Source organism: Elaeis guineensis, chromosome 4, assembly GCF_000442705.2.
Source record: "Elaeis guineensis isolate ETL-2024a chromosome 4, EG11, whole genome shotgun sequence".
Lineage (NCBI taxonomy): Eukaryota > Viridiplantae > Streptophyta > Magnoliopsida > Arecales > Arecaceae > Elaeis > Elaeis guineensis.
Window position 1 is genome coordinate 132,196,293 of NC_025996.2, and position 121,896 is coordinate 132,318,188.

Consider the following 121,896-nt stretch of genomic DNA (forward strand, 5'->3'; position numbering starts at 1 on the left):
TGCTTTAAGATCTATGCATATTGATGCATAATTCAGATCATCCATTGATTTCTTTGAGATCTATACAAATATAGGAACATTTGGATTACCATGGTTGCTTTGGCATCTGTGCAGGTAAATGAATATCTGATCATTCTATGGTTGCTTTAAGATTTGTGTAGATGGATGAATATCTGGATCATCCATAATTGCTTTGAGATTTGGAAATAAAAATAAAAATCTAGATCATCATAGTCCTTTGAGATCCGTACAGGCATAGGAATATCCTGACCATCAATTGATCGCTTCGAGATCTATGTAGAAGAATGAATAATCTGGACAATTTATGCGATCGCTTTGAGATTTGTGCATGAAGATGAATAACATGGATTGTTCACTAATCGTTTTGAGTTCTGTGCAGGTGGATTAATAAAGTAGTCTGAAGCATTTTGAGATTTGTGCAACGAATGATCCATTTATTTATCCATCTACACAAATCTCAAAACAGCCGCATGAATGATTTGAATGCTCATTCATCTAGATAGGTCTCAAAGTGGCCATGTGGATGACCTGGATTATTAATATATTTATACAGCAATTAAAACTAGAATAAGCTAAAAGCAGGAGAGGGCATTTTCATCAATTAAAATGGAACATTAACTCTATCAACTGGTCAGAGAGCGCATTGCCCAATCATATTGAACCACAAAGCATAATTAATAATAGGACAGATATTTAATCCCACTCAACTATTTTTCATCAGATTTTTGTTAACGAAAATATCCTTTTCCTCTATAGAATAAAGAAAAAATAGTATTATTACTTTTTGATATTTTATATGACTTTCTGTAAATATATATGACTTCTTGTATCATTATATAATAGCTTGTTGGTTATTATAACTTTCTAATACTTTATATAACTTTCTGTGAATATATATAATATCCTGAACAATATATATGACATCCTGAATAATATATATGACTTTTTGATATTTTATATAACTTTCTATCAATATATATGACATTCTGAATAATATATATAATTTTTTATGAATATATATGATATTTTGAAGAATATATATGACTATCTGTATCTTTATATGATACTCTATTAGTTATTATAATCAACACAAAGTCATATATGACATCAAAAAGTTATAATAACCAACAAAATATCATATAAAGATACAAAATATCATATATATTATTCAAGATGTCACATATATTTATAAAAAATTATATATTATTTAGAATATCATATATATTAACAAAAAATCATATAAAATATTAGAAAGATATATATATTATTTAGGATATCATATATATTCATAAAAAGTCATATATACTATTCAGGATGTCATATATTTATAAGAAGTCATATAAGACATCTAGAAGTCATATATATTATTTAAGATGACAGATAAAGATACAAAAAATTATATATATTATTTAAGATGTTATGTATATTCATAGAAAATCATATATATTATTCAAGATATCATATATATTCATAGAAAGTCATATAAGATATTACAAAGTCATATATATTATTCAAGATGTCATATAAAGATATAAAAAATCATAATAACTATTAAAATATCATATAAAGATACAAAAAGATATATATATTATTTAGGATATCATATATACTCATAGAAAATTATGTAAGATATTAGGAACTAATAATATTATTCTTTCTTTGTCATACAAAGGGAAGGATATTTCACCAGCAAAAATCTGATAAAAAAAATTGAGAGGCATTAAATATCTGTCTCATTATTAATTATGCTATATAGTCTAATATAATTAGATGATGTGCTCTACGTCAATTTTATTACACTGCACATGATGCACACAGAATTAGTCCTATAGCCTATGATTTTGCTCGATACACTAGCCCAATCTATAAATCTTAGAGGATTTTCAATCCAATCCTATAAAAAAATCCAAACAAACCCTCAATGGTATCACCTCTTCCTTAAGTACTTAACTCCATAACTCATATCATGGGAAAACAATTTGTAGGCATAAAATGAGCACACCATAGTGCTTTTATTTCTCAACTTGATTTTACTTTCCAGCATGTTACTTGTTTCTTTGATTTAGAATCTCTTTCATATGTCTTTGTTCCAATTAGAAACTTGGATTTTAATCTTTGAGTTGGTTAAAATGATCAAGCTCTATCCAACTCAAAGAAGCGGATCTTAATTATGACCTATACTAGTAAAAGATTTAGAAATTTGAAACTATCCATTTTAATAGTATCTAACTTATGCATCACCAAAAGTAAAAATGGATAGTTTTCATTATGCCAGTATGTTAAAATATCTTCTCTCATGAAATTAATAATTAAGAATAGATTTTTATAATATAAATTACAAAAATAGTTAGAAGTTAAAGTACACATAAATCAAGAAAATAAATTATGTAGTTAAATTTGATTTTGTTGTGCATGATATCCACCACCCAATCTGACCTCATCCTCATCGGATTATAGCTAAGCAGTTATTGATGGGGGCGGCCTCAAGCATCGAAGAAAGATTCGAGAAACTAAGGCAGAGCAACTTTATATCATCGGCTCCTCTCCGTCCTCCTGATTAGATATTTACCAACCTCAAGGTCAGGATCCTACTGACGATAAGGAACATAGCCCAGTAACCTGCACGAGCACTGATTCAAGGTAAAGCCTAGACTCAATACCAACCTCAGGACACAAATCCATTCATCCATGTGGGCGATCCATGGACCTCCCGACAACTTTCAGAATGTGGGCATGATCTGCAACTGATATCCATGACTAATGATTTTGATTCACAGGTTAGTCGAGGGATTCTCTATCCTACCAGCCTGTCAGACTGAGGCCTAGCAGCCTAAGAAATTAGGGCCTAATGGCCTATCAAGTTTTTGGTATAACAACTTACAACTTTATCTCTATATAAAGAGATAACAAGGAGATGCTCAGGTAAGCTTAGCTCTAGAGAACACTCCTATGCTCTTATTCTCTCTCCATCATTCTCTTTTCTCTACTGTTCTTGAGCTTCGGCTGACTTAAACATCGGAGGTCCCTCCATCAGAAAACTCTCAATGAGAATGGACTTCTCCTGCAAGTTTTTCTTGGCCTCCCAACCTCTAGATTGGCGCCGACCTCCTGGATCAGAATGAGTTCGACCTCAAAACATCTACTTTGAATCGAAGATTTTATAATAATAGATTAGTACTGAAGAAAGGATCATTATCTCAATAATAAAAGAAAGAGAGCATGATAAGAATAAGAGCACACAACTCCACCAACCCCCACCAATAATGCTTTCATCACTGTCAGGGTGGTGCTGGGCCGACAGTCTGCCATTGCACAACCCTTTGCCCCGATCGATCTATAGCCGATCGAGGTTTGTAACAGGAGTCATCATAATAACTGAGCCATGGCCAATGTCCTCAACATGATCCTTGGCCTCACAGGCACCAGGGGGAAGGGGGGTTGGTGTAAAAAATTGGACAAAGTGGGTGAAGAGGCAGCACATTGGAGATTTTATTTCTTTATCTGATGATGAACTCAGTGGGATCTAGACCTCTCATGATGATGCTATTATCATGACAATAATAATAGTAAATTATAATATAAAAAAATTTAATTGATAATAAAAAATCGATTGATGTACTATTTTATGATGCATTTCAAAAGATAAAACTGCCCAGTCACCGACTAAAGAAAGTTAGCACTCCCTCGATTGAATTTTCTAGGGACTCCATGGCTATGGAAGGGAAGATAACTTTACCAGTGACCATCGAGCAAGAGCCTCAGAGCAAAATTGTGCAACTCACCTTCCTTGTTGTTCAGGTCCCCTTTGCTTACAATGCGATCCTCAGATGGCCCAAATTAAATGCCTTACGGCTATAGTCTTTATGTACCACTTGCTCATGAAGTTCCCAACTAAGAATGGCATCGGAGAAGTTTGAGGAGACCAATAGCTTGCTCACAGTGCTTCTTGGCAATGACGAAGGAAAGACGACCAATGGAGCTCCACCACTTAAAGACCACAGGTATGAGGCAGAGGAAGTTCAAGATGAACCAACCAAGCAACATATCATGCTTCCATTTGGGGATGATCTGAGCAAAACGATCCAACTCGGAGTACAACTAGCACCAAATTTGCTAGATCGACTGATGACGTTCCTACAAGCCAATGAAGGCATCTTCGCCTAGTCAGCATTTGACATATTAGATATACCCTTTGATGAAATTGTGCGCCAATTGAACATGGACCCAAATCATTGTCCAGTTTGGTAGAAGAAGAGGAACTTCACCTCAGAGTGACAACTAATAATTGAGAAGGAAGTTGATAAATTTCTAATGACAGGATTCATTCGAGAAGCCCATTACCTGGAATAGATCACCAACATTATAATGATGAAGTAGGTAAATGGTAGATCTGCATCAACTACACTGACCTCAACAATGTATGCTTGAAGGATAACTTTTCTCTTTCAAGGATTGACCAACTTGTAGATGCCATTTCGAGACATCAAGTCTGAAGTTTCATGGACACCTTCTTAGGATATAATTAGATTTAGATGGCATCCAAAATGTTAGATGTATGCCCTAGAAGCCAATCAGACCGATACATTAATTCTTTCTAGGATATAATTTTATACTTGATTAAATTAATTAGGATAGTTAATTCCATTCATGTAGTGTATGTATCCATGAATCATCTAGAGAATTAATAAGATGATGATACATATTCTCAAGAATTGAGAATTTGAGGCATGTATCATTGATAGTTAATTCTCAAATTACTTTCGATCGAATAATTATCATGGGAACGGTGAATGATTCAATAAAATTGGTGCACGGATCACTTTTCTTAGGATAGACGAGTCTCGAGTCTATAGTGTAGGGATATTGGAGCGAGAGTGCAGGTAGTTATTAGAAAATAATAATATCAAGTATGACCAACATGAGAAGTCACTTAGATGTCTACTCACTTATCAGTGACATTCTCGATGCTGTAGTAGTGTGAGTAATTTTTTGACCTACAGTGTCTCAGCTGTTCACAGTGAGATTGCTATAGTTTGACCATACCACAACTCGATCTTCTAGCCATACGAAGTCTTGAGATATATGTTGGCTGTAGTAGATTTATTATAAGAATAGGATGTGCACCTAAATAAGATCTATCGATCTTAGTAGTTAAGGAGGAGTTCTATATAATTTATGAGATTAAGTTCAGAAGACCTAAGTCTAGACAGAGTGAATGATGGAAAAGAGTTTTCATCAAGTTTCATAAATAAACTCAAATCAAATAAATCTTACATATAACAGATGATGAAGTTTGATGAATTATTTATAATCTCCATCTAATCGAGACTCATGATAGAAGAATTGAATCACATAGTAACTACACCTAGAGGCTCATCTTTTTGTTCTACTAGATTGTCACTACATGCTGCTAAGCATCACTGGTGGATTATAGGATCAATAAAAATTATTTTGATGATTAATAATTTTTGATTGATAAGTTAAAAATATTTTAATCTATTGAAAGAAATTTTAATGATATTTTGATGGTGATCAAAATATTTCTCACTACCAGACAGAATAGAACCTTTGGGGTCACACATAAAAGAGGTCTTGACTGATCAGATCATCGAATCAAGATTTGGAATCATAAATCACAAGTGATCTTAATTATCAATTTGATTGATGATTGGACTAAAATATAAAAATTACGTTGAGAACTTACTAAGAGTTAGTAAGTTATAAGAGGACTAAATTATAATTATTGCATATTAATTGATTTGATGAAATATTAGGATTGGATCCTAATCAAATTAAATCAGATTTAATTTGATTAGTTTTGGTTTGAGTTTGACTCAAATTAGATTTCACAAGTCTAATAAGATTAAACCTAATAAATACTTGATCCAAACCTATATAGATTGGGTTTGATCTAATCTTGAGCCATGTTTGATTAGGATAAGGTCCTAGTCAAATTAATCTAGATTTAATTTGATTAGACATGATCATAATTTATCTTGGATTGAGTTTCATAAGTCTAAAAGGTTTAGATATAATTAAGTTGTTGATTTAATGTGATAACCCAAACCAATTTGGATTTGAACCCAAATCAAATTGGATCGTATCTATAAGAGGACAACATGAAAAAGGACTCTTCCCTTATTTTGTGGTGCCTCTTCTTAGTTTTGGTGTGGAATTATTTCACGAGAAATATTGTGGGTGCCCTAAAAATAGGAGATCATGAGAAGGGGCAGCGATTACCAAGAGATAGAGTCCCAGTTTATCCTTTTCTTAAACCCTAACTAATCTACGTTTAAATAGAGATAAGTGGGGCACCTCCCTAAGAGAGACTAAAGGAGATCAAAAAAGGAGGCATGAGAGAAAAGGAGGACATGAGATATGATTTCACGCAAAAGAGAATGAGGGCGTGTGTTTGGCTTTGTGGCATCTTCTCCCTTCATCCTTCTTTCTAACAACCAAGAGTTGGTTGTTGATAGGTAAATCTCCCTCTCTCTTCTTTGTTTAAAGATTGGATATGTCTCCTTCTCCTTCTTCTCAAAAGATGTCCAAGAGTTGGACATGAATAAAATTAGATTTGATCTAATTCTTTTCTCCTTCTTAGTCCATGAGATGGACGGTTCTCCTTTATCTTTTCTAGATTTAGTCCAAGTATTGGATAAGAAGGAAGAAGAAAGAGATTTGATCTTTTATCTTCTTCCATAGATCTTCATATTTTTTCTTAAGAAGAGAAAAGAAAAAAAGAAATCAGATGTGATCGAATTTCATCCTCTTCTTTTAGATCTATTTGTTTCTCTTGAGAAGAGGATCAAAAGTTCAAACCAATTTGATAATTCAGAGAGCGATCTCTGTAAGAGAGCTAACACTTCGGTGAGATCAAAACCTCCTGATCAGATCAGTCTCGATGGATACTTGTAGAAGTCGGATACTTATGCAGCTACAACAAAACCTTGAAGACATCCAAAGACCATCGAATTACGGTGAAGATTTATTCATGCAAAGGTATAAATTTAGATTCTCTTCTAAATCTTCAATCTTGTATTTAATATTGATGTCTGATATTTTATTTGAGATATGATCTCTTTATGTATGCTAGTTAGATTAGATCTAATTATTAATTTAAAATTTTAAATTATTCTGATATAAGATTGTCCTGACGTGATGGTTAAAAGTTATGCTGAATAGTTATCCTAGAATGATGTTGAGAATTCATATCTGAAATTTTTATTTCGCTGTGATCTCTATTAGATTAAATTTTTAAAATTTCTGCATACATATCGAAACCCATGAGATGAAATTTTCTTCAAGTGGTATTGAGTCATCTTATTAATGCAAGATTGAGATCTAAATTTTAGATTTGAATATTATTTTCAAATCTAAAAATCTAAATTTTATTTGATCATGAAGATGATTTTATATTTAAAATTTTGATTTTCAGATCTGAAATTAAGAATGTTCGTGATCAAGGAGATGGAATTTATGATCTAAAAATTAGTTTTCAAATCTAAAATCTAAATGACTAAAATTCATGTGATGGATTTCAAGATCTAAAAATTATTTTTAGATCTAAAATTCAGATTAATTTATATTCATGCGATTACTTTTGAGATCTAAAAATTATTTTCAAATCTAAAAATTTAATTTCTTATGATTGTTAATCTAAAATTAATGATTATTGATAGTCATGTGATGTCTTGATTAATCAAAAATTTTTAGATATATATTTTATCTTAATGTTCATATATCTAAAATTTTGAATCTAATTTACATGAGATATGAATTTTATTACATTTGAATTCTATCTTTATTATATGTTCATGAATGAGATGATGTTCATAGATAGAGATCTATCTTGATATGATCAATGATAGTATAAATACATTCAAATTAGAGTAATTTGATTGAACATAAGATAAAATGAATCGAGTCAATCTAAGTTTATCCTGACATAAGGTTATCCTGGCATAATGAGGATCGTTATATTGTAAAATTGTCCTAGGATGAAAAGAGTTTGATGAAATATCATAAAAAATTTTAGCATGAACATAATGGATTATATAATAATCACAAAGATTATGAGATGATCATAAGGACTATATGATAGTCATGCCCGTGTCTTCCATGGATACTTGTAGTGATCACCTTGAATCACTACAAACCCTTGAAGTAGGATTGTATCATGAATGCATAATAATTTGGTTAGTAATTTACAATCCATAGCGAGATAAACCAATTGGATTGAACCAATTTGAACAGGTTAATCAATTGTTGTCTAAGGCAAGGGATAGAATAGTGGTTACTTAATTAGGACCGTTGCTCATGCATAGGGAGCCTCTCATCTATCTTGAACTTACCTAGCCAATTTGATTGATTAAGTTTCTCATTGGGTGCCTAAGTTTGAGTTCACCACATATATTGCAGTTGAGCTTTGATTTGATCTTAGTGATTCAAGTTAGGATCTCTCTAGTAAGTCCATGTTAATTATAAATTTACATCGGATATAAATAAATAATTAAAATTAAAGAGATCTAAATTAAATCTTCTCATTCAATATTAAGTCGTAGGGTCTTCCACTATTGTAAAATATCATGCCCCCTTCGATGTTGACTGTTCTCGATTAGAAACAGTGGTTCAATTGCATTAGAAGAGAAGCAACCACTCATTGGCATGAGATGCTGTAGGGTAAAGATGGGGTTGGGCCCAAAATCTGTTAGGTGAGAATCCAATGACGGCTTCACTCGTGCTCAATGGTGGGTCCAACTTAACTAAGAAATAAGATCAAAATCTGTTAGATGAGGTTTGAGAACTTAGAGATCAAGTCTATTGTAATTTACTTAAGAAGCATTGGACAAGAGTTATCCACTCATTGATTGACACATTCATCAAAATTTATCAAATGAGGTGATGTGCCAATCGATGGGACCATAGTACCTACTAGAATTTCTTATCGCGAAGGATTTTTGTCTCTCTACTCGAGGAGTATAAGAGATTCAAGAAAATAATGAGAGCCAATTTATTTTAAAAGTCTCTAGAATAAATTTAAAATCAAGTATAAATATTTAACTAAAATCTCTACTCTCTAATAGAATTAAAAATCAACTTTCAATCCTCATAAATTTAGAACCAATTAACTAACCAATCAAGTTATATAGACTGACTCAGAAACCTAAAATAGTTTTAAGTTTTAAGAAGTTGAGCTAATCAAGATATCCTTCCTTATGTCACTAAACCATCAGACATTGATCAAAGGGCAATCAATTCATAATCATTATTTGATAACAATTAAGGACTTGAATGAGCTTGAGAAGATCAGTATGTCCAAGCATAAGGAATTGAGAATGAATTTGATCCTGTAATCCCTTACCAATTCATATGAAAGTTTATAGCAAACTATCACATGAATAAAATTGATTGCACCTTGGTTAAGTTGATGACTATTGATGGGATGTTAAAGAGTTCAAGAGAAAGGGTTCCTATATACTTGGAGAACCTAAAGAAAAGAAAAAGGAACATGCCTTCAGAAGGCATATTGGATCTGCTTGATATTAGTACCTAAGCAGATAGTGAGTGCCATAGGATCTGAGAGATTCATAGATGAGATAAATCTGAAGTATATGTGGTACCTCAGGTTTGATCATATTGAAGAGAATATAATGAATAAATTGAAAAAGCATGAGCTTCTAAGCTCATCGACTCTCGAGTCGTTTCTGATTTATGGATTCTGCCTTCAAAAAAAGATGGCCAAACCATTCATTGTGGGACATAGGATGAGGACCACCAAAATACTTATCTTGATATATTCTGATGTATGCAGCCTATTTAATAAGCTGGATAAGAGGTGATTCTCTTTACTTCATTACTTATATTGGTGACTGTTCAGAGTATAGGTATATATGTGAGACACAAATCTGAAAGTTTGAAAATTTTAAAAATTTAGATATAAAGTAAAGAAATAAATTAAAAAATTTTTAAGTTCTTCGATGAGATCGAAGAGGTGTATGCCTTAGTAAAAGTTTCTAACCTATTTTAAGAAAATGATATAGTCTTACAATAAACTCTTCTTAGTGCACCTCAACTTGATGGGGTATCAAGAGCAGGAATAGGACTCTATTCGATATAGTCTGATCCATGATGAGCATCATTGATTTTTTCTTATGTTCTTTAGGAATAAGCTTTATTTAATGAATAAGAGTTTTCTCTAAGTCTTTCCTATCATGCCGTATGAGATGTGGCATGTTTAGGATGTTCGGTCCATGTCAAGTGTTGACATGTGGATCAAGTTAGAGGTTAGGTCTATGAGACTTATTTTTCTAATATCCTAAAGAGTTTTAGAAATACTAATTTTTTTCTAGAGAATGACAATATGATTGTGACCTGACATACTATGTTCTTAAAGAAATAGTTTGTCCAAGATAGAATAATAGGAGAAAGACTGAGTTCAAAACAAAAAATCTCTTAAGAGCAATGAGTGATAGAACCTATTCATATTGAGCTAGTACATGTAGTCCCTCCTTTATTTCATAATCTCCTGTCCTACTGAAAAATATTTAGATATTTTGATGGAGGACATAAAGGAAATGTTCCTTGAAGGAGACAAGGAACATGAATTTGATGTGATGAAATCATTTGATGTGATCAAATGTTCCATAAGAAAAATATGTATTTATAAAAGGGTCAGTGGGAGTATTATCACTATCCTCATATTATATGTAGATGACATCCTCCTATTTAAAAAAATTATTCCTATGCTGATATCGGTTTAAAATATGATTGTCTAAACAAATTCTCCATGAAGGATCTCGAGAAATGTCTAATAAAGATTAATGAGATAGATCTGGATTTATGAGATAGACCTAAGGAGATGCTAATTTTTTTATAAAAAATATGTATAGAGAATGTGCTAAAAGAGTTCAGCATGGATAACTCCTAGAAAGGTTTCTACCCTTTAAGCATGAGACTGATCTCTCTCAGAAGATACGTTCTGACACATTTGAGGAGATTCAGTACATGAGCTAGATCTTTATAATTTGGCTAAAGGAAGCTTTATATATGTCATACTATGCACACAAACCAATGTAGTTCTTACTGTGAGTGTCATGTGCAAATATCGATTGAATCTAGGCTGAGAGCATTGGATAGCTGTGAAAATATTTCTAAGTACTTGAGAAGTACTTAAGATATGTTCATAATTTTTGGAAGGAGAAGAAAAATTAAAGGATAAAAAGATTCATAATTCAGACTTTAAGTCTGATGTTGATGGTAGAAAGTCTACATCAGGATGTATTTTCTTATGCAATAAGATTCAGTAAATTGAAAAAGTTTCAAACAATCGATCATTGCAGATTTTAGAAGTCGAGTATGTCGTTGCTTATGAGGTAGCTAAGGAAGCATTCTGGTTTATTGCAAAACCACATGTAATGTCATGAGATAGCACAATATTGTTCTTCGGTAATGATGGCGTCATAACTCTAGCTAAAGAGTCGAGGTCTCACTAGAGTTCTTAACATATAAAAGTGATGATTCATGATTATTTTGAAAGATAAGACTTTAAGGATAAGAGTAGATCGCACAGAAACATGGTAAGCCCACTGACTAAATGATTAGCTAGCTATGACTAAAGCACATCTTGAGAAGATAGAACTTAGGTTTATGGCGGATTAGCTTTAATACAAGTGAAAGATTGTTAGATGTATGTCCTAAAAGTCAATCAGACTGACATATTAATTCTTTTAAAGATATACTTTTATATTTGATTAAATTAATTAAGACAGTTAATTTTATTCATATAGTATATGTGTCCATGAATTGTTCAAAAAATTAATAAGATAATGACACATATTCTCAAAATTTAAAAATTTGAGGTATGTGTGTCATTGATGGTTAATTCTCAAATTACTCTTGATCGAAGGATCCTCATGGGGATGGTGAATGATCCAATAAAATTGATCCACGGATCACTTTTCTTAAGATAGACGAGTCTTGAGTCTACAGTGTGGGGACACTAGAGCGAGAGTGTAGGCGGTTGTTAGAGAACAACGATACTGAGTGTGACCAATATGAGAAGTCATTTGGATGTCTACTCACTCATCAATAACATTTTCGATGCTATAGTAGTGTGAGTAGTTCTTTGACCTACAGTGCCTCGACTACTCATAGTAAGGTTACTGTAGTTTGACTATACTATAACTCGATCTCCTAACCATACGGAATCTTGAGGTGTAAGTTGGCTATAGTACATTCATTGTAGGAACAGATTGTGCATTTAGATAGAATCTATCAACTTAGTATTTAAGGAAAAATTCTATGTGCTTTATGAGACTGAGTTCAAAAGATCTAGATCTGGAAAGAGTGAATGATTGAAAAGAATTTTCATCAAATTTCATAAATAAAATCAAGTCGAATAAATCTTATATATGACAGATGATGGGGTTTGATAAGTTTTTCACAACCTCCGTCTTGTCAGAACTCACGATAGAAGAACTAAATTATACGGTAACTACACCTTTCTATTGGGTTACCACTACATGCTGCTAGGCATCACTGATGGATTATGAAATCAACGAAAATTATTTTGATGATCAATAATTCTCGATTGGTGAGTTAAAATTATTTCAATCTATTAAAAAGAATTTTAATGATATTTTGATGGTGATCAAAATATTTTTCACTAGCAGATAGAATAAAATTTATGAGATCATACATAAAAGAGATCTTAACTGATCGAATTTTGAATCATAATTTTGAATCACAAATCATAAGTGATGTTAATTATCAATTTGATTGATGATTGGACTAAAATGTAGAAGTTACATTGAGGACTTACTAAGAGTTAGTAAGTTATAAGAAAACTAAATTATAATTATTGCATATTATTTGATTTGATCAAATATTAGGATTGGATCCTAATCAAATTAAATTAGATTTAATTTGATTAGTTTTAATTTGAGTTTAACTCAAATTAGGTTTCATAAGTCTAATGAGATTAGACCTAATGAATACTTGACCCAAATCTATCTAAATTAGGTTTGACCTAATCTTTAGCCATATTTGATTAAGATAAGGTCCTAGTCAAATTAAATCAGATTTAATTTGATTAGATATGATCCTAATTTGACTTGGATTAAGTTTTATAAGTCTAAAAGGTTTAGACATAATTAAGTAGTTGACTTAATGTGATAACCAAACCAATTTGGATTTGAACCCGAATCAAATTGGATCTTATCTATAAGAGGACAACATGCAGAAGGATTCTTCTCTTATTTTATGGCACCTCTTCTTAGTTTTGAAATGAAACTATTTGACGAGAAATATTGTGGGCACCTTAAAAAAAGGTGATCATGAGAAGGGGCGGCAACTACTAAGAGATAGAGTCCTAGTTTATCTCTTTCTTAAACCCTAACTAACCTAGGTTTAAATAGGGATAAGTGGGGCACCTCCCTAAGTGAGATTAGAGGAGATCAAAAAAGGGGGCATGATAAAAAAGGAGGATGTGAGATATGATTTCATGCAAAAGGGAATAAGGGCATGCGTTTGGCTTTGTGGCATCTTCTCCCTTCATCCTTCTTTCTAACAACCAAGAGTTGGTTGTTGATAGGTAACTCTCCCTCTCTCTCCTTTGTCCAAAGGTTGGACATATCTCCTTTTCCTTCTCCTTCTCTTCAAAAGATGTCCAAGAGTTGGACATAAATAAAATCAAATTTGATCTGATTTTTTTCTCCTTCTTGGTCCATGAGATGGACGATTCTCCTCTACCTTTAGTAAATCTAGTCCAAAGGTTGGACAAGAAGGAAGAAGAAAGAGATTTGATCTCTTGTCTTCTTCCATAAATCTTCATATTTTCTCTTGAGAAGAAAAAATAAAAAATAGAATCAGATGTGTTCTGATTTTGTCCTCCTCTTTCAGATCTATTTGATTCTCTTGAGAAGAGGATCAAAAAATTAAATCAATTCGACAATCCAGAAAGAGATCTCTGTATGAGAGCTATCACCTCGATGAGATCGAGACCTCCTGATCAGATCAACTTCGATGAATATCTGTAGAGATCGAACACTTATGCGACCATAATGGGACCTCGAAGATATCTATGGACCATCGGATCGTGGTGAAGATCTACCCACGTAAAGATATAAATTTAGATTCTCTTTTAGATCTTTAATTTTGTACTTAATATTGATATCTGGTGTTTTATTTGAGATGTGATCTCTTTATGTATGCTAGTTAGATTATATCTAATTATTAATCTAAATTTTTAAATCATTCTGATATAAGATTGTCTTAGGATAATGGTTAAAAGTTACGCTCAATGGTTGTCTTAGAACGATATTGAGAATTCAGATTTGAAATTTTTATTCCACTATGATCTCTGTTAGATTAAATTTTTAAAATTTTTATATGCATATCGAAACTCATGAGATGGGATTTTCTTCATAAAGATGAAGAGAAGATCACATTTATAACTAATAAAAATTTATACTATTATAAAATGATGCTTTTTGGATTAAAAAATGTAGAAGCTACATACCAATGCCTCATCAATAAGGTGTTCAAATATCAAATCAGACACAAAATGAAAGTCTATTTAACAACATGCCGGTCAAAGGCCCTAAGACTGACTGGTACATTACCGACCTAAAAGAGGCATTTGGTGAGCTGAGGTAGAACCAAATAAAGATTAACACTAACAAATGCACCTTTGAGGTGACTTCAAATAAGTTCTTAGGATTTATGGTGACCCAATATTGGATCGAGGCAAATCGAGAGAAAATTCAAGTGCTGATGGAGATGAAGCACACAAGGGCGAAGAAGGATGTGCAACAATTGATGGGTTGCATGGCTGCCTTTCATCCATTCATTTCGAGGTCGATCGAGAAGTGCCTCTCATTCTTCAAAGTCCTTAGACAAATGAAAAGCTTTAAGTGGTCTGAAGAATATCAAATAATATTCAACAAGCTCAAACATTACCTTGGATCACCCCTGCTGCTCTCTAGTTCAATGATAGATGAGGATTTATATTTACATTTGTCAGTCTTATCTATCATTGTTAGTTCGGTGCTCATCCGAGAAGACACTGGGAGCCAAAATCTAATCTACTATACCAGGAAGCTCCTCCAAGACACAGAGACGCGATACTTAAAAGTTGAGAAGATGATTTATGTGCTCATCACCACTATGCAGGGGCTCCTACCATACTTTTAAGCCCACTTGGTGATCGTCCAGATGAATCACCCCTGAAGGTGATTCTTTGAAGGCTTGACACCTCCAGGCGGATGGTAAAATAGAGGATCAAGCTTGGGGGACACGATATCCACTATCATCCCAAATCGGCAATGAAAACTCAGATTTTGGCCAACTTTCTTATGGAATGCACTATACCAGGTGAGGACATGAATACCATACCATCCGAGGAAATAGAGCCTCAATGCTAGATCCATCATATATATAGAGCTTCAAATTTCTAGGGATGTGGAGCCAAGCTCATTTTTGCAAGCTCAAAAAGAGCTGTGATGGAGTATGCTTTTCATTCAACTTTGGTGCCTCTAGTAATAAGGCCAAATACAAAGCTCTGGTTGCAAGCCTCAGCATTACAAAAGAGCTCGGAATAAAGGACCCAAGGGTCTTCATCGACTTGCAACATATCATTGGACAAATCCAAGAATATGAAGCTTGAGGATCGAAGGTAATTCACTATTTGCAAAAGCTCAAAGAGCTTTCAATGACTTTTCAAAATATGGAGGTGCAACAGATATTCAGGTCAAAAAATGTCTAAGCATATGCATTGTCTTATCTTGCTACTTCAGGATGCCCCGATCTCAATAGATGAGTCTTCATTGAGCATCTGCAAAGGCCAAGCATCAAAGAAGAACCATCTATCCTAGAGGTTGACCACAAGCCGAGTTGGATAGATCCTTTGATTAGCTACCTCATCGATGGAGTCTTGCCGACCGACCCTATCGAGGCTTGGAGGATCAAGTAGCAAGCCCTCAAGTATGTCTACCTAGAAGGAAGACTACAAAAAGTTGTTCTCACTGCCTCTACTGGTGCCTAAGGCCGACCAAAGTCGATTATGCTCTTCAAAAAATTCATGAAGAAATTTATAGCAATCACTTAGGGGGTAGGTCACTAGCCTACAAAGTGATCTACCAAATATATTTTTTAGCTGGCTTTGTAGCAAGACATAGCAGACCTCATCAAAAAATAAGAACAATACCAAAAATATGCCAATATCTAGCAGAGACCAGTGACTGATCTTATGCCAATCATCACCTCATGGCCCTTCACCATGTGGGGAGTAGATATCCTTAGACTATTCCCACTGGAAATGGGATAAAGAAAGTTTTTAATCATCATGATTTATTATTTCACCAAGTAGGTGGAAGTGAGCTCTTAGCTTAGATCATCCAAAAAAAGGTCTAGAACTTTGTTTGAAAATCTATTATTTGTAGGCTCGGATTGCTGCACGCCATTATCATCGACAATGGATGACAATTCGATAATCTAAAATTCAAATAGTTCTACTTCAAGTTATATATCAATCACAGGCTTACATCGGTTGGCCACCCATAGTCAAATGGAGAAGCCTAGGTGACAGGTAATACAATCCTACAAGGGCTGAAGTCAAGGCTCGATCAAGCTAAAGCATTATGGTTGAGAAACTTTATAGCATGCTCTGGGCCTACCAGATGACTCCATGGACACCTATCGAGGAGATGCCATGTAACCTCACCTTTGGCACCGAAGTAGTCATTCCCATTAAAATCCAGTGAGTAGGGTGGAGCATGACAATGAGCAGGAGAATCCAAGCTGACTTCAGACAAACCTTGACTTGCTTGAAGAAATCCAAAAATGGGCTCGAATTAGGATGGCATCGTACCAGTAGTGAATAAATGCATGGGTCAGGTCGAAAAAAATTTAATTAAAGGACCTCATCCTTCAACCAAGCTGAGGTGTCTAAACTAATAGAACAAGATAAATTAGCTATGAACTAAGAGGAGCCCTACAAGGTTGCTGAGGTCATCATGCTTGGGGCCTACAAAATTGAAGTCCTTGATGGGACTCCCATCCCTCCAATATAGAATGCCCAAAACCTAAGAATATACTACCAGTAAGTGGTATGTCCATTGGATTTGTAGATAAAAGTGCTCTCCTAAGCTTTGATGCAGGTCTCTTATAACCAGGTAAAATACACAACTACTAAAGAATATACTACCAGTAAGTTGTATGTCCATTGGATTTATCGATAAAAGTGCTCTCCTAAGTTTTGATGCATGTCTCTTATTAGAGCAACCAAATAAAATACTCGACTACCAACAAAGTCACCAAAAATAGTCGAAGACACCATGAAGCCTAGCAAAATGCATATGAGACAACTAAGGCAAACCTTGATCCTCAAAAAAATGATTGAATATGGGATATTCAAACTTTGATTTGGACCCCATGACTAGGTCAGAAGGTGTCGACCTCTTAGAGATATCTCATCTACTACTAAGACGTCCAAATCAATGATCGGTAAAGCACCAATCATGAAGATATCCTAACCTAAGTTAGGACCTCTATATAAGGGGCTAACCCTCTAGGGACCCCTCATGGCCAGTTGACGCTCCTCCTCCTCAGACGAGTCGAATGGAGGTCCAGGATGATAACGAAGGGGCTAACTCTCTGGACGACCCTCATGGCCAATTAGCACTCCTCATCCTCAAATGAGTCAAGTGGAGATCGAGGATGATGGTGAAGGAGATAACCCTCTGAGGACCCCTCATGGCTAATTGGCACTCCTCATCCTCAAATGAGTCGAGTGGAGGTCAAAAATGACAATGAAAAGTCTAACCCTTTAGGTACCCCTCATGGCCAATCAGTGCTCCTCGTCCTTGAATAAATCAAGCAGAGACTGAGGACAATGATGAAGGGGCTAATTCTCCAGGAATCTCTCATGACCAATCAGTACTCCTCATCCTCGGATAAATTGAGTGGAGGTCGAGGATGATAATGAAAGGACTAACCCTTTGGGCAATAACTTGACAAAAATATTACTATATATCAACTTCGCATCAACCTCGGGTGAATCCTTGCTAGTGTCTCTCTAAGCACACAATGATGGTCGGACAAACACAACATCATCGACTTGGCAAAACTTCTTGCCAAGGATCGAGCTCAGACCAACTTTAAATATCACATCTTTGGAATTGACATCAGATATTGTGACTTCAGATATAATAACCTCGGACCCAGATCCAAACTAAGGATTCCCTCTGTACCACTAGCCCGATCGATCAATATTTGAGCTGATGTCCATGCAGGATAAATGAACAACCAATCCCAAAAACTGAGACCGCTCAACACATAAGATGGTAAAGAAATTTATTTCATTCAAAGAAAAGTCGTATTTATTTCAAAGAAAGTTTGTTATAACAAAGAAGAAAACAAAAGGTACAAGTTCAATGAAGATCCCCAAATAGAGGCTTGGTAGTAAGGTCGGCAACCTATCCAAGAGGGTCCTTGGCGGCATTCAAAGCCTCATCTAAAAAAAATTTTCTAGGTAGTCACCAGTCCATACCAAAGGGTATCATGGACGACATGGTTCCTTGGGGCCAACTTACCCTTAGGATCCATCCATCTCCCCAATATTCATTTTAGGAGGGCCGAAAAGCTAGCTTGGGAGCAAAAGACTACCACATAGAAAGGTTTAAGATCTTCCTAAGGGGCTCAATGCTGAGAAGACCCTCTCTTGCAGTCACTTGCTCCTCATCTAGACTAGAAACTGATGCGGCTCCAATGTCGATCATGGTACCATAGCCAGAGCGGTGATAATTTTTCAATACCTCCCAAGTTTAGTTAGAACACCCATGGGCACACCTCTTTTGGGCACCTTATAGCCAGCAAAGGGTGCAAAAATACATGGAAAGGCAGATGTCGGTGATTATCAGATCCTCAGTGGGAGGCTGTAATAGCAACATCATGAAGGCTAAAGGGGATGAGCTCATCCCCAGACAACAAGCCCCTTCCATTTATAGAGGACCCAAGCCTGGATGCACCCATCACCACCCTAATTAGGTGCCAGGTGTTATAACCCCAATGACTGCAAAGGTCGTGCCTTCCAAGTAAGGGTGCTCCAAGCACCCCTTTCAACAAAATATCATTTTAGGGATTGCAACATTAAAAATAATGCATATTAAGACCATCGGATCATGTGACTCTTCATCATGCCACCTTCAAATCGAGCCATGTAAGTTGATCCATAGGATATAGTGCAAGGCCTACCGGCATCCAACATATGGCAGACCCTAACAAGCCTAAAAGTAATCTCCGGATGTCCTTTCTCAAACTATTACACTACAGTGCCTGAAACTTACCATCTGACCCGACCTTTCCCTCCTCAGATTACATCTGAGCACTCATCGATGGGGAAACCTTGGGTATCAAAGAAAGATCTAAGAAGCTAGGGCAAAGCAATTTTATGTCATCAACTTCTCTCTGACCTCTTAATTGGATATTTACCGAACCCAAGTCAAGATCCTACTGATGACAAGGAACAGAGTCTAGTAATCTACATGAGTGCTGATTCAAGGCAGAGCCTTGGCTCAACACCGACATCAAGACATTGGTCTATTCATCCATCTAGATGATCCATGGAACCTACCAACAACTTTGAAAATGTGGGCACAACCTACAACTGATATCCATGACTAACATTCCTGATTTGTAGGTTAGCAGATGAATTCTTTGTCTCAACAGCCTGTCAAGTTGAGGCCTAGTAGCATAGAGAATTAAGGCCTAACGGCCTACTAAGTTCCGATGTTAAAACTTATAGCTTCATTTCTATATAAAGAGATAACAAGGGACCCTTAGATAAGCTCAAGTCCAAAGAACATCCCTTGGCTCTTTCTCTCTCTCTCTTATTCTCTTTTCTCTATTGTTCTCAAGCTTCGGCTGACTTACATATCAGAGAGTCCCCCACTGAGAAACCTTCGATGAGAGTAGACTTCTCATGCAAGTTACACTTGGCATCCCAGCCTTCGGATTGGCGTCAACCTCCTGGATTAAAAGGAGTTTGACCTCAGCCACATCTGCTTCGAACTAGAGTCTTGCAACAATAGGTTTGATGCACATAATAGTTAATCTTTGTGCTAACTATGAATGGCTACCTCGAACTTTGAGATACGATTGCATCTAACATAGTGGAATGTTTATGATGAGATATGTGCAACTACCATTGATTGGCCTTCTTTTGTGTGAATCCACCATTGGAGTCTTGCAACAATAGGTTTGATGCACATAACAGTTAATCTTTGTGCTAACTATGAATGGCTATCTCGAACTTTGAGATACGATGGCATCTAACATAGTGGAATGTTTATGATGAGATATGTGCAGCTACCATTGATTTACCTTCTTTCATATGAATCCACCATTTGATCATGCAATAGTCACTTTGAGTTATGTGTAGGTACATAAATAACAACACTGAAGTGCTTTGAGATCTATACATAAAGAGATCCATGCATAGCGGGATCCAATGGTCTATGTTCCCAAAAAAAGATTGATAAGTTTTAAGACAAAGTATATGCATTTTGGTGTGATTGACGATGGTGCTTATTTGATGGGTCACACATCTTCCTAATCTATCTATTTTCCTTAATAAAAAAAAATGGCATATAGCTTGCATAATGCATAGCATACCTTTTTTTATTTAAAATATATAATCTTTAAATATTATTTTTTTATGAATTGTATAATATTTAGAAGATAATATATTTTAATGAATATATAAAATATTTATTTTATTAATAAATATTTTTACTGAATTCTAATAAAAGAGAATAAGCTTATATTCTACTAATATTAAAAAAATGATATTATCATTAAACTTGAAAAAAGAATGGTTAATAAAAAAATGAATCTAATATTTTAATATTTTCATTCAAGAATCTGAATAGAATTTGGAATGTATATTTTGGAGTAAACAAAAAATATATGTTTGCAACAAAATTTAAGTGGCTTTGTGTATATTTATTGTGATTTGTATATATTTATTAAAATCTATGTTTGGGATGATTGTTAACCCAATTTTATTCAGTGGTAACTAAAAAAAATCTTTAAATCCAACTCGATAGAGACCAAATTGACTGGATCAAACTTCAATTAATAGAATTTAACCACTTAAGAGTTATTCTTCTTAAGTGATATGGTAGTATTAAATAGTATTATATTGTATATTATGCTGTAATTGTTACAATTTAAATTATTAAACTAGAGGTTATTCTCCTTTCCTCCGTATTAAGTGTGTGTGAGAGAGAGGGAGAGATGGGACATTATTTTTCTTGGAATATTGACAAAGGTTATTTGGCAATATATAGAATTAAATTTTTGAATAATTACTTACCTTGTTATGCTTTTAAATAGTTCATCTACCTTTTTGGGGAATAATTATCTATACACATGGCAAAAGTATAGTCTATACATATTAAGTAAGAGAAAGAGATGGGATATTATTTTTTTTCTAGAGTTTTGAGAATTAAATGTTTGAATAATTAGTTATCTTGTTATGCTTCTAAATGGTTCGTCAATTTTTTTGGGGGAATAATTATTTATATATGTGACAAAAATGTAGCCTATACATATGGCAAAAGAAGGGCCCCTACCAATATAAAGCCTCCATTTTGATATATACTAGCTAACACACAATCCATGACAATGCATGGGATACCGATTGGGATAGATTCCTATCCTGCCTGTATAAATCTTTCCCTAGAGCCCTTCAAGTCCCTCCAAGTCCAAATCCTTTTTAGTTCAAAGAACTTTCACAGTGTCTAATCAAGTCACCCAATCTAATTCATAAGTTTAGAAAAGATCCCTAATAGTCTCTCACAGTTCTAGACTAAGTAGGATCCCAATAGGGCTAGCCTCCTCTGAACTCATAAAGCTCTATATTTCTCTCTCTAGCCACCACTCAAACCTCCCCATAGACTTTAGCTTCTTTTTCTTTCTTTTATTTATTCTCATTTAGAACCTTCTCTATTCCATCAAAGAAAGCTAACTTAGGCATTGGAGGATCCTCTACCAGAAAACCTTCGGCAAGAAGACTTCTTCAGCTTGTAGTGTTTTAGGGCACTTTTAGAGGTAAGAGTGAATATTCATCTATCGATAGTTCTATTAAGATTTATGGGTTGCTTCCTAGCTTCCTAGATTGCCACTTTCACATCTCTCTCATCAACTCCAATTCAATAGTATAAACTAGATCGATCCTCAGTGGCAATAGAAATGATGCTAGAAAAAGGGCCCTGATCCCCTGATCTAAGATTCTGATCATTCATCTATCTCAATCCATCTTAAAATCTAAGAACGAACAAGTGGCACCCACCACTACTAATGAAGTCAAATAATTTTCCTCAAAGCTCCCATAAAGCTCTACAACCTTCAGAGGCTCAGATTATCTGACAGTCACCACTAAGCAGTTCCAAATCCTCCTGTAGTAGATCCAAGCACTGACTACCATAGTGCAGGGCCTACATTTGGTGACGTCATAGCAGCAACAGTAGTAGACTCATATATTGAGTGATCAGTCGATCCCAACATGCTTGAGTCTTCCTCCTCTATAAAGCCTAGAGCAGAATCATCACTCCATAGCCTAGAACAAGCTTCTCATCGTTGCCCTCCTCAACCATCGAGCTCAAGAAAGGCACCTTATAGTCACCACTCTTCCCCACAGAGCAATGGATGAGGTAAGGAGCATTTACCCACTCCTTGCTCTTCTTCTTCCTCACAATGGTCAACTACATGTAGATCTTCTTTCTGCGGACTTGAGGAGGCTTCTAAGAGATAGTCTGACCTTGACTGAAAGCTTTAGGAGATGAACTGTATCTCGAGGCTCTGCAACAGCATTAGTCGGCCTTATGAAATAAGTTTAAATTCTCTAGCTGACCTCTGTTCTCAGCAAGGACCTTGGAGGAGTCCATTCCTCCCTATTTCAAGATATATCGTAGGTTGATCATATGGTACCATCGATCCCTACAACCACCTAAAAAGCTACAAAGCTCTCATGATGCTCCAAAGAGCCACCAATTCGATGATATTCATGTCTTTCCATGCCATTTTTTCAAAGGCTGCTCAAATATGGTACATTGGATTTCAGTCGAGCTCCATTCACTCCTTTGAAGAGGATTCTTCACTACTCACATCAAGAGTAGCAAGAGATAGAGAAGGGTGTTTGACACTCTCTTCACCATTAAGCAAAGGGATGATGAATCTCTTTGAGACTATATCAGCTATTACAATACATCAACAGTGGAGACCCACGACCTAAACCAAATGCTAGCCCTGAAGAAAGGGATGGAGGCCTCCAATTCTTCTTCTCTCTAGAGAAGAGATTCACTAGGGACTGCATCGAGCTCCTCACCCATGCTGACAAGTACATTAATCTCAATAAGGCCATGATGAAGAAGCGAAAGGAGAAAGTTATTAATAAGGACTCCAACAAAAGGGCTCGGGATAATCTAGACATGTCCTACAAGAAGCCTAGAAGAAATGGAGAAAACTCTCACCGATCATGAAGTTCTCAAAGGTTTGAGAGATATATACCTCTCAATACTTTCTAAGACAAATCCTAATGGAAATCAAGAGTTGGGACATCATCAAATGACCATGAAAGATGAAGGCGAGTGCCTACAAAGATCCAAAGAAGGATGGTGAATTCCACTCATTATATCGAGGATAGCTTCAAACTGAAGAGGAAAATAGAAGCCCTCATCAAGTGAGAATTCCTCAAAGCTTATTTCTACCACCCGCAGGACAAAGAAGCCTTCAGTTGGGAGCAGCCTGCCCTGGAGCTCCTACTCAATAACTGACCAACTATTGACATCATCAACACCATCACGGATAGACTAGCAGCCAAATGTTCCAACTCATCTACAAGAAAAATCTATGCTAGTATAGCCCAGACTAGGAGTCCAACAAAGAAGATGGTGTCAAGACCACCCATGATGATACTACTATAGTTTCTTTAACTACTGCCAACTATAATGTAAAATGTGTTTTAGTTGATAGAAGAAGCTCAGTGAATATTTTTTTTTATGATGTCATTTGCAAAATGAATCTATTGAAGGATTGACTTTGAAAAACCAACTCTCCTTCGATTGGGTTCTCTAGAGACCCAGTCTCCATAGAAGGTGTTATCTCTTTGTATTACTGCAGGATAGGTCATCAAGGTAGGCCATGGTAATGCTTGATTTTCTCATGGTCTTAGTCTCTTCAGCTTACAGTGCCATATTGAGAAGACCTAGATTGAATGCTCTATGCACCATAATCTTCACTTGCCATTTACTGTTGATGTTCTTCATGACTAACGGCATAGGAGAAGTCTAAGGTGACCAAGTGCTTCCCCTGTAATGCTATGTTTTCATACTCCAAGATGAAAGATCAGTAAAAATACTACCTATCGAGTGCTTTGATTTTTGAGATAAATGATGGTGTGTGGGGGGCCAATCATGCAGCTTCTCTCAATCCTCCTGCATGAGTTGGATCCAAGTAGAATGGTGCAGATTGGAGCTAAGCCTTTAGAGCTTGCCTATTAGACTTTCTAAGGGCCAAAGCTGATGTCTTTGCTTAGTCGGCCTCGAACATGCTAGGCATCAGCCTGAAGATCATCATTCATAGGTTGAGAGAGGACTCTCTACACTGACATATCCGATAAAAGAAGTAGAGCTTCATGCTAGATTGATATCAAGTCACTGATGAGGAGGCAGACAAACTCATCTCAATAGGCTTTATCTGTGAGATGAATTATCTCGTTGGTTGGTCAATGTTGTCCTCATCAAAAAGAAAAACAAAAAATGATGGTTATGCATCGATATCATTGATTTTTATCAAGCTTATTCCAAAGATAATTTTTTTTCAAGATAAACCAGCTCATCTACGCCACCTCAAGGCACTAGATACTTAACTTCATAGATGCATTCTAAGGCTATAACCAAATCACAATGGCACTCGAGGATGAGGAGAAAACATCCTTCATCACTGACAAGAGGCTATACTACTATAAAGTCATGTTATTCAGATTGAAGAATGCAAGAGCCACATACCAGCACCCCACCAACAAGATCTTTAAGGACTAAATTAGCTGCAAAATGGAGATCTAGGTTGATGACATATGGGTGAAAAGTTGTCAGGCTAATCAACATATTGCTAACTTCAAGATGACCTTTTAAACCTGCAAGTACCTCTTGGAGCTCAATCTGAGTAAGTGTGAGTCATCTTAGGAAAGTTTCTTTGTTTTATGGTGACACAGCATGGAATGAAAGCCAATCTTGAGAAGATCTATGCGGTCCTGAAGATATCACCATTGAGGAACTGAAAAGAAGTAGAGTGCCTCATAGGATGGATTGCTGCTTTAAGCAGGTTCATTACCAAGTCGATAGAAAAGTATCTGTCCTTCTTCAAGCAACTAAGCCAAATGAAAGACTTCTAATGGGTGGAGAGTGCCAGCTAGCCTTCAACCAGCTTCAGAAGTACTTCAGCTCATCACCGCTCCTAACCAAGCTCTGCCCAAGGGAAGATACTTTATCTCTACTTAGCTATCTCCTCTATGGTGCTAAGCTTGGTATTAGATCGAGATGAAGATGGAGTGCAAAGACTAATTTACTACACTAATCGAGTTATGTGAATGGGGTATCCTAAGACCAAGAAGGTTGCATACGTCTTCATTCTCTTTACCAGAAGGCTCCGACCATAGTTTTAGGCACACTCCATCATAGTGCTGGCCGACTTTGAGGCAAGTTCTCTAAAAGCTTGATACCTCAAAAGGGTGGCCAAATGGATAGTGAAGCTCAAAGAGTTTAGCATCTACTACCAGCCCTGACCTTCTATCAAAGCCCAGGCATTGGCTACTTCCTTGTGGAGTTCGACATCCCTGAGAGGGCTAAGGTTGCTTGGAGCCAATGGAGCTAGAACATGTAGACTTTTGGATACTCCATATTGATGGGTCTTCTAACACCAATAAAATCGGAGCCTGATTGACCTAACCAGCATGGATGGCATCATGGCAGAACATAATCTATGCTTACTGTTCAAGGTATCAAATAATGACTCCGACTATGAAGCCCTCCTAATGAGGTTGAAGCTTGCTCAAGAACTCGGAGATCGACACCTCAAGGTTCTTAATGACTCCAATCGATGGTTGGGCAAGAACGAGGAGAGTATAAGGTCGAAGCATCGAGAATGATAAAATATCTCTAGAAAGTATGGGATATTTTCTCTTCCTTTGGCAAGTTTGAGATATTGTAGATACCTAGGTCATAGAATGCTCAGGCTATTTTGCTCTCAAAGTTGGTGACCTTGGAGTGCACTGATCTCCAGAACACTACTTACTTGGAGGCGCTCGACAAACTGAGCATCGATGAGTACCCTACCCTAATTTTATAGGTCGACTTCGAGTCTAGTTGGATAAACTTGCTAGTCAACTACTTTCAAGAGGAGAAATTTTCTAGGGATAGGAATGAATTTTGGAGAATCAAGAGCCAAGCTATACACTATATGCCACTCAAGGAGAATCTCTACAAGAGATCCTACTCCATGCCACTCCTCCAATATCTCCAACTCTCTAAAGTAGAGTATGCCCTTCTGGAAGTACATGAAAGCATCTACTGAGATCACTTGGGAGGCAAGGCAATATCCTATAATGTTTTAGCTACTTGTTGCCCAGATATGACAACCTAACATAGGGGGGATGGGGCTGAATCAGGTTTCTTAAAATATAAACAATTTGAATACTAATTTTAGTGTTACTATATGAAAGGGAAGTGAATACAATATCAAACAGCAAAATTAAATAAACAGAAGCCAAGTGAAAGAGTAAATCAAAGCACAACCACAAACACAATAATTTTATAGTGGTTCAGTATCAAACCTAGCATCCACATCCACTCTCCAAGACCCATGCTTGGGAATTGCACTATAATCCACTAGATAATAGTCTATTATTTTGTCCAGTCTCAATCAAAATCAATTATTTTTGTGTCAGCTCACCAACCAAAATCATCTAATTCAATTGTTTCAAGCGGGCTCACAATCAATCTAGTTGATTTTGTCTATACTAACCAACCAAAACTATCTCAACTAAATTACTCCAAAGCTTAATTAATATACTATTCAATTATAAGCTTGGACAAGCCTATCATACAAGTTTCTATCCCAAGAAACTTTCAAAGAAAGCAAAATAAGCAATGGACAAAGGAATTGAGCCAAAGCTCAAGAAATAAAAGTAGTTCAATGAAGCAGGATGAAGTTGCTGATAGATGCTCTTTAAGGCTTTGACTTCGTCTCTTCAATGAATGAGAGGGCTTTTCATGACTGCTGTAGATATTTTTTTGATGGCTCGCTCAATTTAAGCTCTTAAATCTTTTTTATTCATCTTTTGCAAAGATATTCATTCCACTCAATCGAAAAACTTAGATTTTCCTCTTTTTTTTTCTCTTAGCTTGCTTTTCAATTGAATGTCTAGCTTTAAGTATCCTTAAACTTAGTTGCAATAAGTGTACTAGCATTTGGAGAAGCCAAACTAGCCATTGGGAGTGAGATTTAGTTGTTGGAAACTATCAAAAAAAATTGGCCATACGTTAGGCTATCAACTATGGAAGGGTCGACTCATATTCTTTAGGAGTTGACTCATCACTGTCGGAGGTTGACTCGCTATCTCTTGGAATTGATTCTTGAAGTACTATGATTTTTGTTGCCCTCTATTTTATGTTTGTGGCCACTTTGGGGTTAACTATATTAATTCTAAAGTCGACTCATGTCTTGTATGAGCAGGCTCTTGAAGCACTCGGGTCGACTCTCAAATAGGTTATTTTTTTCATGCTTTTTGTCTCCTCCCTAGGACCATTCTAGAGTTGACTCATCCCCCTCTTGGGTAGACTTGAGCTGCTCTAAAGTCGACTCTTCAAATGGTCATTTCTGTACACTTTTTGTCTTAGGCCTGAGAATATTCTAGGATCGACTCCAAGAAACCTAGGATCGACTCGTGTAATATACTAATCTACTCCAACATGTCAGAATCGACTCATAAATTTTAGGATCAACTTCTGAACCTTCTAAAGAATAATTGTGTTTCGTTTAAGCTTATGGTCATTCAAAGGTTGGCTCCTAATGTTCTAGGATTGACTCTTTTAAGTTAAGATTTGTGTAATTTATCTTTAAAGTCCTTTCGACTTAGCATTTTGAAAAGATTTTTTCTTTGAGAGCACCCGAGAAATCCTATATCTATTCTTGAAACATATAATCAATTGTACTCAAGTGTTTTATTATTATCAAAATCAAATCTTAGCTCAATACTATTGTTGATCGAGCATTCATAAGGATGCAGTTAACTTCGTGAATCGGTGCTTCCCTAGAATATCTTCTCTTTTCTTCTACACTATTAAGTTATACTCCATTTTATCAATGAATTAAATACCATTGATGAGGTATTAAATAATATTTATTATATTATACAGGTGGCAAAGTAATATACAAACAAATGGCAAATGGAGAGCTTTGCCAAGGCCTATATATATATACTCTTTTAAAATGATCTTATCCAAATATATTATTTTTAATAAAAAAATTCTTATTCCACTATAAATTTTTTAAGCGTGTCTGGATGGACTACTTCACATGGTCTTTCATTTCCCATTTCTTCTTTGGCATATTTTGGGTCTCTGGAAGTGGGTTAGGGGCAGCCATGGAGGGAAGCATGCGATGCTCTGCCAACTACGTCCCCCTCCCCCACTTAGCTTTCTCGAGTGCGCCGCCATTGTTTACCCTGACCGGATGGCTATCGTCTGTAGCTCCATCGCATATACTTGGAGCCAAACCCGTGAACGCTGCCTCCGCCTCGCCCCTGCGCTCACCAACTTGGGATCTCTCGAGGCGACATCGTAAGGCCTTTTTTTTATCATTAAGCTATATATTTATTATTGTTTTTAGTGTTTCTATCTTTAAGATTTTTTGTTTCAACTATTTTATTTATGTCTTTATTTTATTTTATTGAGGGAGGTATACTCTTTTATCTTTTTTTTTGGATTTTGACTTTGATACGTGGTTTGGTAAGTTATATCTATTGCTGCTTTGGTTGGTTATTAGATTGTGCTCTTTTTAGTTGCTTATTGGATTGGGCTCTTTGATTAATGAACTTTGCTGGACACATGTTGATCTGCCGATTAGTGTTCTGATCAAAGATTCAAGTCCCGACAGAAAATCCTATGGGACTACCGTTCTGGGGGATATTGGGATGGGTACCATTCTATAAGTTAGGACATGATTGTTCCAGTGTTATCCTGGCATCCTAGCACATCTTGAGACATCCTTGACCCAAATGTCAGAATGGGGTGGGACGGCGGCCTGTCCTATTCCATTAAAAAGCAGGACAGCTCTATCCAATAGGATTTAAACTTTCATTCTTATCTCTTATATCTTGTTTGTTTCGATCTTTTGCATCTATATCTGTTGTTGTTGGCTAATTACACTTTAACTAGCATAATTAGGTTTCAAATTATTTGGTGATTTATGCTATCTATTTGCTTAACCATCCATGCTCTTGGGCTTTGTGTTTCTATCCAACATTTGTTGAATTTTTTACTATACTTTCATTGCCTAACGTTGTACTGGATAGGTTTTTGAGTCCCCATAATCTGCTAAGCCTTGGAGTGGATTCATTTATGAATCCTTTCTAGGTGGTCATCTTTGATTAGCCTCACTTCTGATACCTTGGGTATCTATTCTCGAAATTTATGCTAAGCTGGATAAGAAGCAGAGGTGACGTCGGAGGCAATGAGTTCCGTGGTGTTTTAATTACAATGTCATCAGTCCAAAACCGGCATGGCTCTTATGATATCTCTTTCTAGAAAAATGGTGGAAGATGCATCAATTGTTTCATTGGATCGACAAAACGACATTAAAAAAAAAAGGCCCTTGAAGAACAGGGACGAAGCTGAAAAAGGATAAAAGAAAAGTTCGAGAAAAGTGCCGAAGTTAGAAATGGCAAACATATAAGATATTGGATGATCAAACAAACATGCAAGAAAAACATAAACCAGGCCTGATGTAATGTACAATTTAGGTTTTGTTATCTATTCTCAATATATCTCCACATTGTATCTTTGGGTTCCTCATGATATGCAGTTCTATATCTATGTTTTCATGTTCACTTTTGGATTTGATGCTAACTTGTTTAACTTTATAGAGAAAATTGTGAAGCTATGGTCATGTTGTTGATTGCTATACAGGAAATTCATGCTACGTATAGATCTTTATTTTTTTCTGTTATATATATAGTAAAGAAAATATACTATTAAATTTGCCTAATTTGTATTTCTTTAAAAAAAAAAAGAAAAGAAAAGGAAAAGTTGGCCTGATTAGCTGCTTTTACTGTCATTTCCTTTGACACTATGGAAATGGTCATATATATGCTCAGGCTTTACAGATCATTTTGCTTCTTCTAGCAGAGTTAATTAAAGGGATCAAGTAAGATTAAATTTTTATCTGCAAACCTACTTGTGGTGGTTGTTCTAATTGCTGTATAATTGTAACTTTCCTATTTTAAGCAGAAGAAGGACAAATTCTAATTTTTTTTCCATTTGGTTGTTGTTCATTCATTCATGTAAGCATCTTCTTTCTTTTCTTTCTTTTTGACAAATATATCTAGTATTACTTTCAGTAAGCATCTGCCAGACGTGAGAAACATTATGCTGCGTGTGACTATCTGAATTTTTTTTGGCAAGTGTTGTATTTAATCACCCTGAAAATAACAAATGCGGATCTAAGTGATTCATGGTATACATTTATGAACTGATTATTTATGCCTTATTGCTGCCATTGCAACTGCTGAAAACCCTATTGTCATGGTATTGGAAGGTGAAGCAGTTTTCTCTCTGGATCATAAGTTTATGCAATATTTACAACACTTCTGTGTGCTTATAAATTTAGGCACATGAATCAGGATTGGCAGCCTTCTGCTATTTCACTGTCATAATTAATCACTTACCCAGTTGCTGCATTTACAAAGTCTTCTAGTTATGTTGTGATGTTGATTCCTTGTCTCAGCAAACTCATATAGAAGCAGTGCTTTTCGGTCACCCGGCGGTGCTCGAGGCGGCGGTGGTAGGGAGGCCAGACCAGCAGTTGGGTGAGACTCCCTGTGCCTTTGTGAAGCTGAAGGAGGGTGCTAGTGTTACTGCAGATGATATCATAGAACTCTGCTGCAGTAGGTTGCCTCATTATATGGCTCCCAAGACTGTTGTGTTTGAGGATCTTCCAAAGACTTCAACAGGAAAGACACAGAAGTACATTCTCAGGGAGAAGGCTAAGGCCATGGGAAGTCTTTTTAAGAAGGATTGAAGCGAAGTTTGAGATCCAATGGAACATATGGTAATCTTTGTTAGGGTTTGTGGTTTTTTGTTTGGCCAATTCTTGCCATTGGAGCTATATGATGATTTCTGCGTAATGTCATCAATAAACAGTACTCAGTACAAGGGCCAGGTTGATTCATTTGTGTCGTGTAAACTGAATTCTGGATATCAGAATCATTCCTGAATTACTTAATGCAACAGTCTCTCTTGAGACTGAAAAGCTTCATCCTTTTATTTATTTTTATTTTTTTTTGTTTTATTGGTCCTGATTTAAAATAGAGCTGTTAAAATAAGCAGTCCTAGCCCACGTGGGCTGTGGGTTAGGGTCGGGCCAGCCCATTTTTTAAAAAAAAATTTTTTTCCTTATTTCTCCCTTCCCTTCCTTCCACCCGTCCACCTCGGCCGATCCTCTGCCTCTCTGCCGGCGGACAACCTGCGCCCACCCCCCCTCCAACGGGCCACCCATGGCCCTGCCCCGACGTCATCCTCCATGCCATCCGCTGTGGGATCATGGGCAAGCAAGCGCTGGCGCTTGGCGCGGTAGCATTTGCGGAGCTTCTCGACCTTGTGTCGGCACTACACCGAGATCTTGGAGGAGACTTGGGGTAGGCTGGTGCATCAGCAAGCGACGGCGTTAGCGACCTCCTGCCAGTGGGAGGTGCGGAGGTTGCCGGAGGGTGTACCACTTGTCATGATAAGAGTCGATCAGGGCTAGGGTTTCCTCGTAGGTCCAGTAGGGAGGAGGGAGGCGGCGGGAGGAAAAGGAGAAGAGGGGAGCCGAGGTGGAGGAGGGGGAGCCGGGAGGGGTAGGGGGAGGGGGATCAGGCTGGGGACTGCGACGGGGAGGGGGATGCTGCAATAGCCGCACCGACGGAGGGAGGCACGGAGGAGGCGGGACCACCGAGGAGGGAGGGGAAGGTGCGGAGGAGGTTGGGCATAAAGATGACCAGCTTCGTGTCGTTGCTGTTGTATCGCAGTCGAAGCAGAAGAAGAGGGAGGGGGAGACAACAGGAGAGGAGAGAAAACTCCAAAAAAAAAAAAAAAAAAAAGCCATCAAATGGGCCGGCCCACGGGCTGACCTGGCCTTAACCTGGTTCAGCCCATGGGCTACAAGGGCCGGGCCAAAAAGCCCACTTTCATAAATGGGCTAGAATTTTTCAGCCCGATTCATCTCATTTTTAGGGCCAAATGAGCTGGCCCATTTTGATGGCTCTAGTTTAAGGATTGGTAGATTTTAGATAGATATCTAAAGCTCTATCTTTCTACTCCTTTATTTGCCCACAATTAAGATATCTACCACCCATCTTGTGAAATCTCCAACTCCTCCATCTCTTGAATATGCAATCATGAGAAAGTCCTTATGCACCACGTACAGTGTAATAAAATTGATGTGAAGTGCACTATCTAACTATATTGAAGCACGTAGCTATCACTTTTCAATATGCATTTAATATCCACAGTTCTATTTTTTCATTTAAAATTTTGAATGACAAAAATGCTCTCCTATTTTGAAAAAATTATGATAAAATGAAACTGTAGATATTAAATATATATTGAAAAGCGATAGCTACATGGCCCAATCAAATGGGACGATGTATTTTTTTTACACTACATATGATGTACAAAGAAGTAAAATTCTTTGTGCACCACAGACAGTGCAGAAAATCCAATGTGGAGCGCACCGCTTTATGTGATTGATCCACGTAGCCACCATTTTTCAATATATATTTAATGTCTGCAGTTTCATATTTTTGTTTAAAAATTTTGAATGACGAATATATCTTTATTTTTTGTAAAAAATTATGACATCTTATGTTCATATCATGACATCCTGCGTGCAGAAAGTCATAATTTTGACGTAAAATATCATAATATGCCACCGAATGTCATAATTTTTTTCAAAAAGCAAGAGTATTTTTATTATTTAAAATTTTTAAATGAAAAAACGGAACAGCAGATATTAAATGCGCATTGAAAAGTGGTTGGACAAAAATGTTCCTTTTATATTATGATATCCTGGGCTATATTATAACATCCTGGATCATATTATGATTTCCTACATATAAGAAGTCATATTTTGATATAGAATGTCATAATATGCCATAGAATGTCCTAACTTTTTGGATCATATTATGACATCCCACGTGCAGGAAGTCATAATATAAGTTTTTTGTCATAATTTTTTCAAAATCATATTATGGCATCCAATGTCATAATTTTTTCAAAAAGCATGAATATTTTTATCATGCAAAATTTTTAAATAAAAAAATAGAACTCTAGGTATTAAATATAAGTTCGAAAGCGATGGCTACGTTGATCAATCACATAAATTGATGTGCTCTACAGTGGATTTTCTACACCGCTTGCGGTGCATAAAGAATTTCTCATATAAAGAATTACTCATGCCATCACTTTATATGATATCCTAGCCCGTTTGAAGTTGAATAGGGAGTTGGGCCCAGTCCACTTGATTGGTCCAGATGGATCATAAAGCCCAAGAATGAAAAAAAATGCAAAGAGAAGAAGAATACTCCAGTGGGAGTTCTCCTTCACCCTCTCGATTTCACTGGAGGGAAGCTGACTTCGAGTGAGAGTTGGCCTTCCTCCATTCTATTTTTAACGAGCCCTCACTCTCCCCCTTAGATCCCATACCCAGATCGCTAAAGATCATCAGCGATTTTCCATCGTTTTTCTTCTTTTTTATGGATGATCATCATCAAACCCATTGGAAATCATGGCAGAGCACCACTGGGAAGCTAGGTACAAGCCAAGAACCTTTTAGTAAACCTTTCTCCCATCTTCCTCAGCAAGAGGGAGGCTTGATTCTAGCCAACAATCATGGGATTATTCTTAGAAAACCAAACCCCTATGTTTTCTTGGTCTCCGCCTATTTTTTTTAATTTTTCCAATCATCTTCATCGCCAACCTCTGGTGGCAGCCTCTCGATAATGCCAGTGTTGCCTCAGCCACCACTGGCCACAACCATAGCCAATGGGGGGCCATCTACTTTTCTAGGAAAAGAAGGAGAAACTAATCCCCTGTTTCACCGAAGGAAGAAGAAAGAAAAAAAAAATTACAAAAATATAAATCAGATTTGAACCCTCAATCTGACTATATTTTGAATCGTGCCAATTTGGGAGTTATACATTGATATTCTAACTATTACTAAGCTCATGATATTTTGCATTGGCATTCTAACTACTATTTTATTGTTGCTTTATTATATCGTGAATAGATATCCTGCATGCTTGTAGAGAAAATTCTCTATGAGTATGCCGTAGTTGTTGACTTATGATCTAGGGTTGAATGTGCGATACTTTCCCCTAGGCTTACTCCATTGTAACCAAGCTTGTACTTGTACAATGGTTAATAAACAAGCTTCTGATCCATCACTGTGATCAAAGCTCTACCAAGCTAGAAAAGATGCTTAGAGTGGATCAAGGACACAAGAACCTCTCAACTTGATAAATTATATACGTTATCAAGGTTTGTAAGGATCATCAAACTTGCATGATCAAGCTCCTAGCCTGCAAGCACATGCTTGAGAGAGGCTTTTGACTGGATGGTCTCCAAGACTAGCCAGGCCTCCAGGCTGGTGCAAGATCTTTTGGAAGAAAACGACAGTTCCATTCTAACAAGAAGCCTTTATGTACAACTAGAAGCCTTGATCTTTTGGAGCTATATGATGATTTGTGTCATGTCATCAATAAACAGTCTTCAGTACACAGGCCTGGTTGATTCATTTGTGATACGTAAACTGAATTCTGTGTATTAGAATCATATCTGAACTACTTGAATACAGCAGTCTCTCTTGAAACTGAAAACCTTCATCTTTTTTTTTTTTTTTTTCCTTCGTTTTTTGGTCCTGGTTTAAAGATGGGCAGATTTCAGGTAGCTTATTTAAGAACAGTGAAGTTGGTTAAAGGATCAGAGTCTCAACTGTATGCCTGTATTCCCAGATAATGTACCTTCTCATCCAGGGAGGCAGCTCATCTAGTTTTGAAACAATGGCAAGGAGCCATTAGTAATAGTCCCATGGTCGCCCATTACGTGGATACAAATAGTTCCCTAGATTGTATGGCACGGAAATGGAACTCGTACCAGTACCACACAGAAGGGTGGTTGATTGCTTCCAATGGAACGTCGCATGCGTCCAAAATGCATTGATGAAGTAAGGAGTTCTCCGGAGTATTCTTTCTCAATGTTGAGATGACAATTACTGAGAGCAGTAACCGTCCATATTGTCTTCCATGTTTTGACTCTCCTTATGTTTGCCCAGAATCAAGATATCTATCACCTACCAATTTAGCCCATGTACCATTTTTGACTGTTCCCTCTTGGTAGGGGTGTGCAAAAAAATCAGCCAAACTGCGAACCTAATCCAGTCTTTTCGACCCTCCTAGAAATTCTCTCCTTTAGGTGTGAGCCAATTTCAACCCTCCTAGAGTTCAAAACAGTATTGTTCGATGAAGCTCCATAGTTCATTAATTTTTGAGTGCAACATATATTACCTCTCTAGCCCAAGAGTGCACTCTCCAACAATGGCATTTCTGTATATATCTACAAGTGTCAGCTCTTCTAAGAACAATGCCTGAGCTGTTAAGGAGATCATATTATGAATAAGGGTTATGATGCATATTGAGTCTCGTACAGATATCATTTATCATAGATTCACAGCTCAAGAGCTATAACTACTAGAGGAGGATTGACTTAGGCTAATAAACCCATATGGCACCTCTTTTATTGGCCGATATAGGCCTTTGACATGTGATCTGCTACAGTCTGCCATGATATGTACTGCATTTGGTCATATTAATCATTAGCTTTGTGCAATGCAAAGATGGTCACGATTGAGAGATTGAATCTCACATTCAACTACAACTATGAGTTAAAAATGAGGTCTTCAAATTTCAAATGTCAATATATCGATTATCTCAATGAATTGTCTAGATCGAGATGAGTCGAGATCTTAATTTATATCGATCGATCGATATGGTTGGCCAGAAATTTTGGATGCAAGCAAGATTTTTCTAGTTCTTGATTTATATTTTCATATTGAGGTATCGTAATCTCATCCAATATGAGAAATTCAAATTAGGAACCATATTGAAGTACTAATTGCAAGATTTATTAATTAAAAAAAATCATATTTAAGAAAGTAAAATAGCGATTAAAAAAATCAACTGTATGAATGCATCACATCAACTGATGCTTTGAATTTCATTAATTATAGTGGCAAAGATAATAGCTCTAAGACTATATATATATATATATATCATGTCCGGGCATGCTCAATACCGATATAGACTGGGATCTTGGCCCAAATCTTGGACAAGATGAAAACCTCGACTGGGAGGGTCTAAACACCATACTATAAATTGGGTTGGACCGCGGTCCTATTGGGCTAGCTAGCCTTTTGTGCTCCATGTACTAAAATTGTATCAGGGGATGGCAAAAAATTCAATTGGGTTGGGTCAAATGTAGGTCGGGTCCATGGTTCATCAATTCAAAGCCAACTTATTTATTGAACATGTCACAAATTCAGATCTAAGTCCACTCTATTTATTAAATAGGTAATCCAAGTCGACGCACATAACCTATTTATGAAATATGTCGAATTTGGTTAAATGGACTACTAAGTAAATTTTTTGATGAATTAAATGGATTTAAACATGTTAAACAAGTCAAGCAGGTTGAGTTAAACTAGATAAAATTGGTTAAGTAGGTCTTCAATGGATTAAACATGTTTCAAATGAGTTAAACTAAATTTGAACCTGGATAGGTTAAACAAATCATATAATTATTAAAATGGTCAAAATAGGTTAAACAAATCATTGGTCTAAATTTGAACCTGACTTGTTTTAATAAAAAAAATCAGGCAAATATTAATTCATTTATATCAAATTTCAACTTGTTTAAAGTGGAAAACTTGCAAGTGAGAGCATAAATTACCACTCCTAATTGTACCACTCTGTCCACTGCTGCATATAATTTAGGTTTGTAATCTTATGTTTGGCCAATAAATCTTGCCATTGGAGCTATATGACGGTTTCTGTATAATGTTATCAATAAACAGTCTTCAGTACAAGGGCCTGACTGATTCATTTGAGAAATGTAAACTGAATTCTGAATCTTAGAATCATTTCTGAACTACTTAAATACAACAGTCTCTCTTGAAACTGGAAAGCTTTATCCCTTAAATTTTTTTCCCCTTTTTTTTGGTCCTGGTTTAAAGATGGGCAGATTTCAGGTAGCCTATTTAATCACAGTGAAGTTGGTTAAAGGATCAGTCTCAACTAATGTACCTTCTCATCCAGGGAGGCACATCATCTAGTGAAGTAATAGCAAGGAGCCATAAGTAATAGTCCCATGGCCCCACATTACGTGGATACAAATAGTTCCCTGGATTATATGGCACGAAGAGATGAGAGCAACATACGGAAACTCGTACTAGTACGATACACAAAGGATGGTTGAATGCTTCCAATGGAACGTTGCACGGGTTCAAAATAGATTGATGAACTTAACGAATTCTCGGGAGTACTCTTTCTCATTCTCGGGAGATGACAATTACTTGGACTGCTTACCTATCTCGACCTCCATCTTTTGACTCTCCTTTATTTGCCCAGAATTAAGATATCTACCACCCACCAATTTAGCCCATGCACCATGTTTGATTTGTTCCCTTCTAGTAGGGGTGTGCAAAAAACCAGCCGAACCGGAAATCTCTTTTTTTTTTTTTTTTTTGATTCTATTTAGTTTATATCATTTTTTTTTTCATTCAGTTTTATGTTGGTTTGAGAAATTCTTGAATCAAAAATATTCAGTTCAGATTCAATTTGAATTTTAGTAAACCGATTCAAGTAGACCCAACCCAATACATACATACATACATACATATGTACATGTGTGTGTATATATATAGACCAATTTTTTATTTTTTTCTTATATTCAACTTTTATATATAAAACCAGATATCAATTCAATAATTCGAACCAAACCAAAATAAATTTTTCGGAACAATTTCAAATAGTTTTTGTAAATGGATGGTTCGGTTTTTACTTCCACATTCTAAAAAGCCAGTGTAAATTGGTCCGGTTTCGAGTTTAACTGGCCCAAATTGATCCATCTGACTCGTCGTGTATATCCTACCTCACACTATCTCTTCCCAAGCTCCAATCTTCAAGTCCTCGCTCTTTTTATCAAAACTCCAATTCCTCCATCTCTTGAATAGTTGATCACTTTCCTCAAGGCTTGCTGCATTTCCTCAAAGCTCTACAAGCTAGACAAGGTGATAATTATAGTGGCTCAAGAACAAAATAACCTCTCAACTTGGCAAATCATATATGGCATCAAAGTCTCTAAGGATCATCAAACTTGCATCAGCAAGTTCCTAGCTTGCAAGAACATACTTGAGAGAGGCTTTTGATTGCCTCCAGGCTGATGCAAGATCCTTTGGGAAGAAACCTTGATTTACAACTAAAATTCAATTGACTTAAACACAAACCACTAAATTTTGGGTCCACTCTATGTCAATCCATCTTCCTCTCACTAATCATATCATGTATGGTGCTGAATCATGTATTATATGTGAGATAATTTCAACTTCTTGATTCCAAAATTCTACCATTCTCTAATCAAGCTCCACACCAAGTTATTTTTATGAGGTTAATACATGTTACGACTTGAGGCCAAAAATCCACTCTTCAAGAGCCATGGTTCAAAGTTTGAGTTAAAGGAGTAGGTACAAGTCAAAACCCAATTCAACTTAGAAGCTTAAGCCATTTTGGATTCAATCATCTATATCAAACCACTAACCTCTCACAAACTATTTCACGCAATCTTACACATATTTGTAAACATTCTCTCCCTTTAGGTGTGAGCCAATTTCTCTTCTAGAGTTCAAAAGAGTACCATCCGATGAAGCTCCATATCTCATTAGTTTTTTTGAGTACAACATATGTTACCTCTCTAGCCCAAGAGCACACTCTATAAGAGTGACATTTCTCTACATATATATAAGTGTCCGCTCTTCTAAAAACTATTTCTAACTTATTAAGAGGACCATATGACTTTATAAGGGTTAAGATGTGTATTGAGTCTCGCACTAATACCATTTGTCATAGACTCACAGTCCAAAAACTAGAGTTGCTAGGAAGAGGATCAACTCAGGCTAATAAACCCATATGGCACCCCTTTTATTAGTTGATATAGGATTATGATATATGGCATGCCACAATTTACCATGATACATACTGTACGAGGCCATATTTATCATTGTTGTTGTACAACGTGAAGATTGTCATGATTGAGAGATTAAATCTCTCATTCAACTGCAACTATGAGCTAGAGATGAGGTTTTTAAATATCAATATATTGATCGTCTAGATGAGTTGTTAAGATTGAGATGAGCTGAGATCTTGATTCATATTGATTGGTATGGTAAGTCAGAAAATTTGGATAGAAGCAAGATTTCCTAATTTTCACATCAAGGTATTGTAAATTCGTCCAATATGATAGATTCAAATTAGGAACAATATTGAAGTATTGATTCCAAGATTTATTAATTAAGAAATCCTATTTAAGAAAGTAAAATAATGATTAAAAATATCAACTATATGAATACATATAATATCGACTGGTATCTTGAATTTTATTGATTATAGTAGCCAAGATAATGGCTATCATGTTGGGAGATGCTCAATACCGATACAAACTAAGATCTTGGCACAAATCTTAGACAAGATGAAAATCTTAACAAGGAGATTTAAACACCATACTATAAATTGGTTGGACCAAGGACTTATTGGGGTGGCTAGCCTTGTGTGCTCCCTATACTAAAATTGTACCCAGAGATGGCCATCCAATTAGGTTGGGTCAAATATAGGTCGAAGCCATAGTTCATAAATCCAAAGCCAACTTGTCTATTGAACATGTCACAAATTTAGATATGAATCCATTATATTTATTAAACAGATAATCCAAGTCGACCCGCATAACCTACTTAATAGACAGGTCAAATTTGGTTGAACGGACTAATTAGATTAAGTAGGTTTAACAAATTAAATGGATTTAAATGTTAAACAAGTTAAATAGAACTAAAATAGGTTAAGTAGATTTTAAATGGATTAAATATGTTGTAAACATATTAAACTGATCACATTATGACCCAATATAATTATTAAATTGATCAAAATAGGCCAAAATAAATCATTGATCTAAATCTGAACCCAAATTATTTAATTAAAAAAATTAGGCAAATTAATTCATTTATATCAAATTTGAATTTGTTTAAAGTGAAATATTCATGAGTGAGAGCATAAATTACCACTCTACCCACTCTATGCACTCTATCAAGGACGTCCACAAGAACCTCTCAACTTGGTAAATTATATATGGCATTAGGGTTTGCAAGAATCATCAAACTTGCATTGGCAAGCTCCTAGACTGCAAGCACATGCTTGAGAGAGACTTTTGACTGGGTAGTCTTCAAGACTATCTAGGCCTCCAGGTTGGTGAAAAATCTCTTGGGAAGAAAATGAGAGTTCAGTCCAACAAGAAGCCTAAACTAGAACCCAATTAACTCAAGCCATTAAATTTTGGATTGAGCCATCTATGTCAATCCATCTATATCTCTCAGTTACTTATTTCATGTATGGCACTAAATCCTATACAAGATGTTCAATATTCTCTCTTTTATGTGTAAGATAATTTCAACTTCTCAAATCCAACCTACAACTCTCTAATCAAGTTATTTTTATGAGTTTGATATGTCTTACTGCTCCAGAACAAAAGCTACTCTCCAAGAGCCACAGTTTGTAGTTCGATTCAAAAAGGATAAGGTATAAAACAGAACCCAATTCAACTTAAGAGCCTAAACGGTTTCAGATCCAATCACCTGTCGTCCATTATTTATTTCATATTATCTTACACAAGATCCTCAACATCTTCCTCTGTAGGTGTGAGCCCATTTCAGCTCTCCTCATGTTCAATACACCACTCTTGGATGAAGCTTTGTGCCCAATTAACTTTTTGAGTGCAACACATGCTCCGTGCCCCTTCAATTTTTTGAGTACAATATGTGTTACCTCTCTATCCCAACAGCCCACTATCCAAGAGCAATATTTTACTACATCCCTAAAAGTGCCTACTCTTCTAAGAACTATACCTAAGCTGTAACGGAGATCATACAACTTATGAGGGTTGTGATGTATATTCAATCTCATACTGATACCATTTGTCATAGACTCAACCGAAAAGCTTATAAGCTATTGGGAGGAGGATCGGTGTAAATTAATAAACCTATGTGGCACCCTTTTAATTAGTCGATGTCGGACTATGACATATTGCATGATATAGTTTGCCATGATATGTACCATATAAGGCCATATTAATCATTATTGTTATGTAATATAAGATGGCCATGATTGAGATTTTGAATCTATCATTCAACTGTGAGCCAGAGATGTGATTTTTGAGTATCAATATATCAATCAACTTGATAAGTAGTCAAGATCGAGATGAGATGAGATCTCAATTTATATCCATTAATATAGTTAGTGAGAAAATTTGGACAGCAAGATTCTCCTAGTTCTTGATTGATATTTTCAAAATGAGGTATCACAATCCTATCCATTATGAGAAATTCAAATTAAGAACCATACTGAAATGCTGGTTGTAAGATTTTTCAACTAAGAAATCCCGTTTAAGAAAGTAAAATAGTGATTAAAAAATATCCACTATATGAATATATCGTATCGATTGATATCATGGATTTATTGATTATATTGCCAAGATAATAGTGCCAACACTCTATATATTTATATCATGTTGAAAGATGCTCAATATTGATATGGGATCTTGGACTAGATCTTGGACAAGATGAAAACCTTGACCGAGAGGATCTACACTCTATACTATAAATTGAACTGGACTTAGGGCCTATTGAGCCAGCTAGCCCTTTGTGCTCCTTATCCTAGAATTTTACCCAGCAATGACAATCCAATTGGGTTGGATCAAATGTAAATCGAGAACAAAGTTTATCAATCCAAACCCAACTTATTTCTTGAACATGTCCAAAATTCGTATCTAAATCCACTCTATTTGTTAAACAAGTTATCCAAGTTGACTCGAATATCCCATTTAGCAAACATGTCGAATTTGGTTAAACAAATTAAATAGGTTGAACCAATTTTCAATAAATTAAATAGATTTAAATAGATTAACTAAGTCAAGCAGATCAGATAAAATAGGATAAACTAGGTAAAGTAGATTTAAAAAAGACTAAATAGATTTTAAACAGGTTCAATTGGTCAATATAATTATTAAACTGGTCAAAATGGATTAAATAGATCATTGGTTTAAATAACCTAACTTATTTAATAAAAAAACAATCTAAGCCAAGTTGATTCATTTACGATTTAAATATATTTATACTAAATTTGAACTTATTTAAAGTGAAATATTTGTGAGTCAGAGTATAAATTGCACTTCTAAATATCATACCGTCCTATCCACTGCTATACATCATTTACATCTTAATTGAAAAGTACGAGAAGAAAAGCACAAACTAAGGAAGAAGCATTAGCCTGATCAAGAAGGAATTATTGATTAAAACGTGGATTTTGGACCATCTAAAAAAAAAACATCGTCATATCATTCCGAGATTCAAAATTCAAAACTTTCTGCTTGAATGAAAATAAAATATATAGTTAATCATGGTTAATCATTTTTAATCTAATATTTATTAAATTTTTTTAATCTTATGGAATGATATATGGCGTTTTGTTGAATGATCCAAAACCTGTGTAATGGAACAGTCCTAACCATTAATTTTTTCTGACTGAGGCTTCCAAATGGAACCCAGCAGACGGGAGAGAACCACACCACAGTCAGTTAGGTAGGACCGCCCGCCTTTCCTTGCACCCTCCGCTGCCTTCTTTTTCGAGGTTGCAGTGCAAAAGACTGCACGCTAATCCCCTCTGCTTGCTCTGATCTCACGGCTCCTGCTCCTGGCCCCACCTCCGCATCCAATCAACATCCCTCGTAGCCATCGAAGCCTCCCCATCCGTTACCACACTGCCACGGCTACACCCACTCCCCCGCCTTCTTAACACAGTCTCTCTCTCTCTCTCTCTCTCTCTCTCTACGAACTCTCCATTGACGCCGTCAACCTAGTCACTCCTCCCCAAAGCCACGAATAGTTCCCCTCTCTCTCTCTTTCTCCCCTCTCATCCATCCTCCCAGCATTAGAAACGGGTGAGAGGCATTTATTTAATATAAAGATATATTAACGTCACGGTATACGTTTCCTGAGTTTCTTTTATTTTTTAAGGAACGTTTTCCAATGCTATGGACAGGATTACTTTTTAGGGGTTCTCCCTTCCACGTACTTTATTCTATATAATATATCCATTCATTTATTTTTAATATTTATTTGCAAGAATAAGCAGAGAGGTAAGCGAAAGCATCGATTTGTGTAATCATTTGGATATTATTACAAGGACAATCCTACTTTTTGGTGCATTTAGAAAGTAGATAGGATTAAAATTATTTGAATGAACTATTTGTTCTAACCGCGCTCTTTTGTTGGTGGACAATCCTTTTTTTTTTTTTTTTCCTTTCTCGGTAGAAATGGATAATCCTTTACTTTGGAATTACCTCTCACTTATCTTTCTTCTCCCAGGTTTTTTCTAATTGAATGGGGTTCCAACGGATACCAACATATCAGCCAAAGCAAGGATGATGGAGAGGGACACACTGTCAGACCATTTTATAATTCTTAACACCCACTGTCGGACCATTATATAATTCCATGGAGACAAACATATCAGCAAGCGCAAGGATGTTGGGGGATTCTCCCTTTCCCACCCACTCGCTCTTTGATAAAATATTTCAAATTTTTAAATTTTTGAACTTCTAATTATGGTCTTATTAAATAGCGATCAAGAAGAGGTGCACTATTTTTTTTTATTGTTTTGTTATTTTTATTTGTTTTGCAATCCCTTGTCCGCACGTCCAAGTCTTATCAACCAAAAGTATATAAAATGGTTAGCTGGTCAAGTTTTGGTGGAGGGTAGGTGGTCAATGGAGTTGTTTTGAAATGCATGGGGTCGGCTACGTAAAAGTTTGTGTCGCTTGGACTTTGTGAATTTATAATACGCTGAGAAAGTTTTGGCTGGTGGTAGCTTGAGCAAGTTTCAACAAAACCGAAGCAAACTTAGGATTTATCAATTTATAATTTGAATAAAGCTTGCAGACAACAGCTAGGTGATCCGTAATGTATCTAGTCTTATGGGGATACTTTGGGAAATGGAGCAATGTTTAAAGCCCTATGGGAACATCTCGTATTGAGTGATTGAATATTTAATTCTAAGCATTACAATTAGCGTTTAGTTTTCTTTGCGAGACCAAAATGCCAATTGTTAGCATGTTGGGCGTGTTTGGTTGGATAAATTATGGGATCGGACCCTTCTACCATATATATCTTGGGTCATCAAATAAAAAGCCACCTGATCATCTAGGAAAGTAATTTTTTTTATTCAAATCAATAAAAATTGTCAGCAGATCAACCATAATTAACAGTAAAATTTTTTTTATTCAAAATTTTCAATTAAATTTGGATAACAATATATCTTTTTCAAACAATAAATGCCGTGATGACATCTCATTGGATGGCCTAAGGTACACATGGTAAAATAATTACAGCCAATAATTTTTTATTTGATTGAGGGGAGTAGGGAAGGGCAAGCAAAAAAATCGATCCAAACTGCTAATTTTGGTTTAGTTTGGATTAGTTTTTTTGAGATTCATTTTGGTTTCTGTTTAACAATTTTAAAAATCAAAAAAATCAGTCCAGCTTTGGTTTTAATTTTGAAAAATCTGATTTAAATCAAACCAACCGTGGGTGTAATCCATTCAGTATAGTTAGAAAAAATTAAAGTGAATGACAACCCATTTAGCCTATCTCATAACCTACTTATTTGCCATAAACCAAATAGCACACAATCCGATAAACTGAGCCAATTTTGGTTTAAATAAATTTTTTTATGTGGTTAGTTTGGTTTCGATTTTGATTTTAGAAAATCGATTCCAATCAATTTAGTTTAAAAATGGATCCCAAACATATCCGAACTGAGCAATGCATACCTATAGAGAGAGTTGGACTCGAAATGAGAATAAGAATGAATAACTCTTCTTTCAGTCATTTCATTCGGATCAATTTTTATTCTGATTTTGAGGGAAATGAAAATGTCTTAATTTTTAAAATTAAATTTTTATTTTTTTCTAGTATTACTAACTAAACATGCCATAGGATATAATCATTTTAATTTCTATTCTAATCTATTTTGATTTTAATTTCAGTTTCAATTTCAATCACAAATCAAATATACATATAAAAAATTAAAAAAAAATTATTGCAGTTACGGAGTATTCTTGGCAAAGAACCATTAAACATTCTTGCAAAAAATAAAACCATTAAATATAAAAATAAAATATGATGGTTACTAGGGTTTGGAGCTATATCATATCAGCGTAAAGGACAACTTGCCTTGCTTGTTAATCAATGAAAAGGTGACGTTACCATCTAGACAGTGAAATATCCCCCAACTTACGTTCCCTTCTTGGTCCTTTTGTGTGTTTTTTTTTGGGTAGAGTCCCTTTCTTGGTCCATTTGCTTGCTTGGTCTTGAACTAATTAGGTCGCAGAGATCTCATTCATGTGCTGTTACCAAATTTTGTTCCAATTACATCACTAGGAATAAAAAAATGTTAGGTGAGAATTGATTGTAATAAAATTGCTAGGCGAGATCTAATCATCTTTCGCTTGTAAATTTTAAAATATGACAATGAGGATAAGAGGAGTATGAGTTTTGTAGAACTGGCTTTCCTCCTATCTGATAGTCACATAAGTCTTAAGAAAATATTATAGTTGAATTGAGAAATGGTTAAGAGGTGCAATACCATTGTACCGCATTAGAAAAGGTATTATATCCTAAGTATATGTGGTGGTGCATCATGCCAATCATAGACCCTCATTTTTCTAGGTTATATCACCGACATGAGAACTTGGTGGATGAAATCTATAAAAATTAGTATTTGTAATTGGTGTGGTGCATCACCGTATGATACATATGGCATAAGATATAATTTTTCGCATTTTAGAATACCACCAATACATGCAATCACATGAGCCGAGGATCTTCAATATTGAGTTGAAAACAATCTAAATAATAATACTAGGAACACAAGACATGCCAATTTCTGTTTTGTGTGGTTGTTATTACATCTCTATTCTTTTTTGTTAATGAACCAAAGTCTCCATCATACCTCTTGTAAAGAGAGCACAAGCGGTTTTATTGTTGGGTCATTTTCTTTGCTAAATCTTTGCCTTTATCGTACAAAAACACAAAAATCTTTTTTGCAATGAAACTCATGAACCTTTGATAAACTTGGACATGATCTTTGCAAAATCTCTTATTTCTGCAAACATTTTTGGGACCACCCACAGATTCGCCCATGCACAATTCTCTTATTATCCTTCATAAGGTTAGGCAATTGTACCTTGTAAGCTGAGGTTCATACGTTTGAGGTTGGCAATGCTGCCACTCAATTTGCACCAACTGCAAATTAGGGTTCAGATCGCAAAATTCGGTTCCCAAGCATCTGTGGAATAAATTTCAGATTCATATATAACTATAAAAAAATTTTGAGAACTATCTAGAGTATAAAGATAACATCATTGTGATGGTTTGGGAGTTCTAGCCATTTTCAAGCAAAGCTGACAAAGACTCTCCAGTAATGTATGATAAGCAAGAAGTTACAGGAGCTTTTCCATTTTAGATTGGTTAACCTTTGATCAGACCAAGTTTCCTAGAAGCATCATCAAGTAGATTAAGAACAAGCTAGTTTCTTAAAGCTAGGATCTTCCATGCTATGCTGTTTGCATCGCAGAGTACTGCTAATACTCAGATGACCACTATCAAAAGATGGATAGCCACCAAATAAGATGCGTTTTGTATAACATGTAAGATTATCTTGTTTGAATGTCGTCTATCTTTTGATAGCGGCCATTGGTTAGTACACAATATTTATGATACAAACTGCATAATGATGCTAACTATTTCTATGATGGCTCTCTCTCATAATCACCATTCTAAAATTACAGCATAGTATCCACCAATCCTATTATACTTTTCACTAGATTTTGTTTTTGCTAATACTTCGAGATTGCAATCCATAAAATTCCACAAAAATAAAGAGTAGATCACCGTACCATAACAAACACCGTCAGAATCTCAAGCACGGGAAAAATGAAACGATCTTGCTTTAAGATTCGCACACCCGCACGCCCCTCCCATCAAATTTGGCCATCCTTCCCTTCATGATGTAAACCACCATCCCCAGAATGCCCTTATCCAGAAGGATAGGAACTCAGCCAAGGATGTCCGCAATCTTGTCTCGAGATTCGTGCACCCATCATGTGTCCATCCGTTCCCCCCATCTCAGTGATCAGCATGACAATGCCCCTTATCTGATAAAAAATAATAAACGCGCGCTCAGAGGAAACCAACAGATTTCCCAACTCACCAACCACGAAGCCCAATCAAAGAACGCAGCCTTGCGTCAAAGTTCGTGCCGATCCATATCGCCTCATTCTAAATTTGAAATTGCCCTCCATTTTATGCTGGACCCTAGATCATCAGAGGGGCGGATTTCGTCATTAGAAGATAGACGGCCCTCGATGCGTTATATATGGTATATAAGATCTTCTTATTTGATGGTTATCTTTGCGGGGGGTCCACCAAGTGCTGCACTGGATTTTGGCAGGCAAACAAGTGCAATGTTGCTTTAAAGGTCGTGCATCCCGGATCTTATCTAAGTTTGGGTAGGATTGCTGTAGGATTCGTGCAGGCTCCCTCGTATTCCAAATTTGGCCATCCCTCCATTTTATATCCACTGGTCAAGGACAATTTCCATAATGCCCCTATCATCCAGGAGAGAGAAAGACATTGGAGAGAGCGAACAAGGCGGATTAAAACGTATCCGAAGCAAGAAGCGGACTGCTACCGACTCCGCCCGAGCACGTGACAGCCCACACGCCACGCTCTGCCCATTCTGGCGCTGGCTCTTTCGTCGTCCTCCTCCCCCAGACCGACCCCCCACCAGCTCGCTACCTTTTAACCCCCAACCCGACGAATAAAACAATCACCATCCTGTACTCCCCTCCCGCCCCTCTCTATTATATATATTTTTCTCTCCCCCAACTCGCGGTTCCTTCGAGGTCTTCTCTTTTCCAATGGAATCGTTGTCGCCGGAGACCAAGAGTTGTCATCTTTGTCGTCGTTTTCGTCGTCGTCGCGCTTATATTTGAACGAGAGAGCTTTCTAAATAACGAAAGGAAGAAGGAAGACATGGGGTTGCAGCGGCGGCGCCACCACCACCGGTGGGTGATCCCGGCGGTGCCGGCGACCTACACCCTCTCCGCCGCCACGTTCCTCCTCCTCCTCGTCTTCGCCTTCCTCTCCCTCCTCGCCCCGCCCCTCCCCGACCACCCATCCTTTCCCCACCCCCTCTTCCGCCACCGCTGCTCCAACCTCCCCTCCCTCCTGGTATTCTATCCATCCTTTCTCTTCCTCTATCTCTTTTCTTTGTTCGAGTTTCTCATTGCCGTTTTTGGTCCAATCTTTAGCTTAAGAATCCGGTGCAGATGCAGAGGAATGTGGTTGCTGCCGATCCATTTCGTGTTCCGGTTCGTATTTTTGTTCATCATCTCGATTGATCTGAATGCGTCTAATGCTGATAGTTCGTTCAGTTGGGATTTTTCTTTAATTTTTTATACATATATAGAATGGAGGCGGGAGTCCGGTGAGTGATCTGTGGGGTTCGAAGCAGGCCAGATACTTCTACGGATGTAGCAATGCGAGCAGCGAGTTTGCGAGTATGTGTTCGCTTTTAATCTGGTTTGGTGTTGTTTTGCTGGAAAAATGTAATGGAATGCACAGATCACTTGGAAATTGATGGTTTTGAGGTTTATGATTTGTGTTGGTTGAGGTTTTGGTTTTAAACCGTATCATTGATTTATTTTTATTCTTTTTGATTATACTTCTTTCTAAGCAAACTGGCGTTTGTTTCTCATCATTGAAGTTGGTTATTTTCTTTTATTTTACAGAGGAGGAAGCCATCACTCAACCCAATCGGTATTTGATGATCGCAACTAGTGGAGGATTAAATCAGCAGCGAACAGGGGTGAGATATTTGTCTAGCGTTTATAAATTTCTTTCAGTTTCTTCCTTTTTTTTTTTTTTTTTTTTTGAATTTTATGTGGGATAGTTTTGATTCAATTGGCATTGCATATGAACTTTTCACTGAAACTAGTCTGGTCGGGACCATAACTTTGGTGATATTTGACCAAACCAGCTATGGCTTTGAAGTTTGTATGGGGAAAGAACTTGACCTTGTTGAATGATCTGTGATAAGTTTGTTGGAACTTGGCCTTTGAATTACTGATTGTATTTTCAGTTTGATAATATGAATTATTTCTCCACATCACTAGACCATCCTTGTCCTTTAAAAAAATATATATATATTTCCATCTCTATCCTAGATTGAATTATTGAGGTGCTTAAAGAGGAAGACATTGATCACCATCACTGTTTTGATATGAGACAGTCGCAGCAGAGTGTGCTATAATCATGGGAAACATATTTCTTGTAGTTGCTAGCTGCTTTCTTGCTTGTTTTACTGACATCTTTTTGATGTTGCTCTCCTAGCAATCCTCCCAGGATCCTCCAATGTGGAAGTGGCCACAATATCTGCCTTGCCCATGAAGTTAAATTCAGGGATAGATTTGATTTGAGTTGATCTTAATTCCTTTCCCCAACATGATCATTAAGTGCTCTGTATGATGTTACAAGCCTTCTGGCCTCACATTACATAGTAACGTTATATTATGCCTTCTTATCACATCTTTTTCAGAAGCTCTGAATCTCAGTCTGTTCAGCATCACTGAGTCCTTTCGTGACAGAGTCAACATTTTAGTCCATTCTTCTAGTCCCAGTTCTATGACAGATCGTGTGCAGTAATTCTACTTGCAGATACTTGTGCCCATTCCTGCTTTTCCATTTGCTTAGGAATCCATCTGAATGCATCACCAAGTTATGTGATATTACTAAGTCATTAATGATTCATAATTCATTGAAGGCAACTCAATAATGCCATTTTTGGCAAATAATGGAAAAGAGCCACAAAATTTAGTCATTATGGTTACTGGTAACAAGGAGTGCTTTGCTTCAAACCATTTTCCTAAACATTTTTGGACACCGTCAGCCTCATGCTTCTCATTTGAAAGCGGTGCTCTGAGATAAATCAATTCATCTTTGTTGATACTCTTGGATCCTTTATCCATCTTTTGCCTTTTGTTAACCCTGGCACTCTTGGATCATCTATTCACACTGGGGATGGTCTCCAAGGTTGGGCACTAATCAGTCCTACATTTTATGCTTTATGCCAATGTAACAATGGAGGACTGGCTAGAGTCCTAAATGGTTCTCATATCTCATATATTTCATATTAGCCATCACGAAAATATTCTGGTTTAGTTCTTGTTCTGCTCTTCCATTTGGTCAATATCGAGCATAAGATTACTGATGGAAAATTTGCTGCTACTTCTGGTTGTTTCAGATAACAGATGCTGTCGTTGCAGCACGCATTTTGAATGCGACACTTATTGTTCCTAAGCTGGATCAGAAGTCATTCTGGAAGGATGCCAGGTTTGCTCCAAATACTGTTCATTCTAACTTCTGAAAAAATGAAGCACTAATAAATCAAGTCATCAAACATGTACACTGATTACATTTTGTGCATGTGGTTTATGATTCTATTGTGCAGCGATTTTGCTGAAATCTTTGATGTTGACTGGTTCATATCCTCTCTCTCAAAGGACGTTAAAATTATAAAACAGCTCCCAAACAAGGGTGGAAAAGTAATTGGAACTCCTTACACAATGCGTGTTCCGAGGAAGTGTGCACCAACATGCTATGAAACTCGAGTTTTACCTGTTCTTTTGAAAAAGCATGTGAGTTTACAAATTTTGATTCTTGCTTTTAGTTTCTTTGATGTCAGTTTGTCATATCCATTTCATTGACTTCCTAATATTTTAGCTTTATTATGAGAAACAGGTAAAAATGCAAGCTGTATGTATGTATCTCTATAAAATACTATGTTTTCTTTACTCATGTTCTGGATTAATGAAGTATCAGACCTAACAAATCTTTACTATTAGTTGCATTGTCATAATGTTGGCTTTCTGTTTGGTAAATTGCATGAGATAGATCCACCAATAACTTCAATGGAAGCATCCCAAGGGGATGCGGTTATTTAAGAATGATACTAATAGTTATTTTTATTTCGAAACCTTGTGATTCATTTCTCCAATTATATACAAATTTAATGGCAACATTTTTCTCCATGGCAAGCTTCTTCCAGCTCAGCTAGCATGATGTCCTATCATGAGCATAATTGTTTTTTTTTTTCTTTTGCAGAAAACATTCTATCAAGAACATAAATGGAACTGAGTTATTGTCATTTATTGTAACTGGCATCTCTTATCCATAGTATTTAGGCTTTCTATGAACATTATGATATTCTTTTCAATTAGTAGATAAGGTGGACCTTTTCTTGTATCAGTATATAGCCATTTGCAGATACACAGTTTGACTGAAAAGTTTGAGATTAATCAACAATCAAATTGAGATTGTTGAAATAGAGTTTGGAAGAGAAAAATCAATAACAGATAAGTAGGAGAGGGGTGGTTGATCAACTGGACACAATTTTTTTATTATTTTCCCTATGATTCCAACAGAATATTTTTTTTGTAAAAGTTATCTTGAAAAACTAGTATCAATTTGGTGGAAAACTTGATACACCCATGGCCTCAACTCATACTTTGTCATATGAGTATGCTACTGTGGTTTACTTAAAATCTTATTTTACATAGGCTGAACCAACATCGTAGATGATGCATGATATATTCTTGTTGGAAATTTTGTAGGATGAGCATATACTAGGCCACATGGTCTGGCTATTTTTCTATTTCTGTCAGATGCATACCCTCATCCTGCTGGATGGGTTATGACCGGTCTTATATATCATTTGCAATGGGCATGATTGTATGTTTTATTGTTGAGCTGATCTCTGCAGACATTGGAGGTCTGAGTAATTGAGTGAGAAAATTTTGAGCAGCATATGAAGAAACAGTATACCAGAATATACTGAACATGTTTGATTGAACTTATTTTGTGTTAAGGTTTTACATGTGCCATGTTATGTTAGATTAGGAAATATAATCATGAGATTGAAAAGCTTTTTCAATTTAGAATATCTGCTCAAACTGATTTTGAGTACGTGTTTAAATATGATCGAAGATTATTTGAAGTGATAGTTCATTGGACCTGTTTATATTTTTCACTTGTAGTTAAAGTTTACATTTATTGAGACCCAGTCTTCATGCGGTTTTCCAATTTTATTGAATCACATGCTGTTCCATAAACTCAAAACCTTGTAATATGGAATAAGGCTGTTGATTAAGGCTGAGCAATTATGCTAAACTTCTAAAGGTGCAACTCTTCATTACTTGAAAGTCTTATTACAAAAAATAGGGTCTCCTCAGATACAAAAATAGACATCAAGAATACAAATATATGTGATTAATGTCCTTTTTTTTCATGTTGCAATGCTATCGTAATTGAGGATTTACTTTGATGTTGTTCTCAATCCTTTGAGTTAGATTTAGTCACTACTGTATGGTTTCCCAATTTCTTCTATGTATCCTATGGTAAAGAATTACCTGCTTTTTTTTTGGATCTATGCACACATGCAAAACCAATATATTTCTATCGTGATGATGCAGATTGTTCAGTTAACGAAGTTCGACTACAGGCTTTCAAACAAGTTGGAGATTGATCTTCAAAAACTGAGATGTAGAGTTAATTATCATGCCCTCAGATTTACAGATCCTATACAGGAAATGGGTGACAGGCTGATTCAGAGAATGAAGGCAAAAAGCAAGCACTTTATTGCCCTTCACCTGAGGTGAGCTTTTGATATGATCACAAGTTGGCCTAAGTTAGCAGTTCAATGTAGATTCATGGCATAGCTCTTCAAATGATTTAGCTGCTCTGAACTTAGAAACAGCGATTGCTGCACAATGATATTGGGGCCATTTCGCAGGTTATGATCCTGTTTCCATTCCCTACAACGAATATTAATTGTAAACAGTATTTAATCCATCATTTGCCTGATTCTCCTTTCATTCTCTATTTAGCCCTAGTCCTTTCTCTAGTCTTCTTAGGTTTTAGCACAACAAGATCTTCTAGAATCTGAAGATATATAGTTTGTCGAGTTTCACTTGCAAATGCTGGTACCTGAGCCATACTTGCACCTTTCCATTGATATTGTAAAAACTGATAGCTAAATGAGGCAAGTTGAATTTTTTGAGTCAACTATGTCATATTTTTTCCAGTGTAAGACTTGAAAGTTTTTTTTTTGCACTTTCTTTACCATCAACCTTTCCTTTTTCCTAACCTTGCTAGCAAACAGGGAACCTTCTGATTCTAAAATTTACTAGACCTTCAAATAAGCTTCTCCACGAATCTTTCCTCCACCTTTATGTCACTTGACTTTTCTTTTTCTTCCATTTATTCATTTCCTACTATATATGCCTCCATTTTGACAATTCTTTCAATTTTATATATTTTACTATTAATAATCAAAAGAATCATCTGCTGTCAAGAATTGCAGTTTTGAAGAAAATTATGAACCATACCCCACCTGACATTTTAGTCATTCATACAGACAATATCATGTACTCGTTCCCTTACACTTAGATGTCAATCTTTATGATATTTTTTCTGTGAAAAATTACGTGAAATTGCTCTACAAAATCTATGACAGACAGGTGATTGTATGATAAAAGTTTTTTTCTTTTTTTAAACTAAATGACAACATGCGCATGTACTAAATTACTCAATTCTGTTAGAGAAATGAGAAAATAGTGTTACAAGTTGCATTACTATTAAAATAGAGGTGTTACTTGTGGCAGAAGTTTTTTTCTTCAGATATTTATTGGTCCACTAGTATTCATATGCAATTCAGGTCCTCTAAAAATTCCATGCAGCCAAGGACTCGATATAGAATGAGATGTGATAAATGAAAATTTCTATTGTGGCAGATTTGAACCTGATATGCTTGCCTTCTCTGGGTGCTATTATGGAGGAGGAGAAAAGGAGAGGACAGAATTGGGTGTGATGCGCAAGAGGTGGAAAACCTTACATGTAAGGCAGCAGCACTCCTTTTTCAGTGGTGTTATTCAAGAATTATTACCTCTTTATCTGGATGAAACTAGTTACTTTAATAATATGTCTGCAGACAAGCAACCCAGACAAGGAACGCAGGCATGGGAAATGTCCACTAACACCTGAAGAGGTAGGCCTTATGCTGAGAGCATTGGGATTTGGCAAAGATGTTCACATCTATGTGGCATCCGGTGAGGTCTATGGGGGAGAGGAGACATTGGCACCTCTGAAGGCACTCTTTCCTAATTTTCATTCAAAAGAAACTTTAGCAAGCATGGAGGAGTTGGCACCATTTGCAGCATTTTCATCTCGCATGGCTGCCCTTGACTTCATTGTGTGTGATGGCAGTGATGTATTTGTAACAAACAACAATGGGAACATGGCTAGGATGTTGGCTGGTCGGAGGTAAGTTTCCATTTCCATTGTGCTTACATTGGATATGGAAAATGATTCCATTGACCTGATTGTATATGTTCCATAATTTGTAGGAGATATTTTGGACATAGGAGAACCATCAGACCAAATGCTAAGAAACTGTACTCTGTGTTTCTGAACCGAACCAGCATGACCTGGGAAGTGTTTGCATCAAAGGTCCGCACTTTTCAAAAGGGATTCATGGGAGAGCCCAATGAGGTTAGACCTGGTAGAGGAGAATTTCATGAAAACCCTTCAACATGTATATGTGAAAATTCCAAGGAAGAATCGGCAGCTACCTCTCACTTTCAGCGAAAGATTGGAATTGAAAATGGGAAGCCTAATTCAACTAGAAGTATGCCGACAGACAATATTTCTAGTGATGAGGTGTCAGATTGGAGGGACTTCGATTATGGAGAAAATACACCTCTAGGGAGCTTACTCAATGGAACAGACCAGGAGTATAACCTCTTCATCAGATCTGAAGTTGCAGACTTGCAAGAAATGTTTTCAGACTAAAAAAGTCAGTTGGCTGTTGAAGAGAGCATTGCATTGACCCATTCTTTTGTTGGATCTCTTTAGTGTTTTGAAAGCTTTGCCTCATCAAGCAACCAATCTCCATACAACTGCTCCATTGTTCAACATATTGCATGGTCTTTTTTCATCAGAGAAAAAGGTAAATAGAAGACAAAGCAGATGAGAATACGATAGAGAACATGAAGCTTGAAATTTCCATTTTTTCCTTTCATTGTGTGGTTTTCATGTGTCAATGCTTATATTCTTTATATTCCCATTGAATAGGACCAATCATGGAAACTTTTTCTGCATGTCGAAGTGGCATCCCACTACTAGAAATAAGTCTTCTATCTAGGCCTTTCTAGAGGACCATGAGAGGCTCATAGTTCTATTTCATTGATAGGCTGTTTAATCCTTCTTATGTTAGAAAAGTCTCTTCACCTGTTCCTAGTCCATGATAGACCAAATAATAGATCCTAATATCAAGGCTTGGTCATTACGAGTTTCTTTTTTTTTTTTTTTTGTTCTTTCTTTTTTGTCTATATTTTTTGCTAATATGATATTCTTTATGTTTTTGCTTTACAGGGAAAGGCGCCACAATGCCACTGTATATAGAAGTGTACAGTACTTCGTCCACCTGATCTCAGAATCAGAGCAACATTTTTAGATCTGCTTGGATGCTGCAGAGCTTTTCTGTACATTGCTGAAACAATTTTTCTGTTAGAAGGAAATCTGTCATTTGCTGGTGATTTTGTTTGTCTGGATTTGCTTTTTCTTTCATACGTATTTGTCTGTAAATTTGATGTAGTGTTGCAGTGAGGTTGGATTATTTGCGGTTGTTTAGAAACGTTTGAAGAACATTAATCAAGTATTTATAAATTTTGGCAATTATGGATCTCTATTTGTGTTGCTAAAATTGTGTTATTCTTAATTGGCATCTTGTTATGTCCCTCTGCGCATGTGCTGCCTGTCGTATGATTCATTTATTCAAAAATGAGCTGTCATGTCTCCAGCATGGTAAAACACATGCATAATGTGTTTAGGAATGACAATTGGATTGGATCAAATCAAATATGGATCGAATTGACATAGATCGGATTAAAAATTGATCAATCCGAATCCGATCTATTTATTAAATAAGTCAAAAAATCAGATATAAATTTGATTTATTTATCAAACAGATGATCCAAGTCGATCCAACCCACTTAATTTATTTATTAAACCGGTCAAGTTAAGTTAACCAGATTAAACAAGTTAAATAGGCTTCTAATGGGTTAAATAGATTGAATATATCGAATTAAATGGATCAGAAATAAGTTAAACAAGTTTTAAACGAATTAAAAATATTAAACAGATTAAATAGATTAAATAAATTATCTGATTCAATTCGATCTGAATATTAAATAGATTAAATGAGTCAATCTGTTTATAATCTGAATCTATTTAACTTAAATCCGAACCTATTTACGGTAGATTGAATACAAATTAGATTGATGAGTTGGATCATATTTTTTCGGCCTTAATCATATTTTCATCGCCGCCAACATATGCTTGCGACCGTTGAATCAGGAATATTTATGGTATTGCTGGAACCGAAAAAAATTATGTACCTGTTTACTGATTTACCTTGGTAAATCTATGTCGACAGGTACAATCTCAGATATGTTGATGTAGTCAAGTAGAAATTTGCTGTTCTACAAGGAGTGTCCATCGGGAAATGCTTTCTAGACATAGATTCTACATGGGTGTATCTGTAATGATGCGAGATGTCTGCTGTCAACTCTAGGCCAAGAAACCTTTCCTATAACTCTTGTCAAGCTGCTGGAAACCAATATGCTTCTGGAAAATCTGTGAATTGACCCCTTAACAAGAACGGGGACACCAAGAAGTAATAATTTACTTGAAACAGAGAATAGCAAGACTTGTTACAAGCAATCTAGTAATGAAACTACCATTGATTAAAATGATGACCTCTTCGTTTTATTTTCTAAATTTTTTTATATATTATGATTAAGTGTGAGATAAAAGGATTCTTTTCTGATGTGAAAAATGATAACTGTTGTATCAGATTTCTGATTTGATCGTCAGAAGATCTTCATCGGAGCCAACTCCAGTCGAGACTCATTTTGCAGAAATGCCGCTCCAGTGATCCCCGGTTTAATCCAATCATATCCGTACGTGATCAAAAATTTTTGAAAAATTTTTGATCATGTACGGACACGACTGAAATATTTCCAACTACATACATGACTGAAATAAATCGAAGACCATCAGAACGGCGTTCTTGCAAAATAAGTTCTGATCGAAATTGACTCCGATGAGAATCTTTCGACAATTCAGTCAGAAAATCAAATCTAAAGGCTACGGAATGTTCAATTAGCAGAAATTGCCAATGTTGATGGCCAAAATATGAAGTTGTTCAGTACAAAGTCTCTATCCGAAACCATATCCCCACAAATGACTCCACATTGTCTTGCTAGCTAATCCACAGCCATATCACAATCCCTGAATCAAGTGAACTATAACATCTTCAAAATCTAAACTATTCTTTTAAGTCACTGTCCAGCGTGCTGCACCATGGATGGTGTCAAATTGCCACATTCAAACATAAGAATTTTCCCATTTTTCAAAGAATGTAACCCGGCTCTGGTCCCATGATTGCTTACTACGTTTTATTCATTTTGCTTCACCGTAAAATTAGAATGCAGATTTGAACCGTCAACCATATGGAAGATTAAAACCTACTCAATCATTAAGAAACAATTTAAAATTATTTTATTATCATGATTCATCATGCTTATAAAAAATATTTCAAGTTGCATGCAAAGAATACTTCAAGCAAGTTGTATACATTTCAATAATCAATTTCCTTATTGTTTTAAGAGAAAGTAGATAAATATAATTTATTTAGAGTATTTTCAAAACTTTCCTATCTTAATAATTAAATAATCAATAAATTTTACATATTTTAATATATATTTTTTTATTAAAAAATTAAATGATTAATAATAATTTTACATTTATATTGTAGTAAAAAATTATATATATATATATATATATATATATATATATATATATATATATATATATATATATATATATATATATATATATATATATATATATATCTGCTAATTTGGATAAAATCGATCGAATTTGGACTTAGATTTGATAAGATGAAAAGTAGATAATATATATAGCGGCTAACTTGGATAAGCTCGGTCAGATTTGAATTTAGATTTGACAAGATCAAAAATAGATAATGAAAGTTCTATATCGAAAATCTAAATCATTGAATATAATCTACTATCTCAAAATTATTTACACAAAAAAATCATATAATTTAAAGACTCTAATTAACGCATCAAATGATCAAAAAATATATATAATTTAATTTTATTTAAACAATCTAATTTTTAATTACTTAATATATAAATTAGGAGTCACTAATGGTCTCCAAATCAAATAATTATATATATATATATATAATTTTAAAATAGTAAACCACATCCAACAATTTACTCATTAATATAGAACCTTCATTATAGAATTTTAACATAAATGAATCTAATTCCAAATATGATCGATTTATTCTAATCAGACTCTCTCTCTCTCTCTCTCTCTCTTACTCATCACTATAAAATGTCCATTATAGAGTTTTAACATAAATGAATCTAATTCCAGATATGATCGGTTTATTCTAGTTTGACTCTCTCTCTCTCTAGAGAGAGAGAGAGAGAGAGAGAGAGGTCTCACCGATTGGATGATGAGGAGAGGGAGTTTACTTTTGCTCTTACTTGCCACCACTTTCCGTTTCCTCATCCTATTACTCATTTTATTTTATTTTATTTTATGGAATAGAAATATGAAGCAACTGAGAATGGGACGTAACCCAAGTTGAGTTGTGACCCATAATCTAATTTATTTTGCAAGACCATCTTTGGTAGACCTAACATAACATGGTCAACTTAATCAGTCCTTCAAACAAATAACGTTCGGGGAAAAAACCACTCAGAGATTCTAACGCATGTCATGATTTACAACAATCTAAGCTGCCCTGACCCGAGCAGAACTCGACCCTCATGACATGCATCAGATCACTGGGCGTGCTGGATTAATGTTAGGCGTCAGTCCCATGTCTGATGTAATACTCTTCAGAAAAAATGCTCTCTCCATGGGATAATACACCAAACAGGATCACACTCAACCACACCATGTTAGCTCTTAAGATCTAGCAAGAAAAAATCAATGGAAATCTCCAACAGTTACATAGAATAAGAATGATGAAACGCCACCAAAGAAAATGTCAACGAATAAACGAACCGATGAACAGAAGAATGAGTTTTGGTGTATTTTTTCTACAAGAAAGGTCTTTGAGCACAAAATTGGAGTCCAATAAAAAAATAGGACTACCTACAACAAACTCTTCACTTTTGAGGGGTGGAGGGTGTATCTGGTGGATCGTCTGTTCCGGGCGGCAATGAACCAAAATCAAGACCACTGTACCCACCTGGTGGCTTTTCTTGAGGTTGTATAGATAACAACTGTGTCGAGTCGCCAACAACATCCGCCCATCCATAATGAGGCTCAGCCCTTCCAGAGTAAAGTATTATTACATCAGTTTCATAAAACAAATGAAACCTACCATGTGCAAAGCACAAGATCATGAGCTAAATTTTAATAAAAACATCTGATGTCACATAGCATGATTAAAGTTACCGCAATATATAAAGAGTCATCTTACTCATAATAGGTTTCTTCATCGACAACAATATCCCAGCTTTCTCCTGTTGTGCTGTTACCATATTTATGTACTTTCCTGTAACACAAAAGTTTTTTTTGAGGAAACTCTAACATAAAAAGCTGCAGGTGTCAAGACATCATCTTTGTTTGGATAACTCATTCAAGAATCAACCTATTCTAACAGAGAAAATGGGAACCATGAGACGAAATATCTAAATATATCTGTTGGAAAATATGCAAATGCTACAAGCAAAACAGATATATCACACACAATTTGCCCAACTGATATGGAAGTCTTGGCACAAAATATTTGCACATTGTGCCACATCAGGTACTGGCTGTCAGAGATAGATCCAATGGCTGAGTTACATGATAGATATCGGCAAGTTTTTCATGTGAAATTATTAAGTGTCACTACTCATATTCATTTGACATTCGGTATATCAGGAATAAGTATTTTACTGTCACTCAGCTGGCAGCTAAAATTTGAAGACCTGTAGAGACTTCAGGTTCACCTTGCTAATTTCAGACAAAGTTTGCCCCAACTTCTTCAAGCTTATTAAACTCTCAGAAGTAGGTTACCATGCAAACCTCCTCTTCAAGTTAATCTTCATATTAATGGACAACACATTGATTTTGATTGGTGTCATGCATAATAATAGAAAAATCTTGTTGAAACATATATAATTAGAGATACACACTATCAAGAGAACGATGGAAAACTGCCATACATAAAAATTTCTATAACATCAGCTCCGGTGACATTTAATCATCATTCATGCTCTATTATAAGCTGTTTTCACCAAGGAGACATTTACAGATTTTAATGAGTTTTGATGGTTTTATAAAGCAATACCATAAAGTTGTCAGATAAGCTAATGGTATTGTATGTTTTTTCATTCTTTAATGTTCTCTCTTTATTATTATGGGGCAAAATTTATGGAGCCAACTCCAAACAAACTGGGATGAGGCTTGAATATTTCAATCTTCTCCGACGAAAATAGGTTCCTGCAGTGAGCAACTAGAAAGCAAGAAATATATTTAGCTTTACAACATCCATATATATATATTAAACTTTAAACAATCACTGCCAGAACAAATTTGATAATCACTTACGTGAAATCAAATCATAAGACTAAGCATGATGCAGTTCCGTTTGTTGACATTAATCAGTAAATCATTATAAGTTATGAATGCACAGTTCCGTCTATTAAAGCGGAGGTTCATTAAAAGCCTAAATCAAGTTATCTCCTGGCAGAATTGGATTTTGATGGTAGCTTAGCAAAGATATAAAGAGGTTCTCAAAATATATTAGCCACCATAAATGTTGCAAAACATAAACAAAAGTAACATAATAACGTATCTTGGGCATATACCCATTTCCAAAGTGTTCTTCGCCCCAAGTTCTTGACCAACCTTGAAAAATAAGGAACAAAAAAAAATAAGTTCAAGAGGCATGGTTAGAAGATCAAGATACTGATCATACAAATGAAGTAAACAAAATAAAAGCTATTCAGTGGGTGGAAACAATTTGAATGTAAGTTCTTAATAGGCACCACAACAGGACCACAATATTCTGGTTTCAACTACTTTATAATGGCATTAGAACAGAAAAAAAAAAGGTTCAAGATGAATGGTTAGAAGATCAAGATACCGATCATACAAATGAAACAAACAAAATGAGAACCACTCAATGGGTGGAAACAATTTGAAATGTAAGTTCTTAACAGGCACCACAACAGGACCACAGTATTCTGGTTTCAACTTTTTTGTAACAGCATTATATATTCATATCTAATAATAGAACTTCACGATTGATTGTGTAATATGTTGCATAATCACCTTTTTGAAGAGCAAGCATACTTGCAAGATAAAAAAGTGCAATCCTTTATATTGCGGGCTAATATGTCCATCAGGCATGTGGAAGATGTCCATTCAACTCTTGAATTACAGTAATTAAGAGATAGTAGATGGATTCTCATATTTAGTTGACTCTCTTGAGTTGGTTTAGCTAGGTTTTTCTGTTGTAAAAGAGGGGTGAACAGGGGTAAAAGTGTTCCAGTCTCATGCTCATGGGTATGTTGCCTGTATCATATGTGTGTTTCTCAAACACAGAGGGTCGACTGACAATGAAGGGGGGGGGAAGTGATTCTTCTTAACAATATTAGGAAATACCAATGTTTCATTCTCCCATCATGTATGCTAATGTTTCATTCCTCCACCATGGAATCAGGCATCTTGGTCAATAATGTACATCTTATGTCCTCTACCTTGTTTAGTTGTACTCAGTTGCCAAACTATTACTGAAATATGTCTTCACTTCATCTACCACTGGAAGAATCCAAGGGATGGATTAGAGTTCTGAATTTATGACAGACATTTGTAGTTTGAGAGCCATAAGCATCCCAGAAGGCATATTAGAGCTTAGACTTTAGGAGAACCAGTTTTGATATGGAAGTGTTGGGAGCCTCCAATCAGTTGGATGAAGATAGTCCAAAGACATTCAACATTGGCTGTGGGCAGAACTGTGAAGGACATCTCATGCAACAAGAACTACTACACACCACTGCAATAAAAACCCATGATTTTCAAAAACGATTGATAATAACAAAAACAGGATGGAATGAAAATAATCAACACAGGAAAGCCTTCTTTCATGAACAATGCAAGGTACAATGTCATGATGAATTTTTAGTCCTTGGGTCGGAGTTCTACAAGAAGAAAAGTAAACAAATAAATTATCTTTGCACATAATGGAAGGCCAATATGTGTTGGAACTCTTTAGAAGTTCAACAAGATTTGGTATTAATTTCAAAATATTTGACTTCAAGGCAAAGAAAGACTGGTATATTGCTTTCTCCCTTGCTTCCTCCATATGAGCATATGCAATTAGTTTCATTTATAGGAAAAGATGGTGAAGGTTACGGCATGATGTCTTCCAAATGAGATAAGGAAAAAATAAAATTGATAAATGAAGTTCAGTTATGATCAATGTTTTGTGACCCAGAATGGGTTAGGCAAGTCGACTTGCCTAACCCATCACCTGAAAATGCTGGCTGGTTGGGTCACATAGTAAACTGGAATTCCCATAGAATTAAGTGACCATGTCGGTCCAATAGTTGACTTACTTTGACCTAAACGAGTCAAACCAATATCTAGCCATCTGGGCCATCCAAATAAAAAAAGAAAGTGGAAAGGCACGATCCCTCTCTCCCCCTCTCCCTCTCTCTCTCTCTCCATTTCATTCCCTAAAAGGCTAAAACTCTCCTCTCTCTGCCTTGTCATTCTCCTTCCTCACTGTTTGCCTGCTGTCCCATGAAACTGTGGAAGCATCCGAAGGTAGCGGGATCCAATGAAAACAGAGACTACAAGTGAGAATCAAGGCAAGGAGATCAAGAGCAAGCCATGGAGTTCCAATATGATGGAGGAGGACATCCAGTGAGGGGCGATGGGAATCCAGTGAAAAGTGGAGTTCTGATAAAATTTGACACGAGGAAGCAGAGATCTGACTAGTAGTAGTAGAATTCGACATGAGGTGGGGATCTGGTGAGAAAACAGAGGCAGCACAGCCAACCTTGAAAGAAGGCACTAAGATAATGTCTTTGGAGGTTGAGAAACCAACAGGGGGTTGGTTCACACCCCGTATATGTACATAGATTTGTAAGAGGGCGAGTTGGACGGTCGACCAACAGGTGACACAGTCACTATGGTGGCTTGGTCTAGATTATCAGGTTCCAAACAGTTGTTGTGATATAAATGGAAGAGAATTTTGAACTCAAAGATCTAGGAAGAAATGATCAAGATCAAGATACAAGATTGAATAAAAAGAAGAGCTATTAATGTTATAACACTATATGGTACACCATAGTAGGCAAAGTATCTACTATATAGACCTGCAAACATTAGGGTTTCTTGAATATGATAATCATGATAAGTGACAACAGTGACAATTTAGATGCTTCCTTAGTTTCTTTACATATCAGCTCTAGTATACGGGCACTTAAATTTTTATCGGTTGTTATTGTATTTATTCAGTAAAAGATTAAATTGATTCCTATAAAGAAAAGAAAGAATATATCATTTGGTTGGGTGCCACTTCAAGCTATGGGATTACTGTTATAGCGGTAGTAATAAGCAAGATTTCGATACATGGTATACATTCTAAATGGGGTTGAACGTGTTCCACAATGTAAAATAATCATATATCACTCAGTTCACTTGATTCCACAAGTAGCAGTTATACAAAGTGGTGCGGCTGTGAAAGCAATATGAGGAAAGTCCAGATGAAAATAAAGGAGAGAAACATATAACAACTGATCAGAAATACAAATTAAGACTGATAATGCTATTTGGGATAATCAAATTGTAGAAATGCAGTCTTCCAAGGCCACATGCTGAGAGGGAAAGGGACTAGAATCTATTTGTTGAAGGTAGGGCTGTTAATGGACCGAGCTTAATCTAGCCCACCTCAAGCCTGGGCTTGTCTTGTCACTTTGATAATTAGCCGAGGCCCAACACACACCCACATAATGTGATAAAAAAGGGCCTAGTTGTGGCACAGCTTAAAGGCAAAAACATCAGCCTCCAAACTGCATTCAACCAATGGACCATGGACCCAACACCTAAACTCTCACCATATTAAGAAAATGGGTAAATATTATCAAACTCACCTCCATCTCTTGCCCGACATAGGCTCCCCTACACAGCTTGCAGCCACTATGGCCTCCCCTCTGGTAATTGTCGTTTGTACTTGCTACTCACTGCTCATCCTCTCCACCAATGACTGCTTCCTTTCCTCCCATCCACTGCTCATCAACCTTTGGGGCCACCAATGTGGAAGACCATGGAGATGGAGGCTAGTTTTAGTGGTATTGAAATTCACTTTGGACAAATCGGGGGACACTGAGGTGCTAAAGGCCATTGCCTCCAAGTGGACTACAACGACATTGACCAACTTCACAATGGCACCGGCACCAGAGCCGCCACCACCAGAGAGGCGAAGGTGGCCATTAGTGAGGGTGCAATGGCAGCAAGACAGCTAGGATTTGAATATTGAGAAAGAAAAGAGAGGGGGGTGCATATGTATGAGAGAAAAGAGGAAGCAAGGTTAAGCAAAGGAATTATGGGTTACAAGTTGGTTTCAGACTTGCCCAGATGAAGCTCAAGGGCTCTCTGTAGGCCCCAAATTAAAAGCCCAGGTCCAGACCATAGGCCATGACACTCAGCCTAGCTTAGCCCCAGGTCAGCTCGGACCATTGGGTTTGCGTTGGCCTAAGCTTATTATTATTGGCCATAGTTGAAGGAGGCTTCAATAGAAGCTGGGCAAAAGTAAGGACAAGGAAACTAACAATTCACACTTATGCTTCAAAGAACATATTAAGAGGATAATTTATACAGAAGTGATGCAAAACCAATTACGGATGGCCTGTAATATGAAATGACCTAAGTAAAGGATTAAAATCCCATTAACTAGATAACTTATCAACTCCTACCTATACCACAATACTACAGCATCATTGTTCACACTATAGTGATAAGCAAAGTGAACAATCCTGTAACTTATTAATTAGATCCCTTTGGTCCTTTTAAAGGACTTGAAGATCTCACAAAACAGCCTGGATTGGCTATTATTGATCTCTCCAAACAAATTAAGGAAAACTCTAATGACTTCAAAGTAAGAACCAAAACTATCAAATTTTGGATCATTAAATGCAATAGAAATTGCAAAACACTCCTGCAACAAGAAGCTTAATGCCATGGGGGGTTAGAAGGTTTTGGGTTATGAAAAGATTTCAAAGCTTATTATTGTAGGAACAATGGATTTAAGGATTTTAAAGAACTGATTAAAGCAATCAAAAAATGGGACCAACAAATTTGATTTGAGAGGACTTGGAGGACAAACTATCAATGGGATGGGCTTGGTTAAGTAGCGAAGAAGAACCAGGATACTGCATAGAAGTTTGATGAGATCAAAATACTTGAGTCTTATCTTAGTAAAATCAGTGAACAAAAAGAAGCAAAGACTATTACAGATTAGAGGTAATCTCAGGAAACATGATAGGAATTATGCTTGATCACTTTCACACCACCACAAGCCATTTTGACACACTTTGGATCAATAAAATCTCTCTTTAATAAATGCACATAATGACAAGTGTTTATTTAAATAACTCATTTATGAATTATAGGTGATGTAACCAGCATTTGGTATAGAATTTACATTATTGGATAATCATAGAGCCCTTCTCAAAAGGAGACTTGGTGCTCCTACTATGAAAATAAAAGAGACAGACCCTTGCTTTGCAAATATATAGAAGTTATTCACCTATTTCTTAAGATGGGGTCCTAATAGGGACTGTCAAAAAGGAAGAGAGACAATCAAAAAAAGGCTGGCTTCTAGCTTGGTATGTTTGTTCGTCCAATCTATGTTTATTCTTCTGTATTTTCTCCTTATAAAGGCCTGAATAAGAAATATGGAAAATCATCCTTGACTAGAAATCCTAACAAAAAAAATTTCAATTAGAACAGAATGGTATATAGATGTCTGGGTGACATAAACAAGAAAATGAGAAAGGATGAAGATTGAAAAAACCACAAAAACACTGTTAATCACCCAAACTGCAATAAGAGGGGTTTGTGGGTGGTAATAAGTTCTAAAGCCATGAAAAACCAAATATTACATGATTATGAAATGTGAATGTTGCAAGTTAACTCAAACCTTCTTCTATCAAACTGGTATTGACGATGTGGCAAGTTGAAGTCAAGAAGGGCCCAAGGACAATTAGTATATCTGGGCAACCATTGTCAACCTAATGCAAACCCTCTAAGAATGGCATCAAATTTCTACCTTAAGTCTGTCTGGGCAACAGAGGGGAACTGCCATGAAACTTAAAAGGCTAGTTATTAGACATGGTTACTTCAATGATTGTAGTTTGAGCTCAAGCAATCAAGGAGCATCACTTTGAAACCTCCCTGACTTGGAAAGAGTTTAGATGGAAGATGAAAAATTAAAGAGGAAAAAGGGGAAGATAAGGTAGGGTTTTGGGTGTACCATATGTTTATGTATTTAGTCTGGGAGGCTCTCTCTCTTAAAGTATGTACATGACAATCTGTAGTTCCACATTTAGATTGACACATTTTCATGTTTGAAAAAGTGTCTAGTGTTCAGATTGAGAGGTTATTAATTAGTCAATTGTTACTTTCCAATTCCAATTGTTTAATGATAAAAAGAAATGGTTCTCAAATAAATAGAAGCCATTTCCAAGCACTACAAGGATTCAAGGAAATGTCATAAAGTATCTGAGTAACTATGAATTTTGGAGATACAAAGATCTATGATGCTCATTAAAACATGATTTTACTCATTGAATGTCAAAGAGTTGCGTTCACAGCATAACACTGCATGGTTGAATATGAAGCACAAGGGTTTATATGACCAAATAATAATAAAGGACCAAACATACGTTCACCGGTAGGAGATACATGCCATGTCTCCCCTTGTCGTGACCCTATTCCAGCAAAAAACCTCTCCTCCCATTTGTCTCCCCATTTGGTACCTAACTCAGTTTCTGCCCATTTATCGGTCCTGTGAAAAAAAGAGAAATACTAAGCCGCAGATCTGGAAATAAAATTTAGATCTGTAGAACATCTAGGAAGATGATCTCCTAACACATAATTTATCAAGTCCAAATATCTTGTCAGAAATACAAAAGATAATACTATTTATCCAACAAAAAGATTTTTATTATTAAGGTCACAAAAATGGAACTTTCCAGTTTACAGGCACAATATACAATCTGTGAATTATTTGAATTTCTCTTAATTAGCTCATATTTCACTATAAGTTAAAACCCAAAATCTGAACCATGTGCTTCCATCATATTATTTTTTACTCTCTTCTATCCACTCGTGTACCATATGGTTGAGGACACTTCCATATAACTCCCCCCTGCGTGACAAGCCATTTTCATATATTTGAAATGCTCTCCAAAAACCTAACTGGATGCAATTTCTTTTTTTCAAGGGTAAAGGAGGGCCATTTATTAAAATAATAAATGGAATTACATGGTTACCATTTATTAAGTCCCCTAAGAATGAATACAATTTTAAAGACAAAGCGGTCTCAAATCTCAATCTATTGAATGTATATACTTGAATATGAAAAGGAAAAATTAGTTTGATCTGGAATGGAATATTTAAAATATATAAATTATGGCCATTTATAGAACTATTGATACTTCATGATCACAGAACAGGTTTCAAGTTTCAACACTAAAGCATTGCCACAAAGAATTTTTATCCAATATGCAGGAGGTAGAAAAATGAGCAAACCATTTAGCTACAAAGCCTCTTCCATCATAATATTCTCCCCACTTTTCCCACCAGGACTGCTCATCCAGTCTTCCATACTTATAGGCTTTTTTCTCTGTTGAACCTTTTGCATCATATTTTTCCCACCTAGAAGCAAAGTAAAATACTTGGACTTTACAACCATTCAGTGACAAACTGAATCTGAAGATGCATGTTATAATCACACACTTGAGATAGTTCTTACCAGTTCTCATACCATCCAGCATTTTCTGTGCCTGATTTTGCTTGCTTCTGTGCACTCCTCTCTATTCTTGCAAGGTTACTGCAATCAGGATGACAGCATGATTATAGCTCAGTATGAACAGGCAATAGCACTTCACTGGAATTAACTTGAGAACCTAGCAAAAAGCATCTAGCATTTCATGTGCTTACATATCATGGTAAAATCGAAGTCTCATAATACATGGCAAAGAAAATATTCCTCCAAAAAAATTTTGGTATCAAAATCAAAAATTATTTGTAAAGGCCTGCAAGATTGAGTTAAAGCATAACCCCTTTTTCTTCCAAAAATTGAGTAGCAAGGTGCAATTCACAACTAGTCTTCAGCAATTTGCATGACATAAGATCATTCTAACACAGCTTAAGAATAAGAATGCCTCAGGCAAGGTTTTAAATCCCATAGGACAGGATTGTTCCAATTTTTTCATGGAATGAGATGCACTGTCGTCCTACCCCATCCCAACATTTGGGACAAAGGATGTCCCAAGATGTCCCGAACAGGACACTAGGATATTGGTGGAACGGCCTTGTCTCAACATACGGGATGGTACCCCATCCCAGTGTCTTGAAGGATGTTCCGCCAAGACTTGAATCATTGGCCTCTGGATCAAGTGCAATCGATCGAAGTATGAAAGGTTATGAAGAATTTGAGATGATGTTTTCTTTGGTTGCTGTCTTTCTAGTTCAAAGTGGGAATTGACTGAAACATGAAATGCATAAAATGCACATTCTAATACAAATTAATGATTATAAAATAATATATTAGAATTACAAAAATAATTATTAAATAAAGTTTAAGATGTAAACTAAGCTATGGGAGAGGTGGTGGAATTAAAACTAAATTAGCCATAATTCTCAAAAGTCCAGCCTAATTCTACATTGAAAAGATTAATCATCAATATCATCTTATGGATGCAACTTTAGTAGAATTTGGAAATAAGAAACAAAATTTCTTTGTTTATACATCACAGGAATTTGTATTTTAAGAAATCAGACAGGAATTCTTAAGATAATTAGTGGCACAAGCTGCTGATAAACTTTGACATGATTTTTGTACTGTTTTAAAATCTCAAGAAATCGGACCCGAAATAATTATTGAGGAAAAGAGAAACCTTCCTCAACCTTTATGTGGGAATTACCAAGAAAAACCCATCTTATAGAGGCATCATCACTTGCCACTGAAATATAGAACCTTCTGGGAGCAGCCAGATTCTGAATGAACACAATGTTCAAATGCTGAACTTATTCTGCACTAGCAAACAAGTCTAGCAAAGTTAGACTTCAGTAGCTTACTCATTCCTTGCATCTCGGTCGGACGGAGATTGGCCCTCAAATGCAAAGGCAGAAAGGAGCTTGACTACAAGACCCACCCATCGAGCAAAGACGAAAGTTGGCCTTAGCGATCCGACAGTGCCGAGTGGAAGGACCATCACTCAATGGATCGAAGTGACTCTAGGGATAACAAGCTGATCTTCCCCAAGAGTTCACCTCCGGCAATCATAGCCTGGTTTAGTTGATCTGGTCTTTTGAAATGCACCCACTGTTATTCCGCAAAATCAAAGGCAAAGGCCGTATTCTCAAAGCCTGTACCCGTACCGAAGAGACCAGAACTTGAGAAGGCATTACCTGTGCTAGAAGGCTTCACAGTCCTCCTTACTAGAAGCCCAGATCTGTTTTGTGCTCGGATTGATGCCATCTCAGATGTCCATTCAAGTAGATTGTCTGCCCTATTTTCTCTTAGATAAGGGGCCTAGCGTGATGCCAATCCAATGAAGACAAGCCCAATAATGCAGCTAAGTGCCTACGGTATTACATACCCTAGTTTGATAGCGGAGTTAAGTGAAGAAGTAACTAGCCAGTGAATCTTGCACTTGAGCTTGAACCTAGAACACTGGAACAAACCAGGAAGAGCAGTGGAAAGACTTTTTCGAGCCCCCCTATCCCTGCATAAGCAACTCTTATGGCCAATTCACCACTTCACTTACTTCATACCAGCTTGAACAAGGAAAATAGCACTAGAAAAGCAAATAAATAGAGTACGAGACAGAACAAAATAGGTTACGAGTGCGGAATAGCGAAGGGGCTTTGAGGCTTTGCTGACGAAGCGAAAACCTTTCGAAGGATTTCTCATGGCCCTCCGAATGAATCATTTTTTTGCTATACGAGCATAAACAATAACCATTTAGAATACCTGCTTGCTAGTCGAGCATAAACAATAATCATTTTTCTCTCAGTGTGTATAACGCTTTAATGCTCTTCAAGGATATATGGGAATCCCTCATCAAGGCTTTATAGAATCTTGAATTGTACGAGGCTCATGCTATGGAGATCCACATTGTGGGACGAGCCACTTATGAAGTGGATACCATTTCCTTTGAAGAAGATGATTTCTTACTGGATTCCAATGAGCACAACCGCCTTTTGTACCTTGAAGGAATCCTTAACAGGAAGTCTGTAAAGCGTATTCTAGTCGATCTAGGTTCAGCGGTGATTTTTTGTTTCCCAAGCTGCTATATAGTGGTTCTCTTAAGGCTTTCATCAAACCATCAACAATCTTTCCTAGAGTGAGGGCACCAAAGGGCCTCCACCCATCAAAAGTTCATATTGTTCCCCATAATCCTGTTATCTTGTAGGGTGATCATGCCATATGGGAAGGAAGTGCCAAAAAAGGAAAAACAACAGAAGGGGAGATAATAACATAGAGAAAAATATTTTTTTTTATTATTAAAATTGTTTCTATTTGACAATGTTATTGGGTATTTATTAGCCTTACATAAATTGTTAACCCTTTACTCAGTTTAAGATTTTGGTCGACTTCAAGGGCCGTTGAAGCATCCTGAATTGAGCGATTCGGTGTGTACTGAATCAGATCTGTTGGTTATCAGAACATAGTATGGCCAGTCAATCTGCTTCTAGAACTGAACTGATATTTTTACAAAAACCCCTCCCGAAGTCCCGATCCTTTCCCTCTCCTTGATTTTTCTATCCCCCTCTCTCGGTTCTCCTCTCTCGATTTTCCTTCCCCCTCCCCTCTCGCCTGATGCTCCAGGAAGATGATGGCTCAATGATAACAACGGCGTCTAGGATTAGGATTCCACAATGATGATGACTCCATGGCTACGGTTAGGGTTCTATCATCGCCACCAATGAGGTATGCCTCTCTCCCCTCTCTCTCACTCTCTCTCACCCCCTCTCCTTCTCCTTCTCTCTCTCCCTCTCCCTCTCCCTCTCCCTCCCATTAGTTTTAGTACATCTTGGTTTGATACAGTACACACCGGTACCATACTAAACCAATCGTTTGTTGATACAAGCCTTGACACTGGCTTGGCAAACCTTGCTTGACTCAACTATCCCTCCAAGTGCTTGATCCAGACCACACGAGGGGGGGTTGTTAGCCCAATTTTTGGCCCTTTCCTTGTTATCTTAAGCTTTTGGGTTTAACTGGCTAGTAATAGTATTGGATCAGGATAACTACATGGTGGCAAAACTGGATTCATCTGTACTCAACTAACTCATGTTCTGTTGTACCAAAAAAAGAAACAAAAAATCATGTTCTGTAGCTTCCTCATATAGAGGACCAAAAGACTACAATACAAGCTTGTATAATTTACCCTCTCCATATAAAGGACCAAAGACTACAAGCTATACTAGCTTGTATAACTAATATCTAGACATGTGGATTAAGGTGAAGTTTCAGCCTCAAAGCTGAGGTATCAGCCTCAAACTAGAAAGCATAAGCTTCACAGATATCCTTACTAGTCAAAAATCTAGAAAGATAAATCATGTGAAAGAAATCCAATTAAAGGATGTGAATGTGGATTATAGGTGCAGACTTGGTTATTATATTGAATTTGGTAAGGATAATATTTAAGTGGCCCAAAAATCTTGAATCCTAAAATATTGCTAACATATGGCATCATACTGGGATTTTGCATTTCAATCGACATGCATACTATCTTTGAAGTGAACTACACTATATGATTGAAATATGCAAAACTTACCATAAGCTGCAATAATTAGATTGCCTAATAATGTTTGATAATTACACAAGCATAATTATAATTGCACTTAACTAATAATTTTGGCAGTTATACAAACATGAAACCATGGAGTTACTCATGAGTGTACCAGAACTTACCAGCCTTTATGTATCATACTAACCGGGAAAAGCACCAGCTACCCCACAGAACCAGTTCCTAGGTGAACCAGCAAGAAAGAGCCCAAATTGGTCTCATGCTGCTCAGAACCAAACTTGAAGTCATTTTCACTTTTTCCATTACTACTCATTTCAAGTTGGGAGAGGGGATATTGGAATAGCAGGGATTTGCAAGATTGAGCCACAAGTGATAAGAAATTGATGAGGATTGGGGCCAAATCACTCATTTATAGTCAGGCACTGCTCCTGCCAATGAATCTCTTTTTGTCTTTTGTATAGCTGGATACCAAAATCATTTAATTTTGAAATTCATGAATATGGACAACTTGTTAGGTTCATTTCTTCTTGTAAGAACACCATACCCACGGCCAAAAGCATGAACCTTGGATTAATTCCAATGGGTTTTTGGGATTTGTATTGTACATAAAACCTTTCCATAGCTTGAATATGCCAATTACCCAAAAAAATCTGCTAATAACCCAGAGATGATGTCTATTTGGGTTGGATTTTAGATATGTTGTCAAGTAGAGGTCAATCCATAGCCCTATCAATCTTTTTTTTCCATTGAGGCTATATCTTTTAAAATATTTAGGTTCGTGCCAAAATTAGCACAAATTAAAATCGTAACCACAATGCATCCATTAGGGTTGTCTATTTATATATAGATTCCATGGGGCCAATCTACAAAACCCCAATAAAAACTTGAATATTTAACATATACTTATTTTAAAAAATTCTGCATTCAACATTAATTAAAAATTTAACACAGTTTTCTTAAAAAAGGTGGGAGCATCATTAGATAATTAGACACAATTTTCTAAATTAGATATCATATATTTCACAAAAAATTCTTGATTTATATGCACAATCTACCAAAATTACATGTTAATAGATCATTTCAATAGACATATTTGAATTTGTATGCATGTGTTCTGAGTTAAAAATATGTTGCTGGTTAAAACTTTTTTACTTTATTTTGCATTGAAGCTTTCTAATGAATATTCCTACAGAATTTGTAATTTATTGCCAAATCAAAAATATAAAACATCAATATTGCAAATACATATGGAGCTCCAGCAAGGTAGTATATTTGGCCCCAGTGGAGATTGAACTATTGACAATATATGTGTGGAGGTCTAGCTAAATGATTTATTTGGTCTTATTCGAATTATTGGTGCAGATATATATAAACCTCAGCCAAGTGGTACAAGTTAACCTCAAGGATATGAGCAGCCTCATCTGAATTATTGGTGAGGATTTAAGTCACCTTTTTCTGCTTTACCAAAGTGACTATAACTGGCCTCAAGGATGTAAGTGAACTTTTATAAGAAAATGTAATTTTATATGAATGACTTGAATTCTTTTCAAATATTATTTGCTCTGCTCATTTCACATCACACTCCTAGTTTATAATTGTCACTTCATTAACTGACACTTAGTTTTTCAAACTTTCTAATTGTTATCAGAGAATGTATTTCTGTATTTTTCGTACTGTGCACACAGAGAAGAACAAATATTAGTTTATCAAAGCAATGCTGTTAGAGATTCTACCTCCATTCATCTTGGTACAGAACTTCTTGCCATGTTTCCCACCATGAATCTCCTTCAGCATTTTTTCCAGATTTCTCAGCACCTAGGATAAAGATATAGATGAAAAGAGACATGTTTGACAATGTCCTAAAAGAAGTCAGAAGCAAAATTTATTGAGCAAATTTGATGGACGTACATCAACTAAAATCAAGCATATTTTGGTTTGATCTAATGAATTCATTGGCAGAAGTTACTAAACTCTAAGTAAATACGTACCTAACTCCTTGTACCCGGTCCAATCACTTTTCTCCCACCACTGTCAAGCAGATCAAGAAAGACAAGTGAATGCATTCCCCTGAGTTAGTGATCATGTTTCATTTCAGTCATATAATGGTTCATAGATATAATCCTTTAAAACAAAGGAACAAATTCTGATGAACCTAATTAAAGCCTTTGCTCTTTCTCATTGTAGATGTTTGGATGCGAATAAGTATGGAAGCTGATCTAAAGTTGACTAGTTTACTTCCAGGAAATATAAGGAGAAAGTTCTTAAAGAAGATAATCTAAAATTGTTGCTTGCAGTATGGCAAAAAAGTTTGCACATCTCTTTATAATTGCCTATAGGAGAATGAAGACCAATCACCTTCCACTTTTGGAAAGAAGACCTAGGAAAAATATAGGTCTCCCCTTTGGAAAAGGAAACCCAAGTGGAGTTGGCCTTCATTTAGCAATCACAATAAAATCATCTAAAGTAGGAACCACTTTTATCCCAAACATGAACAAATTACAATTAAAATATTTGTATATTTAAAACAAAGCACCCATCTTTTGGCGAGCATCGATCAAAATGATTATCAAAGATTATAAGCAGTTTCCCCTGTACCTATGGCTTGAATCTCAGGTCAATAGCTAGAGATTACTGTCCAAAATTCTTGAGTCACCACTTGCTTATTAAGTCATTTGAGACTCATAAATAACTGCACACAAATTTTAACAAACAAACTAGGACAGACATATGCTTCAAAGTTCAAATTACATGGCATATCCATATCCAATAAATATCAGATAGACGTGCTTATTGGGTATAGCTTAGATAAATGTCATACTTATTTCAATTTTCAAGTATCCTATATATTAAAATTACTAAAAAGCTCCAAATATTTCCACTGAATATGCTTGGCATTCTTCCCGGACACCTCTGAGGATGAGGGGGAAGATTATTTCTTTTTTGTTATTTCTGACAAATATTGAACTATTAATGATGGACATGGAGGAGGATGCGCCCCCCCCCAGACCCCAACTCTCTTCTTTAAAGTTTGTGATTTTGATGTTATTGAGAGTATGGACTAAATTATCCTCATAAGTCATCATGCTTTGTCAATATTATTTTTACTTATGTATATGCATGTGTACATGAATACATATGCTTAAATATGTAAATACACATGTATCTGCATGTCCTGTCCCAATTTTACATATATATACATACATACTGTGTATATACATATAATATATCCCGGCTGTAACCTGTCCTAATTTTCACAGTTCTCCCTAAAAATCATATTATTATGCCATATCCCATTTCCATGCTCCATACCAGACTAAAAAGAAATATTGTAGAGATAAATCAATCCCTCATTACCTGTCTAAAAGCTAAAGGCATCATTATGGGTTATATTAGGAGCTTCTATTTATACGACATAATGCTAATATAAATGAAAGAGACTGAGTTGAGCAACTCTTGTGGAAGGTTTCTGCTTGGCTAGTTTACATCCTGTGCAAGTAGTCAAGGTAGTAGTTGCAACCATACCTACAATGCCCCTGATTGAACACTTATTAAAGCCATTTAGAAATATAATAACCCTGAACTACCATAAGATTAGACAGGAACAAAGATGAGACTACAGAAAATTCTGTGAAAAAGGGAATGGCTGATGGATTCAAGAACTTCTGGTCAATAGCAGGTTGTCAAAATCACCACCTAGGCCAAACCACCTAGGCAATGGCCAATTAGGCATATAATATATAAATGTTACTTTAACCTGTTCATTCTGGCATTACACTTAACTCTTTCTATTAGTTTTGAATGTTCGTGACTTAGTAAGATATGAGACTGAAAACGACAATTCAAGTTGTGTTATAGTTTTCCTGATTTATAATCTCATCTCACCCATATAATGTTTTCCCCTCTCTCTCTCTCTCTTTCGAATGACCTTTCTTTTCCCCTATTCTTCTCCCTTCTTAATTCCATCTTTTTATTCTTCTTTTTTTCCCTAGTCCTTACTCTTATTCTTATCTCATTTTTTTCCCTCTCTCCCCCTTACTTGCCCTTTTCTAAATCTTTTAATCTTCTTTCCCTTTTCTATCTTTTTTTCCCTTTTCTCCTTCAGTTTTTTCTTTGTTTCTCCCCTATTGAATTTTGTGAAATTCAAGGCTTTACCCAAAAAAGCTAGCTAGAAGGTATTGTTTAGATTATTTGGCCCTATATAAGTATCCAAAATCTTTCCAATGCATAATAGATATGATACTAAACATATACCCATATGGCCACATGAGTCCAATCATAATCTCCCATTTAAACCCGGGCATCCTCATTAGGCTAAGGATCCAAATCCAATAAAATCCAATTACAAACACCAAAATCAGCCATGGTCATCCCCAAACGAACCGTTTAAGCAGCAAAGAAGAGGGTTTCAAAGAAGGCAGAGATAGACCGTTGAGCAACAGAGCCACTTTTCTATCACTTAAAAGGAGTCAGAGAAGGCTTCCACTCTAGATGACAAGAAGGTATAAATCCAAACTGCCATTCAGGCAAGCTTGGATGACCAGTGACAACTTGAGGAGGCGGTCGGGCTTAGGGCTCAATTTGGATCATCACACTATAAGTCGAGGTTGGGCTCTACAATCGTCGAAAGGAGAGTCAGAGTTCAGAAGGACTTCCTCAGTTAGGAAGGCTATGAGTAGAGGTAGTAGCGGTATTGCATCTTTACCAAGGGCTTTTAGCAGTAAAAAGAAGTTCTCCAGAAAGATTCCACCACAAGCCATCATCCATGACCTAGATCCCACGTCTTCCCTAAAAAAGATTCAAAACAACAGAGGATTGACAATATGTTGAAGAAACATAAGAAGGATATGTGGCAAGCTATTAGATCCTAATTTCATTTCAGCCATATCTCAAAGAATGCAGCAGTCAACACATATTATTGCTCTATCCTTACATCTATACAAACTGCCGACCAGGGGTGTAAATCCTTCAGGACTGAAGGGTATCTACAATGAGCTTCATGAAAATAACAAGAAGCTACAAAAATGCATTGCATCCTATCAGAGCAAATGGGCCACATATGAACCAATGGTGAAGTGTGATGGTTGGACTGATCCTATCAGATGTAACATCATCAACTTCCTCACATAATATGATAAAAAATATTTTTTTTAGAAGTCAATTGATGCTTTGGATCGAGTGCATGACACCATATAATCCTCAAATTGATAGTGAAGGAGAGCAAATATTTGTATACCGAGTGGCAGAAGAGCAAATATATGAGGGTGGGGAGGAAGGAGAGTACTATTGAGAATATAGTGACAAAGCAGACATTTTGGTAAGGAGCGTGAACAGTGAGAGACACCCCCAGATGAGCTTCTTATATCATATGATGGAGAGGGCAAATCCAAAACATACCTAAGAGTACATCCAAGTTATTAAGCAATGGTGAGACTCCCAAATGAGTAGGAACTCGCATCTAGCAAATAAGGCAAAACATTAAAAATACTCTAAAAATTTAACTGCTCTTGTATTTGTACAACTTAAATAATTACAAAATTTATCTATAGCTTACTATCTGAATCCAAGATTCTAGTAACCCATACTTGAGATAGACATAGACGAGGAGTTTCTGACTGCCCTACGCAATATGATATACAAGATAGAGCCCATTCCAAAAATCGCAGTTTTGTGTCTAGAAGAGATAAATTAGATCAAATGGCATGTTTTTATTAACTTAGCCCAATCTTCAACTAGTAACATATTATAATTGTTAGACAGCTATTGTCAAGATACATCTAGCTAGCTTTCCTCTTCAGTAAGATTTGGGTGAGTTGTATATGGATGTCCAGATACACCTAGCTAGCTTTTCTTTATAATAAGATTTGGATGAGATATACATGGGTTATGTATAAGTTGTATATAAGTAGGCATAGGTTGGTACTTGCCTGATTTGGTTTATCTCTTGTGTATATAAGGAGGTATTCTGTAACATATTTATGTATCAAGTAATATAGCAAATTATCTCTTCTATCATGGTATCAGAGCTTTAGGGCTCACGCCCCAGATCCCTGCTATGCCGCCATGCCACACTCACCCCGGGCCGTGCCATTCCATCCCGACCATGGCTTCTAGTTCCACTATTACGGCTCTTTCGGTCATCAACATCAAGAGTCTTGTCACTATCGAGCTGACTGAGAACAACTTACTTTAGAAGAAGGTTTTTTCGAATGTTCTTTCTACCTTTAAGGTGTTAGGACATGTGAATGGTACCAACCTCCCACCTCCTGCATTTATTGAAGATGATTCAAAAAATTATCTTCCTAATCCGATATTTGAGACCTGGCAGGAGAAGGACAGCACTGTTCAGTTGTGGCTCGCTACCACCATGTCCCCTACCATGCTTCAACATATTCTTTCTGATACTGAGAACACTACTAGGGACATTTGGCTTGCCATTGAGAAGCACTTTGGTGACAAGACCACCGCTATGGAGTTCCAGTTGGAGAGTGAGCTTCACCTTTTGAAGAAGGGCACAATGTCTGTCTCTAACTATATCTTAAAAATTAAGGATATTGGTCAGAGTTTTCGCTCCATTGGTGGTCATGGGACAGATCGTATGCTTGTGATGGCTACTCTTCATGGTCTTCCCAAGGAGTATAGGGGTTTCATTACCACTGTTACTACACGTGGTAATCTTTCTGATCTTGAGGAGCTTCGCCTGCTACTTCTTCAAGAGAAACAGCAGAATCAGTGCTTTAGTACTCTTCGCAGTTCCGCTCCTCCCACTGGCCATTCTACTGCCTTTGTGGCTGCATGTGGTGGTGGTCAGCCAGGCAATCAGGGTGGCCGCAGAGATCAATCTCGTGGAGGCAGAGGCGATCGTGGAGGACGACGCCAGGGACCAAGATAAATGACTAACTATCAATATGGTGTTCAGCCCAACTACTACTAATAGCAACATCCACACTATCGAGCCACACCATCTCCCAGACCTCCTCCTAACCCTTCCCTCTTTCAGAAGCAATCTGGCCCCATGTGCCAGATATGTGGTAAATTTAATCATACAACACTTCAGTGTAGACAATGCTTTAATCATAATTATATATCCTATGATATACCACAATCCTTTGCTACCATGAGTATTTCACAAGATGAGTCTGACTAAGAGGTGTGGTACCCTGACACAGGGACGACGAACCACATGACTGCCACTTCAGGTATACTTTCGCACTCAACCTTATCACGGTAGTGATCGTGTTCTAGTAGGAAATGGAGAACAAATTGCTATTCATGCTGTTGGTGAATCTAGGCTGCATACACCTCATACTAACTTTCTTTTGCATAATATTTTAGTCGTTCCTTCCATTAAGAAAAATTTTTTATCTGTTCGATAATTTTGTCGTGATAATAAATGTTCTATGAAATTTGATTCATTTGGTTTTTTTGTGAAGGATCTAAGAACAAGGAGCTTCTTCGGTGCAATAATCCTGGGTCGTCACTTTACCCTATTGCTTCTCAAGTTTCCACTGTCGATGTTAGGAATAAGATAGCATTAGCAGCTATCCAGTAACTCCAGTTGAGTCCTGAACTTTGGCATAGGAGATTAGGTCATCCCAGTAATGATGTTTTGCTTCGTTTCTTAAAAGATATTAATAATGTTTCACATGCATCTGTTAAGTCTGTTCAATTCAATAATTGTAATGCTTGTCATCTTGGAAAGCATGTCAAATTACCATTTAGTGTTTCTCAATCACAATCTTCTTATCCATTTGAACAAATTCACTCTAATGTTTGGCAATCACATGTTCTTTCTCCCTCTGGATATTGGTATTATGTGTTGTTTGTTGATGATTTTTCTTGATACGTCTAGGTACATACTCTTAAATTTAAACATGAAGTTTATAATAAATTTATTGAATTTCATGCCATGTTAAAAAATATTTACAAAGCAAATATTTGCTACTTTCATTTTGATGGGAGAAAAGAGTTAGTTAATAAGATTTTTATTGATTTTCTGAGTGCCAATGGTATTTTTCATCGATTATCGTATCCTTAAACGCCTCAGCAGAATGGCATTGCTGAGCGCAAAAATAGACACATAGCAAATGCTATTCGCACTCTTTTATTTCAATCTGCCATGCCAATGCGGTTTTGGGCTGAAGCCCTATACTATGCTGTATTTTTTTTAAATCACACTCCATCATTCACTGTTTTGAATGGCTCCACTACTTATCAAAAGTTACATGGATATTCTCCTCCTAATGTGAATGTTATCAGAGTTTTTGGATGTCTTTATTATCTGAACATTCAGGATATTGCATCGCATAAGCTCCATCCACAGTCTCTGCCTTGTATTTTTTGTGGCCCTTCTGAGCATCACAAGGGATTTCGTTGTTTATATCCTCCCTCTGGTAAAATTCTCATTTTCCGTCATGTTGTGTATGTTGAGTCTGTATTTCCCTACACTTGTTTACAGTCCTTTTCAAAGTAATCACATGACATGCCTATTGCTGGTGACTTAAATAAACTGAATTTGTTTGTCTCACATCCACAACATGATTTAGATCCCTCTATTGCCCGCTCCATTTCTGAGCTAGTATTTCACATATCACAGTTTGATATCAATGACAACATCACTGCATCTGCATCTGGCCTAGCCCTAGATTCACCCAGTACTGTTGCTACTTGTTCTCCTGCTCCTACTGTGGATACTAACAGTTCTGCAAAGATTCCTGTTGGTAGTCATGTGGATCGGCCGTCGGTTCGGATTATGTATCAACGCACTCGGGCACGGACTCCTAAATCTACTCTAATTCCCACACCCCCCTAAATAAATTCTACCTAATCCAATGTTGCTGCTGACCCTAAACCTCCTAGACAACCTCGTCCTATTCTACAATGCTCGCACCATATGATTCTTAGACATCAGTCCTCTTCTCAGGCTAACCCCTCTGCATTGCTTATATCTTCTAGTTCTGATTTTCTGCAGGAACCATCGACGTTCAAAGAGGCTTCTCAGCACCCTGGTTGGGTCGTTGCTATGTAGGAAGAATATGATGCTTTGATTTCAAACTGAACCTGGGACCTTATTCCTCCTCCATCCCATGCTAACGTTATTGGATGCACATGGGTCTATAAAGTCAAAACTCAGGCTGATGGTTCACTTGAGCGTCTTAAAGCTCGCCTTGTGGCACAAGGATATAAGCAGCAACAAAGTATTAACTTTGAGAAAACCTTCTCTCCTGTTGTTAAGGCCATTACTATTCATACAGTTCTCTCTATGCAATTATCGTAAGGTTGGCCCCTTCGATGACTTGATGTCAACAATGTCTTCCTTCATGGCATTCTTCAGGAGGAGGTCTATATGAGACAGTCTCCAGGATTTGGTGATGCTGCTAATCTGCATTACCTTTGTAGACTCAAAAAAGCCTTTTATGGTATCAAGCAGGCTCCTCGTGCCTGGTTTCAGAGGTTTACCTCATTTCTTGCTGAGCTTGGCTTTCGTTCTAGTGCTGCAGATGCATCCATGTTTGTTCATTCCAGTACTCATGGCACCTTAATACTACTCTTGTATGTGGATGATATTATAGTCACAGATAGTTCTGGCCCTCTTTTGGACTCTCTCATTGCCTCTCTTCAATCTGAGTTTGCTATGAAGGATGTTGGATCACTTCACTACTTAGGAATTGAGGTTAAGTCTAGTTCTTCAGGTCTTCATCTCTCACAAGGCAAGTATGCTATGGAGTTACTTTCTCGCCATGGTATGAAGGATTGCAAATCTGTCAGCACACCACTCTCTTGTAGCACACATCTATCCATTCATAAAGGACAGCCTCTCTTGGACCCGTATGAATATCGTCAAATTGTTGAGGCCCTATAGTACCTTACCTTCACCCGGCCTAACTTATCTTATGCTATGAATCTGGTAGCTCAATTTCTTCATGCGCTGCATGAACCACATCTTCAAACTGTGAAGCGAATCCTCTGTTATGTTCGTGGTATACTCAGCTATGAATTACATTTCTCTCGGTGTCAAAATCCATCACTTATTGCTTATTCGATGCTGATTGGGCTGGGTGTCCTAATACCCGATGTTCCACTGCTGGATTTTGCCTTTTTCTCGGGCCCAATCTCATTTCTTGGTCTGCCAAAAAACAACCCACTATTTTCAAATCCAGTATTGAGGCCGAATATCGTGCTGTGGCTTTGGCACTTGCTGAAACAGTTTGGATCCATCGTCTTCTTCATGATTTGGGATGCTTCTTGTCACACCCAATCCAGTTATATTGTGACAACCTCAGTGCAACCTACCTTGTCGTCAATCCTGTTCTCCATGCTCGCACTAACCACGTTGAACTTGATCATCATTTTCTTCAGCAGAAACTGCAGTGTGGCGAGCTATCCATGTTTCATATTTTCTCTGACAAAGCAATTGGCTGATATCTTCACTAAACCACTATCTACATCGCACTTTCATACTCTTTACACTAATCTTCACATCCATCCATCAGATGCTCAGCTTGCGGGGAATGTTAGATAGCTGTTGTCAAGATACACCTAGCTAGCTTTCCTCTTCAATAAGATTTGGGTGAGTTGTACAGGGGTGTCAAAATACACCTAGCTAGCTTTCCTTTCTAGTAAGATTTAGATGAGATGTACATAGGTTGTGTATAAGTATATGAGTAGGCATAGATTAGCACTTGCCTGACTTGATTTTCCTCGTATATATAAGGAGGCATCCTGTAACGTATTTGTATATCAAGTAATATAGCAAATTTATCCCTTCTATCAATAACATATATTTTTCATAAACAAAAATATTTAGGGAGGGCACTGAAGCTGTGAAGGCTAGGCAGCTATTGTAAGTAAAGAAAAGATGAATCCAGATAAATTAGATATCAATAGTCATAATTCTTATATGACATTACATAGCTACTAATATGATACCATCTTATACATAATTCTGTTCAATGTTTTACGGCCTAAATGGTGGATTCATTTTGATTTATTGGCAAGAAATCGGAAGCAAGTTGCCATTCGGATCCTCTTCCAGATGGTCTCCTTGAGTGGCTATGAGCACACTTATCGATCTTTGCTCTCATTTATAGCAAGTAGAGGAACCATCTGATATAGAGATGCCTCAACAATCTTGTATGTGTTCACTACAATCTAAGATGGAGGCTGAATGAATTCAGGAGAAAGTTGAGCTGAAGTACTTAGATCCGACGATGGATGTTTTTATTCATGATGATGAAGATCCAATGATCTGATAGCTTGTGGGCTAACAATAGGAATCGAAGTTTAATGAGCCAGGATCGTCTCCACGACCAACCAGTTTTGTAGCTAGTGAGATGGGAGGATGCTGAGCGATGGGCAAGTAGCAACATTTCATGCAGACTTTCAATTGATCAGCCACAGCCAAAGAGGTCATTAGGGAGTCATTCATCACACGAGTCCATGTTCAAGACATTCTTCTAGAGATTTGATGATAGATGTTTAGACGAGGCTACCATGATATTTGGTCATCTCAAATAGTAGGATGACATCCATTCTTTTAGCATAGCCAGCTAAAGCAGTGCACAAAGTGAATGCAGGTAGCTGTTCAACGCAAAAACAAAGAAAAAAAGATAGTTGCAGCTCCGATGGAAAGAGTGAAGAAGTCACTTCACTCAAAGTTAGAGATCAATAAGAGCAGTGATGATAGTTCTAATGGTCATAGATCTGGTTGTCAAAGAGTGAATGGAAGATAGGAGACCACCATTTATAAGATACCACCATAGGATGGTCTTGGATTCATAGGTGACTCCCAGTTTACACATGCCAACAATACATGAGTTAGTAGAGTCCACAAGAATACGATTGTATATAAGCGACGAGCTCTTCTAGGTCATTTAGGATACAATACAGTTGTAGACGACTTTACACATGGAGTAAGATCTATGGATGTATCAGATTCATCCTCATATTTTTCGAATTATACTACCCACAGCCATAAGCAACTTATGATCCATACAGATATGGATATGGTGCCTCCAAAACAATCTTCTAGTGCCTACTATACTACGTAGTCTGGAGTATCTTATGGATCGGATTTTGCTATCAACATATTTAAATGGACCCCTCCATATCTTCCCTATCAGTCGGAGGACACCTCTTAGAGCCGGATCTTCAGCAAGAGATCTGATACCAGTTACAATCTAATATGCATACCTTATACAATGACTATATAAGACCACAGTGCTGCTTGGTTAGTGAGATGAGCTCATGTATCTCCTGATTATGCAAATGATACGGATATTTATGAGCAACATCGGCACTCAACGAGATTCTAGATCTCGATATATATACTTTAATTATATGCAATTGATTGTATCATTTTATATTTTGTATCTCATAATTGCTTTGACCATATTAGGATTCAATAATACCTAGTCCTTTTTAAGGTTGTCTTTAGGCTGGTTCTTGTAAGACTGTCCCTTGAGCAAAGCATCATATTAGGCTCAAATCTGCATCACGTCGGTTCAAATCCACCACCACATCATTGGCTTCCACCTTCCAAGACTTGGGATCTACATAGGGCATCTCTTTTGTTATATTCTAGGTAATGCCATGTTAACATAGAAAGATCTAAGCCTATATATTTAGAAGCATCATTAAGGATGTACCGAAATGATAGAAACATCAAAGAACATCAATAAATATTAATTTGGGCTTAAAACCATTCAAGAACCAAAAAAAAAAAATTGATTAGAGATCTTGAAAGCCAAAAAAAATTGAAAAAACAACAACAAAAAAAGAAAATTGGTGAGTCAGTTTAGAGCCGACATGCCTCGCTATACCATGTCAGGTCCCGGTACCGATTCAATGAACCTTGGATATGACAGTTTAATAGTCCTTCATGCTTCACAGTCATACATAAAGTTAGACTGATTAAACATGGTAACAAGTAATCAAAAACTTGGTGTACATTGAGGAGGACTAAAAAAAGAGAGGCAAGTTAAAACCCTCCACCTAGATCCAGAAACACATCCGAACTAAGATAACCTAAATGAAATCGAATGTAGTGGAATAATAAAGATGGACCAAAAAAACAGCCCTTTGAGATCAAAAGGGGAGACAGATAGGAAAGCTGACTTAAAAGCCTAGAAGAATTGGAATCCTATACACTGCAACAACAGACTAATTTGACAAGAAAGCACTCAAATGGTAAATTTCAGCACTGAAAACATACACCCAAACAATGGCCTACCTAAAATGAACAACTAGGTTTAATAGACAGCCAGTCCAGTTCAGGTCCATCTTTCAAGTCAGAAACGTCATAATATTATATGGGATGATTCAGCAACTAGAAAGGGACCTCCAATCCAAGTTTGGTGGTCCAATGATAAGAGAGATCAAGCTGCAACAGTGCATTTGAATACTGGCGCAACTGCAGAGAACTGACCTGCCAAATTGACAGTTGGGTTCTACCCAAAGAGAAGAGTGAATAAGCAAGAAAACCTTCAAAGAAAATTTGCAATCCAGTGATGCTTCAGGAATGTCTGGATGCTGATGTTAGCTCTTTAGCTGCTGGATTCAGCAAACTGTACACCAGAACAATCAGCATGGTTGTTTTCTATCCAAGGTATTGAGAAGATCCAATTACCAAGTCACTTTTAGAAGGTTCCAGTTATTGGCTATAATTAATTCTGACATTAGTCTGAGCCATGCACACATGTCAAGGTCACCAAGGTGGTAAGCATGCCACCATCTATACAAGAGAAAAGCATAAAATGCAAAATCATTATATAAGCCTTAAAAGAAGTTAATATCCTTCTAGGAGAAAACAGTGTCAGTCAAATGATAAAAGAAGAATTTATGCATCATAGGAAAATTTTTTTAAAAAAAATTGTATGGTTTATATTTGACTCCTTGAATGTTTGGATAGGCAAAAACTGACAAAAAACATCAATGCTATGTATCCCAAAATAGAAATATTAAATTTCATGTCATTTGAAAGGGTCAAAAATATCACAGTTCATTTCTTTTTTTTTAAAAAAAAAAGAACTCTTAAAATATAAAAACAATATGCGGTCAGTCCTTAACATAATTGCCACATTGTTGCTCCCTAGGCAAAGAATGTGTAATTAAAACTACTTTCATTTGGGAAATGGTCAAAACAGCGAAGTAGAAAAAACATACAGTTTCTTTCCATTCTGAGGAACCATCACAAGATTGGCCTCCCATCCTGGCCCAACGATGTCTGTATCCATTATCACCAAGATCTGCTCCACTTTCCTGGTACCATGTACTACCATCTTCATTGGTGCCAGACTCGTCGACCTTTTCATCTAGCAGGTTGATCCCCCATTCCTTCTCACTAGCAATACCAGTGTCTATAAGGAAGATGTCAAAGAAGCAAATGTATTTCCTTAGAAACTATAAGTGATAGAAGAAGAAATTTTAAATAGTGTAGCAACAATCGGTGGAGCTTTTTCCTTTGACAAGAAAAATATGGCACAAAGATGTGCGTGTTGCTGGCTTATGCATAAATGGCTCTCGCTGGAACCAATTCCCTACATGAAAGCATATACCGTAGTTTTGGAGCCTTTTTAACAAATTCATATAAATATTATCAGCTAAATTATTTGGCAATAGAACACACCTCTCTTTGGTGGAGTATCACGAGACTGAGGACCAGAGTTTCTTGAACTGAAGCAAGGATAGAAGTCTTGTTGTTTGGAGAGCCTCTGTGAGCTACAAAGTTTGGAAGTCAACTTGTCAAATAATAGTTGAAACTAGACTCACAATTTTTATTAATTAAAATTGATATATTTTTTAAGTCAAATATGTAAATCTTTGTCCTCATATTCCTTCTTATGTAGTGTCACAGGCTCCGTGAATTATAGAAGTTCATCATATTAACATGAATTTTTTATAACCTAGTTTTGAGGCCAGGTTCGAGAATAACAAGAATTCATTAAAAAATACATTATTCAGAAAAATGGATTGCATGGATGTAAGATCAAGTGGCCTAATAGGTTGATTAAGCATATAAAATATGAATTGGGAAAAGACAATGCTCACACTGCAGAAAAATAGGTCAGATAACATACAGAAAAGCCAAAGTAGTAGCTAACAAATTATTGTCTGCAGCTAACATCTCATAGATCTTTTCATGACAATGACATACTATAGTGGAGACCAAATGGATGGTTTCAAAACCCATACATAAGTACTTTTAAGCTTTCAACTCAGCCCTTTTTGCAACTGATGTAGGACACTTGATGTTAGAGTTGCTTATGTGCAACAGTGACCCTTGAAATGGATGGCTTCAGGTTTTAAACAAATAAGAAAAGGGCTTCTTGGGTTTCGATAATCCAAAACCAAGGCTTAAAGGGCTGATGTGTATAAGTTTGTGAAACAGTGCACAGATTCCAGAAATTGAGGGGGAAGGGAAAGAAAACATAAATCTAGTTCTCCCCAATGTCAGAACTAAAGTCCAGCTGTCTAGGGGTTATCAGGGGATCATAGGAACAATGAAATTAAATTTCAGAAGTGTTTAGATCTAATCCCAGCCCAGATCTGATTTACCTAGCATATATTCAACAGTTAAGGACAATGTACCAGAGGGGGAGAGAAGAATAGATCTTCCTTTCTTCTTCCTCCTCCTTTTTCTTTTTAAAGCTTACTGAATTAAAACATCACATAAACCATAGGAAAAGAAAAGATTTTAAAACAGGATAGAAAAGAAATAAGAACAAAAGTGAGGATTTTTCTTTTTTTTTTTTCTTTCTATTTTTGTGGTTGTTGGTTTTTTTTTGGTGGTGGGGGGGGGAGGGTGGGGTGCAGGTGTTTGGGAAGAATAGCAGAGTAAGGGAAACAGCCATACCAGGCCTTGTCCTTACTATCCTCTTCAAAATCAACTCCAAAGGAACTGACCCTAACAGCCAGGAGTAACCCTCTTATAATGGTTAATAACCAACCAGAACATTGCCTAGTCCAATTAGCACTCTACAAACAAAATAGGAAAACCACTATATGCTGACAACAGTTAGTGTAGCATACCAGCATGTATTATTTGTGCTACGAAGTTGTGAACAGTAAAATTGCTGAATACTTTCCCGTCAAAACCCAGCAACTAATGAAAGAAAGAAAATTCAGAAACCAGACCTCCTAAACAATTTCTCCATCAAATGAAGCAGAAAATAAGCTTGGATTGTTGGACTTTTGTTTGCAGCCTTATCAACCAAAGGATGCACCTACATCAGAGGTCTTGTGACTTTGATACCATACAGTTGAGAAAAAAATGTTGGCCAGAATTCAAGCATGCAATGCAAAAAACTACTGGGCAATGACCCTAAAAATAAACAAACAATGGGTGATAGCTCACTCATGTCTAAGTTGAGCAGTGTGTATATATATACATACACCCACACAAAACTGCAAAAACATGCAGAACAGTAGAAGCAAGGTAACAATGTCTTGGACAGAGAGTTCATAACTGAATGTGGAATGACTGCTGCTGATTTAGATGATAATTCTTTATCTGGATATGTTCTTGAAGTTGATGGACTTGTCTCATGTTATAGTAAGAAATTGAAGAAAAGGCAAAAAAAAAAGAAAAGGATAAATCCATAGGGAATGTTGAGTTTGGCACATTTCTTGCTTTAAAAGAAGCAGCCTTAAAGAAGACCTTTTGCACCATATGAGTGTTGTCACCAATGAAAACTTGACTATGCTTTATCATGACAAGTCTGATATTAGCAATGTAACAGACCCCAAAAAACCAAAAACAGGAACGATAAAGAAAGTTGACTTTAAAGATAAAACAAGATCAAATATTATTGTACTTGTTAAATTCTAAATTTATCAAATAACTTTGATTTTTGCATATACAACCTTGAATAATCTTATATACGAACCCTAAAAAGATTAGTCTTTGCCATACTGACCCCTCTAAAACATAAAACTGTGTATAGACAATTCTACTAACCACCACTAAACCTTAATAGTTAAGTAGTGGAGGAATTAGGTCGTAAATGGAGAGGCAACCGAGTTGGTTTCCCCGTTGGATTAGGCCACTCCAACTGAGATCAGGTGCCTAAGGCATTTACGCCACCGATGGAACCATCTCGAACTGCCCGGTTCGGGGCATATCGAACCGTACAGGCGATGGATCAAGATGGTTCCACCTTTTGGATCGAAAAACTGATGGTGGTCGGTGGTGGCTGAAACAGGGGCAAGGGAGGGGGGGAGAGGTCTCTCCCTCGCCCTATTCCTGCTACCACCCCTGCCTCCCCCCCCCTTCTGATTTTGCCTGTCGATTCACACCAGCACGGATGCCCATTCCAATACTGCCTTTCTTGGCATTTACTCTTTTTTCATTGAGTGCCTTCTCTTGGAATCCTTTTTCCTCACCAATGCTTCTCTAAGTATACTTCTAAATGTCTTCTTTAAAGCATAAAGTGCCTTCTTTAAATATTGCTCTTGGCAAATGTTTCTTAATTTTAAAAAAGAATTTGCAACAACTAAGACAATTACAGGGGTTGACATGCAAATATCCAGAAGTTGTTCTATAAATATGATAGCTTGATATGATAGATACCTGACATGGATAATCTAAAACCCCTAATTATCTTATTAATACACTTAAACCAGATCAGGATGTACTAAACAGTATATCATCTAATACAAAGACAAAAAACAGCTACCAGCCACTCATTGTAGAAATGTTTGATGAAATTCTCACAAGAAAATAGACAATAATTGTCCACTTGCCTACTTTACAGCTTGTATTCTGTTACAGTTCATATTTGAAGTATGGAACTTCTTCATCCAAGATTAGTTTTTACACGTGTATGATACACTTCATATGGTTTATTGACAACTATTTTATTCCTGGCTTTTACATTTCAAGCTGATGCATAATTGTATTTAGTAATCATAGTTGTTGTGTTATCCTGTTGGACTTCATAATATTCGTAGATGATTTTGCACATTATGGCAAGGCTTGTTCTGTGATTTTTGTTGTGTAAACCAAATCACAGGTGCATAGGTTCCATGGCACAACCACCCTCAGTGACATATTTGTTTAATAAAGCAGATCCATGTAACCATCTCCACCAGGTGCAACCCCAGTTTGGAATTAGATAGCAGAAACTACAACTTTGTCAGTAATATTTTTCACTGTATTGTGGGGGCAGGGACAAGATTAGTGTATCATCCCGTGTTTGTTTTGGTTGTTCGCTTTCTAACAAGTTGATCATGCTGGTGAATATGGATTTGATCAATAAAATTTCAGTAGGTGGATAAGATATTGACATACGATAAGTGTCGGAAAGAGCAACCCATCAGCCTGCTCCTACCATAACACCTGCTGCAGCAAAATTATTAATTACCTTATGTCACTATAGTGGCAAGAGACCAATAATATTGGGTACCTAGCTACAGACTCTGCAACCCTTTGTCTGTACATAAACAAGCAAGGGAAGGCTTTTACAAGAAGAGAGGATCAACAGAGTGGACACGGTACATTGGTGCAGTTTTGAGAGTGCTTACATTTGTGTGCCAAGTATGCTAGATGGGCCTACCAACCAGAGCTACAATTGCTCATCTAGGCATAGCTTCCCCTGACTGTCCAAGATGCTCGGCATCGTTGAATCCATATATCAGTTTTTTTTCTAATGTCCACCAACCATGGATATACACTTGGAAGTTGGTTAAGCACCAGATTGGCAGCCAACATTTCCCAAGTCCAGGTTCCACTTCCTCGGAAAGCTAGCTTAGAATCAGCAAGTTTTAGGTGCTGTTTGGTTCCTGAATAAACATACTTAATCTCAATGAAGTTCACTTTTTCAGCCTCATTCAGGTTTATTCAGTCAAACACCAGTTTGGCTCTTGACTAAAGCCCAATAATGAGGAACACATTTTGGATTTCAAAAAAGCTGAAAAGCATCATTATGGTACTTATTCAGTTATGACCTGGTTCAAGGTATTCAATGAGGGGAGGCCGAATAATTTTAGCTAATTGACAAGGAATGAGTACCTATTCCAATAAAGTTATTCAAATATGTTGGTTAAAATTATTCAGGAACCAAACACAGCCTCAAGGACTAATCCAGCATTGGCAATTAGAAGTGTTCTAAATTATACTACCTAGTTAATCTAGAAGAATGAGAACATGCGATTTTTTCGAAAGAACTTGACAAAATCCCCACGCAATATGTCAGTTAGCCTTAATCCTTTTAAGGAATGCACTAATATCAGCACTGTCAATGTTGAAAACCATAGTGATTTGTAGATCATAGGGCACTGAAACTCCATGTTATGAAAGTACTTTCAAATCTCCTACCTGCTTCTCTTGGGAACCCACTCCCATAGACATAAGAATTGGCATTGTGGTGTGTGTGGGATGTGAATCCCAGCCACACGAAACATCCTGGCCAAGCAGGACATGGGTCCCGATCAAGCCAGAATATATGCTTCCACGAGACCTTTTAACCTAGGGGGTGGCCAATAGTTGGATGCCTAGTTTGGGCTGTAGGAAGGTGGCAAGGCTTTGTCATGGTATGCTTGTTGAGGAACTTGTGTAGCTTGTTTTGGAGAGTCATGACAAACTGCCATGATATATCATATATATTGGAAACTCAAGAAAACCTTAGATATTTGAGAAGACGATGGAAGGGGCTCCTACTCCCCTAGGTCCCAAAAGAAAAGGTCTAACATGGCCTGATTTTGGGGCAAGGTGGGCATTCTTGCATGGAGATGTCTAAAATGATATTGGTTGGATAAGCAGGCCACAAGGAAGGTGAAAACATCATAAACGACCGAGTTCGGGGTGTGTCGCACTACACTAGTGTAGAACAAGGATGGTTCTGTGTGTCAGCTCAAGGCAACACACAAACCAGTCAAAATCAGTCCAACCAAGGTGGAAGTGCCCATTCAAGCAGTATTGACTAGTTTAGCTGAGCTGAACAGACTGATTCTATATAATACCTCATCCCCCCCCTTCCCCTCCCCTCAATTATCGATCCTGTCTCTCAATCTCTCTTTCTCCCATCTCTGTGCTCAATCTCCTCTGATGGCTCACCGCAGATCTCTCTGGTCAATCTCCCTCATTGGTCACCGCCACCAATCTTCCCCATTGATCACCCTAGCATGATCACCCTAACCAATCACCATCCTCGGTGTACACTATAGAAGCCCTCTCCAAGCACCACCCTCCTTGACATCCTCCACTGGCTCCGCCTTGTCCACCACCACCCCAAGTACACCCTGTCACTCTCCCTCTTCCTCTCTCGATTTGTGGTTGTGGGTATTGGCACCTTAACGATCATACTGATTTGGTTCCTGAATGATACAGCACTTGGTATTGGTTCCAGAAACTTTGATTGACCATATAATGCAAAGGGGTCTTGTTCATGGTTTTTCCTTGAATAATTATCTAGACTATGCATGTCATATCTCTTTCATATAGCATATAAATGGTATGGGACACCAAAGCAAAGGTTTGACTAACTTATAACAAAGTCTCATAAGGCATTGTGAGGCATTTCAAAGCCATGCAAAGAACTATGGAAGCCAATCAACTATAAAGCAAAAGAGTGGCTTAATTGGCTATTGAGATGTCACCATCAGGATATAGTGCCTTGGAGTTAGACCCTGGATTGGACAAATGGTTGCACAGAGATGTTATCAATTGATGGACATTTACTCAATGGGTGGACATGGTCACAAATTCCAGGTCAGTGTGCTATGTTGTATGAACAAGCCATGAACATAGATATACATAGTGTTAAGTGGTCGAGTCATGGATGGGGGCATGTCAAGGACACAAGATTGGGATTGTGGCACAACGGCTTAAGGACAAGTTAATCTCACACATGCACAGTAGTATAGGGCTTCAAGGAGTTGCAGGGAATAAGCGCTTGGCAGCATGCTTTGCAAGTTGGGGAATCTAGCTTTGTAGAAACCTTGTGAAATGCTTTGATGTTGTAGGGTTATTCATTGAAGGTCCGATCTATGAATCTCCAAAGCGTGCAAAGTAGACTTACCAATTAGAGGCACATTGATCAAATTGTGGCAAGGAGTTATTCTACTGGGTTTGGGTAAAGAGGTGTCCAAATGGGCAGTACTTGGCTAAGCAAAAAGATTTTAAGATAGCACCAAGGAACTTGGTTATGGAGTACTCTTGGGGAAAGCTATTCAACAGCATGGAGGCATAGCTATTAAACCTGAAATAGAAAATAACCTAGCCAAGGATTTAAGTCGCTAGGTGACTAGTCCGACCACCGAATCAGTCTGTCGGATCAAGTATACATTAGAAAACATATTTAAATCTTTAAAAAAATATATAAAATTAAAATTAATATAACAAAAAAATGTACAAATGTTGACAAATTTTCCATTTAACAATTACTTCATAAACTACATGAGTTAGCATTCTATGCTACTCTTTAGTTACAACAAAAATAGAAGTCAATCATGTATTGTTTAATTTTTCTGAGAATTTAGAAATTGTACATAATGTAGGAAAATATGTGGATGTTTAGAACTTATAATTCTTAGTTTCTTGATTTTTAACCTTATAAAGTTTTAAGAATATCCAAAAAAATAAATTGAGTATATATATTTCATTTCAAAGCAAAGGAAAAGAATTGATAATGTTTTTCTATGGAAATATATGATCATGAAATATCAAAATTTATGTAAAATAGCTTCAACAAATGACATGTAATGAGTATAATAAAGCATACGAAAAGATGATAAGCGATAACATAGTGGTTAAGAGGCTTGACTCAGTTTCAGACATCAATATTCAAATCCTAGATTCAGCACTACTTTTTGAACTTAATGAACCCAGTTTACTCAATTTTTGCCCACCCAATCACCTGTTTTTCTTCCCAAAAACCCACAGTCTCAAAAATTTTTTGATCAGGCCAAATGCATTTCCAATCCCACTACAAAACTAGACAGTCCATTTCACCATTTTTCCGATCTAACCAATCATATCAGTCCTGGCTTAATAACTGTTTGGAGGTACACATGGGCACTGTGGTTCTCATGGGTCAAGTTGCTTAAAACATTCAGGGATGTTACTAGAGTTTGGTTTGCTAGAGACATCAGGTAGTGAGCACAAAGGTGCACGTTTGGTTGTAGGTGGATTGTTGCCTACTATGAAGCATGGGCAATGTGCATAAATATGAGATACGAATATGAGTTACGACATGATACAACATGATAAGTATATGCAAATACCAAACCCTAGAAAGGGAGGACATGGCATAGCTAGGATTTGCCATATATACATATGTGTGTGTCTGTGTGTGTAACAGTCCATACTTTGGATGATAGAATGAACTTCTATGACTCCATATGTTAATATTAGCATCATAAATCAAAAAATTTAACATTCATCATTAGAGGACTTAACATTATGAAAAGAAAGCAACCATCCTACACCCCATATCTGGATGTATCAAGGAAATACCTCAAGTGTATCCTGAAAGTATCCGGAGTGTTTTTCTAACTTGGAGAAAAAGGTTACTTTACAAGTATCAAACACATATCCTAGAAGTATCCTACAAACATGAGTATTTGATATTATACAAGCATGGCATATGAAGTATTTGCGCTTCCTAGGCTGCATGCTATATACGGATGGACTCAAGAGGGCTTGCCTTATTGTGGAGCATGATAGGGCGTTGCATTGGTGCTTAAGGCTTTAAGCTAAGGAAACATTCTTTGTGACACTAATATCACACACCCTTATGCTCTTAGGGTGAAGTCCCATAGTTCAAAGCATGACAATAAAACTAGAACCAGGTTTATTATGCAGGACTATGCCAAGTACATTCATCCAATAGGAGTTTTGCATATGACAACAGCCATGGCAGTTGGTACCTGTAATAGAGTTTAGAGGAGCATATGAAGCATTCCATTATGCCACTCAAATCCTCCATGCTCAGCAAGTGTGGGTTGAAATGCAATTTGCAAGATCATCACATGAACAAGAGGGAAGGATTTACTTGAAAAAAAAAACAAAAACAAAAACAAAAGGAAAGGGTAAAATTATGCAACCAACCAGCTGATCCGTTGGTAACCATGCCACTACCTTGTCAAGGATAGCCATATGGACTAATGGCAAGGGTGGAGCCAAGAATTCTATCTTTCTTTTATTTCAGATATGGCTTAATGTATTCCTTCTTTTTTTTTTTTTACTTTTTATAAATGTATAAGTTTTCCTCTAGTGCGTCTTGCAAATGCGTCACTGACAGGCTTGAATGAGAAAATGGGTTATTGTCTTTTAAGGCATCCATATCAATCTCCACGCTTAAGTAGAATCATAAATCCAAGCAAGCCCATTGATATGACAACCTTGCCTGCTGATATATTTACATTAGCAGAAGAAAATAGATAAAGTAGATGAAACAACTGAGGCACTAATAATAGGTAAGGAGAAAAAAAGCATAGACTTTTGCAACCTGTCTATGATCCCATGAATTCTGAGTCATACTGAAAACTACAAAAACAGAGGGTACCCAAATCTTAGCATCGAGCCTACAAAGCTTGCAGTTTACCACTGTATCTACTGTTACCAATCCGTTTAGTCATTAAGAATACAGCCTTAATAATCAACACACAGGCATATTACACTAATATTTCATAGATTGAAACTTCGATCCAACCAAACTAAGCATGAACTTTTAGAGGAACAATTCAGTTCCCAGAACATCTCAATCCAGCCAATTTGACCCAAAACAATAACCACAAGGGACGCCATACAGAAAAAGACCAATTAGTCTATAATTATTACGAACAACTTTTTGTCAGGATATTGACACCTCACTAAACAGGACAATGAACCAAATAACTCAGACAAGGCGAAGGCTTTTAAATTTCAAAGATCCAAAATTTATTAAAGTATGGTGATTCCAGCATCCCAAGCAGAAAACCAATCAGATCAAAGAAGTATCGATGCATACCGAGGCGAAGGGAAGGGAACGGCGGGCAACGCTTTCACGCAGACTCTCCGGCAGCTCTTCCTCGGCTCAAGCCACCGCACCTCGGCCTTCTCGGCGGCTGCATTCGTCCCCTTTCCAAGCTTCCGGAACTCGGCATCGCCGCAGCAGCACCGAGCCCCTCCTCCCAGCCATTCCCTTCTGAATGCCAGTCCATGGAGCGGCCGCGGTAGAGGAGACGCCGAGATCCACCTGATCTTAAGGCCGCATGGCGGTGCTCCCAGGCCTCTCGACCTCGCCGCCATCTCTCATCCCAAGAAGAGAAGAAACGAGAAGAGCAAGAGGGGAGAAAAAAACCCTAGGTTTATCGAGTCGGTAGAAGAAAGGAGTCCTGAACGGAGAAGTAGTTGGGGGGAGCGGGGAGCTTTAAAGCAGCGATCTTTGGGGGCGAAATGGGAGGGAAAGGAGAAGAGAATACTCCCAGCGGCCAAACCCGGAGGGATGTTAAAGGTCGAGCATCTGAAAACGAAAGCGACGGGTTCGTGTCACGCCAATCTGCTCGGTGGTTAAGCGGTTTTGGGGCGACCGCCCTCCGAAAGCTCTACTGCTGAAGGAGGTGTTGGAGATGAGGCGGACGGGGTAGGGGGCGGGGCCCGCGCTAGGGTGGCGTCGCCAACCATACAGGTGAGGCGAGAGTGGGGCCCGCGGCTGTGGAGGTGTAAATCGTGTAATCACCTTCTGCCGGGGCTGGTCCTAGCAGGCCTGACACGTGGCGCGGTTTCTGGCCGTTCGGTGGTGGATCGCGATTAGGCTATATTTTGGTAGCTTAGATCGCGGCGGAAATCTAGAATTCTTTCGTTCAAACTTTCGACTGGAGAGTGGAGACACGGCAATTGTTCACGCTCCACTCCGTCACCTAGTCACGTGATCCGCAGAAAACTCCCTCGCTAATTTAGTACATTGACCGGTTATTATGTGCCACGTATTTCGAATTTGGGTTTTTTTGTTTTACGTGTCGAACTTTTATTTGATTTTTACGGTGGGCCTTTGGGTTGGCTGAGTAGCTGATCCAGAGGAGTGGCTTTAAATTTCTTGGTTGGATAAATAAAATAGCTACGCAGACTCACCGGCGTCGGTCCTCCCGGTTCCCGAGTTATCAGTGAAAAGACCATCATATTATCAATCTTTACGCCAAATTACAGAGAGACCCCTTTCTTATAGGTAATGCTAACGCAAGATCAGGGGCAGTAAAGTAATTTAACGAAAAAGGCTTTTGCTTGAAAGCGGGCGCTTTTCGGGGTGAACGAAGACTTAGCGATGACGTGGCATTCTAGCGGTGAGCGACAAGGCGACAAGAGTCGTCCCGTTGGCTGTACCTGGCCCATCTCCTATCAGCCCGTACCACGATGGCCATCGCTGAGTCACGTCGACGTTGCCAGCCACGTGGCATCTCCTCTTGGAGCGAATACGTGGCAGGGGAAATCCTGGATGCGGATAAAATCCAGGATAGATTACGTGGAGGGGTACCAGATCGGGGAGACACTAGCGGCCGAGGATTTGCCACGTCAGCTGGAAGGAGGAGGTGGCTTGAGTCGTGCCACGTGGTGGAGCCCTCGGGATGGGGAAACGGTGGATCACAGGTGAGAGGTGGCGGTGGCATGATGGACTTCTGGTGCAGCCTCTTTTCACCCTCACATCATCGCCTTTGCTGGAATGGATAAGATTTTGACCGTGAATTCGAGTCACGAGATACACATGGCATGGTAATGTTGAAGAAAGTGGTTGTTTTCTAGTGGAACGAAGATCGAGTGATCTGTTCTTAGATGCCATGGTGCTGAGACAGCCATACAAGTCCTTTTTTTTTTAAATCACAACTAGAGAAGCGTGTAGCCAAAGACCAGCAATTTGGAATTGTTGTTGATTGCACTTTGATGGACATTTCTGAAAGCTTCAAGACATGTTGCCAGATAGCGGTGGCAGTTATCTCTTTACATGATAAGATTGAATCTCAATTTTTGGGACCTGGTCAAATTTGGAAATGTGTTGGTTGTCATATTGACATATTAGCCCAGGCACAATCCAATCAAATTTCCCACGTGTAAGCCTCCAAATGGGCCGAAGTTAGCTCGTAAACAGTTCAATCTAATTTCCCAGATGTAACCCTTTAGAACGGATAAGGTTTATGCATTATTGACTTTTTTTATTTTTTTATTATGAGATGATTAAGGTAAAGATATCTTCTATTGGAGCGAGACATCGGCAGGCGTCGGACAAGCTAGTGCGGACAGTCGAGATCGATCTTCCAGAGGCACGACCTGTAAGAAAAACCTCGAGCGGAGGTGGTTTCGATGGAGATCTTCCGACGCTCAAATCAGTATCTCATTCAACAAAAAAAGGAGCATAAGAGACAGAGTAATGGCTTACCTTGAGATTCCCTTTTTGCGACTTCTTATAGATGGAGTCTAGAGATTGTTAGGCCTATGCTTATAAGCCGTCAGGATAGGCTACCTGTTGTCCGCCCATTCACCAAGTTGTTAGCCATGGATGGCTGTTATGCCACATGGCCACATTTCGAAAGCTTGTCAGGATATTCTGTTCGCCATGTTCTGATAATTTATTAGGATATAGTCTGGTTGCTCAGGTGATCCAATTGATCGGGGCATTTAAATCAACCAAGTTGATCCGAGACCTCGTCAGTGACATTCGGGGGAACATCAGCAACGATCTGTCGGTGGAGGGGCGTCGATAGCCATTGAGGAGGTTATTGGGTAAGTCGTTGTTGTTGGATGGGCCGACAAAGGATCAGATGTTGCAACCATTCTCTTGAAAAAATCGTCCTTGGTTGAGAGTCAGGCTGATCGCTAAGCGTGAGATTTGTTCGCTGTCGATGCTTGTTCGGTTAGAAACTACTGGCTATGAATAGATGCCCAGTCGATCCGTATCGTTCGCAGGTAGCTCTGGATGCCGGTACCAATGGGTAGACCACCAGGGGGCTGCCGACGAGTCCGAATAAGATTTGTCAGGTTATGCTGACGAACCCTCGGCATCAGCTTCCGCTTAGGCAATGTGAGTCGAAGGTTAGCTGTGGCTTGACTCAAATGGAGGCTGATCATGAGTAGGCCATGGCTTCGCCTTTCCAAAAATTGGGTCTGGCTATTTTGAGCCTTGGGCTTCTTCGCATTTTCGGCCTGTACAAATTCTCCCCCAACACATGCCCTCCTACTACCGAATCCGAGCTTTGGTTGGGAGAAGAGAGTATTGCTGATCCCTAGCGTCAAAGATGTGAAAAATCTGAGTCAAAAAGGCACGCACGATTCTCAGAGCGGATGCGAAGGGGCCTGGGTAGGTAATCATAGCTGAAATATAGGTTTTTGACTTAAATTTCGATAGGTGCCTTTTTCAGCATGATGCATTAATCCTGATGACTGATGGTGAAAGCCGATCGATGGAAAGATACCACATGTGAACTGTTCATTTGATGGTGATGATTCGCGATCTTTTGGAGCTGTCCTTTTTTGGCTATAAAGCCATACCACTTTCCTTCCTTCTTGCGCTTTCTAGCAATCTTTCGAGCCTCCCCCTCTTCTTTCGATTTTTCTTCCCTCGATCGCCATCGCGCTAGGTTTGCTCCATCTGGGTCCTCCCTTTGCTGTGACGTTTTCAAGGGGTTGTGTAGGAGTTCTCCTTGCCATCTCCGGTTGTCTCTCCAGCTTTCTTCCTTCTATCCAGATGGATTTTCTTTGGTCGTTCTTTCTCGCCCATCGATTTCCACATTTGTTTTCTTTTTTTTTTCTTTCGATCCTGGTCTTTCCATCGAACTTCCCTAATGGTGGGATCTGTTGATTCAGTCAGAGAATGATCAACCTCTTCGAGGGTGAGTCCTGAAAATCCTATCAGAAAATGCAAGGGTTTCAAGATCGATTCAGCTTCCGAACCTGATGATTTGGGCTTCGTGCTAAGGTTGGAAGACTTGGTTTGGATCCAAGCCTCATATAGGATTCCGATGGAGTTTGATTTGGAGCTTCCTGAGACCATTGGATAGGTAAACGATTTGCCACTCGATTGGTTAGTAGTGTACGAAGAGGTATGCCATGCTGGTCTGTGATTTTTCATTCCTCTCTTTATTCTCAACCTCTTCCAATTTTATTGTATTCCTCTCTACACGCTTGTTCCAAATTCTTTTCATTTTGTCATCAGTTTTTGAGTTGTCTATGCCATGGCAAACATTCAGGCCTCTATTCTACTTTTTCGAACTTTCTTTACCATCAAGAGGCATCCATATATCAAAAATTGATGGTACATTCTAACTCAGAGGAGAGTTTCTCCTCTGATTATAGGCACTCGCTCTTCAATTCATGGGTGGAATGGATGCTTTCTTTTCATTTCTTGCTCATCATCTGGCAGTTGGAACTTGTCGAACTGGGGTTGACCGGAGGCCTCAGTCAATAACATTCCAAGGCTAGAGGCTGAGGAGGAAGGTTACTTTAAAGTCCTTTGAGACTTCAAAGTTCTTCCCCTAGGGAAGCTGTTGTCTGAAGAAGCCCTATATTATGCAAGGCTTAGCCCAATCGACCCTAGGGGTGAGTAGAAAATTATAATTTTTTTTTTCCTTCTGCATTTCAGACTCTTATTGTGTTACTACAGACATGAAGCCCAAAACCCTCATCAAATTGAGAAAGAGTGTCCCTAAGAAGAGGGGAGCTTCAACTGTCGAGGGTTCTTCGAAGAGGGCGAAGACCATCGAGGTTAGTCATGCAGAGCCCCAGCGAGCGAGCCCTTCCGACCGAGGGCACCATTGTGTTCACACCTCCTGCTCAACTGAGCATGCCTTGTTCGGTTGAAGTCTCCCCTTTCGTTCAGTCAAGTATTCCTCAGGTAGCTCCGACTTTCGTTCCAGATTCTCCTGCTCATAGGAGAGAAAGATTCTCATCTTCAGTGGTAGGTCCCAGCATGCCAGTTTTCATAGAGAAGCCATCCAACGGTGGTGTCCACCTGCACGACATTCTTGGGGATGCCACTTTTGACAACTAAAAACTTGTTCAGAGACTGATGGAAGATATGCTCCTTCCTACGAACCAAGAAGAGCTCAACGGGTAAAACTTTGTTAATCTATGGAGGCAAGCCGTGACCTCCCTCCATCAAGTACCGTCACTATACTTTTCTTTTCTAATTCCTTCTTTCTTCTCCCCATCTTGTTACATGATCTCCATGCAGATGTTTCACTTCCTCACTGAGCTATCAAACTATGTGGGGAGAGCGGACAGGATTCACGCTCAGGCTGAGATGATGGAGGTAGAAGTCGGGCGCCTTAAGGAGGCACTGGGCAAGGCGGGCGTCGATCTTGCTTGCAAAGAGGAGGAGCTGCAGAAGGCCGAGTCTCAGGCTGCCAAGGCAGAGAAGAGGGCGAATGCCTCTGCTGAAGCTTTAAGAAAAATGGAAGCTGAATTGGTCTCCGAGAAGGAGAGGCAACATAAGATGGCCTCAAAAGCCATTGAGGTCAAAAAGAGGACTGACGAGTGGGTTGCTAAGGCCGGCCGTCTTGCAATGGAGACATTTAAAATTTTTGAGGAATTCGAAGATATGAAAGTTGCATTCAGTCAAAAGGCCTTCATTATCGGCTTGGGGAGTGGATTTGAGGATTGTCGATGTCTAGTCGCTGCTCGACTCCCTGCGGTGGACCTCTCTTTTCTGGATGAGGATGAGGAAGAAGCTACAGAGAAAACTGTCCTTTCTGAACCTACGATTGTCAAGGGACTATCGGATGGAGAATCGATGGCTATTGAGGTATCTTCTGTTAGATGAGTGCTCTAGAAGTCAATTGTTGGCTGACACATTTTGTAATTCTTAGATTTAATTTTGTATTTATAATATTTTTTATATTAATAAAGAGCTTTTTTTTTTAATCATTTTTATGTGTCCATGATTTATCCTAAAAATTAATAAAAATATTTTTTATATATTCTCAAGGTGTTGAGAATTTGAGACATACATTAATTAGTGGTTAGTTTTTAAATGCTCCCAATCAAAGGATCGTCATGGAAGATAGTGATCAATCCATTTAAGATCGATGCACTGTTCACCTCTTTTATGGACAGATGAGTCTCGGATATTTGCTTACTCATCAGTGGGATAAGAGTGTGGGTGGTTGTTAGAGAATAATTTGCATTGAGCATGATCAACATGAGAAATTACTTGGATATTTGCTTACTCATCAGTGGTTATCTCGATGTTGCAGTAGTGTGAGTGATCTTTTAACTTACTGTGTCATCGGCTATTCATAACGAGGCTATTGAGTTTGGCTATATATTTTTTTGGTCCCTAATTATTCGGATCTTTGCTATGTATGTTGGCTACAGTAGATTCAAATTCGTTGTTTGAAGTAGGATGTACTTAGAAAGAATCTATCGATCTTGGTAGAAAAGAAAAAGTCCTATACGATTTGCGAGACTGAATTTAAAAAGTTTTTGATCAAAGCAAGTGTGAATACTGAAAAAAAAATTTCATAGGATTCACAAGTGAACTCAAATCGAGCCAATCTAGCATATGACAGATGATGGGATCTAACGAGTTCTCTAAGATTTCCATCAAGTCAGGACTTATGATAGAAGGATTGAATTATATGATAACTGTACCTAGGGGTTCACACTTTCATTCTACTGGGTTGCCACTACATATTGCTAGATGTCACTGGTAGATTGTGAAACTCATCGAGTGTCATCTTGATGATTGATGACCCTCAAAGGATAGAGCTAGAACTGTTCTAATCCATTGAAAAAAATTTCAATGATATTATGATGGAGATCATAATGTATCTCACTATCGGATAGAATGGAACCTATGGGGTCACACATTAAGAGATTTAATCTTGAATTAATTAATTAGGCTTATAAAGTTCTAATTGGATAAAGATTTAGTGAAATCCTATTGGGTTTATGAGAGCCATGCTAGCGCATGGTTAAACATAATTCTTCTCTGGACTTCGATTTTTTATTAGATAAGGATTGGATCAAGTCCATAATCTTAAACCTAATCTATTCTGATTTAAATTTAGCTGGACACCTATTTAAAGGCCCAAAAGGATTAGATCAAGTCAATGAGTCAGCAAACTAATCCTCTTATTTTCTTTCTTGTTATTTCTTAATAAGATAAGGATTAATTGAAAAGAAGAGATTGTGCATGCTCCTTTTTTTGGAAACTCCAAGAGGCGCCATCCCTTGAGAGGGCATGAGATAGAGAGAGGGGCCCACCTTCTCTTTTGCTTTGGTGTGGAAGGAGAGAGAGAGAGGGGCCACGCCACGAGAGAGAGGGGCCATGCCACCTCTCATGAGCATAAAATCCTAAGAGGGTGCCAAGAGTTGGCATCCCAACTACCTGCCTAATAAATCAAGTGGCACCACTCATCTTGCTTTATAAGATGAAGGTGCCACATCCATTTGACTTTTGAGGTAAGGACCTTTCCAATTAGGTCTGATTTTTTTAAAAAAAAAATTAGATTAAAAGGTAAGAGAGCTTATGAGATAAGATCCAACATTTTTAGTTTGATTGGATAACAATTTAGAATCAAGAAAGGCCCATTTAAGGAGATGGTCTCTTAGGGTTTAAAAAAATAAATTTTAAGATTCAAAACCTCCTCCTCTCCTTCTCCATGCCACCCTTTCTTCCTCTCTTTTCAATGCTCAGGTGTTGGGCATCCCATTTTTCCACACGTCCAAGGTGAAGGGTGTGTTCTTCTACATCAAGTAAAAGGGAGAAAGACTACAGTTCAAGTGTTGACACTACAGTCAGAGATCAATAATTGATCTAAAGTTCAAAAGACTGAGATCCTCCTTGAAAAAGAAAGATCTACAATGAGAAAAAAATTTAAGATTGATTTCAGTGGATACCTGTAGAGGTAGGATATGTGTGTAGCTTAGGAACCTTCAGATCTAAGATCATCGATTGCGGTGAATTTTAACTCGCGTAAGGTATTGAGATCCAATCTTAATTTTATTTTAATTTTTAGATTATATGCATATTTTAGATTCAAGACTCAGATAGATATAGATTAGATCTATTGCATGTTGGGTTAAAGGATTTAACCTAAATCGTTTCTGCTACTACTTCAAAAAGATTTTGAAATCTATGCATGCAATCTAATCCAATTTTCTAATAGTGGTATCAGAGCCACTGATTTTTTAAGATATGTATAATCTAATTTTTAATCTTAAATCTGAAAGTTTAAATGATCTAAAATCGATCTTGTGCTGGTGTAAGGTTATCCTAGTATAGGATTTATCCTCTATATTGAAAAGATTGTCCTAGCACAAGATTGATCAATTTTGAGAACTATTTTTGAAATATTTAAATTAATTTTTTAGATCTAAAAATTAATATATATGATATATCTTTATTCATGTTAGATCTAAAATTAGAATGATTAAAAATTCGCATCGGACTGATATAAGATTGTCCTAGTATAGGGTTTATCTCCTATATTGAAAAGGTTATGCAAGTTTGATGCGAATCGATTTTTTGAAAACTATTTTTAAAATATTTTAATCATTATCTTAGATCTAATTATATATATATTTGATATGTGTAATTCTTATTTTAGATCTGTAATTTAATATATATGTGATATATGTTTAAAGTTTAGATCTAAAACTTGATATATGTGATATATAACATTAGGTTTAGATGTAAAACTGTTTCCAGATCATAAGCTACTAATGCATGTAATGAAACATAATCTAAAAAATATTTTTAAAATCTAAAAATTATGTTATTGCATGTGGGTATAGGTTGAACAAATTAAGTCTAATGATCAAACTATAATTAGGGTCAATTGATTGGATCAAGCTAGAATCCATTGTTGATTTTGAGCAGTTGATTGAACATAATCAATTGTTGGTTAGAATTCGGTCAAAAAGACTCAAAGTTGAGTTTAGTTGTAGTTAGTCTCATCGATTCATATTTTGATGTGAATTGATTGACTCAAGATCAAATTTAGCTCAGTGGTTTGAGTCCATTTCAATAGATTAACTGGATCGATTTTAATCGATCAATTTGGTATCTAAGATAAGTATCTAGATGGTGGTTATTTAATTAGTTTTGTTGTCTGATCTAGTCAATTTGTTGGTGTTTAAAGAAAGCAATGGGGGGACCCTCACTCATCTTAACTTACTTGGCCATTTTAGGAGATTCAGTTTCGTGTTAAGTTACTTGTTGACTCATGTTCATCCATATCAACTAGGTAGGTCAGACATACAGATGTGCTAATCTGAACTTGATTAGTCGGATGTTATATTTGCTGATTTAAAAGAGATCTAAACCTAAATTTTCTCACTAAATATTAAGTCTAAAGGTCTTCTATCATTGTAAAGATACGGGTGCCTTCCTGACATTGATCGTTCTCGACTGGTTATAATGGTTCGATTGCATCAGAAAAATATAACCACTTTATTGATATTTGATGCTTCGGGATAGAGATGGGATTGGGTCCAATAACTGTTAGGTGAGGGTCTCAATGATGGTTTTGCGTCTGCTGGTGAACGATGAATTTGACTTAACTAAGAAATATGTCAATAACTGTTAGGTGAAGCCACAAGACTTAGAGACCAAACCCGCTGCATCTTGCTTAGTGAAGCAATGGACAAGGTGTTATCCACTTATTGATCTATGCTCATCAATAATTGTTAGATGAGATGCATATTGATCAATGGGACCACAGTATCCACTAGAAATCGATCGCATATATATTTTTTTCTCCATCCGAGGAGTGTGGGAGATTCAAAAAAATAGTGAGAACCTTTGTTTGTTTTTAAAATTTTTAGAATAAATATTTAATAAGTATAAATATCTAACTAAAAATTATTCTCTCTGCAGATAATCATGTCGAGTGCCAACCCCTTAGTTCGTATCTTTGATACAAATAGGTTGATTGAAACGAACTACAAAGACTGACTTCGAAATTTAAAAATTATTCTCAGTTTTAAAAAACTAACCCATGTCGTAGATCAGGATGCACCCATATTACCAGCTCGTCCATCCCCTAATCAACGAGCCATACTTGAAAAGTAGGTGGATGAGGACAATAAGATGAAATGTTACATTCTAGCGTCCATATCCCATGATCTTCAACGACAGCATGAAGATATGAGGACTGTCAAGGAGATACTGACTATCTGCAAGAGTTGTATGGTGAGCAAATCACACAGCTCACTTTGAGATCTCTTAGAGACTATTTAGAGTAAAAATGCATGATGGACAGTCTGTCAATGATCATTGTTTGATAATGATCAAGGACATCGAAGGGCTTCAGAAGCTCGAGATGAATATGGATAAAGAATTGCAGGTGAATTTGATCTTTCAATCTCTTCTTGATTCATATAAACAGTTCATTATGAACTACCATATAATTAAGATTGATAGCACTTTATCCGAATTGCTGAATATATTGGTGACAGCTGAGGGCACCTTGAAAAGTTCAAGGGGTACGGTTCTGACTGTAGAGCGGACTTCCTCTAAGAGAAAGTCTTCTTTCAAGAAAAAGAAGAAGCTTGTGAAGAACTAAAAGAATGAGACCAAACTCAAAAAGTAGGTTCCGAAGAAGACAGACGACAAAGAAAAATATTTTCATTGCAATATTGAAGGCTATTGAGAAGAAACTGTCCAGCCTATCTGGCGACTGTAAAGAACAAGAAGAAGGATGGACCTTCTGAAAGTACGTCTGACCTACTCATAATTGAAACTAATTTAACGATTTTCTTTTCTTCTAGTTGGATTTCAAATTCTGGTTCAAGTGCTCATTTATGCACTTCTATGTAAGGTCTTGAAAAAGTTAGAGAGCTGAGAAAAGGCGAAATCACTCTCCAAATCAGTAATGGAGCAAGAGTTGCTGTTGTAACTGTTGAAACCTACCCTCTACGATTATCATTAGGGATTAGTTTAGTTTTGAAAGACTGCTATTATGTACCTATAGCCAGTAGGAATTTAATTTTCATATCTATACTGGCATAGGATAACTATAATTTTTATTTCAATAAAGATATGTGTGTAATTTATTTTGAAAATAAAGTTGTTACATATGCTTTCTTGATCGATGATCTTTATCATTTACATATGGATGCAAGTGTTAATATTAATGAGCAAACTGTGAATGTCGTAGGATCTAAGAGACTTAGAGATACGATTAACCAAAAGTATCTATGGCACCTTAGGTTAGACCATATAAGAGAGGACAGACTCAACAAACTGAAGAAAGATGATCTTCTTGGGTCATTGACTTTTGAGTCTTATCCGATTTGTGAGTCCTATCTTCAAAAAAAAAAAGACTAAGCTATCCTTTATGAGACAAGAAAAAAGGCCACTGAGATATTAGTCCTGGTACACACTGACGTATGTGATTCATTCGATGTACAAATCAGGAGTGGCTATGTCTACTTCATAACTTTTATCGATGATTATTCATGGTATAGTTTTGTATATTTGATGTATCGAAATTTTGAAGCCTTTGAAAAGTTCATAGAATTTAGATATGAAGTAAAAAAATAAATTAGAAAATCTATAAAGGTTCTTTGATCAGATCGAGGAAAAAAATATCTTAGTAAAAAATTTTGGATCTATCTTAAGAATAATGGTATAGTCTCATAGTGGATACCTTCAGGGACCTCTCAACTCAATGGAGTATCCAAAAGGAGGAATCAGACCCTATTAGATATAGTCCGATCCATGATGAGCTTCACAGATCTTTCTGTATTTCTCTGGGGACATGCATTACTTTCTGCAATTCATCTTTTGAATCAGGTTCCCTTTAAATCCGTTCCTATTACTCCATATGAGTTATGGTATGGTAAGAAGCCAGCTCTTAGGTATCTCAAGATTTGAAGATGTCCGGTCCATGTCAAGCGACAGCAGGCAGATAAGTTAGAGGCTAGATTTTTTAGGACTTGTTTTATCAAATCTCCTAAGAAAATCATGGGATACTACTTCTATCTTCCTGAGAATCACAATATGATTGTGAGCCATCATGCCTTCTTAGAAAAAAGAGTTTATCCAAGATAGAGATAGTGGGAGAAAGATTGAGTTCGAAGAAAAAATTTCTAAAGAGCATTGAATCCAAAAATCTGAACTCAGTAGTGAGCCAGTAGATGTGGTACCTCCTCTACCTCATAGATCAAGTAGGATCTCCCATCCTCTTGAAAGGTATTTAGATATTCTTACAGAGGATTCAGATGAAGCATTCTTTGTGGGAGATAGGGACATTAGGAATGATCCCAAGACCTATGATGAGGCAATGTTAGATATTGACTCTGAGAAATGAATAGGAGCAATGAAGTTAGAAATTGACTCTATGCATTCCAACTAGATTTGATCGTTAATAAATCCACCTGAAGGTATTGTACCTATTAGGTTAAATAGATTTATAACAAAAAAATTAGATCGGATGGTAAGGTAGAGACCTATAAGATAAAGGTAGTTGCGAAAGGTTACAGTCAATGCGAAGGCATTGACTATAATGAAACCTTTTCGTCCGTGACCATGCTGAAGTCCATCCACACTCTGTTTGCGATTGCAGTTTTTCATGATTATAAAATTTAGTAAATAGATGTGAAAACTGCCTTCCTAAATAGATATCTTAAGAAAGATATCTATATGGAGCAGTCTTTGGATTTCACATCCAGTGATAGTGATCATATGGTCTGCAAGTTGCAAAGGTCCATATATAGACTTAAACAAGTATCTCAGAGTTGGAACACTCACTTTAATAATATGATCAAAATATTTGATTTCATCAAAAATAAGGAAGAGCCATGTGTATATACAAAGATCAGTGGGAGCACTGTCATATTTCTCATATTATACATGGATGACATCTTTCTGATTGAAAATGATATTTCCATGCTAACATCAGTCAAAGTATGGTTGTTAAAAGAATTCACTATGAAAGATCTAGGAAAAGCTTCCTACATTCTTGATATAAAGGTCTATAGGGATAGATCTAAAAGAATGATAAGACTCTCATAGCGAATTTACATAGAGAAGGTGCTAAAGAGGTTCAGCATGAAAAATTCCAAGAGGGAACTTTTGTCCTTTAGACATGACATTCATTTCTCCAAGAAGATATGCCCTGACACACTTGAGGAGTTCCAGCGCATGAAAAAGATTTCTTATGCATCGATAATAAAGAGCCTCATGTATATCATGTTATGTACATGACCTAATATAGCCCTTGCCGTGAGTGTCATGAGCAGATATCAGGTGAATCCAGGAGAAAAACTCTGGATTGTTGTGAAAAATATCTTTAAGTACTTGAGAAGGGCTAAGGATTTGTTATTAGTCTTTGATGGAGGATTGAAGCTGAAAATAGAGGAATACATCGATTCAGATTTCATGACTGATGTTGATAATAGAAAGTCTACATTAGGATGTATTTTCTTATATAATGATGGTGCGGTTAGCTGGAAGAGTTTCAAATAGTCGATCATTACAGATTCGATCATAGAAGCTGAGTACATCATCGCGTCTGAAGCTGTTAAAAAAAATTTTTGGTTCAAAAAGTTTATTGCAGAGCTGGATGTGATGCCATCAGATGCCATTGTACTACACTGCAATATAATGGCATCATAGCCCTTGCTAAGGAGCTCAGATCTTATCAGAAGTCTAAACATATAGAGCGATGGTTCCACATCATACGTGAATATCTCGAGAAGAAGTTCATCAAGATGTAGAGAGTTGACTCCACGCAAAATATGGTGGACCCACTGACCAAGTTTCTTAACCAGCAGAAGACTGAAGCTCACCTTGAGAAGATGGATCTTAGGTATATGGCCAATTGGCTTTAGATCAAGTGGAAGTTTGTTAGATGAGTACCTTAGAAGTCAATTGTTAACTGACATATTTTATAATTTTAGGACTTAATTTTGTACTTATAATATTTTTATATTAACAAAGGGTTTTCTTTCTTCAATCATGTTTATGTGTCCATGATTATAGAAATTAACAAAGATGATTTTTATATATTCTCAAGGTATTGAAAATTTGAGACATACATTAATTAGTGGTTAGTTTCTAAATACTTTCAAGCAAAGAATCATCATAGAGGACAGTGATCAATCTATTTAAGATTGGTGCACTGTTCATCTCTTTTATGGGTAGATGAGTCTCGAATCTACAGTGTAAGAATACTGGGGTAAGAGTGTGGGTGGTTGTTAGAGAATAGCTTGTATTGAACGTGATCAATATGAGAAATTATTTGGATGTCTACTCACTCATCAGTAGTTATCTCGATGCTGCAGTGATGTGAGTGATCCTTTAACCTACGATGTCATCGGCTATTCACAGCGAGGCTACTTAGTTTGACTGTACGTTCTCTTGATCTCTAGTCATTTGGATCCTTGCTGTGTATGTTGGCTACAGTAGGTTTAGATTCGCTATTTGGAGTAGGATACACCTAGAAGAAATCTATCGATCTTAATAGAAAAGGAGAAATCCTATGCGATTTGCGAGACTGAGTTCAGAAAATTTTTTGCCAAAGCAAGTATGAATACTAAAAAAAAAAATTTATGAGATTCACAAGTGAACTCAAGTCGAGCCAATCTAGTATATGACTGGTGATGGAGTGTGACGAGTTTTTCATGACCTCCGTCAAATCGAAACTCATGATAGAAGAATTGAATCATATGATAATTACACCTAGGGATTCACACTTTCATTCTATTGGATTGCCACTACATACTGCTAGGTGTCACTAGTGAATTATGGGACTCATCGGATATTATCTTGATGATCGATGATCCTCGAAGAGTAGTGCTAGAACTGTTCCAATCCATCGAAAGAAGTTTCGATGATATTATGATGGAGATTACAATGTATCTCACTATCAGATAAAATGAAACCTATAGGGTCACACATTAAGGGATTTAATCTTGAATTAACCAATTGGGCTTATGAAGTTCTAATTGGATAAGGATTTAGTAAAATCCTATTAGGTTTATGAGAGCTATGCTAGCATATGGTTAAACCTAATTCTTCTCTGGACTTTGATTCCTTATTAGATAAGGATTGGATCAAGTCCATAGCCTTAAACCTAATCTAAATCTATTCTGATTTGGATTTAGCTGGGCACCTATTTGAGGGTCCAAAAGAATTGGATCAAGTCAATGAATTGGCAAATTAATCCTCTTATTTTTTTTCTTGTTATTTCCTAATGAGATGAGGATTAATTGAAAAGAAGAGATGGCACATACTCCCTTTTTTGGAAACTCCAAAGGGTGCCATCTCTTGGAGAGGGCGTGAGATAGAGAGAGGGGCCCACCTCCTCTTTTGCTTTGGCATGGAAGGAGAGAGAGAGGGGCCATGCCACCTCTCATGAGCATAAAATCCTAAGAGGGTGCCAAAAATTGGCGCCCCAACTACCTGCCTAATAAATCAAGTAGTGCCAACTCATCTTGCCTTATAACATGAAGGCACCACATCCACTTGACTTTTGAGATAAGGATCTTTTTAATTAGTTCTATTTTTTTAAAAAAAAATCAGATTAAAAGGTAAGAGACCTTATGAGATAAAATCTAATCTTTTTAGCCTGATTGAATAACGATTTGGAATCAAGAAAGGCTTATTTAAGAGGATGGTCTCCTAGGATTCAAAAAAAAAATAAATTTTGAGATTTAAGACCTCCTCTTTTCCTTCTCCATGCCACCCCTTCTTCCTCTCTTTTCAATGCCCAAGTGTTGGGCATCCCATGTTCCCACACACCCAAGGTGAAGGATGTTTTCTTCCACATCAAGCAAAAGGGAGAAAGGTTGCAGTTCAAGTGTTGATACCACAGTCAGAGATCAACAGTTGATTTAAGGTTCAAAAGGCTGAGATCCTATTTAGAGAAGAAGGATCTACAATAAAAAGAAAAATTCATGATTGATCCCGATGGATATTTGTAGAGATCGGACACGTGTGCAGCTCTAGAACCTTCAGATCTAAGATCATTGCTTGCAGTGAATTTCAACCCACGCAAGGTATTAAGATCCGATCTTAATTTTATTTTAATTTTTAGATTATATGCATGTCTTAGATCCAAGACTCGGATAGATATAGATTAGATCTATTGCATGTAGAGTTAAAGGGTTTAACTTAGATCGTTTCCGCGACTACTTCAAAAAAGTTTTGAAATCTATACATGCAAACTTATCTGATTTTCTAACATCCTCATCTCCAACTATCGGCATCCTTGCCCGGATGCTGACTTCTCTAACCATGGGGCTCGTTGGCCTGTTAGAGGCTGCTCAAAGCTCGACTGATCCTCCAAGCAAGGTCGAAAATTAAAGTATCTTGTATTTTCATTTCTACTACTTTTTTATGTAAAAAAGATCTTTATTAATGAAATGGACTCTCCCTTCTTTCTTTTAAAATTGTACCATTTTATGTACTTATTTAGTCTTTCTGACAAGCCATCAATGGGTGCAGCTTTCTCATTCTCCATGCCGAGCCTTTGTCAGCTCCTATTGCTATGCGAATTAGAACTCGCATCAATGACTTGGAGAGAAAGGTGAAAGCACTAAGCAAAAAGCCTTTGGATTGAAAAAGGGAGCTTTCCAAGGTAAAGAAGGCTTTAGAGGAGGCTTCAGCGGAAGCCAAGCATCGTCGAGCAGCTGTTTGGTTGAGAGACAAAGCTCATGCCGAGGAAAGGAACAAACTAACTGAAAAGTGCAAAAGATTGTCAGGAGTCATCGAGAGGGTGACTTGGGATGTAGCCATCAAGGTACTCCAATATAGTCATTGACTCCAATGAGCTTGGGAGAGGATTTTAGCACTGGAGTCATCGAAAGCAGCTGAGGAGAATAAATGAAAATCAGTCATGCTCATCGCACAACTTCAGAATGAGTTACGTGCTGCGTGGGCAAGGATCTCAGATCTCGAGTGGAAATAGGGAAAGGTGGAGCCAATTTTCAGGGAGGATCTAATGACGTAGCAGCACTTGTACTATTATCGCTGGAGAGTCATCCTGTGGTAGCAAGTCTTCAAGCTGTGACTGGGTTAGAACCGCATATGAGTCGGCTACAAATTACGATCGAGTCTGTGCTGAGGGGGAATCGACCTACTTCGATAAGGCCTCGGGTTGGTGGAGATTTGACAAGGTGAGGGTTTCCACAAGGGGAACTCGATAGTTCTACCTTCAGATGTTCTGATGATAGGATTCGATGTATGTTCGACTTTGGCTTCAAGGCCTACTTCACTAGATGTCGAAATCAAGTTAGGATGCTGCTCCCCATGGCTCGATCATTCTGACCTTTTAGAGGGAGACTTCCACCCTTTTGTTCCTCACAACTCATCCAGCAGAGTAGTGATTCATGAGATTACTTTCGAGAGCGTAGAGACATGAGGGAGGAGTCTCGACAAAAGTCAAAGTGGAGTCGATCCTCCCATTGTTCATCGCCCATCTTGCGAAGCGGGCACCACAGACGTGGAGATTCAAGAGGAGGAGCTTGACGAAGCCTCAGAGCTAGAAATTAATTGCCCTCAAATGTGAAGTTTTTGTTTCTGTACTGATGTCGTTTGCCCGATTGAGGCAAATTTTCTGTAACCATATCACTTATAAATAGATGTTGATTCTCAAGTTCCTCCTTGTCTCATGTCGCCCTTTCTTGTTGTCATCGAGCTTTGGTGCTCGGATAGTTTTTTAACAAATGGTCTTTGACAGGCTATGGAGACGAGCAATCCTTGGCGCTTCACTGGGCTCACCACCTTGGGCACTTACTACAGACAATTTGGCACTTCGGGAAGCATTTCCATAGGGGTATTCATGAAGCGACTGGCCGCTTTGATTCAAGGAAGCGGCGCATTGAGAAATAGTGCATTAATTAAGAATGTCGATGATTGTGCTGCCCATGAGAGAATCGACGTAAGGCAGCATTTAGGGCTTATGGGGGTTCTCTAAATGGTGATGGATTGGTCCACGAGTGGTCATCCCAAATTAACTTCTGGAGTCGGAAAGATGCATTGTTTACTACCTATGAAACCGTTAGGATTTTCAAAGCCAACGGTTGGGTTCCAATGGAGGCATCAACGCCTATATAAAGGGTCCGGTGGTTAAGGGGACATTTGTCACCCAGATCCTTTTGCAGTGCATGTAGCTCTTCATTACCTTTGCTTTGATGATGCCTTCCAAGAGTTCGATAAAACTGACAGTCAAAGAGAGGTGGGCTGCGGTCAAGAGGGAGGCTGCCTTGCTCCAAAGGGTGAGGAAAAGAGGGCCAGGCTAATCTTCCATCATTGGCTCCAGCATGCCGCCTCCTGTTCCTGCCCTCTAGCCCTGTCGGACCCCTATCGAGAGGGAACGACTGCAACCAGCTCGGGGCATCCATGGCCCCGACTCCTCCTTATGGATTCCTGCAGCCGTGCGAGATTGATGTGTCGAGGAATTCTGGGCTTCGACTGCATTTGAGGAGGAAGTTATCGATTTCGCCACCTCCACCTTCATCCAGGACTTTTAGGACTGTAAAGTTTGTTTGTGGAAGATGTGCCTTAGTTGGACCTTCGCTATCTTCAGTTAGGGAACAGCGACGAGGAGTTATTCTCTTCCTCTTCTAATGAGGAATAAATCCTAGTCTTTGTACTTGCCTTCCTCTTTTTCTTTTTCTTCTCTCTTCTCTTTTTTTTTTCACTATAAAAATTGTTACTTTGGAAAAAAAAGCAAGTTTATTCTCATTGTGCACTCTTTGAGTAGGCATTTATATTCCCAATCGATTGAAGACTAATTAGTATAGCATCAGACTGGGACCGATCAATAGGCCTTTCACCTGGAGTTAAGCAATGACTCTATTCAATATAGGGCCGATCAAAAGTTAGACTGATCAAAGGCTATCCCTAAAAGCTAAGTCAATCAAAGGCCATCCAATGTGGGACTGATCGAAGGTCGCCTGGTTGAAACCACTCTATTCTCTTTATACGTTTGCCGATCGAGGGTCAGATCAACCAAACAGGATTACAGATAACTGACCACTCAGGATATTGACTTTTGGGTTTGCGATCTGATATGGCCCGATGAGATCATGCAGCGACCACCCGTGACTTTTCGCTGCTCGGTTGATGCCTATGCCTTAGGATGCCAGCTCACAAGTGTAACCCAGGGTCGGTAAAAGGATAAGGGCCTAGAGGCAAGATTGGACTTGGAATAGGTTGAAAAAAGTAGGCCTGCGGGTCAGCTAGGCGAACCTATCAAGCGCCGCCACTCAGTATCCTTGGAATAGCTGATTGCCAAGGGGAAGGCTTGCCAGAAGTTAACTAGTAAAAATCTTGGCCATTTGAATAGTGGGGAGCCGAGCGTTGATCGATCGTAGGGGTAACAGTTGAGATAATAGTTGAGTGGTCGGCATCGGCAAGGGGCCTTAACTTGCTAGACGTTGGCCTCTTCATGTCATCATTCCAGATGGGATTCTTCTTACATATGCCTCCTACTCCTGAGTCCGAGCTTTGATTAGGCAGAGGGAGTAGTTCTGTGTGCATCAACTGAGAATGTGAAGAGTCAATTCCCATGTGGGATGTATGCATCATTTTTTGGGTGTGTCTACACCTCTACGCCCGCATTAAATGCACATCACCTTAAAAGTCTGGCAGAATAGGAGTGAAGCGGTGCAAGCGTGCCCTTTATGTCTGAATTAAATATGTGCTAGTAGAGGTGGTGCTCGTGACTAGTCCCTGATCGACATGTAGCATGATTTAATCGGGGTAGTTGTAGGGTGCTTCTCTTTTTATGAGGGGACTCCCCCCCCTCCATCTTAGGATGAAAATCTTTCTTTCGCTTGCCATGGTGTGGCAGGATAGCTTCTTCATGGGCGGTAGAACCCCTGTTCCCGATCGAAGCCACTGACGGTCACTTGAGAGAGTGGAGTCATCTTGCAAGCTTCAGATTGGTGTGGAAGGTATTGGAAATGGCCATCTTGCTCGATGGGAGTGACGATCCATGACCTTGAGGAATGGTTCCGATGCCATACTCAGAGTGGGTCTGGCTTCAGTGACAATCTCTAGTGGGGTCTCCGTGGAGTACGTGCTTCAAAGAGGGATGGGCATGGGGCCGCGCAATTGCTCCCAATGGGGTTTGCGATCTTCATCGCTCGGGGACTTCTTCCACAAGGCCCTCAGTGGCCTACTGAAGTGGTCTGGATGCGGCCTTCACTTATTGCCGTCGGTACTTTACTCGTTTCCCGAACGGGTCGGGCTCCCATCTTGGGGTGGAATGAGGGCGGCGGTTGCCACTGACCGCTGGGTGTGAGAGCACCTCTTTCTCGATCTCCTCCTTCAGTTGGATGATTGGCCTACCTCTTGCACTCCTCCTACAATGGAGGTGGCAGGTAGTTAGCATCATCCGATGAAAGAGTGTGGGGATCTCACCTGAGAGGTGGTAGAGGGTTTCCTTAAGGATTTGGGGCCGTGGTTTCTTCCAAGACCAAAGCTCAAGATGTCGAGGTTAAGACAGAAAAAGGGCCTTCCATCTCTAGCCTAACAGTCGGCAAGTCAGAGTGAGCAGGACTCCAAGCCAAACTCCTAGGCATTTGCATCGCTTCTGAAACTGCAACATCCATGTAGGGGAGGCGACGGCACACCTAAATTTTGGTTTTCTTTTCAAACGAAGCATAAAGTCGGCTTGACCTTTATTGTGTATTTTTATTTACTATTTTTTGTATAATGCTTGGTGCGTCATCTTCATAGAAACCTTCATCATCAATTGAAAAATGAGTTTAAATTCTATCGTCGCATATTTTCATATGTATGCATGGAATTAGCATTTTCGACCAATTAGGAGTCATCCACTTATGCAAGGCAGATAGAAAAAGTTCTCTAGTGAGGCTGAGCATGAACCATCTTTGCTTGAAGCTTGTTGTAAGCTAGGCCGATCAAAGGCTGCATTGTCCAAAAGCTAATCAAATGCTTTTTCTACATTAGATCGATCAAAGATCGAACCGATCAAAGGTCATATTGTCCAAAAATTGATCAAAGATTTCTTCTACATCGGATCCATTAAAAGTCATATTGTCTAAAAATCGATCAAAGACTCCTTCTATGTCAGGCCGATCAAAGGTCGGGCCGATTAAATGCCGTATTGTCTAAAAACTGATCAAAGACTCCTTTTACATCAGACCGATCAAAGATCGGATCGATCAAAGGTTGTGTTATCTAAAACTCGATCAAAGGCTTCTTCTATGTCAGGCCGATCAAAGACTGGATCGATTAAAGGCCATGTTGTCTAAAAATCGATCAAAGACTCCTTCTACATCAGATCGATCAAAGGCTTCTTCTACGTCAAATCGATCAAAGATTGAACTGATCAAAGGCCGTATTGTCTAAAAGTCGATCAAAAGCTCCTTCTACATCGAACCAATCAAGGATCGTATTGTCTAAAAATCGATCAAAGGTTCTTTCTACATCGGATTGATCAAAGGTTGAGCCGATCAAAGGTCGTGTTGTTTAAAAGTTGATCAAAGACTTTTTCTACGTCGGATCGATCAAAGATCAGGCCGATCAAAGATCGTATTGTCTAAACTACGAGTCAATAAATAGACAAGAAAATAACTTGAGAAAAGAAAAAAATTATTATTGAAAAAGATGGCATGGTACATTATTGATAATACATTCGGAGGTTCTCCAAGTTCTATGGTCGGAAAAATAGGACTCCATCTAGTTGCTTCAGATGATAGGTTCCTAGTTTGACAATTTCATCCATCTAGTAGGGACCTTCCTAATTTGGTGCTAACTTACCTCGCTCACCCGATTGAAAAACTTTTGCGCTACGTAGGATCAGGTCACTGACCCTAAAGTACTTATCCCTGACTTTTGAGTTATAATATCGGACCATCCAGTGCTGATAAGCAGTCATTCTGATGCGAGCTCTTTCTCAAACTTCTTTCAGTAAATCCAGATCCACGTATAGTCTTTCTGCATTGGTCTGCTCGTAATTCTCGACTCATGCTAATGGGATTTCGATTTCCACAGGGACTACCGCTTCGACTTTGAAGATGAGGTTGAAGGAGGTTCCCCCATTGGGACCCTCGACATCGTCTGATATCCCCATAGCACATGATAAAGTTCATCAGCCCATGCCCTTTTGGCTCTACCCAATCTCCGCTTCAGGCCCTGCAGGATGGTTTGGTTTGTCACCTCTGCTTCCCTGTTCGCCTGAGGGTAAGCTATAAAGGTAAGGTGATATGAAATTTCATTCTCCCCACAAAGCTGTTCTAGTCTGGACTGAGTGAGTTGATGCCCATTGTCGGTTATTAATACTTGAGAAAGTCCAAACTAGCATATTATGCACTTCTAGATGAAGTTCACTACTTTTGCTTCAGTAATGCAGGCCCACGATTCAACTTCTACCCACTTGGTAAAGTAGCCACGACAACAATCAAAAATTTTCGCTGACTTGATGCTGAAGAAAAAGGGTCGAGATGTCCATTCCTCACTGTGCGAATGGCTAGGGCGCACATATGGAGGTGATCAGTGCGGCAAGCAGGTGCTATATGTTTGAATGCTGTTGACACCGATCCCACCACGTGATTAGGTTCTAGGCATCCTACTACATAGTCGGCCAGTAATAGCCTTATCAGAGGAGTTTGTAGGCTAATATCCTCTTTCCAACATGGCTTCCACATGCATCTTCATGTACCTCCCTCAGGGCGTACTCAGTTTCTATTGATCACAGACATTTGAGGAGTGGCAAAGAAAATAATCTTTTATATAGTTTTCTCTTATGAAGAAGATATTGGGATGACTAGTACTTATTTTTCAAGCTTTCTTTCAGTCTGCTGGCAAAGTCCCATCTCTGAGATAGCAAAGTCCCTCCACCAGATACCGTCACTATACTTTGCTTTTCTAATTTTCTTCTTTCTTCCCCCCATCTTTTTACATGATCTCCATGCAGATGTTCCACTTCCTTACTGAGCTATCAAACTATGCGGAGAGAGCAGATAGGATTCACGCTTAGCCTGAGACTCAGCCTTCTACAACTTCTCTTTGTGAGCAAGATCAACGCCCACCTTGGCCAGTACCTCCTTAAGGCACCAGACTTCTATCTCAGCCATCTTAGCTCGAGCATGAATCCTATCTGCTCTCCCCACATGGTTTGACAGCTCAGCAAGGAAGTGAAACATCTGCATAGAGATCATGTAAAAAGATAGGGGAAGAAAGAAGAAAATTAGAAAAGCATAGTGACAGTACCTGATGGAGGGAGGTCATGGCTTGCCTCCGTGGATTAACAAAGTTTCACGCCCTGAGCTTCTCTTGCTCCACAGAAAAGAGCGTACCTTCCATCAATCCCCAAATAAGTTTTCAGTTATCAAAAGTGGCATCCCCAGGGATGTTGTGCGGGTGGACACCACCATCAGATGGCTCCTCTATAAAGACCGACATGCTAGGACCGACCATCAAAGATGAAAGTCTTTTTCCCCTGTGAGCAGGAGAATCCAAAACGAAAGCTGAAGCTACATGAGGAATATACGACTGAACGGAAGGGAAGACTTCAACCGGACAAGGCACGTTTGGTTGAGCAGGAGATGCGACCACAATGGTGCCCTCGATCGAAAGGGCTCGCTCGACTGGGGCTCCTCATTGGCTGACCATGATGGTCTTCATCCTCTTCAAAGAACCCTCAACAGTTGAAGCTCCCCTCTTCTTAGGGGCATTCTTCCTCAATTTGGTGAGGGTTTCGGGCTTCATATCTACAGTAACACGACAAGGGTCAGAAATGTAAAAGAATAAAAGAGAAAAAAGTTATAATTTTCTACTCACCCTTAGGATCGATCGAGCTAAGTCCCACATAATAGAGGACCTCCTTGGACAATAGCTTCCCCAAGGGAGGAACCTTGAAGTCCCTAAGGACTTTAAAGTAACCTTTCTCCTTAGCCTCCAGCCTTGGAATGTTATTGACTAAGGCCTTCGATTGTCTCCAGTTTGGCAAGTTCCAACTACCAGATGATGAGCAAGAAATGAAAAGAAAGCACCCCTTCCACCCATAAATGGAGGAGGGAGGGCCTATAATCAGACAAGAAACTCTCCTTTGAGTTGCAATGTACCATCAATCCTTGACATATGGATGCCTCTTGATGGTAAATAAAGTTTGAAAAAGAGGAGCAGAGGCCTGAACATCTACCATGAAGCAAACAACTAAGAAACCGACGATAAAATGAAAGAAATTTGGAACAAGCATTCAGAGAGGAATACAATAAAATCAGAAAAGATTGAGAATAAAGGGAAGAATGGAAAACCGCAGACCGACATGGAATGCCTCCTCGTACACTACTAATCGATCGGGCGATGGATCGTTCATCCGTCAGTGGTCCCAGAAAGCTCCAAATCAAACTCCGTCAGAACCCCATACAAGGCTCGGATCCGAACTAAGTCCTCCAACCCTAGCATGGAGCCCAGGTCACCAAGCCCAAAAGTCGAATCGATCTTGGAACCCTTGCATTTCCTGATAGGATTCTTAGGACTCGCCCCTGAAGAGGTGGGCCATTCTTCGATCGAATCAACTAACCCCACCACCATTAGGAGAGTTCGATGGAAAGCTCAGGACCCAGAAAGAAAAAAGAAGAAAACAAATGCAAGAATAGATGGACAAAAAAGAACGGTCAAAGAAAACCAACCTGGATAGAAGGAAGAAAGCTAGAGAGACAATTGGAGACAGTAAGGACAACTCCTTAAAAATGTCACAGCAAAGGGAGGACCTAGACGGAGCGAACCTAGCACGATGGCGACTGAGGAAGAAGAACCAGAAGAAGAGGGGGAGACTCAAAAGACTACTAGAAAGCATAAGAGGGAAGGAAAGTGGTGCGGCTTTATAGTCAGAAAAGGACAGCTCCAAAAGATCGTGAATCATCGCCATTGAACGAGCAATCCACACATGGCAACTTCCCATCGATTGGCTCTCATCACCAGTCATCCGGATTAATGCACCACATCGAAAAAGGCATCCATCAGAATTTCAGTCAAAAATCTGTATTTCAGCTATGATTGCCTATCCAGACCCCTTCATATCC

The 121,896-nt window shown here is 37.6% G+C and overlaps 2 protein-coding genes and 1 long non-coding RNA gene across 3 annotated transcripts; 2 read left to right on the top strand and 1 right to left on the bottom strand.

Moving 5' to 3' along the window:
* The first annotated feature begins 28,668 nt into the window (after nt 1–28,668).
* On the top strand, nt 28,669–31,620 carry LOC114914127 (uncharacterized). Its single transcript, XR_003800752.2, has 2 exons — nt 28,669–28,919; nt 31,084–31,620. It is a non-coding gene; the product is annotated as an uncharacterized lncRNA (long non-coding RNA).
* Nucleotides 31,621–48,575: 16,955 nt separating this feature from the next.
* On the top strand, nt 48,576–56,568 carry LOC105042640 (O-fucosyltransferase 16-like). The gene is made up of 11 exons (XM_073256811.1): nt 48,576–48,999; nt 49,080–49,139; nt 49,238–49,328; nt 49,560–49,636; nt 51,071–51,159; nt 51,278–51,464; nt 53,298–53,479; nt 54,618–54,720; nt 54,815–55,146; nt 55,230–55,831; nt 56,257–56,568. Exons 1-10 carry the CDS (start codon nt 48,802–48,804, stop codon nt 55,672–55,674), a joined length of 1,764 nt encoding a protein of 587 aa, XP_073112912.1. The 5' UTR covers nt 48,576–48,801; the 3' UTR covers nt 55,675–55,831; nt 56,257–56,568.
* Nucleotides 56,569–59,999: 3,431 nt separating this feature from the next.
* LOC105042638 (protein EARLY STARVATION 1, chloroplastic) lies at nt 60,000–97,484 on the bottom strand. Its single transcript, XM_010919922.4, has 11 exons — nt 96,923–97,484; nt 87,601–87,692; nt 87,138–87,331; nt 74,966–75,005; nt 74,711–74,792; nt 68,969–69,046; nt 68,746–68,871; nt 67,878–67,999; nt 61,791–61,830; nt 60,416–60,490; nt 60,000–60,264 (listed from the first exon to the last, which is right to left on the bottom strand). The coding sequence occupies exons 1-11, from the start codon at nt 97,201–97,203 to the stop codon at nt 60,099–60,101; spliced, it is 1,296 nt and encodes a 431-aa protein (XP_010918224.1). The 5' UTR covers nt 97,204–97,484; the 3' UTR covers nt 60,000–60,098.
* Nucleotides 97,485–121,896: the final 24,412 nt, after the last annotated feature.

Coding starts and splice junctions, on each gene's coding strand:
- LOC105042640 (XM_073256811.1), top strand. CDS start 48,802: ATGGGGTTGCAGCGGCGGCGCCACCACCACCGGTGGGTGATCCCGGCG. Junction 49,329..49,559: donor TGCGAGCAGCGAGTTTGCGA/GTATGTGTTCGC, acceptor TTTATTTTACAG/AGGAGGAAGCCATCACTCAA. Junction 54,721..54,814: donor AGAGGTGGAAAACCTTACAT/GTAAGGCAGCAG, acceptor ATATGTCTGCAG/ACAAGCAACCCAGACAAGGA.
- LOC105042638 (XM_010919922.4), bottom strand. CDS start 97,203: ATGGCGGCGAGGTCGAGAGGCCTGGGAGCACCGCCATGCGGCCTTAAG. Junction 87,693..96,922: donor GTTCCCTTCCCTTCGCCTCG/GTATGCATCGAT, acceptor CAAACTTTGTAG/CTCACAGAGGCTCTCCAAAC. Junction 60,265..60,415: donor GATGAAGAAACCTATTATGA/GTAAGATGACTC, acceptor TTACTCTGGAAG/GGCTGAGCCTCATTATGGAT.